This window comes from Corythoichthys intestinalis, chromosome 4 (assembly GCF_030265065.1).
Source record: "Corythoichthys intestinalis isolate RoL2023-P3 chromosome 4, ASM3026506v1, whole genome shotgun sequence".
Classification (NCBI taxonomy): domain Eukaryota; kingdom Metazoa; phylum Chordata; class Actinopteri; order Syngnathiformes; family Syngnathidae; genus Corythoichthys; species Corythoichthys intestinalis.
The window spans coordinates 39,244,580-39,388,758 of NC_080398.1; the positions used below are offsets into that span (position 1 = coordinate 39,244,580).

The window sequence follows — 144,179 nt, forward strand, 5'->3', positions numbered from 1 at the left end:
AAAAGATCTTGAGTGGTGAGAATGATGAAAATTTATGATAGTGATTGGTTATCATTTGGTTTCATTGTGCTGAGAGTGATTAAAAAAACTGACAGTCCTAGTTGATTATCATGTGGTATGAGATGTTTAAAGAGTGGTAAAAAAATATATATCGATTATCACGTGATGTGGAGGATGTTGATAGAGACACTGTTAAACTCTGTCAAAGTAGTGCTATTTCAGGTCCCACACCACAAGATAATCACACTGACAACACCATTTAAATAGAGTGTTTTGGATTGGAACATCTTATCTGTATATGTGCACCCCAGGAAACAACATGCCAATGTTTGAATAACACATGGAAATATTTGAATTAGGACTTTGAGAGATATATGAATGTGAAAAAAACCAGGTCATGCAAGCAAAAAGTCTCTCCAAAGTGAAAGTAAATGAGACTATTTCCAAATCCTCCGAAAAAAGTTGAGCACATACCCAGCTTTTCAGCCTCGTCGAAGCACTCGATGAGCCTGAAGAGCTCGGAGACGACGGCCGGAGCTCCGGGCTCGGTGAAGGTGGACACCAACACGTTGGTGACCTCCATGCGTGACTTGTCCTCGACCTTGCACAATGTCACCCTCGGCTTCATACGCCGGTCCACCAGAGCCATGCAGAACCTGTCGTAGTTACTCTTGGACAAATTCTCCAGCGAGTGCAAGATGGTCAACTTTTTGGTAGACATCTTGTATACTCACAGGTGAGCCGAGGCGGAAGGGAGCAAAGGTTGGCGTGTCAGTTAGATAAAAACATTCAGGTAACTGATCTGAAGTCTGCTTGTTTTCTCTGTTTATGGCGCTGACATAATGGAGCACATAGAAACTGTTTCACTTCCAAAGATGCCGTTCGACATTTTTCTTGCAGCTCTAAAGACAAATACCCCACAGACTCCACTATCAGTTGGCGGGACACGGTGCTCGGGGCGGATTCGTACAGGGCTTATTTTCAAAAACGCAAAATTCTAGTATTTTCAAAACCAAAGCCGCCAGCGACCTAAAACCAAAACAAACACCTTCCTTAGGCATACAGTTGTGGTCAAAAGTTTACATACACTTGTGAAGAACAATGTCATGGCTCTCTTGAGTTTCCAGTTATTTCTACAACTCTGATTTTTCTCTGATAGAGTGATTGGAACAGATACTTCTTTGTCACAAAAAACATCCATGAAGTTTGGTTCTTTTATGACTTTATTATGGGTGAACAGAAAAAAGTGATCAAATCTGCTGGGTCAAAAATATACATACAGCATCGCTAATATTTGGTAACATGTCCCTTGGCCTTTTTCACTTCAATTAGGCGCTTTTGGTAGCCATCCATAAGCTTCTGGCAAGCTTCTGGTTGAATCTTTGACCACTCCTCTTGACAGAATTGGTGCAGTTCAGTTAAATTTGATGGCTTTCTGACATGGACTTGTTTCTTCAGCATTGTCCACAAGTTCTCAATGGGGTTTAAGTCAGGACTTTGGGAAGGCCATTCGAAAACCTTAATTTAGCCATTCCATTACCACTTTTGATGTGTGTTTGGGGTCATTGTCCTGTTGGAACACCCAACTGCGCCCAAGACCCAATCTTCGGGCTGACAACGTTAGGTTATCTTGAAGAATTTGAAGGTAATCCTCCTTCTTCATTATCCCATTTACTCTCTGTAAAGCACAAGTTCCATTGGCAGCAAAACAGCTCCACAGCATAATACTACCACCACCGTGCTTGACGGTAGGCATGGTGTACTTGGGGTGAAAGGCCTCACCTTTTCTCCTCCAGTAAAGCACCAGTTCCACTGGCAGCAAAACAGCCCCACAGCATAATACTACCACCACCGTGCTTGACGGTAGGCATGGTGTACTTGGGGTTAAAGGCCTCACCTTTTCTCCTCCAGACATATTGCTGGGCATTGTGGCCAAACAGCTCGATTTTTACCAAAGAACTTTCCTCCAGAAGGTCTTATCTTTGTCCATGTGATCAGCAGCAAACTTGAGTCGAGCCTTAAGGTGCCGCTTTTGGAGCAAGGGCTTCCTTCTTGCACGGCAGCCTCTCAGGCCATGGAGATGCAAAACACGCTTGACTGTGGACATTGACACCTGTGTTCCAGCAGCTTCTAATTCTTGGCAGATCTGCTTTTTGGTGATTCTCGGTTGAATCTTCACCCTCCTGACCAATTTTCTCTCAGCGGCAGGTGATAGCTTGTGTTTTCTTCCTGATCGTGGCAGTGACAAAACAGTGCCATGCACTTTATACTTACAAACAATTGTTTGCACTGTTGCTCTTGGGACCCGCAGCTGCTTTGAAATGGCTCCAAGTGACTTTCCTGACTTGTTCAAGTCAATGATTCGCTTTTTCAGATCCATGTATGTATATTTTTGACCCAGCAGATTTGATCACTTTTTCCTGTTAACCCATAATAAAGTCATAAAAGAACCAAACTTCATGACCGTTTTTTGTGACAAAGAAGTATCTGTTCCAATAGCTCTATCGGAGAAAAATCAGAGTTGTAGAAATAACTGGAAACTCAAGAGAGCCATGACATTATGTTCTTCACAAGTTTATGTAAACTTTTGACCACAACTGTATATGAGTCTCCATGAGCAGCGATATCCAAAAAATTCAAAGTTGTTTCCTTAATAAAATCCCAGAATAATTATTTTTTTTTATACAAGTACAGTCCCTGACAAAAGTCTTGTCGCTTATCCATTTTGTAAAAAACAATTGCTAATAACCTGACTTTTAATTATTCAATTGGTTTCAGAAATGGCTCATATGAAAGCTAAGACACTCCCAAATGATGTTGAATGAACAAAAATATATTTGTTTCACTGAAAAAAGATATATCATTTAATGAAGACATAAAGGTCCAGTTTTGGTAAGACAAAAGTTTTGTCGCCTACAGAAAGTAGTGTGAAAATTGAACAAAAAATGTACTTCAAAAACAAAAAATATGTTACATAACATAAGTGAATTAAGTAGTGGTGCTGTGAGATCCAAATTTAATAGTTTGTATGACTTCCATGGGCATCGGCAAGGATTCATACAATTTATTGATGAAGTCATCAGGAACATCAAAGAAAGCAGTCTTGCATGCCTCCCGGAGTTCATCAACATTCTTGGATTTCGTCTTCCATGCTTCCTCTTTCATCCTGTTCATGTCTGGTGACTGGGCTGGCCAGGAGGATCTTGAGCTTCTTTGCCTTGAGGAACGTTGAGGTAGAGATTGAAGTATGCGATGGAGCACCATCCTGCTGCAGAATTTGTCCCTTTTTATGGTTAGGAATGTAAGAAGCAGCTAAGATTTATTGTTATTTCAGACTATTTATGTTGCCTTCAACCCTGCAGATCTCTCACACACCCCCATACTGGATGCAACCCCAGACTATGATTTTGCCACCACCAAAACTTCACTGTTTTCTGAGTGAATCTCGGATCCATGCGGGCTCCAGTAGGTCTCTTGCAATATTTGCGCCGACTGTGGTGTAATTCAATGGAAGATTCATCTGAAAAATCCACCTTTTGCCACAAAACACAAGTTTGGTGGTGGCGAAATCATGGTCTGGGGTCATTTGGAGGGTCTTAGCTTTCATATGAGCCGTTTCTGAAACCAATTGAATAATTAAAAGTCAGGTTATTAGCAATTGTTTCTACAAAATGGATAAGCGACAAGACTTTTGTCAGGGACTGTATGTGTGCCTATTTGTAACTTGCTCTGTCATTTCTGAAGAAAAGAGAGGGGTTGGCGGTGCAGAAAGTCTGATGCGGCCCGATGCTCACTCATCGAACGAAATTTCGTTGCATCTGTTGTCATCTTGTGAGAGCTGGAGTCAATGACAAATAAATCTCTGCAATCTGAATTCTCGACCAAATCACTCCTAAGACACTACTGCCTGCTTGTATGCAGTAAACCTTTGTCCTATGTCCAACTAAATCTGGCGTTAGAACGCAGTGTGTGTTTCGGTTCATTACAGCAAATAGTGAACGCTACCTCAACGCTCTATGGGTCGGCCCCCCACGGGAAGGCGTGGCGCAAAGTCTGTGTGAGTTGTCTTGTCAACTGATGGTGGAGTCTATGAATACCCCAAAACCAAAACTTTAAAGAAATACAGTTTAAAATGAAACTTCACACAAGATTTTATTTTTTTAGGCGTACATGCTTTTTCATAAATTTCATTGTCTTATTCGCCGTCCTCCTCAAATAAAATCCAACTCGATCAAATATGTTGTCATCACTGTCAAAATAACCGCTGGAGTAATCGCTGGAGTCGTCGCTGGATTCGTCGCTGTCAGATAATTTGCGTGTCTGGATTACAGGTGTTTGTTTTGCTGCAGCAGAAATGATGGTAAGAACAATTCAGGTTCATTTGTTCGTACAATGTTGATGTCAAATATATTGAGTTGCAGACAAGAATAAACTAGAGTTGTCCAATAATCACATTTTAACCGATATCCCGCTTTTGTCTAACTTCAAAAATTCTATACCGATTGTTGGTTGCTAAAATAACGTTTGGATAATTATTTATGTTAATTGTAAATAATTTATTTGGTTTTACAGTGGGGCAAATAAGTATTTAGTCAACCACCAATTGTTCTCCAACTTGAAAAGATTAGCGAGGCCTGTAATTGTCAACGGGTAAACCTCAACCACAAAAGACAGAATGTGGAAGAAAAAAAAAACAGAAAATCACATTGTTTTATTTTTAAAGGATTTATTTACAAATCATGGTGGAAAGTAAGTATTTGGTCAATATCAAAAGTTCATCTCAATGCTTTGTTATGTACCCTTTGTTGGCAATAACGGAGGCCAAACGTTTTCTGTAACTCTTCACTCTTTGCTTGGTGTAAAGAAATCAATCGTGGGAGCAATTATTAGAAAATGGAAGATATACAATTCAATTCAATTCAATTTTATTTGTATAGCCCTGGATCACAACAACGTTGTCTCAAAGGGCTTTGCAGAGGCAATAAGATACACAATCAGAAACAGCAAATGAAGAAACAAAGATGAATACATAAATTCAAGTCCTGGGTATCCCCCATCCATAGACCCTCCATGTCGGCAAGGAAAAACTCTGAGATCACTGATAATCTCCCTCGATCTGGGGCTCGTTGCAAGATCTCACCCCGTGGTGTCAAAATGATAACAAGAACGGTGAGCAAAAATCCCAGGACCACACGGGGGGACCAAGTGAATGACCTACAGAGAGCTAGAACCACAGTAACAAAGGCTACTATCAGTAACACAATGCGCCGCCTGGGACTCAAATCCTGCACGGCCAGACGTGTCCCCCTGCTGAAGCCAGTACACGTCCAGGCCTGTCTGCGGTTCGCTAGAGAGCATTTGGATGATCCAGAAGAGGACTGGGAGAATGTGTTATGGTCAGATGAAACCAAAATAGAACTTTTTGATAGAAACACAGGTTCTCATGTTTGGAGGAGAAAGAATACTGAATTGCATCTGAAGAACACCATACCCACTGTGAAGTATGGGGGTGGAAACATCATGCTTTGGGGCTGTTTTTCTGCAAAGGGACCAGGATGACTGATCTGTGTAAAGGAAAGAATGAATGGGGACATGTATCGAGAGATTTTGAGTGAAAATCTCCTTCCATCAACAAGGGCATTGAAGATGAGACGTGGCTGGGTCTTTCAGCACGACAATGGTCCCAAACATATAGCCAGGGCAACAAAGGAATGGCTTCGTAAGAAGCATTTCAAGGTCCTGGAGTGGCCTAGCCAGTCTCCAGATCTCAACCCCATAGAAAATCTGTGGATGGAGTTGAAAGTCTGTGTTGCCCAACGATAGCCCCAAAACATCACTGCTCTAGAGGAGATCTGCATGGAGGAATGGGCCAAAATACCAGCAACAGTGTGTGAACAGCTTGTGAAGAGTTACAGAAAACATTTGGCCTCCGTTATTACCAACAAAGGGTACATACAAAAAGTTCATCTCAATACTTTGTTATTGACCAAATAATTATTTTCCATCATGATTTGCAAATGAATTCTTTAAAAATCAAACAATGTGATTTTCTGTTTTTTTTTCCTCCACATTCTCTCTCTCATGGTTGAGGTTTACCCATGTTGACAATTACAAGCCTATCTAATATTTTCAAGTGGGAGAACTTGCTCAATTAGTGGTTGACTAAATACTTATTTGCCCCACTGTATCTCTCTTTCTATCGATCTCGCAGTTGCTCTTTTGTTTGTACTTTTGTTGGATTAAAGAACGAACGTAAGGAGCGGCAAGAGAGTTTCTCCTTTGCCCGTTGTCCCGCGAGAAGTGAGGAAGAAGGAAGAGGATAGTGTCAGGTTGAAGGGCTTTCGTTGTGGCTCCTACACGGATATCAAACCCATTCCGATATATGCGGTCGTGGACTTAACTTATTCATTATTTTTTAAATGGTCTGCTCCCATAACAAATCCCAAGCATCTTAGTTTGGAGACATCTACAGTACATACCTGTCAAGTTGTACGGTTTTAGCGTAATTTGTACAAGTGAGCACTGATTTTTAAATGAGTAGGCCGTATGTTCAAAATCTGTACGTTTTTCATGCATTACGTTTTTTTTTCTCCGTTCGTATTTTGTCACCGTTTCGGCGAGGAGACAATGTGCGTTACTATGCGTTACTACGTTGGTTGAATGACGCGAGAAAAGTCAGCGACACGAAGAGCGAAGTGTTTGTTGTGACGCTGTTGCAAACGCGATGCTAGGCTAGGTGGCTCCAATATTTCCTGACAGAAGCCGACAACCTACAAGCGAAATGACAGACTCGGTGGAGTTACTGAACAGCGGCCATTTTAGAGCAGTACACTTCTCAGAAAGGCTCAGTTGTAGTGAACCTCCCTAGTGAACCTAATTTATCTAAAATACTCCTAAATCGGCAAAATCTTGACTTGAATCTATCTTTAAATGATGAAACAGTTTTAAAACTTTCACGTCGAAACGAAATAATAAATAAATGACTTCCTACCATAGCAAAGGTTACTATGTTTTTTTTTGTTTTGTTTTTTAAATGAAAAAAAAACATGAAAGGTAACACCAGTTACTTTGCCAAGTAACTAATGACTCATTACTCAATTACTCACTTACTTACATTCAGGTAACTGAGTTACTAACTCAATTACTTTTTGGGAGAAGTAATTTGTAACTAATTAATTACTTTTTGAAAGTAAGATTAACAACACTGGTCATAAAATATCAAGTCTGCTGAATGACAAGCGACGAAAGCGGAGATTTTATTCTGCCAATTTGTTGCTGAACACGATTTGCCTGCAACTATTGCTGATCACTTCTCAGAACTGGCAAAAGAAATGTTCCCTGACTCAAAGATTGCGTCGGTGAGTTAATTTTATCAACTGACCTTTTGATTTTTTTATAATTGGACACACTAACGAACTACCTTCAAGTCTAACTGAATTGCCATCAAGACATGATAGAAATTGCCAAACGTGCTACATACAATTATAACACAAGTCACTTTTAATTTTAGTAATCATGATGTAGCTGAAAATATTGATTACACCAGGTTATATGTGACAATATTAACAATAAATTCATATTATTTTAAAAATTGACTTTTATTTTTGTTTCACATTGCACGCTATGAACAACGTAAGATTAGTCACCAATTTGTAAGGGCATACGTCACTATTTGTAAGATTGCCAATGGCCTCGGGTTGACAAGTATGCATCTAATTGTCATTAAACATAACTGCTGTGCTAAGCTGTGACCAGCCCTTGTACAAAGGCAGAAGAAGGCTTCTACAGTGCCTTGCAAAAGTATTCGGCCCCCTTGAACCTTGCAACCTTTCGCCACATTTCAGGTTACAAACATAAAGATATAAAATTTTAATTTTTTGTCAAGAATCAACAAGAAGTGGGACACAATCGTGAAGTGGAACAAAATTGATTGGATAATTTAAACTTTTTTAACAAATAAAAAACTGAAAAGTGGGGCGTGCAATATTATTGGGCCCCCTTGCGTTAATACTTTGTAGCGCCACCTTTTGCTCCAATTACAGCTACAAGTCGCTTGGGGTATGTTTCTATCAGTTTGGCCCAAACCATGATGCTGCCACCACCATGTTTGACAGTGGGGATGGTGTGTTCAGGGTGATGAGCTGTGTTGCTTTTACGCCAAACATATCGTTTTGCATTGTGGCCAAAAAGTTCCATTTTGGTTTCATCTGACCAGAGCACCTTCTTCCACATGTTTGGTGTGTCTCTCAAGTGGCTTGTGTCAAACTTTAAACGAGACTTTTTATGGATATCTTTGAGAAATGGCTTTCTTCTTGCCACTCTTCCATAAAGGCCAGATTTGTGCAGTGTACGACTGATTGTTGTCCTATGGACAGACTCTCCCACCTCAGCTGTAGATCTCTGCAGTTCATCCAGAGTGGTCATGGGCCTCTTGGCTGCATCTCTGATCAGTTTTCTCTTTGTTTGAGAAGAAAGTTTGGAAGGACGGCCGGGTCTTGGTAGATTTGCAGTGGTCTGATGCTCCTTCCATTTCAATATGATGGCTTGCACAGTGCTCCTTGAGATGTTTAAAGCTTGGGAAATTTTTTGGTATCCAAATCCGGCCTTAAACTTCTCCACAACAGTATCTCGGACCTGCCTGCTGTGTTCCTTGGTTTTCATAATGCTCTCTGCACTTTAAACAGAACCCTGAGACTATCACAGAGCAGGTGCATTTATACGGAGACTTGATTACACACAGGTGGATTCTATTTATCATTATCGGTCATTTAGGACAACATTGGATCATTCAGAGATCCTCACTGAACTTCTGGAGTGAGTTCACTGCACTGAAAGTACAGGGGCCGAATAATATTGCACGCCCCACTTTTCAGTTTTTTATTTGTTAAAAAAGTTTAAATTATCCAATAAATGTTGTTCCACTTCACGATTGTGTCCCACTTGTTGTTGATTCTTGACAAAAAAATTAAATTTCATATCTTTATGTTTGAAGCCTGAAATGTGGCGAAAGGTTGCAAGATTCAAGGGGGCCGAATACTTTTGCAAGGCACTGTACATTCACTTTGAAGGCAACATGCATATTGGTAAAAAATCGATAATGAAAAATCGATGTCGATATTATCCGATATCACTTTAAAATGCTTTTATCGGCCAACTCTAGAATTAACGATGATGACAAAACATATTAGGTGAAGCTACTGATGACGATGGACGGCCAATCCATTTAAGTCCATTAAATGGATTGGACGTCCATCGCTGTCAATGGCTGTTAATGAGTTAAAACTTTTTGTTTTCATTACCGGCCGACGGGTCTCTCTTCATTGAGAACTGTGGAAGCATCTTTTCTTCCGTTTTTCTTCCGTTTTCTTTGCCATTGATCCCGTTTGGTTTCTCAGATAACTCAAGCTCATCACAGCTGCCTTCGAATGACGGGCCGACTGCACCCAGGACTGGTAGCCGGAAAGTCGGAAGACATGCTTTGCAAGGAAACAAAATCCAAGTAGCAAAATTAACAAAATTGCAAACAAAAATACAAAGAAATGACTCACGTTGATCAGGAGTTGCATTCAATGACTGTTGGTCAATTTGAGTGATTTGGGAATCTGCAAAAGAGATTTAGAGTTATACATATAACTATAACCAATAAATGCGTTAAGGTTAGCTTTTCCCCACACTTCTGAAACGTCAGAAAAAGCATGATGTTCGAATGTCCGGAAAAGAGGATCCTGATTTATTATCACGTGGTGTGGGGTGTGCCAAGAGTGATTAAAAGATCATCCTGAATGATTATCATGTAGTGTTTGTGTGTTAAAAGGATGAAAAAATATTAACCTGATTAATTATCATATGGTGTGGATTATGTTTAAATTTATATTTATTAAAAATATACATTAATCCGTGTTATTATCGTGTTGTATTTGGTGTGTGAGGAGTGATTTTAAATACTATCTGGATTGATTTTAATGTGACGTGACGTGGAACAATTTAAGAATGATTTGAGTAAATAAAATGATTGTGAGGGATTATCATGTGGTGTGGGTGTGGTAAAAATGGTGAAAAAAGATTCACACCATTGATTATAATGTGATGTGGCCATCAAGAATGATTACAAAAGGTTAAACACTAGTGATTGTCATGTAGTATTGGTGTTTTTAGAGTGATGTAATGATTCTCCTAATTGATTAACATTTGGTGTGTGTTAGGAGTGATTGAAAATAAGATAACTTTCTTGATTATCATGTGCTATTGGTATGTTGAGAGGGATGAAAAAAATGTTAACCTGATTGATTATCAAGTAGTGTGAGTGTGTCGAGAGTGATTTGAGAACACAAAAACAAACAAACATCTTATTATCGTTGAGTGTGGGTTACGTTTAAACTTATTTAAAAAAAAAAAAAAAAAAAATCCGTCCAATTATCATGTGGTATGTGAAGAGTGATTCTATCTGGGTTTATTTTAGTGTGATGTAATTTAAGAATGATTTGAGAAAATCAGATGATGAGGGATTATCATGTGGTGTGGGTGAGGTAAAAGTGATGAAAAAAAGATTCACATGATTGATTATAATGTGATGTGGGGCATCAATAGTGATTACAAAAAGTTAATCCCCAGTGATTATCATGTGGTGTGGGTATGCGGAGAGTGATGAAAAAGGAGGATCGTAATTATCATTTGGTGTTGGTGTATTGAGAGGGATGAATAAATATCAACCTGATTGATTATCAAGTGGTGTGAGTGAGTTAAGAATGATTTAAAAACAAACAAACAAAATAATCATCACAATGATTATCATGTGGTGTTGGCGTGTTGAGAGGGATGAAAATATATCAACCTGATTGATTATCGATTGGTGTGAGTTAAGAGTGATTTAAAAAATAATAATAATAATCTCAAAATTTATCATGCGGTGCCGGTGTGCTGACAGTGATGAAAAAAGAGGATCGTGATTATCATGCGGTGCGGGTGAGATTAGAGTGATGAAAAGGATTATATAAATTGATTAACATTTGTTGTATGTTAGGAGTGATTGAATATAAGATCATATGATTGATTATCATATGGTATGGGGTGTGTTTAAAATTTTAAAAATATGATGCTCCTATGTGATTAGCATGTGGTGAGTATTGTTGTGTCATGAGTGAAAAAAATTGGGATTTTTCATGTGATGTGGAATGTGTTTACAGTGATACTGTCGAACTTTCTCAACAGAGTTACCTCAAATTATATTTAACCATAAAAAAGTTTGTCTGTGTGGACTTACTTATGGTGCGTAATTAGCATTAGAACTAGCATAGAATTAGCATAGAAAATCCCTGATTATGGAGGAAACATCGCCATCTTTTGGGCAAAAGTGCAATGTTGCAGTTGGCTTTAAAACTTTACGGTTTAATGTACAAATTCAAATGTGCTGGGATGATCGGTCGTGATTTTGAGTACTCCATAACAAGATGCTGGATTTAAAAAAAAAGAAAATGTAAAATTTTCCGGATTATTATTCAGGGAATAATTTCGACTGGATATTCCTACTGTAGCAACTATTATTTATTATGTGTTACGCCCGCAATGGTTCATGGATAGTTGTGGCAACCCTGACTGAGAGTGGTGATTGCGGTTGTTGTGTTTTGGTGTTTTCTGTTCAGTAAAGACACTGTCGGTTGGGGTTGTATGGGGTTTGGGGCACAAGAGTAGCAGGTGTGAAACATAAAAACTTTAAAAAAAAAACTGTCTTTCTTATTCTTCTCAATTTCATATTTACGTTCTTCCGCTATGGAAGCATCCATCCTTCTCTTTTCTTTCTTGGTGCTTCTCTGTTGGTCCTCAGATTGCTGAAAACTATCACAGATGACTTCGGGTGAAGGGCCAATTGCACCTTGGACTGGTCGCTGGTCGGTTGCAGGACACACTTTGTAAAGAAACCCAATTAGTTTACGATATTTTGCAAAATATCTGACAAAAAGAAATATACTCACGTTTGTCAGGAGCTGCATTCAGTGACTTTTTGTCGATTTTAGCAATTGGGGCATCTGCAAAGATCAGAGATTTAAACGTGGTTCACCCATTACCGACAATCGGGTCAAAGTGTGAGAGTTTTGACGTACTTGTTGAGATCTGAGAGATTATCATGTGGTGAGAGTGGAAAGCAGGTTAGGAGTGATATACTGTAAATAAGACTGTCTTATTTATTATAATGTGGTATGGGTACGTTTAAAATAATTTCAAAAATGTGATGATCCTGTGTGATTATCATGTGGTGTGTGCTGTGTCATGATTAATTAAAATAAGTGGATTTTCAACTGGTGCGGGTGTGTTAGGATTGATGAAAATTATTATCCTAATCGATTAACATTTGGTGTGTTAAGAGTAATTAAAAATCTTATTGATTATCATGTCGTGCGGGGGTATGTTTAAAACAATTTTAAGTATATGATGATCCTGTGTGATTATCATGTGGTGTGTGTTGTGTCATGATTAATTAAAATACATGGATTTTCATCGGGTGCGGGTGTGTTAGAAAAAATGGAAAATAATTATCCTAATTGATTAACATTTGGTGTGTTACGAGTAATTGAAAATCAGATAATCTTATTGATTATTATGTGGTGTGTTAATAATAATTTTAAAAATACGATGAACCTGTGTGATTAACATATGGTGTGTGTTGTGTCAAAAGTCATTTAAAAAAAAGGGATTTCCATGTGGTGCGTTTGTGTTAAGAGAGCTGAAAATGATTATCCTAATTGATTAACATTTGGTGTGTTACGAGTAATTGATAATCAGATAATCTTATTGCTAATTATGTGGTGTGGTTGTGTTTAAAATAATTTTGAAAATACGATGATCCTGTGTGATTATCATGTGGTGTGTGTTGTGTCAAAAGTGATTTAAAAATAGGGATTGCCAAAAAAGGGTTTGCCATGTGGTGCATGTGTGTTAAGAGAGCTGAAAATGATTATCCTAATTGATTAACATTTGGTGTGTTACGAGTAATTGATAGTCAGATAATCTTATTGATTATTATGTGGTGTGGTTGTGTTTAAAATAATTTTAAAAATATGATGATCCTGTGTGATTATCATGTGGTGTGTCTTGTGTCAAAAGTGATTTAAAAAAGGGATTGGCATGTGGTGCGTGTATGTCAAGAGAGCTGAAAATGATTATCTTAATTGATTAACATTTGGTGTGTTATGAGTAATTGATATTCAAATAATCTTATTGATTATTATGTGGTGTGGTTGTGTTTAAAATAATTTTGAAAATACGATGATCCTGTGTGATTATCATGTGGTGTGTGTTGTGTCAAAAGGGATTTAAAAAAGGGGATTGCCATGTGGTGCGTTTGTGTTAAGAGAGCTGAAAATGATTATCCTAATTGATTAACATTTGGTGTTTTACGACACGTAATTGAAAATAAGATGATCCTAATGATTATCATATGTTCTGGGGTACGTTTAAAATAATTTAAAAAATATGATTCTGTGTGATTATCATGTGATGTGTGTTGTCTGAAGAGTGATTTTAAAAAATTGGATTTTCGTGTGTTGCGGGTGTGGTAGGAGTGATGAAAATTATTATCTTAATTGATTAACATTTGGTGTGTAACGAGTAATTAAAAATCTTATTGATTATCATGTGGTGTGGGGTATGTTTAAAACAATTTTTAAAATATGATGATCCTGTGTGATTGTCATGTGGTGTGTGTTGTGTCATGAGTAATTTAAGAAATAGAATAACAAACACTTTGCATGCCTTGTTACCTTTGGAGTGTATTGCTGCAGCTTTGCCTACGGCCATCAATGCCTGCGCCGCTGCTGGAAACAAGAACACTTCAAGTAGCTTGTAAAATGTACAGTTTTTTAAGCATGAAACTTTAAGGTCTGTGTGAGATTCAAATGTGTGAAGCAAATGATGTAGTCCAGAGTGTTATTTATTATGAAGCAACTGCTGTAGTGCAGACTGTTATTTATTATGTGTTACGCCCGCAAAGGTTCATGGGTAGTTGTGGCAACCGTGACTGAGAGTGGTGGTTGCCGTTGTTGTGTTCTGGTGTGTTCTGTTCAATAAAAATGCTGTCTCTTGCGGTTGTATGGGGTTTGGGGCACTAGAGAAGCGAGTGTGAAATATAAAAATTGTCTCTCTCATTCTCCTCAATTTCATATTTACGTTCTTCCGTTATGGGAGGATCCACCATTTTCTTTTCTTTTTTGCTGCTTCTCCGTCGGTCCTCAGATTGCTGGAAACTATCACAGGTAACTCGGGGTGAAGTGCCGACTGCACCTTGGACTGGTCGCTGGTCGGTTACAGGACATGCTTTGTAAAAAAAAAATTTTTAAATCAGTATACGATATTTTGCAAAATAGCTAACAAAAAGGAGTAGACTCACGTTTGTCAGGAGCTGCATTCAGTGACTTTTTGTCGATTTTAGCTATCTGAGCATCTGCAAAAATCAGAGATTTAAACAGGGTGTACTCTATTACCGACAATCGTGTCAAAGTGTGAGAGTTTTGACGTCCTTGTTGAAATCCTGAGGGATTATCATGTGGTAAGGGTGTAAAGCGGGTTAAGTGTGATATAAATGGTTATCCTAGTTGATTAACATTTGGTGTGTTAAGAGTAATTGAAAATAAGACAATTTTATTGATAAACATGTGGTCTGGGGTACTGTTTAAAATTATTTTAAGAATGTGATGATCCAGTGTGATTATCATGTGGTGTGTGTTTTGTCAAGATTGATTAAAAATAAATGGATTTTCATCGGTGCAGGTGTGTTAGGAGAGGTGAAAATGATGACCCCCAAATGATTAACATTCGGTGAGTTAAGAGTAATTGAAAATAAGATCATCTTAATGATTACCATGTGGTCTGGGGTACGTTTAAAATAATTATTAGAATATGATGGTCCTGTGTGATCATCATGTGGTGTGTGGTGTGTCAAAATTAATTCAAATAAATGGATTTTAATCTTGTGCAGGTGTGTTAGGAGGGGCAAAAATGATTATCCTAACTGATTAACATTTGGTGTGTTAAGAATAATTCAAAATAAGAATCTTTTTGGCTACAATGTGGTCTGTGATACGTTTAAATAAAATAATTTTTAAAAATATGATGATCCTGTGTGATTATCATGTGGTGTGTGGTGTGTCAAAATTAATTCAAATAAATGGATTTTAATCTTGTGCAGGTGTGTTAGGAGGGGCGAAAATGATTATCCTAACTGATTAACATTTGGTGTTTTAAGAATAATTCAAAATAAGAATCTTTTTGGCTACAATGTGGTCTGTGATACGTTTAAATAAAATAATTTTTAAAAATATGATGATCCTGTGTGATTATCATGTGGTGCGTGTTGTGTCAAGATTGATTCAAATAAATGGATTTTCATCTGGTGCAGGTGTGTTAGGAAAGGGGAAATGATTATCCTAACTGATTAACATTCGGTGTGTTACGAGTATTTGAAAATAAATTCATCTTATTGATTATTATGTAGTGTGGGTGTGCTTTAAATAATTCAAAAATACGATGATTTTGTGGGATTATCATGTGGTGTGTGTTGGTATGTGTTTCAAGCTAGGCTGCGCGCAATCTTGATCAAGATTTGTTGTCTTATCTTGGCAAGAGAGAATATGCAATGTTGCTTTAACCTTTAAAGGTCTGTGCTGAGTGGTCATCACACACTAAATGTAATTCAACGCGATAGCATCGCATTCTCGTTAGCATTAGCATCAACTTTAGCATAGCGCGCAACACCTTCACCCCTCGGACAACTTTTCTTACATACAGTTCATAGCTTCTAAGTGAGTTTAATTGAAAAAAATGTACTGATTTTCCTACTGAGTGTGTACGATCATTACAAAGTTGGCGCTGTTCTTGTAGATGCTACAATATGTGCTCGTCTGTCTATGTTAATTCGAAATAATTGGAAAACTTTATTTATTTTTATACCGTAACCTTTGAATTTTACAGATAAAAGCATTTTGAGTAACAGTCGACTACAACGAAACGAAATTTGCGTGAGATTTCGTCGAAAAAACTAGATGAAGTCGGACACTTTTTGAAATGACTAAAATATGACTAAGACTAATAAGTATTTTCGTCCAAAAGACTAAGACAAAGCGTATATTAAAAGACAAACACTAGTCTGAAGGCGTCACTTCATGAAGAGTTCGGGTTTGGACTTTTTGTGTCTTTTTTGCTGAGAATATAAATGTCACCTTTATTTTCTTTCACTGTGGAGGCGTTCATTCTTTCCTTTTCTTTCCTGCTTCTCCTTCTTCGGTTCTTAGGTCTCTCGAATATATCACAGCTGACTCCGGGTGAAGGGCCGACAGCACCCTGGACTGGTCTCAAATCAGTCACAGGACATGCTTTGCAAAGAAACAAAATCATAGTTTTTGATGTTGTTTTGCAATATAGCCAGTAAAATATGGAGGTAAATTTGTGTCTTTATTATTCAATCAAAAAAAAAAGTTGCTTCAATCAAATAAAAAGCTGCTTCAATCAAAATATACAGTGCCTTGCAAAAGTATTCGGCCCCCTTGAATCTTGCAACCTTTCGCCACATTTCAGGCTTCAAACATAAAGATATGAAGTTTAATTTTTTTGTCAAGAATCAACAACAAGTGGGACACAATCGTGAAGTGGAACAACATTTATTGGATAATTTAAACTTTTTTAACAAATAAAAAACTGAAAAGTGGGGCGTGCAATATTATTCGGCCCCTTTACTTTCAGTGCAGCAAACTCACTCCAGAAGTTCAGTGAGGATCTCTGAATGATCCAATGTTGTCCTAAAGGACCGATGATGGTAAATAGAATCCAGCTGTGTGTAATCAAGTCTCCGTATAAATGCACCTGCTCTGTGATAGTCTCAGGGTTCTGTTTAAAGTGCAGAGAGCATTATGAAAACCAAGGAACACACCAGGCAGCTCCGAGATACTGTTGTGGAGAAGTTTAAAGCCGGATTTGGATACAAAAAGATTTCCCAAGCTTTAAACATCTCAAGGAGCACTGTGCAAGCCATCATATTGAAATGGAAGGAGCATCAGACCACAGCAAATCTACCAAGACCCGGCCATCCTTCCAAACTTTCTTCTCAAACAAGGAGAAAACTGATCAGAGATGCAGCCAAGAGGCCCATGATCACTCTGGATGAACTGCAGAGATCTACAGCTGAGGTGGGAGAGTCTGTCCATAGGACAACAATCAGTCGTACACTGCACAAATCTGGCCTTTATGGAAGAGTGGCAAGAAGAAAGCCATTTCTCAAAGATATCCATAAAAAGTCTCGTTTAAAGTTTGCCACAAGCCACCTGGGAGACACACCAAACATGTGGAAGAAGGTGCTCTGGTCAGATGAAACCAAAATTGAACTTTTTGGCCACAATGCAAAACGATATGTTTGGCGTAAAAGCAACACAGCTCATCACCCTGAACACACCATCCCCACTGTCAAACATGGTGGTGGCAGCATCATGGTTTGGGCCTGCTTTTCTTCAGCTGGGACAGGGAAGATGGTTAAAATTGACGGGAAGATGGATGCAGCCAAATACAGGAACATTCTGGAAGAAAACCTGTTGGTATCTGCACAAGACCTGAGACTGGGACGGAGATTTATCTTCCAACAGGACAATGATCCAAAACATATAGCCAAATCTACAATGGAATGGTTCAAAAATGAACATATCCAGGTGTTAGAATGGCCAAGTCAAAGTCCAGACCTGAATCCAATTGAGAATCTGTGGAAAGAGCTGAAGACTGCTGTTCACAAACACTCTCCATCCAACCTCACTGAGCTCGAGCTGTTTTGCAAGGAAGAATGGGCAAGAATGTCAGTCTCTCGATGTGCAAAACTGATAGAAACATACCCCAAGCGACTTGCAGCTGTAATTGGAGCAAAAGGTGGCGCTACAAAGTATTAACGCAAGGGGGCCGAATAATATTGCACGCCCCACTTTTCAGTTTTTTATTTGTTAAAAAAGTTTAAATTATCCAATCAATTTTGTTCCACTTCACGACTGTGTCCCACTTGTTGTTGATTCTTGACAAAAAATAAAAATTATATATCTTTATGTTTGAAGCCTTAAATGTGGCGAAAGGTTGCAAGGTTCAAGGGGGCCGAATACTTTTGCAAGGCACTGTATTTGATACACTACCACTGGGTTTTCCCATTGGCAGTATATCAAATACTTGTTCTCCCCACTGTACCTTCAAAACTTTTTCCACTTTGGAAAAAAAAAAGAGTTTAAAACTTTTTGCTTTTCAAAAAAAGTGACACTTCAATAAAAAAAATATATATTTCAAATAAAAAAATATATTTTCAAAAAATATATATTTTTGCAAATGATTTTTTTCTTTGATTAAAAATAGTTTTTGGATTAAATCAACTTTTATTGCGATTGAATGATTTAGACACAAACGTCCTACCACTAATATGGCTCAAACACAAAAAGGATTGCTTCAATCAAAGAAAACAGTTTGAATGAAAAAATAAAGTGTTCAAATGCGAATTTCTGAGTCTCAAATATTTTTTCACATTCAAACCTTTTTTTCTACGATTGATTTTTTTTTTTTTTAATTTGATTGAAGTGATTTTTCTTTTGAAAATATATATATATTTTTTGTTTGAAGCAATTTATTTTTTGATTGAATAATAAAGACACAAAAGCCCTAGCCAAAATGTGGTCCAAACGCAAAATTACATGACTTCAATCAAAAATGGTGTTTCAATTAAAAAAAAACTTTAATAAAAAAAAAAAAAAAAAATTCAATCAAAGAAAACTAGTTTTCAAATATATTTTTTTGTGTTTCAAATTTATTTTTGCATTCAAACACTTTTTTTTTTTTTTGATTGAAGTGATGTTTTCTTCGATTGAAAATATATATTTTGATTGAAGCAACTTTTTATTTGATTGAAGCAACTTTTTTTTTGATTGAATAATAAAGACACAAATCTACCTCCATAGTAAAAAAGAAACAAAGGAAAATACTCACGTTTGTCAGGAGCTGCATTCAATAACCCTCTGTCATTTTGAGCAATTTGTGCATCTGTAAAAATCGGAGATTTGAGCGGTTGGGTCAAAATGTGAGATCCTCAGGATCATCGTGTGGTTTAGGTTGTGTTTAGAATTATTTCATTAAAAATTACATATCCTAATTGTTAGATATGTTGTGCGTTAAGAGCAGTGTTGGGAATAACGCCGTTATAAATAACGCGTTACATAACGGCGTTATTTTTTCAGTAACGGGGGTAATCTAACGAATAATTTTTTCCGCCGTTACAACGCCGTTACCCTTACTGACGGTCAAAAGCGGTGCGTTACTTACTTTGAATAAATTGAAGAAACTACCAGCCGTAGCGAGTCTACTCTGCTCTGTTTATTTGTCATCCAAGACTTGGGGTGCGTTCAGGTTCGAGAATAGCGAACGCACTTCTTATGATTCCAGGCTGTTTGTCCCTGCTCATTCAATCAGACAATGCTTTCCAAAGCTTGCTAACGTTTCTGTGTTTGCTACACCTGAATGCTGGCCTCGTTCCTATCCCTCACTGTCAGCCAGCAAAAATGCTGCTTCCATCTTGAGAACGGCAAACGCTTTGAGGGTAGGGGGACGAGGCTACCTGAATGCACCCCCTGGATAGATGCGATGGAAGTGATTGTGATTGGCTGACGGTTAGAGTCATGTGTCATGGTAAGCCAATCAGAGCCGGTGTTTTCACACACAAACCGGAACAGCGCGTGCGGCAAACACACACACGCAAAACAGATGCAGAGGGATATGATGGCAGAGCATTCAGAGGAAAATTTGTCCTTTACGAGGTGGAGATATAAACACTATTTCAAGTTGGTCGAAATTAAAGGAAAGAACGTGCATGTAAAGTGTCATTTATGTCCCGGGGCGAAACTTTTGTCGACATCTGTGGTAAGCAACTCACTTTATATTGTTTTACTATTGACTTTTGTTGACAAAATACTTGAAGTACAGTAGGCTATGTCTACTTGACCAGTTGTCCCAGGTTGTGAGAGTTAGATTTAATTGATTAAACTCACTTTATATTGTTTACCTCTGATTGTTATTTTATTATATTGTTTACTGTTTATTTTTGTTGCACTTCAAGTGTAGGATAAATCTGTTGCTGGTGAGGTGCAATAAATATTACAAGGTTCTATAACACAACTACAGTACCTGTCTGTTCTTCTCTATTCAACTGACTCGAATACTGCTCAGAAAATTTCAAATTCTTTGTCATACAACAACTTCTTTTTAAAGTAATGGAAATAGTTACTTTCCCTGGTAACTAGTTACTTTTACTATAGAGGAATTCAGTTACTAACTCAATTACTTTTTCGAAGAAGTAGTGAGTAACTATAACTAATTACTTTTTTAAAGTAACGTGCCCAACACTGGTTAAGAGTGAGAAAAAGGTGATTCTGGTTGATTATCATGTGGTGTGGGGTAAGTTTTAAACAATTTTTAAGAATACGATGATCCTGTGTGATTATCATTTGGTGTGTGTTGTGTCAAGAGTGATTTTAAAAAATTGGATTCTCATGCGGTGCGGGGTGTGTTAGGAGTGATGAAAATTATTATCATAATTGATTAACATTTTGTGTGTTATGAGTAAATTAAAATAACAATCTCATTGATTATCGTGTGTTCTGGGGTACGTTTAAACATGATTAAATATGATGATTCTGTGTGATTATAACGTGGTGTGTGTTGTGTCAAGAGTGATTTAAAAAAATTATCTTGTCATGTGGTGCCTGTGTGTTAGGAGTGATGAGAATTAATATCCCAGTTGATTAACGTTTGGTATGTTACAAGTAATTGAAAATAAAATAATCTTACTGATTATAATTTGTTGTGGGATAAGTTTAAAACAATTTTTAAAATACAATGATCCTGTGTGATTATCATGTGGTGTGTGTTGTGTCAAGAGTGATTTAAAAAAAAATCGATTGTCATGTAGTGCGGATATGTTAAGAGGGATGAAAATGATGATCCTATCTGATTCACATTTGGTGTGTTACAAGTAATTGAAAATAAGATAATCTTATGATTATCATGTGGTGTGGAGTATGTTTAAAACAATTTAAAAAATAGGATGATCCTGTGTGATTATCCTGTGGTATGTGTTGTGAAATGAATGATTAAAAAAAATGGATTATAATGTGATGTGGGGTATGTTCGTTGTAATACTGTCACACTTCATGAAGAGTTCGGGTTTGGAAAATATAAATTTCACATTTACGTTCTTTTGCCTTGGCAGCATCCATTCTTCCCTTTTCTTTCCCGCTGCTCCTCCTTTGGTTCTTAGATTGCTCGAATCTATCACAGTTGACTCTGGGTGAAGGGCCGACACAACCCTGGACTGGTCGCCGATCAGTCACAGAACAGGCTTTGTAAAGAAACCAATTCATAGTTTATGATGTTGTTTTGCAATATAGCGAGTACAAAACACAAACAAAGGAAAAGACTCACGTTTGTCAGGAGATGCATTCAATGACTCTTTGTCGATTTGAGCAATTTGTACATCTGCAAAAAAATCATATTTAAGCGGTGTACTCTCCTTTACCAACATTCGGGTCAAAGTGGGAGATCCTCAGGATCATCAGATGGTTTAGGTTGTGTTTAGAATTATTTCATTTTAAAAAATATATCTTAATTGGTAAATAAGGAGTGTGTTAAGAGTGATTAAAAAAGTTTATCCAGATTGATTATCTTGTGGTGTTGGGTGTTTCAAGAGTGGGAAAAAAGATGATCCTGATTGATTATCATGTGGTGTGGCGTTTAGGAGTGATTTAAAAGATAATCCAGATTGATCATCATGTGGTGAGAGTGATTATCTTGTAGTGTTGGGTGTTTCAAGAGAGCAAAAAAGGATGATTCTGATTGATTATCATGTGGTGTGTAGTTTAAGAGAGATTATAAACGTTAATCCAGACTGGTTATCATGTAATGAAAGTGATTATCTTGTGGTGTTGGGTGTTTTACGAGTGGAAAAAAGATGTTCCTGATTGATTTTCATGTGGTGTGGAGTTCAAGAGAGATTATAAAAGTTTATCCAGATTGATTATAATGCAGTGAGAGTGATTATCTTGTGGTGTTGGGTGTTTCAAGAGTAGAAAAAAGATCCTGATTATCATGTGGTGTGGAGTTTTGGAGAGATTATAAAAATTAATCCAGATTAAATACCATGTAGTGAAAGTGATCATCTTGAGGTGTTGGGTGTTTTACGAGTGGAAAAAAGATGATCCTGATTGATTTTCATGTGGTGTGGAGTTCAAGAGAGATTATAAAAGTTTATCCAGATTGATTATAATGCAGTGAGAGTGATTATCTTGTGGTGTTGGATGTTACAAGAGTTGCATTAAGATAGATCCTGATTGATTATCATGTGGTGTGGAGTTTAAGAGTGATTAAAAAAGTACCTAGATTGAGTATCATGTAGTGAGAGTGATTACATTTTGGTGTTGGGTGTTTCAATGGTGGAAAAAAGATCATTGTAATTGATTATCAAATGGCGTGGAGTTTAATAGATCTTATAAAAGTTAATCCAGATTGGATATCATATAGTGAGAGTGATAATCTTGTGGAGTTGGGTGTTTTACGAGTGGAAAAAAGATGATCCTGATTGATTATCATGTGGTGTGGAGTTCAAGAGAGATTATAGAAGTTAATTAAGTTCAGATTGATTATAACGCAGTGAGAGTGATTATCTTGTGGTGTTGGATGTTTCAAGAGATGCATTAAGATAGATCCTGATTGATTATCATGTGGTGTGGAGTTTAAGAGTGATTAAAAAAGTACCTAGATTGATTATCGTGTAGTGAGAGTGATTACATTGTGGTGTTGGGTGTTTCAAGAATGGAAAAACGATGATTGTAATTGATTATCATGCAGTGAGAGTGATTATCTTGTGGTGTTGGGTGTTTCTAGAGTTGAATTAAGATAGATCCTGATTGATTCTCATTTGGTGTGGAGTTTAAGAGTGATTAAAAAACTACCTAGATTGAGTATCATGTGGGGTGGGGGTGTTAGTAGTGATAATTTCACACTCTCCAAAGGGAGGTAGTGTAATTTAGTTCCCGCACCACAAAATATTCAAACAGACAATACCAGCGAAATAGAGAGCTCAAACCAGACCATTTTATCTGTATGTATAAACTCCAGAAAATACTGTATTTGTCGGTGTGGGAATAAGACATGAATTTTTGAGTGACAACTAAACTGGAAAAACAAGTCAGACCACCGCGTTCAACAAGATGGTACATGTGTGCACTTGCAAAACGAAAGGAAAAAAGACAGGTTTTCCAAATTCCCTGGAAAAAAAGTTGTTTACATACTCAGATTTTCAGCCTCATCGAAGCACCCGATTTGCCTCAAGAGCTCACAGACGATAGACGGAGCTGTGGCCTCGGTGAAGGTGGACACCAGCACGTTGGTGACCTCCGTGCGTGGTTCGTCCTCCACCTTGGACAGGGCCACCCTCCGTTTTCCGCGCCGGTCGACCAGAGCCACGCAGAACCTGTCATAATTCTTCTTGGACAAGTTCTCCAACGACTCCAAGATAGCCAACTTTTTGGTGGGCATCTCTGATCATCGCTCGAAAGGAAAGGCGGGCACCCACAGTGACACAAAAACAGGTTTTGTTGCTCAGACATATAGAAGCAGCTGACTCAAAGTCTGCTTGTCTTCTAATTCATAGCTGTCTGCTTGTGCGGCCGACGTCATGTGCGGAAACTATTGTTGACATTAAAAAAAAAAAAAAAGATTCAGTGTGGTTTTTGTCAACGATGACGAAAATATTTTGCTAACGAACAATATTTTTAATGATGAGGAAATTTTAACAAGCTAGAAACTTGTCTTACGAGACTAAAATACAATGTTCATCGACAGAAATAAAATTAATTTAAGCAATCTGGTGCGCATCAGAGGTTATCTGGTGTGCACAAGATTGTTTCTTGTGCGCACCAGAAACGATCTGGTAAACATTAGCATTATATAGCATTTAAGCTAGCGGACTTTTGTTATGCAAGTTACCCAATTGTTGTAAAACATTAGCAATATATAGCATTTAAGCTAGCGGAATTTTGCTATGCTAGGCTAACTTGCATAGCAAAAGTCCGCTATACAAAATTGGCTAACTTGCATAGCAAAGGTTTGCTAACTCAAATGCTATATAATGCTAATGTTTACAACAATTGGCTAACTTGCATTGGTTGGCGATGACCATCTTATCAGTTTGTACCCGGAAGTCCCAAAGCCCTCTCATTTTCCACCACCTTGGGAGGTGTTTCCCATCGCAATCTAGGAGTCTCCAGTCCATACTCTGCACAAGATGTTTCTGTACACCAGTGGTCTCCAAACTATTCCACATAGGGCCGCAGTGGGTGCAGGATTTCACTCCAACAAAACAAGACCACATCTTGTCACCAATCTGGTGTTTTATAAGTGTAATCAGTTGATTGCAGTCAGATGCTGCTTGTTTTAGTAGAAACCTCATTGGTTAAAAGTAGGGCTGTCAAAATTATCGCGTTAACGGGCGTTAATTATTTTTTTAAATTAATCACGTTAAAATATTTGACGCAATTAACGCACGTTTGCCCCGCTCAGACAGATTTAAATGTCAGTACAGTGAAAGGCCAACTTGTTAATTGTGTTCTATGGCGTTTTTTCGCCCTCTGCTGGCGCTTGGGTGTGACTTGCATATGTTATCTGGCGTAATGTCGCCCTCTGCTGGCGATTCGGTGCAGCTGATTATTTGGGTTTCGGCGCGCTTTTCTGACGTGATTATATGTCGACGCGCACTCACACTAATAGACAGTGCTATTCAGACCAGCTAACGTCTGCATCCAGTATTCAGTGGCAGTTCTCATAGCCTCATCACTCTGTTTGTGTCTAATACATGCATCGCTTGTGAGTTTTATTCCTCCTTTGTTTAAGTTCATGAGCATCATAATGTTATTGGTGATGTGTATTTGAATTTGTTCACATATATGGTGAAATGCAGTTACATTGTTAGATGCTTGTGAGCTAATTGGCTAGTGCTACTGCTCAAATGGACACGTGTGTGTACATTTTATGTTATTTTGTGATTTATGCAAGTTATTGACACATTGCCTTGTTATTTTCAGTTTGACAAAAATACAAGAAATGTGCTCCTGTCAAAAAGAGATGACTTCAGTTTTTTGATTGAACATTTTACAAATTTTATTAAAACGAAAACATTAAGAGGGGTTTTAATATAAAATTTCTATAACTTGTACTAACATTCATCTTTTAAGAACTACAAGTCTTTCCATCCGTGGATCACTTTAACAGAATGTTAATAATGTTAATGCCATCTTGTTGATTTATTGTCATAATAAACAAATACAGTCCTTATGTACCGTATGTTGAATGTATATATCCATCTTGTCTTATCTTTCCATTCCAACAATAATTTACAGAAAAATATGGCATATTTTATAGATGGTTTGAATTGCGATTAATTGCGATTAATTAATTTTTAAGCTGTAATTAACTCGATTAAAAATTTTAATCGTTTGACAGCCCTAGTTAAAAGGTATGTGCTTGATCGGTATGAACAAAAACCAGGATCCACAGCGGCCCTCGTGGACCGGTTTGAAGACCCCTGCTGTACAATATACTGGCTACTTGGTTATGGCGTTCCATGTATTCTTTTACTGCCAGTATCTTACACCCTGCTGTTATGTGTTGGGTTGTCTCAGGCACCACTTTGCACAGCCTGCACCTGGGATCCTGCTTGGTGTTGTATATCTGGGCTTCTATTGCTCTGGTGCTCAAGGCCTGTTCCTGTGTTAGCGCTAGGGTTGCCACCTTTCAGAAATAAGAAATATGGGACGCCCCCCTCGCGCCCAAAGTTGTACAGGCAGAGACAAAAAAGTGACATCCCCAAAACTCCTCAAATGCAAAGAAATGTATCTATTCATTTATATTCCGTATTAGTTCAATACGGAACGCAGCATTTAATTCCCAATTTCGGATCGTTCCTTATTTTAAGGGGCAGGTGGCAACCCTAGTTAGCGCCTCTGTGCTGTCTTTCAGTCCAGCCCTCTCTAACCCTTAATAGGACTTGTTCATATCTGCCACTCCAGTTATCTGCTGGTGGTACATCCCATGCAGGGTTTTTTCCTCCCATGATAGTTCCTCCAACTCCTCCATTTCCAGTCTCCAGTGCCTGAGACATTCACTAAGTGCTTAACCTCTTGAGGCCTTCTTCGTCATGTATTCGTGCAGGTTGGAAGTTTAGCGAAGTTTATGAATTCCGGAAGGACCAGCATCTTTACATTGGATTCCTAGACCTCAAGGCCGCATTTGATACAATCCACCACTCATCACTGCAGAGTATCCTACAAGCCCTTGACACCCCCTCCGAAAATCACCACCCTCTTCAGGCTGCTTTACAGCAATACACAGAGTTGTGTCCGCGTCAACGGCTGTGACTGACTGGTTTCCCAACTCCAGTGGTGTCCACCAAGGCTCTGTAGCTGCTCCAGACCTGTTTAATTGTGTAACTGACCACCTGATGTGCAGGGTCTGTGAGCGACTACCTCGAGTGTCTCTTGGCAACTACCAACTGACCGACCTGGAGTATGCTGACGACACCATCTTGCTCAGCACCTCCTACAACCAGCTGAGGGACGTTCAGAGTATACACAGCGAAGAGGCAGAAAAGCTTGGTCTCCACATAAGCTGGACCAAGACCAAATTCATGCATGTCGGTGAGGGACCTGATCTACCCCCCATCCTGCTTGGTGATGACACTGTAGAGCTTGTGAAGAGCTTTGTTTATCTAGGGTTCACAGTAACCGATAACAGGGATCTTAAATTAGAGGTTCTCCGCCAGAGAGCCCTGGCTGCCGCTGCCCTGCAGTCTCTCTGGGAACCACTCTGGTGGCACCAAGCCATCTCATGGAAGACGAAGCTTCGAATCTACAACACCACTGTACTCTCTATTCTCCTCTATGGCTCTGAAACATGGCCCTTAAACAAGACACTGTCCGCAAGACAGGAGGGCTATCAGAACCATCAAGAACATCAGGTGGCCCCAGCAAATCTCCAACGAAACCCGGACAAATCAGTCCAGAGCCTTCCGCTTGGCTGCACAGCCACTGGTAGGGCATAGCTGTTAATTGCTCAAATTTTGTTCTTGCCATTGAGCTGACTTCTCAGGACGTGCCTTACTCATTGCAGATACTTGTGGCCTCTTCGTGGTTACCATCTGCCTGTGGTATTCTAAGGTACTTGTATCTCTCCTTAACATCTACCATCCTCCCCTCTGGGAGTGCAACACACTCTGTCTGGACTACCGTCCCCGTCTTTGTCACCATTTCTACAATCTGAATGACATTCCGATGTCCCCGCTGTAGCTCCTGGTGGTGTGGATCAATGAGTCAATGTCTCGCTCGCTCTTAGCGTACAACTTGATGTCATCCATGTAGAAGAGGTGATTGACGCTGGCCCAATTCTTAAGTCGATATCAGTAGCCAGTCTTGTTAATCAATTGGCTGAGGGGGTTCAGGCCTATGCAAAACAGCAGTGGGGATAAGGCTTCTCCTTGGTATATGCCAATTTGACGGTAACTTGCACAATTGGCTCAAAGTTGGCCTCAAGGCTGGTCTTCCACAACCTCATTGAGTTTGTAATGAAGACTCTCAGTGTGGTGTTGGAATACAGGCATTGCAGTATCCATGTGTGCTGCAATGAGTAATAGGCTTCCAAGCTGCGCACTGGTCTTCTTTTGCAGTCTCGGGTGACAGTTAGGGATGGGAATTGATAGGATTTTTACGATTCCGATTCCATTATCGATATTGCTTAACGATTCGATTCTTTATCGATTCTCTTATCAATTCTAATTTGGGGAAAAAGAAGAACAAACATTTTGATTGGCATCTAGTTTGTTTAATCAGAAGTCACAACCTTACAAACTCTCAACGAGGTCAAAAGAGGCCCAAAGCCTCGATGTTAACTGTGGCAATATGTAACTGTGGGAAATAGACAAGAATGTTTAACATTTTACTGAAACATTTTTCTAATAGAAATTTAAAAAAAGACATATGAGCTGATAACAATAAAAAAATAAAAAAATAAAAAAAGATAAATACTGTCAAATACAACAGAACAGTGAGTAAGGCAAATTAGAGCAGAGCGGTATACCGAAAATTTACCGTTACCGAAATTCTTCACGATGACCGACGTAATTTTGACCATGTTGGTAAATTCGGTAATTTAGTCTTTTCATCCCGCTTTGACTCTGTGTTGTCCAGCTATGTTCATTCCCCTTTAAGAAAGCAGTCAGTGTGCTTACGTATGAAGTCACGTGGTTATCAGGAACTCAAAGCAAACAGAAGCCCGGTAGGCTAACGCTAGCGGCTATCGCTACAAGCAAACGTGATGGAGTCGGGCTTAAGGGAGCTTCGCCAAACTTTCACCCGACATTAAGTAGACTCTTGGCGGCCTCCAAACGAGCTTTCACCCGCTTTCCTCCCTGGTTCTCACGATTTCAGGAGAGGGTGCTTTTAGGGTTACCAGCTTTCAGAAATAAGAAATTTGAGACGCTCCCCCGCGCCCAAAGCTGTACAGGCAGAGAAAAAAAGGAACATCTCCAAAACTCCTAAAAAGCATTGAAATATATCGATTCATTTATATTCTGGATTAGTTCAATAAGGAACGCAACATTTAATTCCCAATTTTGGATCGTTCCTTATTTCAAGGGACAGTTGGCAACCCTGGGTGCTTTCTACTGGTAGCCAAGCCACAGGCTAACGCTAGTGGCTAACGCTATAAAATGAACGTGATGGAGTCAGATAGTGGCTCTAACCGGATAGTGCACTGTGAAACTCATACATGCAATCCAACCCATAGGTCCATATTTTGTATATTAATCAGATTTTGTTGCACTGCATACTTCAAACTTCTCACACCAAATGATTGTCAGTACTTAAAGTAGATGGCACCAAACCTTTTTCTAAAAGAGGAAAAGAAAGAAGTTAAGGAAGAACTTTTATTTTTTCAAGCTTGTAATGAAGTATCAAAACTCACAGAAGTCAAATAAAGCAAACTGTAGTAAACAAAATAGAATATCAATTTTAAAAATTGCCAGATTGGGGGCCCCCTAGTGGTCAGGGGCCTTAAGCAGCTGCATAGTCTGCGTATTGGCTGGGCTGGCCCTGATTAAAGCCGACATTCCGCCATATTTGCTGTTTTTAATGTTTTATTTTTTCAAGATTGTAATGAAGTATCAAAACTCACAAAAGTCAAATAAAGCAAACTGTCGTAAACGGATGTTTGCATAGATAAACGGCAATGCGCGCCACATTATTCATGATGCTCCATTAACAACGTATAAAATGAGGTTGCCAGATTGGAGGCCTCCTAGTGGTCAGGGGCCCTAAGCAGCTGCATAGTCTGCGTATAGGCTGGGCCGGCCTTGAGTACACACACACACACATATATATATATATATATATATATATATATATATATATATATATATATATATATATATATATATGGCGGAAAACACAGACAAGACTGAAAAAGCAGTTTCTGCTCTTGCACCCCTCATTAAAATAAACTGCTGTATTCTAAGCCAAAAGAACTGTTGTGTTTGATAGAACAATATGTCTATATGCTGCCATAGCAGATTCATGGCACAATAAGCCCCCGAACTATTTTTAAATTGTCCGTTTTACCCTGAAAAAACCCCCGTTTACAGACGTCGCGCAACTACTTTTGTTTCAACCGAGCCATAAAAAGAAGCTAAGTAATTAGGGCCCAAGCACTAGGCGTGCGAAGGCCCTATTGTTTTGCAAAGGATTTTTTTTTTTTTTTTTTTTTTTCAGGGCAAATGAAAACGGCCAATTTGGAGGCCTGAACATGCGCGAAAAGTCACCAAAATTTGCACATACGTGCGGAAAATTGTAAATTTCGATAATTTAACAATGTTGCAAAAAAAATGTAACAAAATGGCTTAGTGGCGCCCCCTTGAAAGTTTAAAATTGGCCTATAACATTAGGGTTTGTCAGCATAGAGCAATGAAATTTGGGGAGTCTATACCTGGTCTAAAACCGCTTCAAAAAAGCATTGGCACCCATATTCCAAACCCAACAGGAAATCGGTTATTTTGGATCGAATATGAAATTTTTATCGATTTACAGGGTGCACATTTGAGACCTTTTCGCCGAGGGAGTTAGTTGGATCATCTTCAAAATTGGTGAGACTGTTCAGGAGACATATGAGATCTTAAGTTTCTAAAATGGTGTGTTTTCATTCACGGGTCTGACCTGGGCGTGGTGCCAAAGTCGGCCATTTTTTCGGCAAAACACCGAATTCAGTAAATGGCTAATAATTCCTTGACACAACTTTTAATCTTTTTCATATCTGCCATGTATATGCGGTATCCCAGCCTGAACACGACTGCATTGAAATATTACCCATTAGGCCTAGCGCCCCCTAGTGAGAACAGGAAATGCCTTTTTTTACGAGACAGGTTCCTCCTCCAAGGGAAAAAAATCTGTTGACCTCAAACCTGCATCAGGGGAGCCTTAAGACCTGTGTTCAGTTGCCTGATGAAAAATATTGAGGTTTCGTTGAAGCGGAGGGGTCCAAACATGAAAGTGAAAATGATCGTCAACAATTTGTCTCGCAAAATACTTTGAACAGTCATAACTCAGCAGATATACAACATATCTGCGCCAAACTTCCCATGCTTGTTGAGAGTCATACCCTGAAGGGTCCTGTAGGGGTCATTTGCATCAACTCTACAGTGCCAACTAGTGGCGACAGAAAGGAGTTTTAAAAAAGGCCTTCCCTATTGGGTTTTTTCAACGTAGAGCAATGAAATTTGGGGAGTAGATACCTTATGCCTAACTGCTCAAAAAAGCCTCTTGCACCCATATTACAAATCCAACAGAAAATTGGGTATTTTGGATCGAATGTGAAATTTCTGTCCTTTTCTAGTACAGTTTACATTTGGAGGCCTGGACATGCACGAAAACTCACCAAATTTTGCACATACATGCGGCTTTGTGTGGATTTCGATAATCTTGCAACGTTACAAAAAAATGTAACAAAATGGCTCAGTGGCGCCGCCTTGAATTTTTCAAAAAGGCGTTTCCGATTAGGTTTTTTTAACGTAGAGCAATGAAATTTGGGGAGTCGATACCTTGTGCAAAACTGCTTCAAAAAGTCTCTTGCACCCATATTCCAAACCCAACAGGAAATCGGGTATTTTGGATCGAATGTGAAATTTTTATCAATTAACAGGGTGCACATTTGAGACCTTGTCACAGAGGGAATCAGTTGGATCATCTTCAAAATTGGTTAGACAATTCAGGAGACATATGAAATCTAAACTTTTCAAAATGGTGCGTTTTCATTCATGGGTCTGACCTGGGCGTGGTGCCAAAGTCGGCCATTTTTTCGGCAAAATGACAAATTCAGTAAAGGACTAATAGCTCCTTGAAACAACGTTCAATCTTTTTCATATCTGGCATGTATGTGCGGCATCCCACCCTTAACACGAGTGCATTGAAATATTACTCATTAGGCCTAGCGCCCCCTAGTGGGAACAGGAAATGCCTTTTTTACGAAACAGGCTCCTCCTCCAAGGAAAAAAAATCTATTCACCTCAAACCTGCATCAGGGGAGCCTTAAGACATGTGTTCAGGTGCCTGATGAAAAATACTGAGGTTTGGTTGAAGCAGAAGGGTCCAACAGGAGAAGTAAAAATGACTGAAGCCATTTCGTCTCACCACAAGTTTTGAACAGTCATAACTTCTACAACATATCTGCGCCAAACATATCGTGCTTGTTGAGTCATAGTCTGAAGGGTCCTGTAGGGGTCATTTGCATCAACCCTGCAGCGCCAACTAGTGGCAATAGAAAGTCACTCATTTTTTAAAATATATGTCCAGTTCTTTTCAGGTTGGTCATTGTAGTTTCAAGACCTTTTAAAATACTTATTTTACGGCCCATGTCCACATGTCTCTGTCTGTTGCTGTGATGACCCTTTATTCGCTCCTTTTTTGTAGTCCTCTGTCCAATAGGGGTTTTTATCTGTTAGGTGTGTGAATGTAAAGAGGCAACTTTCGCGCATGTTAGGTTCTAATGAGATGATTAGAGAGGACGATCTGCCACCACCCTGACCTGCACACTGTCCGAGTTGCATGACGTCCGAGTTGCGCTAGATTGCGAGGGCCCGTTCAGTCCTGCTTGCAGGCCTAGTTATATTTGTTATTCACAATGTCCGGCATTTTTAGCTTAGAATCATTAATTGATGTCTAATGTTTAATTTAAAAAAATAAATGACAAAAAAATTATTCACTCGCACATTTTAAACTTTTAAACAAATCACGTCACAATGAAAAAATTGGCGTCTGTAAAAAAGTGACGGCTATCTACCTCATGACTATCGCTTAATTGTATTTTTTCGTTACTGTCGCATTTTCTCCGATATCTTAGATGATAATCGATCTAGAGAAAAAGAAGAAGAAAAATTGAAAAAGTTTAAAAGGGTAAATATATGAAAAGTGTTGAGGTAATTATCGGGGTTTGATTGATTAAATATTTGCTTGATTGATTGATTGAATATTTGCTTGTGCTCATACAGTGTATATACCAGAAATAATACATATTGCCCTATTTTTCTTACTTTTTTTACCTATTTATTTATGACAGTGTCACTGAGTATAACTTACATTGTTACCGCTGTCCCTGTGGGCCGTCTTAAAAAAAATATATATATGTATACAGTATTATTTTTTTTCAAGACTCATCCTCACGTGTGCAGACAAAAAATACAGCATGCAGCTCCGCCCCCTAATTGTAGTCTGTATTGAGCCAAGTTAGCTGCTATCTCGGTGATCGGATGGATAAAAAGAGCAAGGGTGGCGCTGAAAAATAAGAACTAAAAAGAGAAAAGCACTCGTGAAAGAATCGGTAAAATGCGCGAAAATAGCTAATTTTTTTCATGCAACGACCTTCCTGCCTCAAACTACAGAGGATTACAACGAAAGTGGTAAGGCCAGATGGCGAATAAAATGCAACATGCACCGTGTGATACGACAATATGTAATTGTGGAAACTTTGGCTTCTTGTAGAACCTGACAAGGGATATGTAGCAGCAAGCATTACCCATAATGAACACACCACAGGTGCAGAGCTGGAAGGTAGGATTGCCATGTCGTTCAGCGAGTGAACATTAGAATTAATATAATCAATTACGTGGCGTTTTTAAAGTGGAAATGGAAAATGGATAATAGTATCATTAGAAGTTGTTACAATGTGCAATACGTATTCTTTATTTTTCATATTGTTATGTTGCTATGTTTGTTTTATCTGTAAGCACTCATATTGTTAATATTTGATGTTGCAGAAAAGTCTTATTTATTAAGATATTTTAGGGCTGTCAAAATTATCACGTTAACGGGCGGTAATTAATTTGTTTAATTAATCACGTTAAAATATTTGACGCAATTAACGCACATGCCCTGCTCAGACAGATTTAAATGACAGTACAATGACATGCCCACTTGTTAATTGTGTTTTATGGAGTTTTGCCGCCCTCTGCTGGTGCTTGGGTGCGACTGATTTTATAGGCTTCAGCACCCATGAGCATTGTGTAAGTAATTATTGACATCAACAATGGCGGGCTACTAGTTTATTTTTTGATTGAAAATTTTACAAATTTTATTAAAACGAAAACATTAAGAAGGGTTTTGATATAAAATTTCTATAACTTGAACTAACATTTATCTTTTAAGAACTACAAGTCTTTCAATCCATGGATCGCTTTAACAGAATGTTAATCATGTTAATGCCATCTTGTTGATTAATTGTTATAATAAACAAATACAGTCTTTATGTACCTTATGTTGAATGTATATATCCATCTTGTGTCTTATCTTTCCATTCCAACAATAATTTACAGAAAAATACGGCATATTTTATAGATGGTTTGAATTGCGATTAATTACGATTAATTTTTAAGCTGTAATTATCTCGATTAAAAATTTTAATCGTTTGACAGCCCTAATTTTTCAAATGTATCATTTAATAGTTTTTTTAAAATCCATTTTTAAATTTGTTCAAAATGATGTTGTGTTGCACTTGTTAAAATAAAGCCACCTTGTTAAACAACCATTACCTGCACTGAATTGGAATACACAGAATTACAGTACACGGCTTTAGAGAACACTGAACTTAAAACGTGCATGCATAGTGACATTATTTTAAATGAGTGGGCCGGTCTGAGGCATGAAATTCCAGGGCCGAAAATGAGTCCCACTCCGGCCCTGGTCGGGATGACAACTATTTTGCTTCATGGCCGCATCATTGCGTAACTAGACCTTCCGAGGCATCTTCAGCACCTGGCGTCTGGACTTTTGTCTAGACCTTCGAGAACAATTTTCCATCCGAGGACATCTTCCATGGCCGCAGCGTTGCATAACTGAAGTGTCTGGATTGTTTTGACTGTTTACATGATTGTTTTGACTGTTTACATGATTGTTTACATAAGCTCTTGCTTCCACACGTGTATTCACTTAGTTCCACCTACATGCACACACATATCCAATCAAAAACCACATGGGTGTCTCCAGCTTGCTCTCCCCTCCCTTAGGGCGGCATCCATTTTTGTTTAGGACAAACCCCTAAATAAAATACCAAGGAGGAGTTTTTTGCTTTAGATCAATTTTGGTGACTCACGAGTCACATTTTGCTCTCCTTGGCCAAGAAAACTTTCTTCTCTCCTTATTTCTGGGTAATTTTACAAATGTCTACCTAAGGATCTATTTTTGATATTTTTGAACTTGACAAAAAGCAACATTTCGACCACTCCTTGATGTCTGCGATTTCTGCATCGCGTCCCTTGTTATATGACCATGTTTCACCCATAAAATCCCCCCAAAATCCAACTGTGGCCATTCACAGCTGTGTGTTGACACTCAGTGATGCATGCTATGTGGAGTTTTTGGATCGAAACAAGGTAATTATGCGATGATATCTCATGAAAGTCATGGCGTCTTTAATTCTGCTCTCGCGTGCTCTTACCTCCAGATAGAGCAGGGGTCAGCAACCCTGGTCCTCGAGTGCCACTATTCAGCTTGTTTTCCATCTCTCCCCCCTTTGACACACCTGAATCAAATGATCAGCTCATCAGCAAGCTCTGCAGGAGCCTGAGAACGATCATGATTATTTGATCCAGGTGTGTTAAAGGAGGGAGGCATGGAAAACAAGCTGGATAGTGGCACTCGAGGACAAGGGTTGCTGACCCCTGAGATAGAGTTTTGCTGTTTAAAAAAAAAAGAATAAATTTTAAATGCCCTCCTGTCCAAAATTTTTCTTCCCCCAGAAAATAGAAATTTTAAGCTTTCAAATGATTTATCACACATGCATATCGGAAAATTTTGAAAGTTGGCTAAATTGGGGGTCTCAGAGCGGAACTTCAAGTCACCTGAGTGTTTTCCACCATATATACAGTGGTACCTCTACATACGAAGTTAATCCGTTCCAGGACCTTGTTTGTAAGTCGAAATGGTCGTATGTCGAGCAGGATTTTCCCATAGGAATACATTATAATTCCATTAATTCGTTCCACAGCCCAAAAACCTTCACTAAATCCTTAAAAAATACTGCTGGTACTATTACAATTACAATTACACATAGCAAAACAAATAAATTATAAATCAAAATCGGAATAATAATAATAATAATAATTCCTGTATTAATGTAACGAATCGGGTTCTAATGTGGCGGACGTTTTTTGCTGACCCTAAACGCACCGCGTGGCTGACGTGGCAGAGACTGACCGGTGAGCTTGAGTTTCACTTTCACTTTGAATGTTTTCTTGAGAACACCGTCAATTGCGGCAGACAGAAGGTGTTTTTGTTTTGAATAAGTTGTGAAATAAATGATAAAAACGTGGCGAAGTTGGCGATTTCTCTGGAGATGTTACCACAATAAGAATTGTCAGCTTAACTTATAAAGACTGGCGAACGATGGTCGGAGGAGGACCGTGGAGATGTATTGTTGAGCCATTTCACGGATGCCCACCCTACGCTCATATTTTTCTGTCATTTGCATCTTCATTTAGAAGGTAAGCGTCAACTTTTTCCTTGTTTCACCACCTGTACCAACCTTTTCTGAAACCAGTGTTGATTTGTCACACAAGAAAATCCGCCGTGCATTCGTCTGCGGTGCTGCCATTGTCGTCGTATTTCGAGCATGTCGTCGGATGTAGAAACAAATGGCGAGTCAAATTTTACGTCGGATGTCGAAAAGTTCGTGTGTCGAAGCGATCGTATGTAGAGGTACCACTGTATATATAAGAACATGGAAAATAAAATCTTTCATGCATGCAGGCTTGTTTTGAACGAAAACACTGAACAGGAGTCTAGGACTGAATAAAAACAAGGTATTTATGAAGTACTGGCAAGCAATTTAATGATTTGATATGAAAAATGACACATTTTATCCCCCTTAAAATTATTACCGAAAACATATATTTTAATTTGGAATGCATGGAAATGAAAAAAAAAAAAAAACAAAAAAAAATAATAATTTGTGTAAACATTGAGGGGAATTGGGAATTTTCAACTTTATAAAACAACAATACAGCACCATGTGAATTTTGGGGATGGAAAAACAACGAAAAGATAAAAAACATGAGGAATATTTTGACTTGGTCACAAATAAAAAAAAGAATTTCCACCATGCAAAATAGTTTCACAATTCGAACAACTAATTCTCACATTTCCTTCGCCAACATGCTAAAATTGACTAAAACATTGAATAGGAAAGTTGATCGTTTTTCTAATAAAAAAAACCTCATTGACAGAAATAGACGTTCAATCAGATAGCCAAATTTTAGGGGTGGAACGATGTAAATTAGCCGAAAAGGGGAATTACGAGGATGCCGTCCAGCCTTTCATTTCTTCTGGAGGTCTTTCACAAGGTACGACGCGTGCTTCTGGAGGAGTTTAAAGAAGACGTCTTTAGCATCGGTGCCCGACTTGAGAGCCAGATCGTAGATCTTCCTCATCTTGTTCTGGTTGCCTGACGTGTGGTAGCAGATCTCTTCATACACCGCATCCTGGATGACATTCTCGTCTTGCAGCCCGAGGAGAATGGGGATGACGTTGGTCACGCGCTCAATCAGCTGCAGTTTGTGCTCGTCCACAAAGTGCTTCCCTGTTGGACCTAAAGGACAATTGTCAAAAAACACTAGAATCAATATGATAATGCTCTTAATGCAGTGGTTCTTAATAAGGGTGTGAGAATGCAGTGATCCCTCGCTACTTTGCGTTTCAAACTTCGCACCCTCAGTCCATCGCGGATTTTTTTTCCAGTTAAAAAATAATAAATAAATAAATGCAGTTTTTTATGTAGCGCTGTCCTGATCCGATCACATAGTCCTGCCGCTCTTCTTGGTCAGGCAGTGCACTAGATTGCTTATTAAAGTTAACGATGATTGACAAGTGTTAAGGTTTGATTTTGCCAGAGACGCTGACTTCAAAGCGCCGCATACGTGAATCATCGTTTAACTTGTTAAACCGTCTCTGTGGCAACTCATTGTGTGTAAGTGAGCAGTTTGAGCAGATTTGCGTGGACTCACTCAATGAAGCATTTAATAAAGACAAGCATTTTTATACTTTATTCTTGTTTAAAAATAATTCTACTATTGCCTGGGATAAAAGAAAAGGGACAATAACATGTTTAAAACAATACATTTTAAGTAGGTCTGTCAAACAATTAAAATTTTTAATCGAGTTAATTACAGCTTAAAAATTAATTAATAGTAATTAATCGCAATTCAAACCATCTATAAAATACGCCATATTTTTCTGTAAATTATTGTTGGAATGGAAATAAGACACACGACTGATATATACATTCAACATACGGTACTTAAGTACTGTATTTGTTTGTTATAACAATAAATTATTACACCATGCTCACTCATGGTACTAACCCATAAAACCCATAAAATCAATTGGACCCAAGCGCCAGCAGAGGGCGCCAAACACCAAAAAACAAGTAACAAGCGGAGATTACACTGTACTGTCATTTTAATCTGTTTGAGCGGGGCATGTGCGTTAATTGCGTCAAGGATTTTACCGTGATTAATTTAAAAAATTAATTACAGCCCGTTAACGCGATAATTTTGACAGTCCTAATTTTAAGTGCTTAAAAAATAATTCATTAAAATGTATACACATATAGTCATTTGAAAAAATTAGGACACCCCCTTAAATATTCAGTTCTTGATTAAGAAATTCACATATCAATGTTTGATCTTGTTTTTCTTTCTCTCTGGAAAAGAGTGATTTAATTGCTGGTAAACAACATAAATTAACTTTGTTTTACTCATGAAACGAAATATATCAACAAAAATGCATATTCTAACTGAGGAAAAAGTTAGTACACCCTACCACCTAATAGCAAGTGTTACCCCCTTTGACTGAAATAACTTCAGTGAGACACTTTTTGTAGCCATCTACCAGTCTTTGACAGCAGTCTGAAGAATGTTTACCCCACTCCTCACCGCAGAATACTCTCAGCTGTGAGACGTTTCATGTCACCCCACAGCATCTCAATGGGATTAAGATCTGAGCTTTGACTCGGCCATTCTAGGACTCTACATTTCTTCCTTTACTGGGAAGAAATGATTCACTTGTATGTTGTGGGTCATTGCCATGTTGCAGGGTCCAGTTGCGCTTCAGCTTTAATTTTTTTTCACAGATGATCTCAGATTTTCCTCCATCACCCTCTGATACACGATAGAATTCATGGTGGATTCTATGATGGTAAGCTGGCCAGGTCCTGCTGCAGCAAAGCATCCCCAAACCATTACACTTCCATCTCCATGCTTCACAGTTGGTATGGGGTTCTTTTCCTGGAATGCTGTATTGGGTTTACGCCAAACATGTCCTCTGTTCTGGTGTCCAAGTAATTCCATTTTAGATTTAGCTGTCCAAAGAACATTATTCTAGAAGTCCTAGTCTTTGTCTACATTCACTCTGCAAAACCTCAGTCTGCCTTCATGTTCTTTTTGGAGAGCAAAGTTTTCCTCCTTGCACACGTCCCATGAAGGTTAAATTTGTAATGTCTCTTTCTGATTGAAGAGGCATATCAACAGTAGCAGGAGCCTGCTGTAGGTCCCGTGATGACATTTGAAGGTTTTTGGAGACTTCTTTTAGCATCTTGCCGTCATGCGGTCAGACTGAGCATGTTGGCAGTTCAGACCGATGTCAAAGACTGGTAGATGGCTACAAAAAGCGTCTCACTGAAGTTATTTCAGCCAAAGGGGGTAACACTAACTATTAGGTCACTGGTGTCAAACTGACTCCATAAAGGGCCAAGTGGGTGCAGGTTTTCTTTCCAACCAATGAAGAGGACACCTTTTGACCAATCTGATCTCTTACATGGGTAATCAGTTTAACTTTGTCAGGTGTTGCTTGTTTCAACAGAAAATTCATTGGTTAAAGGGTATGACAACCCCTGGGGAAATGCTAATATTCCATCATTTATCCATCAACGCATGCCTTTTAAATTCATATCATGCCACTTCGTGTAATTACACACATCGCAACACCAAGAAAATGATAGAAATTAGGTCGATTGTCAAGCTAAAAGGACCCGCCCCCGAGATGCCGGAAATCTAGCATATTGTGTGCGTGACGTCACTTTCGGGAAACAACCGGCTCAGTGCTTAGTACTGAATGGCGGCGATGATGGCGGACCATTTTGTTTCTATTTGCAGCGACGAATCCGACGAAACGAACATTCTTCTAATGGTGACGAGGAGAGTTATGAACCTTTCTTTGGTGTTTTGGGTTATCAATTTGAGCCCAAACGAAAGCCAATGCAGCCTAATGAAAGGATCATTGAGGGGAGCAATCACACTGATGAAACCCCGACAACAGTTCGTGTGGGAAACACCAAATGGTATGTTTTGCATTTCTTTTTGTGAAGCTGATACACCGTGACCGCAAAATAAAGTAATGTATAGAATAATTATCATTTAATATGCTATCATCGGTTTCGCTCTGCCAACCGACACAAATATGAATGGGATTAGAGCAGGGGTCCCCAACCTTTTTTGTACCACGGACCGGTGTGATTTGGGTCTTTTTTTTCACGGACCGGTGTCCCACTTTTACAGTGCCTTGCAAAAGTATTCGGCCCCCTTGAACCTTGCAACCTTTCGCCACATTTCAGGCTTCAAACATAAAGATATAAAATTTTAATTTTTTGTCAAGAATCAACAACAGGTGGGACACAATCGTGAAGTGGAACAACATTTATTGGATAATATAAACTTTTTTAACAAATAAAAAACTGAAAAGTGGGGCGTGCAATATTATTCGGCCCCCTTGCGTTAATACTTTGTAGTGCCACCTTTTGCTCCAATTACAGCTGCAAGTTGCTTGGGGTATGTTTCTATCAGTTTTGCACATCGAGAGACTGACATTCTTGCCCATTCTTCCTTGCAAAACAGCTCAAGCTCAGTGAGGTTGGATGGAGAGTGTTTGTGAACAGCAGTCTTCAGCTCCTTCCACAGATTCTCGATTGGATTCAGGTCTGGACTGTGACTTGGCCATTCTAACACCTGGATACGTTTATTTTTGAACCATTCCATTGTAGATTTGGCTTTATGTTTTGGATCATTGTCCTGTTGGAAGATAAATCTCCGTCCCAGTCTCAGGTCTTGTGCAGATACCAACAGGTTTTCTTCCAGAATGTTCCTGTATTTGGCTGCATCCATCTTCCCGTCAATTTTAACCATCTTCCCTGTCCCTGCTGAAGAAAAGCAGGCCCAAACCATGATGCTGCCACCACCATGTTTGACAGTGGGGATGGTTTGTTCAGGGTGATGAGCTGTGTTGCTTTTACGCCAAACATATCGTTTTGCATTGTGGCCAAAAAGTTCAATTTTGGTTTCATCTGACCAGAGCACCTTCTTCCACATGTTTGGTGTGTCTCCCAGGTGGCTTGTGGCAAACTTTAAACCAGACTTTTTATGGTTATCTTTGAGAAATGGCTTTTTTCTTGCCACTCTTCCATAAAGGCCAGATTTGTGCAGTGTACGACTGATTGTTGTCCTATGGACAGACTCTCCCACCTCAGCTGTAGATGTCTGCAGTTTATCCAGAGTGATCATGGGCCTCTTGGCTGCATCTCTGATCAGTTTTCTCCTTGTTTGAGAAAAAAGTTTGGAAGGATGGCCGGGTCTTGGTAGATTTGCAGTGGTCTGATGCTCCTTCCATTTCAATATGATGGCTTGCACAGTGCTCCTTGAGATGTTTAAAGCTTGGGAAATCTTTTTGTATCCAAATCCGGCTTTAAACTTCTCCACAACAGTATCTCAGACCTGCCTGGTGTGTTCCTTGGTTTTCATAATGCTCTCTGCACTTTAAACAGAACCCTGAGACTATCACAGAGCAGGTGCATTTATACGGAGACTTGATTACACACAGGTGGATTCTATTTATCATCATCGGTCATTTAGGACAACATTGGATCATTCAGAGATCCTCACTGAACTTCTGGAGTGAGTTTGCTGCACTGAAAGTAAAGGGCCGAATAATATTGCACGCCCCACTTTTCAGTTTCGTATTTGTTAAAAAAGTTGAAATTATCCAATAAATGTTGTTCCACTTCACGATTGTGTCTCACATGTTGTTGATTCTTGACAAAAAAATTAAATTTCATATCTTCATGTTTGAAGCCTGAAATGTGGTGAAAGGTTGCAAGATTCAAGGGGGCCGAATACTTTTGCAAGGCACTGTATCACCTTGTCAATCAACTTTTTGGTCCGCACAGATCGGCACTTCCAGACCCAGGTTTTCGTGAGGCTGTTCCAGTATCTTTCAGCTTCTTTTTAACTTTGTAGACTGCACATCTGTATATTCTCAGATTTGCTTCAATCTCAGTAGGTGTCAGACCGGCACGCAGCAATTTGGGTAGGGATAAAGTTTTCTTCATTTTCAGCAGAAGCACAGGAATTGTAGAGACGAGAGATTACCAGCTGCATTGAGTGACCTTAATGAATCACTTAAGCATGACGACCTATTTAGATATGTTTCAATGGCTTTTAAACAAGCAGTCAACTGAGTGTAAACTTTTTTTTGGGTCACCCTGTATTGGTGCAACTTTGCCTACCGCCATCCATACCGCCGGAAACAAAAACACTTCAAGTAAGTAGCTTATAAAATGTTTAGTTATGTATACTTGAAACTTCCTGGTCTGTGTGAGATTCAAATGTGTGAAGCAATTATTGAAGAAATACTAAAATATGACTAAGACTAAAGGCCCAAGTACACTGCATGCGTGATCGTTGCGGTTCCGGTCCGACTCCGGTAAAAAATAGCGCCGGAGCCAATCCGTTCCCATTATATCCTATTGTTCAACGTATACCGGCCGCGTCAGTGCTCCGGCTTGACTGCGAACCACCTCCGGCGTGCCGCATGCCCGCCGGATGGTATAGGCTATTTTCTATTTTTGCCGGACACGCATCCGGCAAAATGGGCGGAGCTGGGCCTGACGTCAAAAGCCCAGGTGCCTAATCACGTTCTAAACACGAGCGAAGATGGATGATGAGCGCTTCATCATGGAGGTGGAAAGTCACAAAGTGATATACATGCAGCAGATATTACTATGAGGACACCATTAAAAGCGAAACTGCAAAGTGTCCTATTATGTGTGTTTTTGGCAATGATATCAAACACGACGTGCTAAGCAAAAAAAAAAAAGACAGCGTATCTGGAAGTGGTTCCACTGCAGAAATTCTCGTGCCCCGCGCACAAACAATCTCGGTTTGTATACAGAGTCGAGGGGGAAAAGTACGAAAGAGAAAAAAGAGACACCCACAAGTTTCGACCTGGTGGTGTATTCAAGACGTTTCTCTTTCTTTCCTACATTTCACTTGACTCTTCATAGAAAAAACAACAGTTTGCGCTGGCCACATGAATCTGCAGTGTTGAGACACCAATTCCAAGTACGCTGTTTTTTTAGTTCATGTCGAATATAATTCGCTATCCATTTTATAAATATGACAGATTATTTATCAGTTGTTTATAACAGCTCTATGAGATGTTATGTGCCATAAATTTTAAATGTGCACAAAGATATAAACGCACCGACACAACCAAGGGCATAATAGCCCCCATTCCCTCCACACACGGAGCCCTGATCTCAACATGATGCAGTCAATCTGGAATTAAGAGACAGACACAACTAAAATATTGTAGCGTCGCCGGGGCTGTCATCGGTGGGTTAATTTATTTACCAACGCGGGGCTGTCATTGGTGTGCTGGTGCACCAGCGCGACGCTCCGATTGGTGGACTAGATAGCGTCAGTGTAAATATAGTGGGGAGAACAAGTATTTGATACACTGACAATGGGTTGGCAGTGTATCAAATACTTGTTCTCCCCACTGTAGTTGTTGTTTTTGCATTGGTGAGGTGGCGGGAAGTTAATAAAGAAAAAGAGGAAAAAGGCGTTGAAGCTCGTGTGTTGTTTTCGCGGCCAAACTTCCGCTTAGCAAACGTTACATTATCAATATGCAAGGAAAAAAATGTGCTCTCTCTCTGCTTCTCTGATGAGTACATACTACAGACTCCGTGTGTTTGTCGTTGATTTAAATGGCATCGCGCGCGATCACGCGAGAGCTCACGAGGGGACGGAGTTGGCGGACCGCAGCCGTGCAGCATCCGGTATGATTTGCCTGTTTTTGACGGACTGCGTGGCACGCAGGCAACACTGAACCGGACCGGAACCGCAACGATCACGCAGGCGGTGTACTTGGGCCTTTATAAGAATTTTCGTCCAAAAGACTAAGACAAAAATTAAAAGGACTGCCAAAAACAACACAAGTCTGAAGGCGTCACTTCAGTTCGGGTTTGGAGAATATAAATGTCAACTTTATGTTCTTCCGCCTCGGCAGCATCCATCTTTTCCCTTTTCCTTTTCCTGCTCCTCCCTTGGTTCTTGGATCGCTCGGATCTATCACAGCTGACTCCGGGTGAAGGGCCGACAGCACCCTGGACTGGTCGCCGATCAGTCACAGAACATGCTTTGTAGAGAAACCAAATCATAGTTTATGAGATTGTTTTGCAATATAGCCAGTAAAACAAAACAAAGGAAAAGACTCACGTTTGTCAGGAGATGCATTCAATGATGACTCTTTGTCAATTTGAGCAATTTGTACATCTGCAAAAAATCAGATTTAAGCGGTGTACTCTCATTTACCAACATTCAGGTCAAAGTGGGAGGTCCTCAGGATCATCATGTGGTTCAGGTTGTGTTTAGAATTATTTCATTTTAAAAAAATACATCCCAATTGGTAAATCAGTGGTGTGTTAAGAGTGATTAAAAAAAGTTAATCCAGATTGATTATCATGTGGTGTGGTGTTTAGGAGTGATTAAAAAAGTTAATCCAGATTGATTATCATATGGTGAAAGTGATTATCTTGTGGTGTTGGTTGTTTCAAGAGTTGAAAAAAGATCCTGATTTATTATCATGTGGTGTGGCGTTTAAGAGACTATAAAGGTTTATCCAGATTGATTATCATGTAGTGAGAGTGATTATCTTGTGGTGTTGGGTGTTTCAAGAATGGAAAAAAAGATGATTATAATTGATTATAATGTGGTGTGGAGTTTAAGAGAGATTATAAAAGTTATTCCAGATTGATTATTATGTCGTGAGAGTGATTATCTTGTGGTGTTGTGTGTTTCAAGAGAGAGAAAAAAGATGACCCTGATGATTATCATGTGGTGTGGACTTGAAGAGATATTATAAAAGTTAATCCAGATTGATTATCATGCAGTGAGAGTGATTAGCTTGTTGTGTTGGGTGTTTTGAGTGAGAAAAAAGATTGATCCTGATTGATTGTCATGTGGTGTAGAGTTTAAGAGAGACTATAAAGGTTTATCCAGATTGATGATCATTTAGTGAGAGTGATTATCTTGTGGTGTTGGCTGTTTCAAGAGTGGAAAAAAGATCCTGATTGATTATCATGTTGTGTGGAGTTTAAAAGAGATTTTTAAAATTAATCCAGATTGATAATCATGTGGTGAGAGTGTTTATCTTGTGGTGTTGGGTGCTCCAAGAGTGGAGAAAAGATTATCCTGATTGATTAGCATGTGGTGTGGAGTTTAAGAGAGATTATAAAATTAATCCAAATTGATTATCATGTAGTGAGAGTGATTATCTTGTGGTGTTGGGTGCTCCAAGAGTGGAAAAAAGATTATCCTGATTATCATGTGGTGTGAGTTTAAAAGAGATTATAAAAATTAATCCAGATTGATTATCATATAGAGAGAGTGATTATCTTGTGGTGTTGGGTGTTTCAAGAATGGAAAAAAAGATTATCATCGTTGATTATAATGTGGTGTGGAGTTTAATAGAGATTATAAAAGTTATTCCAGATTGATTATTATGTCGTGAGAGTGATTATCTTGTGGTGTTGGGTGTTTCCAGAGTGAACAAAAAGATGATCCTGATTGATTATCATGCGGTGTGGAGTTTAAGAGAGATTATAAAAATTAATCCAGATTGATTATCATGTAGTGAGAGTGATTATCTTGTGGTGTTGTGTGAGCCTGAAGATGATCCTGATTAGTTATCATATGGTGTGGCGTTTAACAGTGATTTAAAAAATACCTGGATTGAGTATCATGTGCTGTGGGGAAATGCTAGTCGTGATAATTTCACACTGTCCAAAGGGAGGTGGTGTACTTCAGCTCCCGCACCACAAAATAAACGAACAGACAACACCAGCGAAATAGAGGGCTCAAATCAGACCATTTTATCTGTATGTGTAAACCAGGGTGACCATATTTTGATTTCCAAAAAAGAGGACACTTGGCTCGGCCTCGAGATACTTAAATTCTACTCGAAGTTCACTCAAAGTTGTCTTATCGCTTTAATATATTTAAATATGCCTCCTCAGAGGTGTTCCGGGCATGTCCCACCGGCGGGAGGCCCCGGGGACGACCCAGGACACGCTGGAGAGACTATGTCTCTCGGCTGGCCTGGGAACGCCTTGGGATCCCGCCGGAGGAGCTGGTTGAAGTGGCTGGGGAGAGGGAAGTCTGGGCTTCCCTGTTAAAGCTGCTGCCCCCGCGACCCGACCCCGGAACAAGCGGAAGATAATGGATGGATGGAATATGCCTCCTCCGTATGGATAGAAAATCCAGTTTTGGAACAGAATAATAGCTGCATAAACAAAGACGCAAATTCAAATTCTCAGAGGTTACTCAACAAGTTTTATTATTCCTAAAATTATAGAACAATATTTTTTTTTTTACAAAAATGGTATAAATAATAAGAAAATAATGTCTCTTCTGTATTCCTGAATCGTCCTTGAACAAAACAGCTGTAGTTTCCATTCTTACTGCACAAATAAATAATCTGAAATAATGTTCTAAATACTACTTCTTCCAACTTTAACAAAAAGAGGTTAAAATGATTTAAACCAAACAGTAGCCTCACAACAATACTAATTTACCAAACAAACATCACTTTAGTCTTTAGTCATTTTCATCCCTGTTTTCTTCTCCCTGATTTTCTTCATCTTCCTTTTCTGACCATCCATATTTTGATGTAGTGCTGATCTGTCCCAGCAGCTTTTTGTTGCACAACAAATAAGAATGAAAGTCTTTGCAAGAAGTGTTTTTGAAATTGTACACTGTAAAAATTAACCTATAGAATTTACCCAATAAAGTTGAGGTAACAATTTGCATCTACTTTTTTTGGGTAGATTTAATTCCATATACTGAGTATAAAGTCATTGAAATAAAAAGCTATGAAATACTTAAAGAAATTGGGTGAAATTTACCTAACATTTATGTATATATTCAACAAATACCTACTCAATAAAATTGGGTAAAATTACCTAATATTTATGTGTATATTCAACAGATACTTACTCAATGAAATTGGGTAAAATTTATCTCCATTGCTAGTAGGTAATACCTGATAATTACTAATAGTTAATATTGTACAATTATAATATTACTATATAAATTAATATCCGTTAATAACCATTTATTATACACATAACATGAGATTTACATCCAAAAAAAAAAAAAAAAAGACTTTCAGATGGTTATCATCAACATTATTAATCATAAAATCAGAGTAAAGTGCGATTTGTTGTATAAAAATATGCAGTCCTGGTGCATTTATACAACAAATGACTGAACCACTATGTTAACATGCAGCAATGATCAACCAAATGGTCAAAAAAATACAGATTAAAGTAGGGTTGGGCGATATGGGAAAAAATATATATCACGGTATTCCCAAGACAATGTCACGGTTTCGATATTATCACGATGTTTTTAAAACACTTAAAATAAAACATTGAGTAAGATATTTTGAAAGATATTTATTATAAACGCAATACTATGAATATGGGTGAATAACACAATGCAAGAAAACTAGTAAACTTTTGAATGTGCTTTTGCCAACCAACGCAGCCAATCTGAGTTTGATTCAGTGCAAATACAAAAAAATATAGCAGCTGTATAGTAGTAAGCATTAAATTACTCAAAAAAGAGTATTTTCAACAAACCGGAAATGCACTGTGCAAAATTACAATATATTAAACAAATATCAATAGTAACACTCATGACATAATCAAATACTTAAGGTCAATAACAAAAGAAACTAGTAAACTTTTAAAGTTTTTATAGTACGTTAATAAAACGCGGTATAACGATGTCCTAAAAAATATGTACCTTCAGCACTTAAGATCGTGAGACGGTTTTATATCGTCATATCGCCCATGTATAGATTAAAGCAACATTTCAAAGAAATAAACCCGTTTGATAACGCAATAAGGCTAAACTCTCACTTCAGCTTTACACAAGTGACTGACAAAATATGCAATCCAGGTGCATTTATACAACAAATGACTGAACCACCTTGTTAACATGCAGTTATGATCAAACAAATGATACCAAAAAATACAGAATAATGCAACATTTCAAAGAAATAAACCCAAACGCAATAAGGCTAATCTCTCACTTCAGCTTTACACAAGTGACTGAGAAAATATGCAGTCCAGGTGCATTTAAACAACAAATGACTGAACCACCTTGTTAATATGCAGCCAGGGGTCGCGTTAACCGAATATTTTCCGTCGTTGACCGTTTTTTTAAAACGGTGACGGAAAAAAACTGAAGTCCATCCGTCATTTTGAGAGGTTGCAATTCACACCCCAGACCACAGGGTGGCAAGTGAGCATATTAATTAGCTATTGTCTCTCTTGATGCATGACGTCGTTGGCCTTACTCAGAAAAATGTCAAGGCAACTCAGTGTTTGCCTGGGACAGCCAGACTTCTCCCTGTATTTTTCAAACACTGAGAGAAAAGTCTGGGACACAGCCTCTCGAGTAGGTACAAAATCAATCGACAAATCAGATTTGTTTATTTGCGTGACGTGTTCTTCACGAGCAACGTCACTCTTGCGCGCCGAAAGTCGTCGCTACAACAACACGGATGGCGAACGGGAGAGCCGAGAATATGTTCCAATCCGCGGTAAATTCAGTTTTAAATGACACGAGTCATTGACAACAGTCCGTCTCGCGCTAGCCATGTTGAATAAACTCCGCTCTCCTCGTATGTTTACTTCCAAAAAATACAGAATAATGCAACATTTCAAAGAAATGAACCCGTTTGATAACGCAATAAGGCTAAACTCTCACTTCAGCTTTACACAAGTGACTGAGAAAATATGCAGTCCAGGTGCATTTAAACAACAAATGACTGAACCACCTTGTTAACATGCAGCCAGGGGTCGCGTTAACCGAATATTTTCCGTCGTTGACCGTTTTTTTAAAACGGTGACGGAAAAAACTGAAGTCCATCTGTCATTTTGAGAGGTTGCAATTCACACCCCAGACCACAGGGTGGCAAGTGAGCATATTAATTAGCTATTGTCTCTCTTGAAGCATGACGTCGTTGGCCTTACTCAGAAAAATGTCAAGGCAACTCAGTGTTTGCCTGGGACAGCCAGACTGTTCTCCCTGTATTTTTCAAACACTGAGAGAAAAGTCTGGGACACAGCCTCTCGAGTAGGTACAAAATCAATCGACAAATCAGATTTGTTTATTTGCGTGACGTGTTCTTCACGAGCAACGTCACTCTTGCGCGCCGAAAGTCGTATCTACAACAACACGGATGGCGAACGGGAGAGCCGAGAATATGTTCCAATCCGCGGTAAATTCAGTTTTAAATGACACGAGTCATTGACAACAGTCCGTCTCGCGCTAGCCATGTTGAATAAACTCCGCTCTCCTCGTATGTTTACTTCAAAAAAATACAGAATAATGCAACATTTCAAAGAAATAAACCCGTTTGATAACGCAATAAGGCTAAACTCTCACTTCAGCTTTACACAAGTGACTGACAAAATATGCAGTCCAGGTGCATTTAAACAACAAATGACTGAACCACCTTGTTAACATGCAGCCAGGGGTCGCGTTAACCGAATATTTTCCGTCGTTGACCGTTTTTTTAAAACGGTGACGGAAAAAACTGAAGTCCATCTGTCATTTTGAGAGGTTGCAATTCACACCCCAGACCACAGGGTGGCAAGTGAGCATATTAATTAGCTATTGTCTCTCTTGAAGCATGACGTCGTTGGCCTTACTCAGAAAAATGTCAAGGCAACTCAGTGTTTGCCTGGGACAGCCAGACTGTTCTCCCTGTATTTTTCAAACACTGAGAGAAAAGTCTGGGACACAGCCTCTCGAGTAGGTACAAAATCAATCGACAAATCAGATTTGTTTATTTGCGTGACGTGTTCTTCACGAGCAACGTCACTCTTGCGCGCCGAAAGTCGTATCTACAACAACACGGATGGCGAACGGGAGAGCCGAGAATATGTTCCAATCCGCGGTAAATTCAGTTTTAAATGACACGAGTCATTGACAACAGTCCGTCTCGCGCTAGCCATGTTGAATAAACTCCGCTCTCCTCGTATGTTTACTTCAAAAAAATACAGAATAATGCAACATTTCAAAGAAATAAACCCGTTTGATAACGCAATAAGGCTAAACTCTCACTTCAGCTTTACACAAGTGACTGACAAAATATGCAGTCCAGGTGCATTTAAACAACAAATGACTGAACCACCTTGTTAACATGCAGCCAGGGGTCGCGTTAACCGAATATTTTCCGTCGTTGACCGTTTTTTAAACACTAGAATTACCAGGGGTTTTGGTACCTCCTAATATTACCAAGGGTGTCCCATTTTGGGACACCCTGGGATCCGCCCCCAAGCCGAGCCCATCTCATTTCTACCCCTTGGCCCACCTCCTGACCCACCCCTTGGCCCACCCCTAGGCCTGTCGCGATAACAAATTTTAGTGTGCGATAATTATTCTCATAAATTATTGCGATATGCGATATTATTGCGCCCCCCCCCCCCCCAATTTTTTAAACCAATTTACAGTAACACAGTGCGAATACAGTATAAATAGATGAAGTACACCCATTTAAACGCGATATTTACTCTTAAATTCAAATATACTTTTTAAGAAATCACAACTAAAAACAATAGACCATACCTCTTAAGTAAAAAACAACAATATTGATACCGCACACAAACACAGAATAAATAAAATGTGTTTAAAAAAAAAAAAAAAAAAATTGCACTTAACGACTTCAGCATTTAGAAAAATAAAAACTTTTCCCGTCATAGCTTCTGCAATGGTGTTCCATAGGGATGCAATGATACAGTTAAGTCATGGTTCGGTACGAATTTTGATACGAGGGACACGATTTTCGATCCGATTCAATACATTTAATGCTCTGTAAAAAAAAATATAACAATTGTATTTTTTTAATTTTTTTTTGCTAACGAGCAAAAATTAAATTGCCATCATATAAACATGCATTTTAGTGCATAATATTTATGTGCTTGCTTCTTACTGAAATGAAAAAAAAATTGTATAAAAGTGCTGAGAACAATCTTTACTGTTTGTAAAGTGAGGCAGGGCACACCGTTGATTGCTACAGCTCTCTTAGTAGCTAGGTTTACTACATGAGCAAGACATCCTATTTATGGTCCAAATCCATTTGTGTCACGTACTGAATTAACAATATTTGCAACATTATCTATAGTCACTGGTATGGATTGATTTGGCCTTCTTAACTTCCATTCAGTCACGACAGTTTGGAATTAATCGATGTAGTATATGGACTACATGTCCCATAATCACTCTGGGCTCACGTAGCCAATGGCATGGGAAGTAGCACATCTAGTTTGCCATTTCATGATATCTAGTGTGTGCGCGCAACCGCGCATTAAAACAGTTAGCAAGCGCCGCTGAAGTCACGTCTGCTCATTACTACACAACACCAGCATATGAGGGCTTTCATATACAGGACGAGTTTGAAGCACAGCGCTCTTACCGGTAATTTCATTCAGCTGTTCGTTGTCAAAGTGAGGTTATTCCTACCAGCCAAGTCGGTAACAATGTTTTGGCGGACTTAATTGTAAATATCCAGCGTTGTGCCGAAAAATAGCCGCCCCGCGTGAAATGTCACTCCTGACGGGAGCGCCCACACGTCAACAACACCGGCGCGCCATAGATGGTCCACAGTCACTCCGGAGCACTGACGCGGCCGGTATACGTTGAACAATAGGATATAATGGGAACAATTGGCTCCGGCGCTAGTTTTTGGCGGACCTGGAACGAAGATGCATTTTGCGCAGTTGGTAACGAACTTTTAACAGCACGTCTGCCGCACGCGCACACACACGTGCACCCGAGGCGATAAATCGCAGCGGAAAAGTTACCGCCTTCATTTTTATATATCGCGCGATAAATGGAATTATTGCATATTGCGACAGGCTTACCCACCCCTCGTTATTACTGATTTTGCACCGGAGTTCAGATGTTGCACTGTGTGAAAGGCTGCTATTGTGTGTAAAAAAAAAAGAGAAAGCCCTGGTCTCATTCAAAGCACTAACTCAAACTACGGCCCACGGGCCACATTTGGTCCAGCCCCCTGAACAAAACAAAAAAACAAAAAAAATAGATAAAAAAAATTGTAAAAAAAAAATATATACAGTGATACCTCAGCTCACGAACATAATTGGTTCCCAGAAAGTGTGTGTAAGGCGAAAAGTTCGTCTTCCGAACATTTATTTCCCATAAGAAACCATTAAAATGAGAATAATCCGTTCCCAGGTCCCCATAAAACATAATTTTCTACTAAATAAGCCTTAAAACTACACAAAAATATACCTTATTTTATGTATAATAAATGTGCTATTGTATTGTAATTAAAGAAATAAACTGTACTGTATAATAAAGTAGGGAGGGAGGGAGTTACTGTTTGGAAGGAGAGCGTTACCGGCACCCCCAAGGGACCGCTGTTACTTTTATTGTGACCGGCATTGTCAATAGAGAGGAAGAAAGTGGTGGAGTGAGAGAGAGTGAGAAAGTAGAGAGTTGGAAAAGGGCGCAGTTAGCGTAGACTCCAGTGCTGTGTCCCCCACATGCTTTTGGTTGTTAATAAAAGTGCCCACAAAAAGCCATCCGACGCCTCTGGGTGTTTGTATGCACGCCGCCACCTTTCTGGAGAGGAAATCGGGCGAACCGAAGACAACCGACGACAACGAGCCAACGTGACTCGCCGGTCCACTTCTCACTACGGTGGGAAGCTGACAGCGCCGCCAATTACCAGTTGAGGGCGAACTGGTAACACGAGTCACCTTCCATAAGGACTGTAGGTAACTCTTTTTTGGTCCCATAATAGCAAAAGTACACTCAATATGGTCTAAAATGTCTATCAAACACAAACCACGTCCGCACTCAACGAAAGGGAGGGGACGAACTGGGACGCCGAGAGCGTGCGTCAGCTTCTCGTGGCGCTGTTCGACCACGTGGTTTGGTTCGTCCGCCGAAAAGTAATTCTTCAGCAGAGACTATATGCTCGCGAATTTAATGTTCTTGAGGCGAAAAGTTCGTGAGCTTAAGCGTTCGTGAGCTGAGGTATCACTGTATATTGTGTGTATATATATATATATATATTTTTTTTTCAATAGTATTATTTATTTCCTGGCTTTTTTCTGTGAAGAACCCAGAGAGGGTTATTTGGTTATTATATTATATTATATTATATTATATTATATTATATTATATTATATTACCATCCAGCCCCAAATCCTCACACTCCAAGACGCCACCACGCCGCCGACTCCAGGATAAGGCCCCATCCAGCACCAAATCCTCACACTCCAAGACGCCACCACTCCGCCGACTCAGTCAGGCTAAGGCCTCATCAAGGCCTAAATCCCCAGAGTCCCGGAAGCCACCCCGCCGACGACTTAGTTTGGATGGAATAATGAGTCAACCTGATTGGGACTCCATGGATCTAGATAGCAAGGTTAACCAGTCTCTTGATCTCCTCAAGTTCATGTCTTCGCTTCCACCCTGTACCTGTCACACCCGACAGGTGCCAGGGGAAGATGGCAACAAACCAACCAGCCTCCCCTGGAATTCTCTCGGGGCAAAGCCAAAGCACTACAACTCTGGAACTACACGGTATTATCCTTCTATGGAGGACGCCATGTTTGCGACACCAATATGATGTGCACCGGGTCCAGGCTGTGACATTACAAAGACTGTTCTGTCCCAGCAAAAGCCGGGGCCTTATGGAGTACAGTATGTATGCTCAACAATCCCAGTGGTGATAAACAACAAAAAAAGGGCTAGACTGGTGAGAAATAAAAAACGTTCAATCAACTCTGCCAACCTGTTAAGCATAGTATGTCATTCCCAAAACTCACCAGTGAATCCAGTCTGGCATCTCCAATTGGCTCTGCTAAATATTAGATCTTTAGCTGGCAAATCTTTCTTAATTAATGATTTTATCAGCAAACATAACCTTGACATGTTGTTCCTAACAGAAACTTGGTTAGATCAAGATAAGAGTTCGACAGTTCTGATTGAGGCAACCCCCACAAACTTCAACTTCTTTAGTGCGCCAAGAACCCATAAGAAAGGAGGTGGGGTTGCCAGTCTGATCAGGGACAGTTTTCAATGCACGAATATTTCATGTGGTCAGTTTGATTCCTTTGAATATATTGTCATTCAGCTAAAAAGCCCTTGCAGAGCTGCCTTGGTAACAATTTACAGACCACCGAAGTATAACACAATGTTTTTTGATGAGCTTACCAAAATACTGTCTTCCGTCTGCATGGACTTTGATTGTGTTGTTTTAGTGGGTGACTTTAACATTCATGTTGATAATCCTGAAGAAGGATGTGCTAGAGAGCTTTTAAATATTTTGGATACATTTGGTTTATCTCGGCATGTCACAGTTCCAACACATAACAGAGGGCACATACTGGACTTAATAATATCCAAGGGTCTTAACATCTCTGAGGTCACAGTGAATGATGTTGCTCTGTCTGATCACTACTGCATTATGTTTAAAATGACCACCCCTGTCCATCCTCTGAAAAGGGAAACAGAGGTGATTAGGAAGCGTTACATAAGTGATAACACATGTGCGTTATTCACACAGGCCTATGCCTCATCATTAACCCCTACAATGGCTCCAGTGGAAGAACTTGTAAATAGTTTCAGTTCCAGTGTGATGACTGTAATGGACACTATTGCCCCGATTAAGACAAAAACTTTGTCAAGAAAGAAGAGGTCACCCTGGAGAAATGCCATACTAGCTATAAAACAAAAGCAAGTTTGTAAACGAGCAGAACGCAGATGGCGAAAAAAACAAACTCCTAGTTTTTTATGATATCTACAAAGAGAGTCTTCGCAAATACAACCAGGAACTGAAAAATGCTAGACAATCATATTTTTCAGAGATCATTAGTAGAAACACCAACAATACTCGCACACTATTTTCTGTTGTTGACAAACTGACAAACCCACAAGCATCAATACCTCAGGAATTGGCATCTGAGGTGTCCTGTAATAATTTCGCAGCATTCTTTACGCACAAAGTACTAAAGATTAGACAGACTGTGTGCAACTCCGGATCAACAAATGTTACACTAAACGCCTCCCAAAATGTCCCCCACGTCAATCTTAGACAGTTTAGCCTCCTGGACTATGCCACTTTAACAGAAATTGTGTCGAAATTAAAGCCCACAACATGCTGCCTTGACATCCTTCCTTCAAACTTTTTCAAAACTGTTTTTCATTGCATAGCCCCAGACATACTTCAGATTATAAATACTTCCCTCCAAACAGGAGAGTTTCCTCAGACTTTAAAAACTGCAGTAATAAAACCTCTCCTAAAAAAACCTAATCTGGATGCCTCAACCATTAGTAATTACAGGCCAATATCAAATCTGACATTCCTGGGGAAAATTATCGAAAGGGTTGTGTTTGAACAGATCCAGACTTTTATGAGGCAAAACAATCTTTTTAACACATTTCAGTCTGGATTTCGGCCACAACACAGCACCGAGACCGTGCTTATCAAAGTCCTAAATGATATTCGTCGGAATACCGATGCAGGCAAATCATCTGTTCTGCTACTATTGGATCTCAGCGCCGCATTTGACACGGTTGATCACAACATACTACTCAGCAGATTGGAACAGTGGGTAGGGCTTACTGACACTATTCTTCAGTGGTTCACATCCTATTTACATGATAGAGATTTCTTTGTGTCAATTGGAAACTATCAGTCAGAACGAACCAAATTCACGTGTGGAGTCCCTCAAGGGTCAATTCTTGGACCACTCTTATTTAACATCTATATGCTTCCGTTAGCTCAGATAATGGAACAGTATGACATCTCCTATCACGCCTATGCAGATGACACACAACTGTACATTTCTGTGTCCCCACATGATTATAGTCCCTTAGTCTCCCTGAGTAAATGCATTCGTCAAATCAATGAATGGATGTGCCAGAATTTTCTCCAGTTAAATGTAGAGAAGACAGAGGTGATCATTTTTGGGCCAAAAAAGGAAAGGTCAAAGATAAGCAGCCAACTTAGCACAATGTCACTTACAGCTACAAATCAAGTCAGAAACCTTGGCGTAATTATTGACTCAGACCTAAAATTTGATAGCCATCTAAAGTCCGTCACTAAATCCGCTTATTACCACCTAAAAAATATAACCAGAATTAAGGGGCTTCTGACTCAAGAAGACATGGAAAAACTTATGCATGCATTCATTTTCAGCAGATTGGACTACTGCAACGGTATATTTACAGGTCTTGATAAAAAATCAGTCAGGAAGCTGCAGCTAGTACAGAATGCTGCAGCCAGAGTCCTCACAAATACAAGGAAGCTGGACCACATTACACCGGTTTTGAAATCGCTACACTGGCTTCCAGTGAGTCAAAGGATAGACTATAAAATACTACTGCTCGTCTACAAAACACTTAATGGCCTTGGACCAAAATACATGCTTGACTTGTTAGATTCCTATGAGACATCTAGACCCCTAAGGTCGTCTGGAACGGGTCTTCTGCATGTTCCAAGAACAAGAACCAAGCAGGGTGAGGCAGCATTTAGTTATTATGCTCCTCACCTCTGGAACAAGTTACCCGAACGTCTAAAGTATGCTCAAACTGTTAGCTCCTTTAAATCAGGGCTAAAAACGCTTTTGTTTGGCACTGCATATCCATAACTGTCTATATATATATATATATATATATATATATATATATATATATATATATATATAACCACCTTGTTAACATGCAGCAGTAATCAACCAACCGATCAAAAACATTACAGAATAACGCAACATTTCAAAGAAATAAACCTGTTTCATAACGCAATAAGCTTACTGCTTAAAATACAGTTTCTCAATAATTGACAAATAGATAGATGCACTATGAACTATGCTTGAAATAGATAGATGAACACCAATACTGTTTAGTGTCTGTGCTTGCACTCACTGTCCGATATAGGATGAGATAAAAAAAAAAAAAAAAACTTTCCCCTCCTTAGGGGACAATAAACTTGAACTAGACCTTGGACTTGAAGAAGGTCATCCTCTTGGAACTGGAAATGTATGTCTGTCTATTGCACGGGTGGGCATTACGTCGATCGCGATCGACCACTCGATCGCAACGCTAGTGTAGGTAGCTCGCAGCATAAAAAAAAAAAAATTACATAACCTCATATGTTGCTCACAAAGCATAAGTACTGTAACTGTACATTTAAATTTTTTTCTTTTTTTTAGTTCACCCTCCTCTCTTAAGGTAGATCGCGGGAGGTTGTCTCATTTAAAAGTAGATCTTGGAGCAAAAAACATTGAGCACCCCTGGTCTATTGCATTAGCTTTTTTTTCAGACTGTCTACCTTCTTAGGTAGGTTATCTCTATCTAGTTCCAAAAAAATCTTTTGAAAAGTTTCAAATGTGTTCTTCAGCCTTTTTGGATATTCCAGGTTGAGGGCATATATCAGCCCCATCAGCAGTACACATGCCTTTGTTCTGCTTCCACATCCTTCCATCACTTGGTTCCCCTCAATCACAATCGACACATCTGATGGATCCTCCACAGCCATGTTACTGTGCATCACGATCACCTGAATGGTTTTATCTGTGAAGTCCTCACATTCCTAGATGTCACAGGAAGAAACAAAAAGCGTACACATTTATTTCAGTATATTATTAAATAACTGTTCAAGTTGTGGTGAAAATTTAAAGGTGTCCTATTTTGAGGAGACGAGAGGAGATGGTCCCTTGAGTTAGTCAATCATGTCTTATCAATATGACATACCTTGCAGTCATAGAAAAGATCCTCTCGTTTTTCACCGAAGTAATCAATTAGGCAGCAGACAACTGCATCCCGTTTCTTCTCGATGATCTGTGTCTGTAGGGAGATACAATTTAGTGAAAAGACAGTTAGTGTAACTCAGAGATTTACATAAGATCGAATTCCTTCAAATCTAAAACATTTTTTTTAACATTTCAGATGTTAAATTGTAGTTTGTTAAGCTAGTAAGGAGCTCAACTTTGTGCACAGCAAAGCAACTGTTAACAAATTATATTATCACTTGTAATTCACTCAAATCAATTATTACATATTTGGGGAAAAAAGTAAGATAACTTACGTCATTTACAGTGTCTAGCAGAGGGCGCATTTTGGAACCAGCAGCTCCTCCCTTAGCACGCATAACCCTCAAAAGACCTGGTGTGTACTGGTCAAGATTCTTCATGAACTTGTCCTCCAAGGAGACTGTAGTGATACGTCTGAACTCTTTCTTGATCTAGCAAGTAAGTAAAAGGACAAAAAAAGCAAATTTTAAATGACAGACCAGATCTCAAAGTCATCACATGAATGTTTCTTGGTGAATGATCAGACATTCTCACCTGAGCCTCACTGAATAATGCTGGCCACCTTTCTTTAATCACATTCACAGAGGGGCGGAGGGTCACCACTTCAAGTCTTCGGCTCGAGAAGGTTTTCCTCATTTTATACGTGATTATCTTTGCATTGTTTTTCTTTTTTACTTCGTTGAGTAATTCAAGCCGCTCTTTATCGAGTGTGTCTTGGCTTTCACCAATAGGGTGAGGAGGGAGGGAATTTACCTCAGCTTTTTTCTGCTTTTTCACATTTTTTGATGGGACTGCGTCAACTGGATGCTTCCTCTTTAATGTGTTGACTTCGATCTGTGGGTAAGCATATTTTCGAGATTTTAGCTTGGCACGGTAATTGTGCATCTTGTTTTTCGTACGCTGATACTTTAGAACTCAAAGAGCTCAATGTTGAGTATTCACATACTGGCTGTAGGTCAGGGGTGATGATCGGCTCTTTTAGGATCACCTTAACAGTGGCCTTGTCGTACAAATCAGCAGTTGAGGTGACACTAAAAAACTGATTGTTAAACTCTTTATCTTCGTAATGCAGTCTAAATTCCCCAGGCAATTGGAAAGTTTCCCTCACTATGGAAATAAGATCTTCCACTCTATTAGGAATGCCTGTTGGCAGTGTCAACTTCCGAATGTCGTCTTCCATTATGACTCTTAATTGGACTGCCATCTTTGTTTGGGATGTTTTCGCTGCTGTAGAGACAGAAAGAAAAGAATTTGATAGTTGATGAGCTTACTTGCATAGGTTTGCTTCAATGTTTTTCTGCAATAAATGGAGATTTAGTTCAATGGAAATTTGAATAAAAAATCATTATTATTTTGAGAGGGAGATGAGGAAGGAAAGAGGCGAGCGTAAGTATGCATCACATTTTCAGTGGCAATGTTGTATGCATCATCACAAAAATTACAATAAATAAATTAATGATGCCTGGCCATACAGTAGTTGAGAGTTGGTATGGACAGCACTTAACTCTGAATAGTTTTTTTTCCCAGTAACTGTACTTGAAAAGAGCACATACATTTGATATAACAGAAATAATCAACCGATTACACTTACTCTGATGAGCAAATGAAGTGTTTAAGGCACACCATACGGCCATCTGCTGCATTGTACGCAGCCAAGGGGAGCAATGTTTAACGATTTCTGTCTCTCCTGTCGGCTCTACTTTGAAGCTTCTCAGGTGTTCACAGTACCAGCCACTAAGCAACTTCAGAACAAAGACAGGCGTGTCCCGCACAATGATTATTTGCTGTATTTCTCCAAAGTTGGCCTCCTGTTGAGCCAAATGGCAACATCATTCCTCTGTGCCTAAAATGGTTGCTTCATTTGGCATGTTCACAAACTCTTCCCCAGGGAACTTCTTTCCAAAGGACTTCTTAATGCTGTATTTTAGAACATCGACTGCCACTTGAGTCTTCTGGGACACTGACAGTACTGGGCTTTGGTTGTTGCAATTGTTGGTATGATACGCAATCATCAATTGGTGGTTTCTTGCCATTGTCATGAGAATGTTTCTGAAACATCCAGTCTGTCTCACAATTCTTTTTAAAAAATCAATGTTTGGCTTCAAATCTCATGGTCCAGAAAAGTACAAGTGGTCCGTAAACAGTTGTGAGCAAAGGATAATGTTCAAGAAAGTGATGTTTTGGTTTCACTCTCTCCTCTGGGAACACTTTCAAATATCTGTAACGGTGTTCTGAGATCTTACTTTGCATGTATCCTATTGTCTCATCTGTGTGGAGAGGAGCCATGACAAGCTCAACAACATCTCTCAGGGTCATCAAAACCTCCCACGCGGGCTCATCTTCTGGGACTTTGTCACCAATCATGAGTGGTATGATTCTCAACAAGCACCAGTTTTCATGTGCGTTACCTCCTACAGTTTTTCGTGACGTGAAATTTGAGGCAATGGGTTGGGGACAGTTTGTTTTGTCACTCCATTTGTAAGGAAAGCTACGGATGGAATGGTTGAGCTCCTCAAGAAAGATGTATTTCTTCCTGATTAACACATCAAGACAGAGTGATATTTCCACAGGTACGATCCCTTCAAGCAAATCATGCAAAGCATCTGGGGGATAACCTGATGTAGCATGAAAGTGACTGAATCTGTCTGAGATGGGACACTGTCTTTTAACTCCACATTGATGAGCTTCTGCAAGATCAGACAGTGCTGCTTTGACATGCATGGCATAGTTGGACTTAGTCCGTAGAGGAAATAGTCCTTCTCCTACTTCATGCTCCTGGATCTGTGACCGTTCTCCAATGCAAAAGAGACAGAAATGTGAAGCTGAAAAGCTTTCAACAAACCCACCTATTGAGTTAGCACCAAGATTGTCAGCGACTACGGCAAGTACAGTGCCCTTGACCACTTTACCCAGACTTGGGACAAAAATACCATTATCTTCAAAGGACTTCAAATCTTTGAGCAGTGGGTCCAAAACCTTTGCGTAGCCATACTGGTTGACATCATTTGCCTTGCACAAAATGGTTAGTAAATGGAAGTCAGTGTAGATCTAAATGTGGCAGGTATGTCTCTAAACACCCAGTACACTGCTGTGACTTTGTTTCTTTCGGGATGTTCCCAGAGGGTTGCACACCTCAAAGTCATCTATGTAAAGGATGAGTGGGAGTTTAAGTTCATCTTCATATAAAAAGGCGTTCTCTCTTAGTAAAGATCCATCATTAAATGACCTGTATACTGAAGAGACTTCAGACGGCCTTTTGTGTTGTAATAAGAACATGGTCATATATACAATCAGTTCATCTGACAAGATGCATTAAAGGGACACTCCGAATAAGCTATTTAAAGCTTTTAGTAGGGGCCCAGTCAAACAACACACACATACACACATCCATACACATACATACAATTAACTATGAGAAATTTCAAAATTCTGATTACATCGGATTTGACATGTGATACCTTAGGAATGTTATTCAAAGACAGCATATTAAGCATACAAGGCAAGGAGATGAGTTTTCAGTTTTTTCTTAAAAATAGAGATGGAGTGTGACATTTTAAGTGTTTCGTCCAGTTCATTCCAGATCTGTGGTCCTCTGCACACAATGCCAAAGCTTGTAGACTTTAGCCTTGTGTTTTTTCCTGTGATGTGATTTTTTCTTCTGGTTGTATATGTGTGCTGAGGAGTATAGATTGGGATGAGATCACTTAATTTATGGTTTAGTTTATGGATGACCTCATACATTATGTAAGCATTTTGAAAGTAATTGTGTTCTTTCAGCTTCAGAAGGTGATGATGGTGAAATATTAATTTAGTTGGAGCATTGAACCCGGACCATATTATGGCACGTATGACTTTTTTCTGCAGTGTTTCAAGCTTTTTTAGATAGGTTGGAAATGTGTTGCACCATATGATATTACAATATTGTAGATGTGGTTCAAATAAAGATTTATACAGGGTGAGAAGTGCAGATAGTGGGATATAATGTCGCAGTTTAAAAAACAGAGCGGCATATTTCGACAGTTTATTTGTGAGCTCATCGATATGTTTTTTAAAATTAAGGTACTCATCAATATGGATCCCCAGGAATTTTGTAGAGCACTCTTTCAATGGTTTCTCCATTTATGTTTAAACAAATTTGTTTGATGGGCTGTTTTTTATAGGAGCGAAACACAATGTAATTTGTTTTATTGATATTTAGAGAGAGCTTATTACATTTGAACCATGTTTCTATTTTCTTTAGTTCACTATTTATGATTTGCTCAAGTGTAGAGGGATGTTTATGGGAAAAGAATAAATTTGTATCATCAGCAAATAGTTCTTTATGAAAAACAGATGAGGAATTAACAAAGTCATTAATGTACAGGATGAAAAGGAGCGGCCCTAAAATGGAGCCCTGGGGGACTCCATGATTGATGAGTTTGAATGATGATTCTGAATTATTAATGTTGACATACTGATGTCATCCAGATAGATAGCTATGGAACCATTCTAGCGCTAGGCCTCTAATCCCATAATGTTGTAGTTTTTTAATTAGTATATCGGTCTTAATGGTGTCAAATGCTTTGGATAGGTCCAAAAAAATGCCGACTCAGTAGTCCCCTTTGTCAATTGTATTGTGGATTTTTTCCGTTAGATCAAGTACTGCCATATACTGGACTGTCTCAGGAAATTAGAATATTGTGTATTCTAATTTTATGAGACAGTCCTGTATACTGCACTCATTGAAAGGATATAAAGTCTTTTTTTTTTTGTTTTTTTTTTTTGTTTTCCGGGGACTATTTGATATACTGTATATACTGTACATCCAGTTGACGATAGCACCAACATACAGGACTGTCTCATAAAATTAGAATACACAATATTCTAATTTCCTGAGACAGTCCAGTATGTACCATTTTTCTTTCTACATCCATACTGCAATGGTACAATGATGTCTAGCTTGTCTAGGTAATTATTTAGTTTGTTGTAAACTACTCTTTCCAATACCTTAGAAAGGGTAGGCAGAATAGATATTGGTCGGTAATTGCTCAGATAATTTTTATCTCCAGATTTAAAAATTGGTGTGATTCGTGCAATTTTTGCTGTCTGAGGCACCACTCCAGAGAGTAGAGACAGATTGATACAGTGGGTAAGAGGTCCAGTGATAATGTTGGAAATACTTTTCAGAATTTTATTGGAAATCCCATCTGCTGCAGCTGAATTTGAATTCTTTATATTCCTGATTATTTTATAAACTTCATCATTGGTAGCTGGATTCAGGAAGAAGGAGCCCAGGTAGTTACCTGATAAATAATCTCTAAAGGAGGCATCTTGAGGCTGACTGATTTTACTAGATACAGTATATTACTACCAATAGAGACAAAGTAATTATTGAATTTGTCAGCAAGACTGTTATTTGTGGTGGCTGCAGTTGTACTATTATCATGGTCAGGGAACAGAGGAGGTTTTTGTTTTTTGCCTTGTGCAGTACTCTCCAGCATGTCTTACAGTCACCCTGTGATGCGTTTATCAATTCTGCATAATGGTCACTCTTCCTTTTCCTGATAATGTATGTAAGTTTATTTCTATAATTGATATATTTATTTTTATTATCATAATTAGGTTTATTTATATATTTTTTGTATAATTTATTTTTGTGCTTGATAGATTTTAGTATACCCTTGGTGATCCCTGGATTTTGATTAAATGTGCTACATTTGATGTTTTTTTTCAGGAATTGTCCTTTGAATCGCGTCAGTTATTTCTTTAGTGAGCGTCTCAAATGCAGCATTAGCATCTTTACAACTGTATATTTATTCTATTCCATCCCTTGGCCTTCAAATCCTCACTGAAATTATGCATGGTTTATTCATTTAATATTTTTATTTTTATTTCATGGTGTATGGTGACGATTTAACATGAAGGTCAGCAAACAATACAATGGGGAAGTGATCCGAAATGTCAGAGAGTACGGCTCCAGACGTAAGTGTAGAGTTTTGAATATTTGTGATGTTATCAATAATCGACTTTGTGGATTGAGTGACTCTGGTATAAGTATTAATTGTAGGGAAGAAGGATGAAGAATATAATACATTTATAAAGTCATTCTGAGCAGCATCATCCCTTGAGAGGTCAATGTTGAAGTTGCCAAGGATGACACAGCTCTTGCTTTTGCTGTTTATATAGAATAATGCTTCCTCCATTCGGTTCCTAAAGATTTCTAGGTCCGCGTCTGGGGGACGATAGATTACGCCGATAATAAGGTTCTTCCGGTTTTTACTACTTATCTCAACAAAAAGGGAGTCATTGTGATTGTCTGCTATGTCAATATCATCACAGACATTCACATTGTATGCAGAGGAGATATATAGGCACACACCACCACCAGATCTGCCACATCTGTTCTTGGTAAACAACTTATGACCATTAAGACTTAAGATGTCAACGTATGATTTATCATTCAACCAAGTTTCGCTACAACCTATTGCATCAAAGTTGCAGCCTGTACTTGTAAGAAGAGTAACTAGATCATCATAGTGCTTGTTCAGGCTTCTGATATTTAAATGTAGGAATGAGCAATTATTCATATTCGTCAACGCTTTGAGTTGCTCAGGTTTATACTGTTTGCAACTTATGTTTCTATTACAGTCAATACACTGTGTCACCTCCTCTCCTTCGCTGTCTAATTCATTAAATACCATTAATAAAGTAGGTAGTGCAGTTAGTGTTTTGTTCTCTCTACTGTCAAGTACGTATTCAACTGGTTCAGTTGATGAAAGATGATCCTTCCTAAATTGCTCTCTTCTGAACAGACTGCTGAAGTCCAGGGCTTATTTTGCAAAGGTCTTTGACGAGTTCTGATATTACTGAGTCTTCAAACGTACAGCCATGTTTTCTCAAAGTCCTCAGAATTATCTCTTTAATGACTGGGCCAGATACAAACGCTGTAAGAAAATGAAGTTCCTGTACGAGCTCATCAATTCATGAATTGGATACATTGAAAATGCTCTCCATTTTCAGGAGGAGCAACCCCACTCTCTTGGTAATAATTTTGTTCAAGTCCTCATCTGTCTCAAGGACAGAGCCACAGTCGTTTTCAACATCCTCAACGAAAACACTTTCTACATCCTGATTGTTTGGGTGTTGATGAAGAACAGTGGTCTTGAAATCTTCCAACAAATGTAGGTTGTGTTTTCTACTTTTGTGGCTGTGGAATGTTGTATATATGTTGGTCTTGTAATCACAACCCTCAAAAACACAAGGTACAGTTTCAAACTTTTTTAGATGGCCACCAAGATGTTCAAAAAAGATTCTCTCGTTGTCAAAAGAGCATGAATTACAGACAATGCATGTGAATGAAATGATGTTGCCTGGCTGGGTTGAGTGAGAATGACGCCTTGACAAATGTGTCCTTAATGCACCCCATGACTTGAAGGTGCAATGACAATCTGGATAGAGGCAGGGTATGGAGTGGACTCGACCAAAATGCCCATGTATTAGCCTGCTGTGTTTCATCAGGTCTAATCTTCTTGATGTTGTGAAGTTGCACAACTTGCATTTTCAGTTTATTTTCCCGTAACTGGGTACTTTGGGTAAGGTAACTGCAAGGTCAACATGATTTATTTTATTTAGAAAATGTATATATATCATATATACAGTGCCTTGCAAAAGTATTCGGCCCCCTTGAACCTTGCAACCTTTCGCCACATTTCAGGCTTCAAACATGAAGATATAAAATTTTAATTTTTTGTCAAGAATCAACAACAAGTGGGACACAATCGTGAAGTGGAACAAAATTTATTGGATAATTTAAACTTTTTTAACACATAAAAAACTGAAAAGTGGGGCGTGCAATATTATTCGGCCCCCTTGCGTTAATACTTTGTAGCGCCACCTTTTGCTCCAATTACAGCTGCAAGTCGCTTGGGGTATGTTTCTATCAGTTTTGCACATCGAGAGACTGACATTCTTGCCCATTCTTCCTTGCAAAACAGCTCGAGCTCAGTGAGGTTGGATGGAGAGTGTTTGTGAACAGCAGTCTTCAGCTCTTTCCACAGATTCTCCATTGGATTCAGGTCTGGACTTCGACTTGGCCATTCTAACACCTGGATACGTTTATTTTTGAACCATTCCATTGTAGATTTGGCTTTATGTTTTGGATCATTGTCCTGTTGGAAGATAAATCTCCGTCCCAGTCTCAGGTCTTGTGCAGATACCAACAGGTTTTCTTCCAGAATGTTCCTGTATTTGGCTGCATCCATCTTCCCGTCAATTTTAACCAACTTCCCTGTCCCTGCTGAAGAAAAGCAGGCCCAAACCATGATGCTGCCACCACCATGTTTGACAGTGGGGATGGTGTGTTCAGGGTGATGAGCTGTGTTGCTTTTACGCCAAACATATCGTTTTGCATTGTGGCCAAAAGTTCAATTTTGGTTTCATCTGACCAGAGCACCTTCTTCCACATGTTTGGTGTGTCTCCCAGGTGGCTTGTAGCAAACTTTAAACGAGACTTTTTATGGATACCTTTGAGAAATGGCTTTCTTCTTGCCACTCTTCCATAAAGGCCAGATTTGTGCAGTGTACGACTGATTGTTGTCCTATGGACAGACTCCCCCACCTCAGCTGTAGATCTCTGCAGTTCATCCAGAGTGATCATGGGCCTCTTGGCTGCATCTCTGATCAGTTTTCTCCCTGTTTGAGAAGAAAGTTTGGAAGGACGGCCGGGTCTTGGTAGATTTGAAGTGGTCTGATGCTCCTTCCATTTCAATATGATGGCTTGCACAGTGTTCTTTGAGATGTTTAAAGCTTGGGAAATCTTTTTGTATCTCGGACCTGCCTGGTGTGTTCCTTGGTTTTCATAATGCTCTCTGCACTTTAAACAGAACCCTGAGACTATCACAGAGCAGGTGCATTTATACGGAGACTTGATTACACACAGGTGGATTCTATTTATCATCATCGGTCATTTAGGACAACATTGGATCATTCAGAGATCCTCACTGAACTTCTGGAGTGAGTTTGCTGCACTGAAAGTAACCCATAGCAAAGCAAAATTTACGATGAGATCTCGTTCATGTCTCATTTACATCTCTGAGAAGTGAATCAGTATCAATCGAGCAACGATTGAGACCAGAGTGGTTTTCTCGCTTTTCTCAAATTTGTCTCGTGAGAAATAAGTCTCACAGTGAGCATTGCTGTCAGTCTCCTTTCAAGATCTCACCAATAGACAACTATGAGATCTTGTGTTGATCTCAAAAGCGTCTCAATTTGAGCTCCCTTACTTGTACTCAGTATCTCAGTAATGTCTCAGGGAAAGATATGGATGAGCAAAGTCTTTTACTTCTTAAACTTGTCTCAAAGCTGCCTCATTTCCTGATCATGCCAAGCAGCCCTTAATAGACATATGCCAGTTACAAATAGTGCTCAATTTGAACTCCTTCCAGTTAGTAATAGCTCATTTCGAGATGATTTCATTGTAAAAGCAATCACATCTTAATCTCGTGCAAAATTCCGAGAAAATAATATAATCGAGCAAATATTTTAATAACATATCTGGTTCATTTACACAAAGTAGAATGAACGACTCGATAGTCGTACTTTCTAATGGAAAACTGAGAATATATTATGATACCCGAGTTTCCGGGATGAGACAACCTTCAAACTTTAAAAATGGCGGAAAAACGAGAAAGACTGTTATTTATTTTTTTCAACAGTCAATTTGCCCGTATTTATGACGCCTGCCTGATAACGCAGTGACAGTTATAAAATTCTACATTCTCTAGTTTATTGATAATAACAAAAAAAAAACTTGCATTGAGACTCTTCTTGTTGTAGTAATTTAATCAATAGGTAACACAGTTTTGCCCACGCAACAAACCAAAGTCTGCCGTTTTTTCCCCTTCGTTTTTCCTTTTTCCTACGACTACAAAAGCACACGAACAGGACGCGATCGTACCAATGGCGTATCGCACGCAGGCTATTTTTAGACCGTGACGTCGCATCGTAAAGCGGAAGTAAAGCCGAAGTGGGACATTATAGACCCGCCCTCGCATAGACCCAACGTAAAAAGTGCTACTTTTCGCCGGTAATCTTTCAAAAACTAACATGCCGATCACGCATTGCTTTTTTGGAACTTGTAGAAACGACTCTAGACATTACGACCATGAAGGATGTTTTCTTCATACGTTCCGGGAAACCAAAAACTCGGGAGGAAAAAATGTAAAGACCGAATCAACTTGCGCGGACTTTAACACCAGCTCGGCGAATCCATTCACGTTTCATATGCAGTAAACATTATGTTGGGTTGGCATGGTCTTTCAGAGGACAATGAGGTAAGCCATTTTTATATTTTTAACTTATTTTTTTTAGCGTAACGTTGTGCCGTACTGCCTTTGTCTGACAATGAATGACCTGAAAAGAATTACAATGGTATCTGACTGCCACTGTTACCGTTTCTGTTATATATATATATATAAAAAAACAACTTTAGTAAGGGGGGAGTGTAAATAAATTATAGGATTAAGATGTGTTATCAATGAAAAAATAAAAGTGTTCGTTGGCTGTCACTGAGTAGCATTTGCGATCGCTACACAAAGCTAACTAAATTACCCCCAAGAACGGTAAGAGACGTAGGACAACCAGAGGATATGTAAGAAAGACAGGGCTGATGGTAAAGGATAGCTTGTTGAAACGGGAGAATGTCATTGTCAGTCGCATCGATAAAAAAGCTAAAGCTATGCTTAGGTCGGCTCGTTTTTTTCGTCTTTTTCAGCCTTCGACACTAAAGCCATCTCTTTAACTGAATATTTTTATGTTCTTCCACATCTATGCCAGTCAATTTGGCACCAGGCACATCATTTTCGGAGAGAATTGGTAGGTTTAGCGCTGTAAACGTCTCCTTCGTACACGAGTTCCATTCATTTCCTATTAGGGACAAACGATGGCTTGTCCTCGGTTAGCAACGGTAGCTAATGTCATGAATTATAATGAGCGGAAGTGACGTATTGCTTGCGGTACGCCATTAGCAAGTGGCAACGTTCATCTTTCCCAGATCACTTGAAAGCAACATTATACCGGCACCAAGTGAATTACATTTTAAAACAAGATATTAGGCAGTTAAAGTCTAAAATCAATCAAACAACAAACACGGAAATAGTAAAAAATAATTCAATACTAAGAATATTTTATTTAAAAACAAAATAACACGTGTTAAATGGAATGATTTCCAAGATAGTATGGCAGCAGGTGGCAGTAATTGCAAGATGCCACGAAGAAGAATGTGACCATCACAGCTGCACTGTGACGAGCGGAAAGTTACGGTCACGGGAAAATACAACAAAAGTGTCCTTCTGGCCACCACTGAAGCAGTTTTCGACATCACCACGCTGAGGGAGACTTGGATACGTGAGCGCCTTATCGATTATTTTGTGAATAAGAGTTAACTAACGAAATTCTGTGGGCCTAGGACGAACTATTTTACCATATACTGTATCTATCATTGGCTAACGGCTAACGCCAAACTCCTAGCTAATCACGGGACTAAGTTTTCTTTTCCTCGCCAGAAAAATGCTAACAAAACCTATGAAATAATAGTATTGAACACACGTTTGCATGACTTTCCATTTCGAGGTAATGCTAAGAAATTGCTAATGTCGGTGTTAATGGTGCATAATTAAACACGGCTAATGACTTGATATTTGGTTGGTTATGCATGAAAAGATAAAATAAAAAAATGATTTAGTTGAGAGCCCTTCAAGGACTCTACAGATAAGACTACCCCTCCTATTAATGCTCTAGACTAGACCACAGGTGTCAAACTGATTCCAGAAAGGGCCAAGTGGGTGCAGGTTTGCTTTCCAACCAATGAAGAGGATACTTTTGTACCAATCAGATCTTTTACATGTGTAATCAGTTAATCATTGTCAGGTGCTGCTTGTTTCAGCAGAAAGTTCATTGGTTAAACTCTCTGCGTGGTATCGGTTGGAACAAAATCCAGCACCCACTTTGCCCTTTCTGGAATCGGTTTGACAGCTGTTTAGACTAACTATTTCAACATTTATTTCATATTTTCCTCTCGGTCCTGAAACAGAATGTCTCAATTCCTTTTTTTTTTTTTTTTACTCATTCATGCCCCCCACCCCCCACCCCCACCCACCAATGCATGAGGGAATGAGGTTGAATACTGTTTACATTAGACTTATTGATTCAATATTTATTTGATCATTTACAGGATGGAGAATAAAAATCCATCAAGAAAGACAACGGACACACAGAAAATTAAGGACATGCAGTGCTACACAAATCCCTCAAAAGAGGAATCCGGTAAGTATATAGTATCCATTGTGCACAGTTGGATCATTTCAGGCTGAAAGGCCTGTAAAGCAGCCACTCAAATAGTTATTGTTAAATACTCGTCTGTTGTACATGAATCAATCGTCTTGAAACGTGGTTGCTCGTTTTTTTTTTGTGTGTTTTTTTTTTAATTTACTTGTAATCGTCTTTTGTTTTTTGTATCTATGCTGATTTAATTATTGTGGGTTTATTTTTGCCTCTAAGTAGGTTTACGATTTACCCATGCACGCACTTTGAGTTGCAGCCTTCAGCCTGTGGTCCAAATTACCTCTAAAAACACCAGGGTAAATTGTTTTGCCCAAATATAAAAAGTTCAACATCTTTTTTTCCTCATTCTCTCTTAGGGTGTTTTGCATTTGTAGGATGGGAGGATGGTTATACCGGCAAAATCTTTACAGAGCTGCCATTTTGAAAAGGGATGAGGCTCCAGTACAGCTGCAAGATCTTCGATCAGGAGATCCCGTTTTAGCAAAATGGTCAGATGGTAAGCTCTACAAGACCACTATTGAATATATTTCGTGAGAAGAGGGGCCCAACTTGACATGAGTCTGTTTTAAATGCCTCAACAGGTGCTGAACCATCATTTGCCCTCGCATGTTCCTATTTGATGCACTTTTTGATCACTTTTTCCTTATTGAAGAGTGTCAACGTGCAATCCCTTTCGGTCGTCGTGCAATCCCTTTCGGTCGTCCTGGCATCAACGCCTCAGAAAAGGGGGTCCTTGACCAGAAAAAAGTCACAGGAATCATGAGTAAGTTTTCTCAAAATTATTTTGACCTTTTAAACTCATGTGTAGTTGTTGTTATGGTTGGCTACATCAGTCAAATTACTCATGCAAGATATTATTTTTGTTTTACAGCCTATGTCGTGAGGTTTTCGAATTTGCCTGGGAATTTGCCTGACTGGGATCATATGGAGGAGGCAAACTAAAAAAAAGCCTTTGCATATAAATGTAGAGCAAGAGCCATTTCGTAGGAGTGCTGTATCTCCAAATTCTCTCCAGTTGAGGTTTACCTACAGGTAGTCCCCGATTTACGAACAAGTTCCGTTGCTGTGTTGGCGCCGTAGCTCCGGTGTTCTGCCAAAATCTGCATCGGTGAAACGTCTACTTGAGTCGAATTTGACACCCAAAGTAGTACTGTGCGCGCTCAACTTTTTTGTTTAGATGCATACAGGGAGAACGTACTAAAAAAATGCCTTGAGAAAATACTTAAATGTAGTTGTATTAAATACAGTTTAAATGCGCTACGTGACCAATGTGGTCAACTGCTTTAAAGCTAGAACAAAAAAATGGTTAAAAGTATGAGAGGGTAATAACATGCAAAAAGTACTTTTGAGGCCATGAAAAGGTACTAACTAAACTCAATAAAAACAAAAATAGTGAGTACTAGCCGATTTGCGAATGCTTGCGCAAGCGCGCTGAGGACACAGGATTTCCACATAAGTCGGCATGAACCCTTTAAGTACCTCAAAACACCTTCTAAAAAACATCCCAAAACACAGATTACTGGACTGTCTCAGGAAATTAGAATATTGTGTATTCTAATTTTATGAGACAGTCCTGTATACTGCACTCATTGAAAGGATATAAAGTCTTTTTTTTTTTGTTTTTTTTTTTTGTTTTCCGGGGACTATTTGATATACTGTATATACTGTACATCCAGTTGACGATAGCACCAACATACAGGACTGTCTCATAAAATTAGAATACACAATATTCTAATTTCCTGAGACAGTCCAGTATACGTCCCTGTACTTTCCTCGCCAAGATGTTGGAGCCAAGTTCTAGCTAGACAGTGAGTTCGATGAGACGTCCGTGTGGTTTTCTGACTTTATTCACACTTTTCAGAATGAAATTAAAAGAAGATTAAATTAAATCAGTCTCACCTTTATAACAGCAATTCAAATTTGCGTTTACAAGTAGCTGCTGATACAGCAATAACAAATGATTAGAATGTATCAGTTAGCATCCGCACATCATCAAAAACGACATAACAATTGGACCCCAAGTATTCAACCGCAATTGAAAGCTCATAATAGGCAGTACAAAAGGGGTTAAATACATCCGTTGCCTGCGGATGCTTCACAAGCAACAAATGTGCGCGCAGGTTGTCACTTTTGTCACTCGGCAGCTGCGTGTGCGGGGTGAGCTGGCACATCTGTACATACGCTCGCTTCTTGTTCTATGCTTCCTGCGTCAAAATGTAAGCATGCCATGCATCACAAAAAAGTCAACATTGAAAAACAAAAAACAAGACGCAGACGTTGTAAAGTCGAAAACGGTAAATCATGTCCGTTGTAACCTGGGGACTACCTGCATTTCATTCCAAACACATTTTAACCCTTTCAGTGCCATTTAAGTGTCCAATCTTTTAGCTGTTTTTATTTTTCGTCTGTGAATTTCAATCAGTCACTAGTAAACATCCACTCCATTTTAACGAGAAGGGTGTCAGTGAATTCGTTCATTAGCTGCCAGCGCTCCCAGTTCAGATGGAGTGAAGGTTTAAGCGCTGTCAATGTCAGCCGACAGATTTAAAGCAACACTTGGTAACTTTTCAGTTTTAGTAGATTTTAGCGACGCGGTTGGACAAAAGCTGTAGTGCTTTGCCTTAAGGAATACCGCGTTTCCCATGAGGACCGGCGCACACCCGAATAGTGTTGTAAAATCACAATGGTCACCTGCAGCTGGATAAAACATGTTTCCAGCGGCTGTGTGAAGGATGAAAAGTAATAAGGTAATGAATCAGTGTGGCCCCCCCACCCGAACTCATCGTTCTGTAATTCCTGGTAGCAGCCCTTTCTTTTCAGACAATATTTTTATTTCGCTGCTCCGCCATCTTTGCAGAATGCGTGCAGAGCGTTAGCATTGACTTACACATTTATAATGAATGGGGAAAGTCAATTAGTGACGGTGAAAGAGATACAGACCCCTTCAAGATCTAAGAGGTGGCATTCTACTAGTCCGTTGACATATGATCAAAAATGTTATGAAAATATTTTATAAAGTTTGAAAACGTACCTAGTGTTGCTTTAATGAATTTATGAAGTAATTGTGAGCTGTTCTAAATATTTTAAATAAAGCTTTCACACAGTTGAAATGGCTTTTTTCAAGTATTTTTGTTCTTACACATTATGTTGTATTTTGTTGTGATTTTTAAAAATGCAAAAACTTTGTAATACTAAACATTACTTTTCGTTGAGTTATTCTTAATTTATCATTCATATTAAATTACATTCTCAATGTTCTCTCACATGCCTCAAATATGGCTCTGATAACCCATATTCTAAGACCTTTAAAGGGGATGTAGCGGCAAAGGGGGTGTGAGACATCAATAGAACCGTTATGTGCCAAGATAACAAATATTGATAAAGTTAACAAAAAAATCAATCACATTAATGAGCAATTATCGAAAATAGATCGAAAATGACGAACATTACCGAAAGTGTTCCGGAAACAGCCGAATGGGGCGGAGACGTCACGACAAGTGATTGACAGTCGAGGCGGAGCTAGGTGCCATTGTTTTTTAACGACGAGAGAGTAGCGTTGAGGTTTGTTTGACCAAAACATCACAACAATGGTTCAAAACTGCTGTGCTATGTGGTGTACAAATAGTTATTTATCGGAATATAGTATCCCTGAGTTCCTGAACGCGAGAAAAAAAAAGCTGGACTACACAAAAAATGGGTAAAGTTCGTCCGTGCAAAGAGGGCTAATTTTCTAGACACAGCCTCTGGTACGCTTTTCTGTGGTGCGCATTTTCCAACTGAAAGCTTCTCGAACTATGGACAAGAGAAATCGGGTTTTGCTAAAAGATTGCTGCTCAAAGGAGATGCGGTGCCGACCATACAGGCACAGCTACCTAAATGTCCCGAGATATCAAGAGAGAGGACGATGACTGGTAAAGGAGGCTAAAGCCAAGCAAAGGAGGGGAGCAGCCAAGCTCGAAATGGCCAGAGTGAGTACTTTTATAATTTAAAAAAAATGTCACGCATTGGATACAGGACTGGACACATGTATAAATTATCGTTCGTAAAATATATAGAACAAATCCTCTGATCCCATTCATATTTGTGTCTGTTAGCAGAGCGAAAAGCTATGATAGCGCAATAAATGATAATTATTCTATGCATTGCTTTATTTTGCAGTCACTGTGTATCAGCTTCACAAAAAGAAATGCAAAACAAATCATTGGTGTTTCCCACATGATCTGCTGCCGATGTTTCATCAGTGTCATTGCTCCCCTCAATGACCGTTTAATTACGCTGCATTGGCGTTCGTTTGGGCTCAAATTGGTAACCTAAAACACCGATTAAAGCTTTGTAACTCTCCTCGTCACCATTAGGTGAACATTTGTAACGTCCTTCTACGTCGGATTCGTCGCTGAAACAAGAAACGAAATTGTCTGCCATCATCGCCGCCATTCAGTATTAAAGCACTGAGCCTTTTTCTTGTTGAAGAAACAATTCTGAATTCTCTTTTATTGACAACGAGGGGTGTTTCTTCATGAGGGAACCTGGAATATATGCAGGACGAACACAATGCATCAGCACAAACAGCTCAAAACACCCCTAATTCTCCCTTCACTAGAAAGAATTATATTGATGCAGACAGGCGCTGCCCCCCTAGTGGCCGGTGGCACTCTCTTCACTTGTCACGCACACAATCTGCCAGATCTCGGGCGCCGGTCGTTTTAGCTTGACAATCGAGCCAAATTTCTCTCATTTTCTTGTGTGTAATTACACGAAGTGGCATGATATGAATACAAAAGGCATGCGTTTATGGATAAATGATGGAATATTAAAATTTTCCCAGGGCACTACATCCCCTTTAAGAGAATCAAGTGAGACATAGATGAGATCTTTTTTAAGGTTCATATGTCTCGGATATACCTCATATAAGTCTTAGGTTTCTCATTCCATTCTCTTAAATTCCACTGCAAAGAAACCAAGACATGATTAAGACAATTTTGAGAACTCGTATATTTCTTTTATTTCTCAAATATTGCTCATCTGGTTTGCTTGAATCGATCTCCTTTGTCTCAATGACGTCTTCGCTCATTTAGACTCATTCCTTGCTCCTAAGGGTACCCTTAGGAGCACAAATTCAGAAACAAATAAGCAGAGAATGAGATAAATTTGAGACGCTCAAATTCGTCTCACAAGACGAGATTAAGCAACAGATGAGCAACAAATTTTTGCTATGGGAAAGGGGCCGAATAATATTGCACGCCCCACTTTTCAGTTTTTTATTTGTTAAAAAAGTTTAAATTATCCAATAAATGTTGTTCCACTTCACGATTGTGTCCCACTTGCTGTTGATTCTTGACAAAAAAATTAAATTTCATATCTTTATGTTTGAAGCCTGAAATGTGGCGAAAGGTTGCAAGATTCAAGGGGGCCGAATACTTTTGCAAGGCACTGTACCTGCTGTCAATTAATAGGATACTCAGGGGGAAAGTGGGGCAGTTGGTTGGGTGGGTGGGTCTGCCCCAGAACTGGTAAGAGAGTGGTCGCGCAGTACAGACAAGGAAACCTGAAGAGAGGGCAAATAGTGATGGTCCACATACAGACTCTGCCTGCAAAAGAAATAAGACAACTGTTATACAAGAGAAATGATCAGACATGAACGTGGGAAGTATATAAGGGATCATGTATTATTCAGTTAACAACCTAATAAAACAGGAAAAAAAGACATGAATAACGGTACTTTGTAAAACTCTTAAAGTACTATCTGACCCAGGTTTGCTGCCTTTTTTAAAGGACTCCACGAATAGAAAGACATGTAGTTCTTTAAAGTGCTTGTGACACGAAAAAGCATGTTTATTTCATAATACACGCGGTATTTTATGCTCCTGAATGATATGGACCGCTTGGATGTGTGTGGAAGCGATCGCTATATTTATTTAGTTTTTTGAATCCCGCGCCAGGAAAATGAGTGACTTCCGGCTTCGGTCTCGCATTGAGGAGGAGGGCGCTGTGACGTGTACGGTAGAAGACGTCCTCTTCACGCTACAGTGTACTGTTGTGTATGAGGACGAAGGATTCAGCTGATTTTGCAGATTAATACTTTTATTTTTCGCATCACGCCAGCCAAACGGCTGCAGAAAAATCATTCTGTATGCGGGAGAGGCGTATGCGCCTTTTTGGAGTTTCAAAAGGTTCCCATTCACCGTGGATATTTACTGTGGGACCATTGGACTTACAAGGAAGTGAGTAAACATCTTGTTTTGTATTATGTCAAATACGAATACAGTGATTACAAAGTAAACACTATAAAATTCCTTTAAATAAAGGACTACTTACGTTTGATCATTGATAGGCATGTAAAAAGCTATCCTCACGCTCATTAGCAGTTAGCTGTTAGCACGTTAGCTACACAACAATTCCAGCCACCCTCCTCCAGGGAACGAACTGTAAATTGCTCTCCGCCGGGCGGTTTGCCGATCCGCAAAGAAACTCGACAACCGGGTCGTCATGTCAAATAATCCAGGCTAGTTATGTGTGATTTTCCACTTCGAAGACTTTGAAACATCCCTCGGTTCGGGTTAGCATGTCGGCTAGCTGTCACTCCTTCTGGTCTGTTTACATTCTCCGAAGCCGGGGAAGGGAAATGACATATGTCCGATTTAGGTGTCATAAAATATCGTTCGGCAGGTGTGACAGTAAAGGTAAAGTCGACTGTTTTGACCATTATGGAGTAATTTTGCCATATCGTCTTGAATAAATGGATTTTTATTATTTTATATTCCATTTAGCACAAGTTATTTGTCATGACCATGCCATTTATTTAGCAATTGGGGAAAGTACTTGGGTAAAAAGAATATCCTGTAAAAATATTGAAGTAAAGAGACAGAAACAATGACATTTTGCCGCTCTCTTCGTCGCGTTTTCCTCATTGTGAATAGTTCCCCCTCGACGGGCTGACTGGTCCTTCTCAAGCCATTTATATAGCTATTGGGGAAAATACTTGGATAAAAAGAATATCCTGTAAAAATATTGGGAGTAGAGAGACTGAAACAATGACATTTTGCAGCTCTCTTCGTCTCGTTTTCCTCGTTCTGAACAATTCCCCCTCAATGGGCTGAATAGTAAAACCGATGAGCCTAGTCTACCGCTGACGTCATCCACCTGTTGGGGACGCTAAAGCCCTATAATTGTAGGCGTGGCTAACCGGCAGATTAAAAGACTAATTTCTCGTCATCTGCGCTTTGCTAAATTGTTGTATATGGTCGAATCGTCTCAAAATATGATTCTAATTCACATAATAATGCCATTTAAGACTTTTTTTCTGGTGTCGTATGCTCTTTAAAGATAAATGTTAATACAACTTATAATAATTTGATATTAAAAGCCCTCTTAATATTTTGTTTCAATGATATTTGTAAAATTTTAACAAGTAGGTTGCCATTGTTGTTGACGTCGCTAGGCGGTGACGTCATATGGACACATTGCTAAGTCAAAGAATCTGAAAGCGGAAAGAATAATTCATGTTTGTGGAAAAAAAACAAAAACTTTTTGTGAATACTTGCTTACTGTATTATTGTTTTCTTTTTTTCCCTGATGTGAAATATTTGGAACCCCCCCTTTAGCATATGTGTTTATTTTCTTTAATTTTTTGGTTTGTGTTGTGGCTTCTTGTTGTCAAAATTTTTTTTTTTTTTTAAAGTAGACAGGTATTCAGATTCGAAGTGCGGACCACGCCGTTTATTGTCAAACCTTCGACAACTCTTTCACAACAAACATAAGTATCATATCGTGAAAATACTATAAAACTAATACCCATACCTCTCAAAAAATGTCACCAAGAAGAAAGGTGCTTCATTCTGTATTACTGAAGGCCCTATTCTTACAGTTAACACAACAATGCAAAGAGAACCTGCATTCCCAATCAAAATAGGTGCGCGAAATAAACATAAAACTTACTCAGACTTTGGTCAAACTACATTTAAACATTTCAACAACTCGTTCAGCGCAATATTTAGTCACAATATACAAACTATGATGCTGGAAGCCATTATCAGGAGTCTTGTGAATACAACTCAAATGAACGTATACCATAATAGACCCAGTCTACCCTTGTTATGGAAAAGCGACATGGAAAATGAATGAATGAATTTTTAAAAAAGTGAAAAATTAAAAAAAAAAAAGACATTGAGAGTCCAACTGAATGTAAAGGAGCGCGTTTTAACTTGCCTGGTACACCAGACTCACCGCTGTTCCAGCTATTGAGTCTGGCCACCATTCACGCGGATACTATTTCCAGGGCGGAGCAAGTCACAGCAAACACAGCGGAGTGGACCAATCAGCGACGGGCAGGCGTGACGTTATTAAATTGACGAGGGAAGGACGAGGGACTTGCGCGCGGAAGTAAACATACGAAGAGAGCGGAGTTTATTCAACATGGCTAGCGCGAGACAGACTGTTGTCAATGACTCGTGTCGATGTGTTTTTGGTCATTTAAAACTGATTTTACCGTGGATATGAACATATTCTCGGATCTCCCGTTCACCATCTCTGTTGTTGTGGAGACGACTTTCGACGCGCAAGAGTGACATTGCTCGTTAAGAACACGTCACGCAAATAAACGAATCTGATTTGTCGATTTATTTTGTACCTGCTCGAGAGGCCGTTAATGGTCTGGTTCCCAGACTATACTCTCAGTCAGGGGTGCTCAATGTTTTTTGCTCCAAGATCTACTTTTAAATGAGACAACCTCCCGCGATCTACCTTAAGAGAGGAGGGTGAACTAAAAAAAAGAAAAAAATTTAAATGTACAGTTACAGTAATTATGCTTTGTGAGCAACATATGAGGTTATGTTGCTCACAAAACACAAATAACTGTACATTTAAAAAAATATAAAAAAATGGATGGTAAATTATGTTTGCTCACATAACATAATTAACTATGTACATTTAAAAAAAAAAAAAAAAATTATATATATATATATTTTTTTGATGCTGCGAGCTACCCACACTAGCGATCGACGTAATCCCCACCTCTGCCCTAACCTAATAAAATTCCACGAATTAACATCTTGCATTTCACTGGCAGGAGGCCTACTAGCACAAATGTCAACTGGGGCAGAGGCTCACAGTTACTCTAAACTAGAGAGGGAAAAAGTTATAAATGAGTCAACAATTGTATTAGTGTACGGTCAAACCGGTCCGGGGGGGGGGCTGGTTGGTTTGCATGAATGCAGCGACAGCCAAGGTTTGTTTTCTCGTTCCAAGTGACACGAGGCGTCGTGCTGTGTCGCGTGGACTCTGTAAACAGGCTCCACCGCAAAGAACACGTAATGTGCCAGAAACACTTTAAGCACAGCTGGACGCACGATCAGTGAACTAAGATAGTGATTGAAGCGATGAGGAAATGAGTAAAGGAATTCAGAAAAAAAATAGAAGAAATTAAAATGCATTATTTAAGTGAAAATGAATCCATCATTGAATTGAACTTACGTATTTTTCATGAATTTATATGGGAAGTGAAACATTTTTATTTTCTTTATATTGTTTACTCTTTTTTTGTTGTTGTTGCAAATTTAGGGAAAAAAGGCTAAGTCAATGTAAAATAAAACCGCTTGTTTAAAAAAAAAAAAAAAAAGCAGGAGTGTGCAAAAGCACTCTAACGGCCTGAAAGCATTGTGGGCATGCCCACAACCGGCGAAATCGGAATCTGCAGTGAAAATAAGTCCACAATAAAAAAATCAGTCCTAATGCAAAGAATCAAAACTCGGGCTCAGAGGATGTAAACCACGCAGGAAGAGATTTGAAGCCACAACTTTAAAACTATAAGAAAGACAGGTGAGGCATTTCTTTCTATGGTGATGAGTTTTTACCCTTTTCACACAGAAAAAAAAGCTGAATAAATCTTTAAAACTACAGGTAGTCCCTGGGAACGAGTTCTGTTCCTACGCTAGCAACGTAACCCAAGTTCCCTCGAGAACCGGAATTAAACCTTTAAGTACCCCTACAAAATAAATATCCAAAAAATCCAAAAGTATTTACTGTATTTTGTTTAATGATGGAGGATACACTGGCCTCTGGTGGCCTCGTCGGGTCTGGCTTGACTGTTGCCTTGTATGACTGAGAAGCAGACTCAGATGTTTGACATGGATAAACGATAGCTGCGCTCTGGTTTGGCCCACACAAGGCTATTAGTTGTTTCAGCTAATATGTTTGTGTATGCATTTGTAATTATGTTCACAGCTACAGTTTGTTGAGTTACGTGTGAGCGATTTGCTATGACAATTGCAAATATGTTAGCATTCGTAGCATTTAAACTAGCGGACTTTTGTTAGCCAAATTACGCTAATTTGATCTACTAAATTTACATATTGAGCAGACTAGATGGATATTTGAGCACCAATTGTTCTGTGTTAACTGCTTTATTGTTAAAATTTGTGTTATTTTGAACATAAGTTCAAAATAGAAGACTCCGGCATCATAAAGTCGATATGGCGTGAGTCAAGTACGTCGTAACCCAGGGACTACCTGCTTATTGAATTAGTTGGAGCATGAGTCCCAAACAATAGGTCCGCACTGCCCTCTACTGGCAAATTTCTAACCGACAGCAGGATGCCCTTTCCTGACTGATAATTTCACAATTAATTAATCAATCCTTGATACGATGCTCGAGGATCGATAGATACTAGTGCATGCTACATTGCTACCAAGTTTTAAGATGACGGGTTCACAAATGACAGAGGATTGGGACTTCAAAGTTCGTGTCCACAAGAACAATAAAACCCTAGTGTTGACTTGAAAGGCCTGCAAAAACATACACATTCAATAATGTAATTCAAACTGCAATATTTGAATTCACTAATTATTTACACTGAAACACAAATGGTTTTATAAACCTGTATGTTAATTATGTGTACAATGTTGTTTTTTTGTTGTTGTTTTTCTGGGGTTTGGGATGATTTAAAATAAATGAACCAATTATCAAACTTGATAATTTGGAAGGAAAACATTTAAGGAATTTAAGGCGAAATTATTACAACAAGTAAAAAAAAAAAAAAAAAGAATGTTAAAAAAATATATTGATTTCTCGTTTTATTTCACACATAATCAATACTTCATTAAGATAAGATTAATTTATCTGATGAAGTACATTAACATTTATTTAAAATACTTTTAAAAAATAAAAGAAAATGCAACATTTTATTTAAAGAAGTACCATTTTTAATATATCTTGTTAAACGGCCAATCTAGTAGGACAGTGTTAATTAAGGCTGATCATTTATACATTTGCTATGAGGTCACAATGACAATTGCATATTTACGAATAACATAGTTGCAAATTTCAACACTGGATTGTAAACGCAAGTGCTAATTGCGTTTCTTTCATCATCCCACACACTGAAGCTAATCTTAATGTGTTAACTCCCCCCTTTTTTTTAACCCTCAACTGTCACTCATCTCCTGCAATTAAGATCTTTTATGAAACACCACTCCGCAAAACCTGTTTTAATGTCATCACTTTTCTCCCAAATGCAAATTTCCTGCAGAAAACACTTTAAATCAACTTTTTGACATTATTTTTCATTGAGAGGATGCCCATAGAAAAATGCTGTCATAATGAACGGTTGTAAAAACAAAACAAACCCCCTCCTCCCAAAAAACAATACCAGGCTTTTTGTGAGAGAGAAAAAAGGAAAACCGGCACTTCCTGTCAGTCATCTTGACGAGGAGTTGCCTCATTTTATGTTACGGTGGCATCGACGGCAACAGAAGTCCAAACCATTTGAACTGAGAGTATCTGGCAGGGATCATTTGCCCTTCTATGAGTCCAAATGGGTTGAACGTCTATTGCTGTCGATGGCAGTCAGTCTTGCGGCACCTTGAGTTGAATTTGTCCTATTACCTAACTCAACTTTCAAGTTTTTCCAGATACACCTTTAAAACAAACAAAAAAATGTTTTGCTTTAAAAATGTTGAAAAATACAAAACAGAGGTCACAAAATGTTATGTATTTCACTAGAGGTGTGCATCGGCACTGCCCTCACGATTCGATTCGATTACGATTCGGAGGGCCACGATTCGATTCGGTTCGATTCGGCAATGCATCATGATGCATTAAAGCCTGGGATGCATTAAAATGCCAAAGCAAAGCATATTTTTCGTGAATCATGAGGCAACACAAGCGGTCAGACATTAAACACCTTTTTATAGGCTCTTGTGTCATTCCTGGTTGTAGTCAAATGAAAATAGTAATATATATAAAAATAATAAAAAAAACATCACAGCATTTAATTAGTGCTTTGAATGAGACCAGGGCTTTCTTTTTTTTTTTTTTTTTTTTACACACACTAGCAGCCTTTCATTTTTTACACACCGCATAAGTTTGGTCAAGTTTCCCACCAACCTCATAGAAGCCAAAATGTCTCCATATGCCTGCTTTCAATGTCTTTGGTGCGTCAATAATCTTTCGCGCTTCCTCTTTCTCCGCTTGAGCCATTGTTATGATGTCTTATCTCTGCTTTCTTGAGCGCCACTGCGCAATTGCGCATGTCTGTGACGTTACTCCCATGAGGAAGCAGATTTGAGGTCCTCGTCCCCCCTGCATTGCTTGTACAATAGCTCCCTCTATGGGGAAACCAAATCCATTACATCACTGGAAGATTTTTGAACGGACTTATATATTTTAATATGTGCTGAATCGATTCGGTTTGTTGCCCGCATCGAATCGCATCGTCCATGGCCCGCATCGGGATGCATCGCCGCATCGATTATTGTTGACACCAGTATATTTCACTAAACCACTCAACTGTGTAACATAAAAACTAATAAAGTATAGACAGTGATCCCTTGTTTTTCGCAGTTAATGGGGACCAGAACCCGCCAGTGTATTTATTCACATTTAGCACTGGAAAGAAATACATATAAGACATATTTTTTTCATTTTTTTCCCCTCCAAAGTATAATTATAATTTTTTATGCATATATAATATATGTGTGTGTGTTTATATATTTCATTAAATGGTTTTTAAGCACTTCAAATGTAATAATTTTGATAAGTTTTAAACGTGTTACGGTCCCACCGAATTATTTTTGAACATGAATAAAGTAGTAGAAAAATGCTTGGCTTTATTAAATGCTTCATTGAGTAAGTCCACTCAAAACCGCTCAAGCTAATCACTAACACACAATAGTTGCCAAAGCAACTGATTAACAAGTTAAACGATGGTTGAAGCATGCGGCTCATTGAAGTTCGTGTCTCTTGCAACATCAAACTCAAACATCTGTCAATCATCATTAACTTTAATAAGCAAATCCAGTGCACTGCCTGACAATCAAAGAGCAGGGAGAGGGAGGTGGAGTGGGACAGTGAGACTATCTGTATTGGTGGATGGTGGATGAGGGCGCGAAGTGGCGAGGGATCACTGTACATCAGGGGTGCTCAGTGTTTTTTGCTCCAAGATCTACTTTTAAATGAGACAACCTCCCGCGATCTACCTTAAGAGAGGAGGGTGAACTAAAAAAAAAGAAAAAAAAAATTAAATGTACAGTTACAGTAATTATGCTTTGTGAGCAACATATGAGGTTATGTTGCTCACAAAACACAAATAACTGTGTACATTTAAAAAAATATAAATACAAAAAGGATGGTAAATTATGTTTGGTCACATAACATAATTAACTATGTACATTTAAAAAATAATAATAAAATAAAATTTTAAAAAAAAACTTTTTTTTTTTGGGATGCTGCGAGCTACCCACGCTAGCGTTGCGATCGACTGGTCGATCGCGATCGACGTAATGCCCACCCCTGCTCTCAGTGTTTGAAAAATACAGGGACAACAGTCTGGCAGAGCCAGGCAACGTTTTAACGGCCACAAAAGCTTTGCGAGCAAAATTTTATAAGGGAGCAAAATTTGACAGAACAACGGCCCTACAACGTCAACAACAATGGCAAACTATTTTGTCTGTGTTACAAAAATAGCACCCAAAAATGAGAATGCACGTTTTAATACTGAACGTCATATGTAAAAATAGCTTACCTTCACTTCTGCCAGTATTCTTTTCTGTATGTTCCGAACTGGAGCAAGAGGAAAACGCAGACCAGAAGTTTCCCGTTTCTCACGCTCAAATGTCTGACGCATGCGCAGTCCAGCAGTTTCCTGTTCCACCCGCCCGCTCAAATGTCTGACGCATGGGCAGTTTGGAGCACAGTACAAATGGCTTTGGTACAGTGGTGGAGAGGTGTCAGGCAAAATGCAAAGTCCAAAGATTTGGCAAATAGAAAAAAGCACGAATCCCAATTGCAACACCAGACGCATTTTTTTTTTAATGAAAATGATGTCGATGAATCGTTTGTGCTACAACGGTTTTTTAGATACAGTATTATGGTTTTTATTGAGATATTAGTTTCCTTAGCTTAGCTCTCGCGGCTAATGGAGCGTACCAACCCTCTCATTAACAGAGGGGTGTCCTAAAACTAGCACGGACGCACCACTTCAGAGCCATTTTGCAGTAAATGGGGGGCTTAGAGGAACGTCATCACACGATATTAATATCTGAACCCCACGCCCCCAATTTACTGCAAAACTGACACGAATTTGTGTTTTAATCGTGCTAGTTGTTAAGACAACCCTCTGTTATTGAGAGGGTTGGTACGCTCCATTAGCCGCGAGACCTAAGCTAAGGAAACTAATATCTCAATAAAAACCATAATACTGTATCTAAAAAACCATTGTAGCACAAACGATTTACATCATTTTCATTAAAAAATGCGACTGGTGTTACAATTGGGAATTGTGCTACTTTTTTCTATTTGAAAAGGTTTTGGACATTTCATTTCGCCTGACACCTATCGACCACAGTTCTTTGGGGTATATGTTACCCTATTTTTCCATGTGATAGTTGTTACTGTTAACGAAGAGGTAGTATGTGTAAAATATACCCATTATTTTATAATTCCTTGGGTGACAAGGAAGATTAGGCAAATTTTATACAGTTTGGATAGATTATATTTACCACTCTCCAAAATCGCTTTTTTCAGTGTATTGCACAAATAGAATCCCCTTCAGTGACTCAACAGAAAGCCTGTTCCTCTCATTGGTCCACTGGCTCTGCATCAGCGAGAAAACACTCTCAACATTGGCATTATGAGAAGGAAGTGCAAAGACAAATTGTGCAATCTTCAGGAGTTCTGAGTAGCATGCAATGCTTTTGGCCTTCTCAAAATATTTTGTCCACTTCTGCTGCACCTGCAAGCTACTGAACTCCTCATCAATGTTGCACCTTTCTGTGAATTTCCTCAGTTTGACGACCTGGTCAAAACACTTGACATCATCAATTAGGACCCCCTTTTCTCCTAGGTACTGGATGCAGACCTCCACATCATTCCAATCTGGTGACTCACTCAGATCCATCCACATGAATGTTGAAAACTCTTCCATGGGAGTCATCCACTTCTCCAGATACTCCAGGCATGCACTGTACAGGCCTTGCACATCAGCACGGAACTGGTCACGGCCCTTACCAAGTCCATCGCTGCGCTTTTGTGCTAGGAGTCCCTTAACTTTCAGAGACATGAAGTTGCTGCTCTTGCGTTCAAGAAGAATGGCGTGGATGGTGTTCAGAATTTTCTTCACCTCCATAATGGAGTTGTTCTCCTTTTCCATTTCTTGAATGTGGGTGTTGAACACAAACATGAGTGAGTGCATGTGCCAGAGGTAGATCTCACTGAAGCCATTTTCAAAAAACTTCTTGATCACTATGGGTGGCTTTTGCTGCGACAGAAAGAATGCTTTTAAAGCTGGAAACATCTGTATCATCCGCTCAATGCCTGGGAACAATGACAGCCACGTTGTCTTGCTGTGAGAAAGCATCCTTCTGTATTCAATGTCAACAAAGTCACAGTACTCCTTCAGGTTCTCAGTGCGCACAGTGTAAATATGGAAGTGCTGGTAGTTTTTGAACATAATATTCTCAAGGTCAACATCTAATGTGTCTGCCCCATGATGAACACAATTATTCAGTATGTGTGCTGGGCAACCGACACCAATCAAAGTCTTGTTGTGCAGCATCCTCTTCAAACATGCAAACACATTCTTTCCCCCTTCATCACACCGTATTCCTCCAAAATTTGTGTTGCAGTTGTCACCAGTAAATGCAATACATTTTTCAGATAATTTGTTTTTTGCCAGTGTTTCAGTGAGATATTGTGCAATGGTTTCTGCTGTCTCATTTGGTGTGTCTTTAATCTCAATTAATTTTGTTTGCACACCACCCATCTTCCAGTCAAAGTACTGGATTATGACTGGGAATATTTTCACTGCTCCATGGTTACCCCCATCTGTAGAAACGCCACAGTACTGGATTTCTTTGAGGGCTTCATGAGCGACTTCAACAGAGTGGGGCGCTAAAACGCCATTCACAATGACTTCAGTCTTAGTGCGAGCACTACTGAACTTTTTGGCGGTGCCAGAGTCTAGAAATGCCCTTTTTAACAAGGCGCTGGTGCAATCCATGGACCTGTAATTGTTATGGTGTTTAACAGTGTGAAAAGCAAACGCACCCTCCGCTGCGTTTACAGCACCCTCTGTTTTCCCGGGACTTACAAGGAAGTCGCTCAATTTAGCCGAAGAGCTCTCCCCTCGCACAGCTTTTTTATGTTTTTCTGTGTCCGTGTGAGCTGTCAGGTCTTCAGCACCTTTGTTGGAGACCGACACATATGTGCCAGCTTTGCACACGGTGCACTCTGCCTCCCATTTATTTCGCCCGGGACGATATGTGGGGAATTTGTTTTGCAGCTCATCTGTAAAGACGCACTTGCGTTTAGGCATTTTGACGTACTGCTACTGCTTTGACGTAATGATACGTGCTACTGAGCATAGCACAAAAAAACAATGGGCAGGCTCTCTGGGAATACGTCACACGCAGCAGAATACTGTAATATTCTGTGTGAAGCGTCAGTCAATTTCAACACGCGCAGATTGGTCCCGTGAAAAGTAATGAAAACCGGATATTTTCGTGAATTTATAAAACCCGCCCGGACGGTAAAAATAACAAGAAAGGAGGACATGTCCGGGTAAAAGAGGACGTTTGGTCACCCTAGTGTAAACCCTCGAAAATACTGTATTTGTCAGTGTGAGAATAAGACATGAGGATTTGAGCGTCAACTGGAAAAACAAGTCAGACCGCCATGTTCGGCAAGATGGCGCGTGCATGCACGTGCAATGCGAAAGGAAACAAGACCGTTTTGAAAATTCCCTGGAAAAATGTTGTGTACATACTCAGCTTTTCCGCCTCGTCGAAGCATCCGATTTGCCTGAAGAGCTCACAGACGACGGCCGGCGCTCGGGCCTCGGTGAAGGTGGACACCAGCACGTTGGTGACCTCCGTGCGTGGCTTCTTCCTCACCTTGCACGGGGCCACCCGCCGATCCCCGCGCCGGTCCTCCAGAGCCAAGCGGAACCTCTCATAGTCCTCTTCGGACAAGCTCTCCAACGAGTTCAAGATAGCCAACTTTTTGGTGAGCATCTCTGATCAACGCTTAAAACTTAAGGAATGGCAGGCACCCACACAAAATGGAAGCTGCTTTTGTTGCTCGGAGAAAAAAATCCGGCAGAAGACTCTCGGGTTCCCCGTGTGGCCGCATTAAATAATTTTATCGCTCATGCTCATCAAACTCGGTGGACGGGCGTGAACTAGGCAGGGTTTGAGTTGAGCGAGTCAAGCTACATGGCTCTGGAGTCAAGATTGTGCTCCTTCCTTCCCAACTAGGCAGCATGGTGTCACGTCCAGCCCTTTGAGACCTCTGTTGTGATTGAGGGCTATACAAATTGAATTGAATTGAACGTCTCAGAAGTCTTGTTAATGTTTTGTGTTGGATCAAGTCAGATTCTTTTATTTTGGTAGTGGCGTGCCTCATTTGAGTTAACTTTACTTCCTGCGCTTGCCAATCAGGCTGATTCTGTCCACCTGTGATCCTCTGTATAAATAGCCTGCTTGTAACCTTGCCCAGTGTTGGTTTGTCTGCTATCCTGCCACGTCCTATGCCACATCCTTGTGTAAGCCCTTTTTTGATCACGATTGATGTTTTTGAACCCATGTCTTTTTGTTTCTTGAAGAAGTAACTCAGTTTATTGATGTCCAGCTGTTGCTGTGAATTTTTGTTGATTGATGTCCAGCTGTTGCTGTGAATTTTTGTTAACGTTTTTTTAACTCTACTAATTGGAGAATAAACACTTTTGTTTGAGCACAACTATCGAGCATTTGGGTCCTTGGTGCATCCTTGTCACATGGCAGCGATTGCTGAAGTTCTGCATGAGCTCTCTCGCGCAATAAACCGCTGTTTTTTGAGCTACGTGCTCAGGGTCCGAATTTCCTGAGTCAACGTGTTCTGCTAAGTCTAACATGTCCGTTATTAAAGGGATCCTCTGTTTTTAAGACAAGTAATTCTTAAAAGATACATGTTAGCATGAGTTATAATAATTTTGATATTAAAACCCCTCTTAAAATCTTGTTTTAATAAAGTGTGTAAAATTATTTTAAGTGATAGGTCGCCATTCTTGTTACGTCACAGTGCGTAACTTCACCGGTCCCGTTGCGGAAATCCCAGCGCGTCACTCGTTAGCTTTCCCAAAATATTGTCAGTTCTACCCTTCCTATTTGAACCAGATCTGGAAGGTGAAGAGCAGGACAGCACTGTCGGTCATTCACAAGACGAGCATCAGGGGAAAAATGCCCGCAGCAAATACCCGATGAGAGAAAAGTTGGGCAAAACTGGTGATGCGCGAGAGTCCGGTTGGGAGCGAGAGTGTATGCTGTCCAGTTTTATTAGCAGATATTCAAGGTAAGCATATTGCGTTTTCAAACTTATCCTAATATAATTAGATTGTTAGCATCCAGAGCTGTCGTGTGCTTACGGTACAGGCCAAAGATCACACCTTGTGTAATCCATGTCTTGTACATTGTAACGCGTGGTAGCTAGGATACGTGTATAAAAGTACCAAAAAGGGGAGAAGCTTCCACTCATGCACATTTATTCAGAAAAAATAGTTCCACCTTGACCACTTTTCACTCGGGAGCTCAGCAGTACACAAAGACGTGTTCCCTGACGAACTCGCAACGTTGTTGTAAGGTCCACGTCAGAGTCACTGTCGTCACTGTAGCGTGCCATAGTGCTTTAATTATTTTGTACGATTTGGGGAAAACTCCCACGAAGAATAGCCAACAAAAAAGATAGCAATAGTAATCCAAATCTGCGTTTTTTACTAACTCGAAGATCCAGGAATTAGACCGATACCATGGCAATGTCGCAGCCGCGATTAGGCCGTCGATTCCACAAAATAGACTGATCCGAAGAGCCGCTATGGGACCGACGAATCAAAAAAATGGACAGATCCGAAACCAATATCGCAGACGCGGTGGGACCGTCGTAGCCAGAAAATCGACGGATCCCTTACTTGAGTGAGGATCCAGGAAAAATGTTCGGGCGCTAGTTGTAACGCGTGGTGGGTAGGATGCGTGCATACAGGGACCAAAACGGGGGAGAAGCTTCCACTTGTGCACATTTATTCAGTAAAAATAATTATTCCACCTTGACCACTCACTTCACTCCCTTTGTTTCCATTTGACTGGAAATTGCATCCAAAAGCAGCACATCATGGCATTTTACTTCACGTGTTTCGGCAGCAATTGTTGAACACGCAAGATACCAATGACGTCATCACTGCGAGCCCGCAAACCATGGCGCCAACTAACGGTCAAAATATGGACTAAATATTATAAAATATTGCCATTGATTTAACATTTTATGTGTTTCTAACAAATTTTAGTACAAGAGAACAATTGTGGTTTATTAGAGCCTACATGTATTTAAGTTAGAGGATCACTTTAAATCCCCAAAAAGCTGATGCAGAACCTCAGCAATCGTTGCCATGTTGGGAAGGAGCATTATCTAGACTCCAGAGCCATGTAGCTTGACTCGCTCAACTCAAACTCCGCGTAGTTTACGCCCGCCCACCGAGTTTGATGAGCCAATGAAAGATGAAATTATTTGAGCCAGCGGACTTTTGCAATGAAAGTTAGCCAATTTTGCATATTGCCATTGTTGGGGATGGCTACATCGATCACAATGGCTGTCCCTTGCTGCTTATCCAAGATCACAATGTCCGGCTGGTTGGTAACGACCATCATATCAGTTTGTACCTGGAGTCCCACAGGATCTTTGCCCTCTCATTTTCCACAACCTTGGGAGGTCTACTTCTTCTCGAGTCACTGCGTATCATTTGATGACTACAGTCCTTTATTGAACTCTTGGGTGCAAGATGTCAGGAGGAGTGGGCGGACAAGGAGATGTTGCATGGTCTGATCCTCTCCACACCGACAAGAGGTGTCGCATTCTCAATAAACCCTCTCAATTTCAACCACCTTGGGAGGTCTTCTTCATCTTCTCAAGTTACTGCGTATCATCAGATGATTTCAGTCCTTCGTTGAATGCACTGTCTGGCACTCGGGGTTAGGTCAGCTAGGTCCTCTTGGGTGCAAAATGTCAGGCGGGGTGGGCAAAAAAGGAGATGTTGCATGGTCTGATCCTCTCCACACAGACAAGAGATATCGCCATTCTTTTTGAACCCCCACTTTGTCTGGTTTGTTTTGTATCGGTCAACAGCAGTTCTCAATCGGTTACAGCAAGACCAGAGTGGCCATGCTTCACTTGCACCAGATGCAAGAGATTCGCATGACCTGGTAGAAGACACTGTGTGTGGGGCTAGAGTAAAATTTTCTGTCCAGAGAGCGACATGCTGCTTGTCCGGATTTCTGTCCAAAGCCTTTAGTGTGCAGGAAGCTGTGCCTTGTCTTTAGCCTTTTTACTCTTGGCTCATGATTGTAGAGTTGTTGGCAGGTGTCAGTTTCTTGTCTCAGCTTTTCCTTCTGGGTCGCCACTGTCCTCCGGATGCTTGGTGGAGCAATCCCACTGAGTAGGCATAGGTCAACATTTGTAGGGCTTCAAGCAGCCAATGACAGCACAGCAAGCCGAGTTTAGCGCTGTATCAACCCTGGTGGAATGGGTTGATCTACACCAAACAGTTGATGTATACTCCGCTGCAGAGGAGCTGTGCGCTGTTGTGCGTACCGTCTTGGCATCAGCACCCATGTTAGTATGATTCCCTGAGAATTATATCCTTGGGAGGTGTTTCCCTTTGCGACCAAGGGGTCTCCAGTCCATACTCTGCACAGATGTTTCTGTACACGATACCGGCTACTTGGTTATGGCGTTCCATGTATTCTTTTCCTGCCAGTATCTTACACCCTGCTATTATGTGTTTGACTGTTTCAGGAGTCTTTCCGCAGCCTGCTCTTTCCTCTCATGATGGTTCCTCCAACCTCTCCTTTACCAGTCTACAATGCCTAAGACATTCACTAAGCACTTCATCTCTTGGGGCCATTTTTGTGATGTTTCGTCTTGCATAGTGGTCCTGATGCTCACTAACCCTCGGTCTCCATCCTTGCCCTTAGGGGATTGTCTCTGGATACTGGATTTGTGGAGGAACCCTCCGTGCATGGTGAGCAGCTTCCGTTTTTTCACATCTATGGTCTGAAATTCCTTCTTTGGCCAGCTTATTGTCACAGCAGAGTATCTGATCACTGGTAAGGCATAGCTGGTAATTGCTCATATCTCGTTCTTGCCATTGAGCTGGCTTCTCTGGACCTGCCTTACTCATTGCAGATACTTGACCGTAGCAACTTTCCTTTGGCCACTTCGTGGTTACCATTTGCCTGTGGTATTCAAAGGTCTTCTTAACATCTACTATCCAGCCCTCTGGGAGTGCTCTGACTGGACTACCTTCCTTGTGTTTGTCGCCGTTCGGCCAGATTTCTCCAGTCAGAATGACATTCCGATGTCCCCACTGTAGATCTTGGTGGTGTAGATCAGCGAGACAATGTTTCGCTCGTTCTTAGCGTACAGCTAGATGTCACGCATGTAGATGTGATTGAAGCTGGCCCCATTCTTAAATCGGTATCCATAGCGAAGTCTAGTTGATCAATTGGCTGAGGGGGTTCAGGCCTATGCAGAATGGCAGTGGGGATAGGGCATCTCCTTGGTATATACCACATTTGATGGAAACATGCGCAATTGGCTCAAAATTGACCTCAAGGGTGGTCTGCCACAGCCTCATTGAGTTTGCAATGAAGGCTCTCAGTGTGGTGTTGACCTTGTACAGCTTCAGGCATTCCAGTATCCATGTGTGCTGCACTGAGGCATAGGCTTCCAAGCAGGTTTGTCTTCCTGGGTTTGCAGTCTTGTGTGACAGTTCTTTCAACCAGTAGTCCATGTTTGGCTCTTCTCTGGTGTTTCTACTTGGGCTGTCAAACGATTAAAATTTTTAAACGAGTTAATCACAGCTTAAAAATTAATTAATCGTAATGAATCGCAATTCAAACCATCTATAAAATATGCCATATTTTTCGGTAAATTATTGTTGGAATGGAAAGATAAGACACAAGACTGATATATACGTTCAACATACTGTACATAAGTACTGTATTTGTTCATTATAACAATAAATCAACAAGATGGCCTTAACATTATTAACATTCTGTTAAAGCGATCCATGGATAGAAAGACTTGTAGTTCTTAAATGATAAATGTGAGTACAAGTTATAGATATTTTATATTAAAACTAGGGGTGTCAAACGATTAAAATTTTTAATCGAGTTAATCACAGCTTAAAAATTAATTAATCACAATTAATCGCAATTCAAACCATCTATAAAATATGCCATATTTTTCTGTAAATTATTGTTGGAATGGAAAGATAAGACACAAGATAGATATATACATTCAACATACGGTACATAAGTACTGTATTTCTTTATTATAACAATAAATCAACAAGATGGCATTACCATTATTAACATTCTGTTAAAGCGATCCATGGATAGAAAGACTTGTAGTTCTTAAAAGACAAGTTATTGAAATTTTATATGAAAACCCCTCTTCATGTTTTCGTTTTAATAAAATTTGTAAAATTTTCAATCAAAAAGTAAATTAGTAGCCTGCCATTGTTGATGTCAATAATTACTTACACAATGCTCATGGGTGCTGAGGCCTATCAAATCAGTCGCACCCAACCGCCAGCAGAGGGCGGCAAAACTCCGAAAAACACAATAAGCACACCTTTCACTGTGCTCTCATTTTAATCTGTTTGAGCGGGGCATTTGTGCGTTAATTGCGTCAAATATTTTAACGGGATTCATTAAAAAAATTAATTACCGCTCGTAAACGCGATAATTTTGACAGCCCTAATTAAAACCCCTCTTAATGTTTTCGTTTTAATAAAATTTGTAAAAATTTCAATCAAAAAATAAACTAGTAGCTCGCCATTGTTGATGTCAGTAATTACACAATTCTCATGGTGCTTAAACCCATAAAATCAGTCGCACCAAAGCGCCAGCAGAGGGAGACAAAAAACACAAGTAACAAGTGGCCATGACACTGCTGTCATTTTAATCTGTTTGAACGGGGCACGTGCATTAATTGCGTCAAATATTTTAACGTGCTTAATTAAAAAAAATAATTACGCGATAATTTTGACAGCCCTAGTTTCTACCAATTCCTTTCTGTATCTCTGTAATACATTGAACCATGTGCCCACTTATCTTACCTGCTATGATGCCTGACACGAGCTCCCATCTTGTGGAGGGACAGGTTATCGGCCGATTGTTGAATGGGATTGGTCCCTCCTGGGGGTCTTTTTGGATCGGGATTGTTCGTCCCTTGGTCAACCATTCATTGTGGGTCCCATCCTTCACCAGTTGGTTCATTTGTGCTGCTAGACGCTCTTGGAATTTAGCTTATTTAACCAGTCGCAGTTAATCATGTCTGGGCCAGGTGTTGTCCAGTTCCAGTACACACAGAGCCGGCCCAGGCCATTTGGAAGCCCTAAGCGAAATAATGCCAAGGGGGTCCCATATTTTTGGCCCGCCATTTCGTCACAGTGTACTGTGAAACCCATACATGCAATCCAACCCATAGGTCCATATTTTGTATATTAATCAGATTTTGTTGTACTGCATACTTCAAACTTCTCACACCAAATGATTGTCAGTACTTAAAGTAGATGGCACCAAACCTTTTTCTAAAAGAGGAAAAGAAAGAAATTAAGGAAGAACTTCAATTTTTTTAAGCTTGTAATCAAGTATCAAAACTCACAAAAGTCAAATAAAGCAAACTGTCGTAAACGGATGTTTGCATAGATAAACGGCAATGCGCGCCACATTATTCATGATGCTCTATTAAAAACGTATAAAATAAGGTTGCCAGATTGGGGGTCACTAAAGGTCAGGGGCCCTAAGCAGCTGCATTGTCTGCGTATAGGCTGGGCCGGCCTTGAGTACACACACACACACACACATATATATATATATATATATAGCGGAAAACACAGACAAGACTGAAAAAGCAGTTTCTGCTCTTGCACCCCTCTTTACAATAAACTGCTGTATTATAAACCAAAAGAACTGTTGTGTTTGATAGAACAATATGTCTATATGCTGCCATAGCAGATTCATGGCACAATAAGCCCCCGAACTATTTTTAAATTGTCCGTTTTACCCTGAAAACCCCCGTTTACAGACGTCGCGCAACCGCTTTTGTTTCAACCGAGCCATAAAAAGAAGGTAAGTATTTATATTTATTAGTCAAAATGTCTGTCATTGTTAGCTTAGAATCATTAATTGATGTCTAAATTTTAGTTTAGAAAAAAAAAAAACACTTTAATAAAACTATTCACTCGCATATTTTAAACTTTTAACGAATTACGTCACAATGAAAAAATGGGCATCATTTGACTCAGACGAGCCCACAAGAATCGCAGCACACAGACCCTCTAGGGGGGTCCAGGGGCATGCCCCCCCGGGAGAATTTTAAAAAATATTTTATTGTAAAATGCATCAATTTCGTTCACTTTGAGAGAAAAATGAAGAAAATGTGTCTAGACTGTGACTGTCTGACTTGGGGCGCTCAAAGTACTGCAAGGACGAACTGGAGTTGGATTCATCTTCTGCCCTAGCTCTATAATCAACCTGAATAAACAAATAAAATAATTTATTTTTTAAAGCAAGTTTTATGTATCCAATTGATTATAATAACACCTATCCCCTGTGTCTAAAAATCGACTTCATTGTTTATTCCATAATTAATCTTGCCACACAAATAATACATTTCAATGAAAATACAGTAAACATTTCAAAACAAATCCTGTATACATAACCTTCATTGGAAAGTAATAATCAGAAAACAAAACGATATATAAATGATTAAAAATATATATCATATCAATTTAACTGCCTAAACTTTAAAGTAAAACCATTCATTTTATTCATATTTTGTTATATATTTTCTGAATTAATATTGCTGCTTCGTGTGCATACGTTGTTTTACAGCTAAAATATTTGCCTATTGCCAATATACCTAGCAAGTAACCCTTTTCATTCCATCTCAACCCGGTGGCAACTAGAAAGTCCGCCAAAGCTCTTATCGTTCTATCCTGCCCCTTCGTGGGCCACAACAAGTCTTTCAGCCAGGCGCATTGCTGCCACCTGTCGGATAGGATACGAACTGTAGATAATCACAGTGTATAGAGGGGATAAAACAGTGATGATGTATGTATGGCGGCCGCCGGCCGTCCAGAACACCGGCCGTTCTGTGATCCTCCAGAAGCTACAGATTACCAGTCCGCCCCTGCTCATGACTATCGCTTAATTGTATTTTTTCGTTACTGTCGCATTTCCCCCAATATCTTAGATGATAATCGATCCAGAGAAAAAGAAGAAGAAAAATTGAAAAAGTTTAATAGGGTAAATATATGAAAAGCAACATTTCAACCACTCCTTGATGTCTGCGATTTCTGCATCGCGACCCTTGTTATATGACCATGTTTCACCCCTAAAATCCCCCCACAATCCAACTGTGGCCATTCACAGCTGTGTGTTGACACTCAGTGATGCATGCTACGTGGAGTTTTTGGATCGAAACAAAGTAATTATGCGATGATATCTCATGAAAGTCATGGCGTCTTTAATTCTGCTCTCGTGTGCTCTCACCTCCAGATAGGGTTTTGCTGTTTAAAAAAAAAAAAAAAAGAAATTTTAAATGCCCTCCTGTCCAAAAATTTTCTTCCCCCAGAAAATAGAAATTTTACGCTGTGATATGATATGTATCACACATGCATATCGGAAAATTTTGAAAGTTGGCTAAATTGGGGGTCTCAGAGCGGAACTTCAAGTCACCTGAGTGTTTTCCCCCATATATACGTATAAGAACATGGAAAAAAATAAAATCTCTCATGCATGCAGGCTTATTTTGAACAAAAACACTGAACAGGAGTCTAGGACTGAATAAAAACAAGGTGTTTATGAAGTACTGGCAAGCAATTTAATTATTTGATATGAAAAATGACACATTTTATCCCCCTTAAAATTATTACCGAAAACATATAATTTGGAATGCATGGAAATGAAAAAAAAAACAAAAAAAAGAGAAAAGAAATAATTTGTGTAAACATTGAGGGGAATTGGGAATTTTCAACTTTATAAAACAACAATACAGCACCATGTGAATTTTGAGGATGGAAAAACAACGAAAAGATAAAAAATATGAGGAATATTTTAACTTGGTCACAAATAAAATTAGAATTTCCACCATACAAAATAACGTTTTACAATTCGAACAACTAATTCTCACATTTCCTTCGCCAACATGCTAAAATTGACTAAAACATTGAATAGGAAAGTTGATCGTTTTTCTAATAAAAAAAACCTCATTGACAGAAATAGACGTTCAATCAGATAGCCAAATTTTAGGGGTGGAACGAAGTAAATTAGCCGAAAAAGAATTACGAGGATGCCGTCCAGCCTTTCATTTCTTCTGGAGGTCTTTCACAAGGTACGACTCGTGCTCCTGGAGGAGTTTAAAGAAGACGTCTTTAGCATCGGTGCCCGACTTGAGAGCCAGATCGTAGATCTTCCTCATCTTGTTCTGGCTGCCTGGCGTGTGGTAGCTGATGTCTTCATACACCTCAGCCTGGATGACGTTCTTGTCTTGCAGCCCGAGGAGAATGGGGTTGATGTTCTTCACGCGCTCGATCAGCTGCAGTTTGTGCTCGTCCACAAAGTGCTTCCCTGACTGACCTAAAAGACAATTGTCAAAAAACACTAGAATCAATATGATAATGCTCTTAATGCAGTGGTTCTTAATAAGGCTGTGTGAATGCAGTGATCCCTCGCTACTTCGCGCTTTCAGTCCATCGCGGATTTTTTTTCCAGTTAAAAAATAATAAATAAATAAATGCAGTTTTTTGTAGCGCTGTCCTGATCCGATCACATAGTCCTGCCGTTCTTGGTCAGGTAGTGTACTAGATTGCTTATTAAAGTTAACAATGTTACAACAAGTGTTAAGGTTTGATTTTGCCAGAGACGCTGACTTCAAAGCGCCGCATACGTAAATCATCATTTTTGTTAAACAGTTGCTGTGGCAACTCATTGTAAGTGAGCAGTTTGACCACATTTGAGTGGACTCACTCAATGAAGCATTTAACCCTTTAACACCTAAGCCTATTTTGGCCGAATTTGCATGCATTTGATGTTGCCTTTATATTTCAAAGAAAAAAATGTTCACAATGGCCAAGTTGGGTCCCTTTTTTCAGGACACCTTGAACTTCATGTCCAAACTGTTGTTTTCTTTACTGACCAATTTTAATTCACAGTTTTGGACCCAAAAAAAAAAAAAAAATCCCCAAATCTTTTTTCAAAATTTGTAATGTTGATGTCCCATTGACAACCAAACATGCTCGACCAACCGTTTTGAAGCTTGATAATATTTATTCAACTTGTTAAGATAAACATCCAATAGAAAAAAATAAAATTGAATAGTTTTATGTTTGACAATTCAACACAAACAGCAGGTATGGTCATAGGCGTTTTTGGCCTTTACACACACTATGGTCAAAACAGGTTATATACAGTGCAAAATAGTGAGAAAAAAATTATATATATCATCTAACACAAAAAGGGTTTGGAGGATATCTCTTTGTGAAGTTTATACGTACATGCAATCAAGCTTCTCGAACACACATCTATATAAAAATTTAAAAGATTATAGTGAAGAAAAAATATATATAACTTTGAAAAAAAGTATTTTTTAAAAATATTGACAAGTAGTTCAGTTCCACTCAAAATTTTCAGGCATGCGACCCAAGAAAGTTTTTTTTATTTTTTATTTATTTTATGTTTTTTGCGCACTCAATAAAGCTTCTTCTTGAACAGGCCATGGAGCTGCGTCACACACAACGTCACACAGCCAACTCTTTCTCCGTCTTTGCGCAATGCTGTCACTTCTACTCGCCGAGACACAGACTCATCCGAGGAAAACAACGACAAATACGGCTCATTTTCTTGAGTTAATGAAATAATGCATTAGCTTGCGCTAAATTTAGTTTTAGATTCATTCTGCACGTTTCAAAGTCGCTCGCTCAATCCAACCGGCCATTGCTTGCTTCGCATGCCTGCCTTTCCTTAGTTGGCGCCTCGCTCGGAAATTCATTAAAAATGTTCACATTCGGTTCGTCCTTCATGACATCACAACGCAGGGGTGCACATAAGTGGTCCGCATGCGCGCATGCGTACCGGACGTAGACAAACGCGCTGGCCCTCAACGGCTTCCGTACGCTTTTGCGTACCGATGGCTGACCACTGTATTTGCGGCTGACACGAGAAAATAACTTCTCAAAATGTCGAAGAGGCAGGCCACACTGAGTAATTACTTCCGTGTTCCCCCACCCCCGTCAAAAGACAGACAGACGACAGAGACGTCACCGGAGCTACCGAAAAAAAGGAGTTTTGCTAAAAAGTGGCTACAGGAGGTATCATGGCTAGAAGCAAATGATGCTCGTACGGAAATGCGGTACAAAATGTGCCGTGAGAATCCCAATGTCGCCGATAAGAACAGCGCATTTTATGTAGGGTCAAAGAATTTCAGCCATCCAAACTTTGAAAAGCACGAAAAAAACAGAGAGCATGTGGCAATTAAGCAAACTATCGATGTCAAACAGGACCCCACTCGCCCTATGGACAAGTGGCGGAATAGGGCGGAATAAAGGTAATGAACAGCGACATGCACTGACAAACGTGTTTTTGCTCGCATTTTACAAAGCTAAACATGCACGTTCAATGAGGTCTTATGAAGAGGACATCCCACTTTTAAAAAGGCTTGGAGTTAATGTGGGAGCCGCATAATTAGAGGTGTGCAAAATTTCCGATTCTTAGATTATTCGCGATTCGGCCGTGGAAGATTCGAGAACGATTCACAAACATCCAAATTCCGATTATTGAAATTTGCCAAGTAAAGCGAAAGTACAACACACTCAGCGCGCCGCGCGGTCTTTGGCACAATGAAGAACGGAGCGAGAGTAGCTAAACATAATGCTTCTCATTACCCGGCCCCTCGGGTAATGCCAATGCTCAACTCACGGCTCTAGCTCAACTCATGCCACAAGATACATACCTGACTGCTGCCGAAAAGCTGCTACGAAAGTACATCCGCATAATGTTACTGTAGATATCATTTATATAGGACTAGATGCAATATAGATTCGGTAGCGTTAGCAGCACATCTACAAAAAGCTAGATGCGGTCGTTAGTAAACGGCCGCCATCTTAAAGCAGTACACTTTCCTGCATGGCTGTTGTAGTGAACCTTCCAAGCGAACCTAATTAACTTTTTATCTAAAATACTCCCAAATCGGTAAAATATTGACTTGAATCTATCTTTAAAATAGTTTTAAAACTTTCACATGTCGAAAGTAGACAAAAGGGAAATTATGGAATAATGGGAGCAATTTTAACAACTTTAACAGTTGATTCACAACATTAAATTAATTGAATGTAGTTCAAAGCTGCTGATACAGAATGGGGACTGGAGTTTTTTTTTTTTACTGTTATTTTTGTATATTTGTTTACTGCTATATGTTAACTTGATACTGAAATAGTAGTTTGGTTTAGCCTGAGAGTATTTTTGAACAATTTTGGAACTAATGTACAAAACATTTAAAAAAAAAAAAAAAAAAAGGAGGGGGGTGCATCAATAATCGTTTTATAATCGAATCGGAGCCTCTGAATCGTAATCGTAATCGAATCGTTAGGTGCCCAAAGATTCCCAGCTCTACGCATAATGCCCTTTATTTGGTGCTTTTTATTTCTTTACATTTCACTTCAAAGTAATGGCAATTTTGTTGTGCCAGTTGATGTTAATCAAGCATTAATTGTTAATATAATTAATTAAAGTTAATTGGCTCTAAGTAAAGCTTGTCATAAATTTATCGCATCAGGCGGGTCGGCTCTCAAGCTCAATGAGGACCAAGTCACATCTCCAGGTCCTCCTCTGAGAACCTGGGCAAAAAAATTATGTTCACCCCTGTCACAACGGCTCTTGGGCTATGTAGTCTTTTGTGCTGCTTTCGGTTTTGAAAAAGGACAAGAAATTATGGAAATATGGAGATAGATACATGGTCCATGCAGCGTTTTGATGCATATTTATGAGTGCAATAAAACTATAAAACTCAAATGACATTATCTCCCGTTTTATTTGGTCGATTGACTTCAAATAAAAACTGGTGTGGACATCAACTTTGGCACTTTCAAATGAGACCAACCAGCGGCACGTGGATGACGTAATTACAGCATGACGATGCTTCAAAGACAATATGCGTAAACGCGTCGCTGCCGACACGTTCGGTGTTAAAGGGTTAATAAAGACAAGCATTTTTCAACTTTATTCTTGTTTAAAAATAATTCTACTATTGCCTGGGATAAAAGAAAAGGGACAATAACATGTTTAAAACAATACATTTTAAGTAGGTCTGTCAAACAATTAAAATTTTTAATCGAGTTAATTACAGCTTAAAAATTAATAGTAATTAATCGCAATTCAAACCATCTATAAAATACGCCATATTTTTCTGTAAATTATTGTTTGAATGGAAAAAGAAGACACACGACTGATATATACATTCAACATACGGTACTTAAGTACTGTAATTTAATGTTGTGAATCAACTGTTACAATTGTTAAAATTGCTCCCGTTATTCCCCAATTTCCCTTCTGTCTACTTTTGTCAAAGTTTTAAAACTATTTTAAAGATAGATTCAAGTCAATATTTTACCGATTTAGGAGTATTTTAGATAAAAAGTTAATTAGGTATAGGTTTGCTTGGAAGGTTCGCTACAACAGCCTTGCAGGGAAGTGTACTGCTTTAAGATGGCGGCCGTTTACTAACGCCCGCATCTAGCTTTTTGTAGATGTGCTGCTAACGCTACCGAATCTATATTGCATCTAATCCTATATAAATGATATCTACCGTAACATTATGTGGATGTACTTTGTAGCAGCTTTTCGGCAGCAGTCAGGTATGTTGTTGTGTTTTTTTAATCTCGTGGCATGAGTTGAGCTGGAGCCGTGAGTTGAGCATTGGCATTACCCGAGGGGCCGGGTAATGAGAAGCATGATGTTTAGCTACTCTCGCTCCGTTCCTCATTGTCCCGAAGACCGCCCGGCGCGCTGAGTGTGTTGTACTTCCGCTTTACTAGCATATTTCAATAATCGGAATTTGGATGTTTGTGAATCGTTCTCGAATCTTCCACGGCCGAATCGTGAAACGTGAATGGTTCGTTATAAAAGACAGGCTTTTATGCAGACATTCTCACAAATGTTAGCACACAAAACGCGGGTCGGGCTTTAATACCCGCGGACCAATTCGGGTCGGGCTGGACTTTTTAGGCCCGATTTTACCTCTATTTTAAAGTCTTGATAAGCATAAATTGGCTGTAGTTACGAAGTCGGGAATGCTCCCTCTGGAAAAAAAAACACGATTTGAGCAACATTATGTTTAACAAACTTTTCCAGTGTTATTTCATTGTGTAAATGCATTTATAATGGTGATAAAAATATGTAGACTATTTAAACATTGAGAAAATGTGCGTTTTTTTTCTGCCAACTGAAAATTCGCTACAAAAGACAGTTAGGACATCGGGATGCTCCCTCTGGAACAAAACGCAATATGACCAACATTGTGACAGCCGATGCCGACCAAAAATGACGTAATATCCGAAACAGATCACCAAATGACTCATTTGAAGTATATGAATTGGTGGTCTGTTTTGGTGTTCAAAATCCACAATACTTCTGCCTGCAGGGTTTTCGTTCCACCGACAAACGGACGCATTCCCGATGCAGAGGTGGATGGATTCTCCGTTTTGCCGGTTGTGGTGGTTTGGCACGTACGAGTTGCATTTCGATTTGTAGTGCAGTGAATCGTAAAAATTCTATGCGTCATCTTCGTTATGGATTTAAAAAAAAAAAAAAAACTTTGTCACGGATATAATTTAGGTTGCACTGAGATGTTCTAGAAAATTAAGACCACGGTAAAAAAATTCCAGACTTACAAAAGCTAATTTAATACTTTTAATACCTTTAATAATGGAAAACTAAATTCAATGCTTTTTTTAATACTTTTAATAACCCGCGGGTACCCTGGAGTCCGTCTCTCTCAGACTTTACTCGCGTCATTCAACCAACATAGTAACGCATAGTAACGCACGCCTTTCCCGCCTCAGTAACGGTAACAGCGTTGCCAAGATGAGAAAAGTAATTAATTAAAATACCCACTCCTGAAAAAAATAGCGCCGTTAGTAACACCGTTATATTCTAACGCCGTTATTAACAATACTGATTATTAACACACACACACAAAAAAAAATCTATCCAAAACTTTTTTCTTTCCAACACAAGGGGGTGCTGCATCACCCTCATCACGCCACTTCCTGCGCCACTGACAAAAATTGTCAAGCATGTACAGTATGTGTTGCAACAACACTCAAATATTGTTTGTGTGTGTGTGTGTGTGTGTGGGTGGGGGTGTGTGTGTGGGTGTGTGTGTGTGTCTGTTTACATGCAGAGCTTGTTGAGGCAACTGCAGCTTGGCCCGGTGCCGCTCCCATTGCTGGAAACAGGAAGAGTTCAAATGAAAGAGCTTGTAAAATGTGTAATGTGATACTTTGAACTCTGAAGGCTGTCGCTTGTGACAGATAAATGCTTTTAAAACTAAAAAATATGAAATAGAAAGGACAAGAAAGACTCACCTCCAGTAGGCGCATTCGCGGATATTGCGGCAATCCGAGCATCTGAAGACAACAACAACAACAACAACAACTTAAAAACACATCTGGGATTTGTTTAAAGCATGTGTTGTGGTAGTCCAATCTGTTTGAACTGGCTGCCATCCCTCCCACTTCAAACGGATTGCACGTCTATGGCCATCAGTGGCAGCAAATTAGTTCAAATTGGGGCATTTCATGTCATATCCTGTCGCTTCCGGTCACTTCCTTTTCCTTTTGGGGCATTTACAGGTCAACTTCATGTTGATTTTGGGTTACTGAAAAGGACGTGACTCAAAATTAACAGGAAGTAACCTGTAAATGTCCTAAAATTTACAAGAAGTGACCTCTAAATGCCCTCTGGTTTCAGTGCCATTGACGGCGCTAGACGTCCAATCCCGAAAAATTAATCGAATGTCTAGCGCCGTTAATGGCAGCCAGTGAGCTGATGTACACACTACAGTGGTATGAAAAAGTATCTAAACTTTTTGGTATTTCTCACATTTCTACATAAAATGCCCGTCAAATGTTATCTGATCTTTGTCATAATCACACAGATGAAAAAACAGTGTCTGCTTTAAGTAAACCACCCAAACATTTATAGGTTTTCATATTTTAATGAGGATAGTATGCAAACAATGACAGAAAGGGGGAAACATAAGTAAGTGAACTATCACATTTAAAATTTTGTGCCCTCCCCCCCCCACCCCTTTTGGAGCAATAACTTCAACCAGACGCTTCCTGTAGCTGCAGATTAGTCTGGCACATCGATCAGGACTAATCTTGGCCCATTCTTCTCTACAAAACTGCTGTAGTTCTGTCAGATTCCTGGCATGAATCGCTGTATTTAGGTCATGCATGAGCATCTCAATGGGGTTCAAGTCTGTACTTTGACTTGGCTACTCCAGAACGTATATTTTGTTCTTCTCAAACCATTCTGAAGTTGATTTACTTCTGTGTTTTGAATCATTGTCTTGTTGCAGCATCCATCCTTTTTATAGCTTCAACTGTCTGAAAGACGGCCTGAGGTTTTCCTGCAAAACATCCTGATAAACTTTTGAATTCATTCATCCATTGATGATTGCAAGCTGTCCAGGCCCTGAGGTAGCAAAACAGCCCCACATCGTGATGCCCCCTCCACTATGCTTCACGGTGGGGATGAGGTGTTAATGTTGGTGAGCTGTTCCATTTTTCCTCCACACAGGACGTTGTGTGTTACTCCCAAACAATTCAACTTTGGTTTCATCAGTCGCCAAAATATTTTGCCAAAACTTCTGTGGAGTGTCCCAGTGCCTTTTTGCGAACATTAAACGAGCAACGATGTTTTTTTTAGACAGCAGTGGCGTCCTCCGTGGAGTCCTCCCATGAACACCATTTTTGGCCATAGTTTTACATATAGTTGATGTGTGCACATAGAGATTGGACTGTGCAAGTGATTTCTGTAAGTCTTTAGCAGACACTCTTGGGTTCTTTTTTACCTCTCTGAGTAATCTGCGCTGAACTAACTCTTGGCGTCATCTTTGGTGGATGGCCACTCCTTGGGAGATAAGCAACAGTGCCAAATTCTCTCCATTTCCAGACAACTTCCAGACTTTTAGAGATCGTTTCAACAAATCAAGAATCCTTGATCGCAGGTCTTCAGACAGCTCTTTTGACCGAGCCATGATGCACATAAGCCAATGCTTCTCATCAAGACATTTCTTCCTAGGTGTGTGTTTTATAGTGGACAGGGCAGCTTTAAACCACTCATCAGTGATTGGGCACACACCTGACTTAAAGTATTTGGTAAAAAATTGGTTTCAATTGTTCTTTGAGTCTCCTTAGGCAGAGGGTTTACATACTTATCCCCCCCCTGTCATTGTTTGCATGCTATCTAGGCCTGCAGCTATCGATTATTTTAGTCGTCGATTAATTGATGAACTGGTTAGTTCGAATAATAGTAATAAAATAATAATAGTAATCTGATAAAGATAAAAAAATTAAAATACCTGAGCTGGGCCTCAAACGGTTTAAGAAAAAATAATAAGGATCTATGTACAACAAAAGAACAATCGGCTGACTTACATAGCAAAAGTCCGCTAGCTTAATGCTATAAAATACTAATGTTTTTTTTTTTTTTAAACAACAATGCTCTTAACAAATGGTTCGGACACATATTGCTACAAAAATTGGCCAAATATACCTTTAAACTAAATTACGAATGCATTAAAATAAAAACATTAGCTCAAATAAAACCGTTGCTTATGTTGGTCTTAATAGGGAGCAGCTGTTGTGTGAGAGGTTTCCTGCCACCCTCCTAAAAGTTAATTAGTTCCGGTGAAAGCGATAAGACCCCATCACAATATAAAATACAGTAGGTGTTAATCAACTAGTTGTCAGTCGACATCTGATCGCAAATGTTATGAAAATATTTTATAAAGGTTGAAAAGTTACCTAGTGTTGCTTTAAGTGAAAATAATAACAACATGAAAAATAGAAAATATATTCATGTTATATATAAGTGTCCAGTTTAGTGCTGCAAGGATTGTATTTATTTATTTTTTCTATTCTTATTTTTTATTCATTTTATTTTTTCATTTCAGGCAGCTACATTCATCTTCACGAATACAGCTCTTTGCTTTCAAGAAACAACAGAGAGACAAAAAAAGACACAAAACAAAACACTAATTATTACTTAATCATTAATGATTAATCATTTAACTCGGGTAATTCGATTAGAAAAAAAAACATCGAATCAAATTTTGCTGCTTCGAGGATTCGTTTGATTAGAGTGACCTTGTAATGGTTTGTTTTGACAGTGTTTGCATTTAGTTCAATTGATTTGGGTGGATATCCTGCCCTCTAATATGCCACAACTAGTCTAACATGGCTGAATTCAGCTGCTCCCTGTTAAGACCAACATAAGTTATGAGAGGATTGTTATAAAAAATAAAAAAAAAACTTTGCATTTTATAGCATTTAAGCTAACAGACTTTTGCTATGCAAGTTGGCATAAATTATAGGAGATCAAAAACAAGGGCTTGCTAAGATTGCATTTTCAAAAGAGTATTACATGCAGATACAAAATAAAATTCCCAAGTATTTCTTCAAACTATGCGAAGTTGCACTTTAATTTAAAAATAAAATAAAGCTTAGCCTCAAATGGTATTAAAATAATCAATGAGGATCTAAGTACAACAAAAGAACTATTGGCTAACTTGCATTGCAAAAGTCCGCTAGCTTAAATGCTACAAAATGCTAATGTTTATTTTTTTAAACAATGCTCTTAACAAATCGTTCAAACACAAATAACCACAACAACAACAAAAAAACTGCTAAATATACCTCCAAACTAAATTTCGAATGCATAAAAAAAAACCATTAGCTCAAACAAAAACCTACCCTATGTTGGTCTTAACAGGGAGCGGCTGGATTCAGCCATGTTTTATTGGTTATGTCATATTAACTGTTGCCACAAGAGGGCAGTGAATCCACCCAAATCAATAAAACTAAATGCAAACACTTTCAAAACAAACCACTACAACGGCACTATAATTAAACGAAAACCCGCAGCGGCAAAATTTGATTCGAAGCTTTTTTCTAATCGAATTACTCGAGTTCATCGATTAATCGTCGATTTATTTATTTATTATGTCGTTTGAGGCTAAGCTCAGATATTTTAAGCAAGTCAAAAAATATTATTGCAAGCATAAACACTTGTTCATTTTTTTTACATATCCTAAAATGTATTCTGCAATGCATTAAATGTTTGTAATCCGATTACTCAATTATTCGAACTAACTAAGCAATAGATTAATCGATTACTTAAATAATCGATAGCTGCAGCCCTAGTCCAGTTAGTGCTCTTGGTAGCAACCCGTTGTTTCTTTTATTTAAAAATTTTTTAAAATATATTTTTAACAGCGACATCTTTTTAATATGATACATCGATTCTTGGCGGTAGCATGTCAAAAACCTTTCGCCATATATCACCTTTTCGATCTATTGTCACGCCCAAACTTCATAGGGGCAACACTAACACGACAATTTGAGACCTCCGTAGAAGAAACCATTGCAATACGTGCATGAAACAGTTAAACATTTTTAAAATCGCAAAATCTGATTTTTTTTCTTTATTTGGGGGGTATTACGTTATAAAAACATTAGTAAATATAATTACATAGCAAAAACATAAACCATTTGTAAAAACGTGGATTTGGGCGGGAAATGACTATTAGAAATACTTCTGCACTTTTTGTTGCTATAGTTAGACTACTGTATATTACATTGTATTATATACTGTACTGTATTGTTTTATTATTCAAATTGTAACTGCGGTAGCCCCCCCCCCCCCCCCCCCCACACACACACACACACACATTTTAATGCACGCACAATTGTGGTACTTTACCGAGATCATTGGCCTCATCGCTGCAACCCATGTTCCTCAGAATGTTGGAGGTGAAGGCAGGAGCTTCGTTCTCGGTGAAGCAAGACACAATTACATTGGTAACCTCCAAGTAGCTCTTATTTTCAACCTTGATGCGCGGAACCCGGCGGGAGTCTATTAGATGAAAACAAAACGACTCGAAGTCAGCTTTGGACAAGTTTGCCAGTGTAGCAGCGATCGCTGCCTTTTTGGTGCCCATCTCTCAGCAGGGGAGTCGAGGTGGAAAAGGCTTAAAACGCCCTAAGTTGCTCGATGGATACTTTCACTTAGCAAGGGGTATTTCCTCCCGCGGAAATAGGCGTTCCGTAATCACAAACCACGATAACAAATTCACCAACTCACGTATAAGTACAGGAAACTAGATTCATTAGTTAAAATACTTAATTTATGGCATTGTTCTAATTGCGTTTGGTGCAAAATGCGGCCGTGTATTTGTGAATAAGAGCAAACTACATATTTACGAGGCACCTTGAATGCACCACACAGCGGTGAACTTACTTTTGAACTGCACCACCGCGAAAACGACGACACACGTCTGCCCGTAAGATAACATAGTTGTGTCAGGAATTTTGACATTTGAACTGACATGTTTTTCATTTTGTTTTTCATTCAGATGTATTACATTTTAAAAATGCGGTCACTTGGCGCAAAAGTGACGTGTAAAATGAAGTGTTTGCGTTTATCAGATATCACGTGACTAACGATAAATGAGAAGGCATTGTGGGTGGTTCCCTGAGTGTCAAACTTCGAGCCCAGGGGGCAATTGCTGTACAGTATTTTTTGACATCCTATAATAGTAATACAGCATAAATAATAATAATATATATTTTTTTAACTATACAAATAATTGGAAAAAAATGACAACCATTTTGGAAGGGAAAAAAATAAATTGTTTAAATCGTAATAAGTTTTTAAAAATGGAGGAAAAAAACACGTAAATTAAAAAAAAGTCATGAATAATAAAATATATAAATAATTAAATAAATGAAATAAAATTTGTGAAATATATATAATTCACAAAATAAATTCAAACAACTTGTAAAAAAATACAGTACAATAGAATGTAATACAATTAGGACTGTCAAACGATTAAAATTTTTAATCGAGTTAATTACAGCTTAAAAATTAATTACTTGTAATTAATCGCAATTCAAACCATCTAAAAAATATGCCATATTTTTCTGTAAATTATTGTTGGAATGAAAAGACACAAGACGGATATATACATTCAACATACGGTACATAAGTACTGTATTTGTTTATTATAACAATAAATCAACAAGATGGCTTTAATATTATTAACATTCTCTTAAAGCGATCCATGGATAGAAAAAGTTGTAGTTCTTAAAAGATAAATGTTAGTGCAAGTTATAGAAATGTTATATTAAAACCCCTCTAAATGTTTTCGTTTTATTAACATTTTTAAAATTTTCAATCAAAAAATAAACTAGTAGCTCGCGATTGTTGATGTCATTACACCATGCTCACTCCCCAAACCCATGAAATCATTTGGACCCAAGCGCCAGCAGAGGGGGCCACACAACAAAAAACAAGTAACAAGCCGACATTACACTGCTGTCATTTTAATCTGAGCGGGGCATGTGCGTTACTTGCGTCAAATATTTTAACGTGATTAATTTAAAGAATTAATTACCGCCCGTTAACGCGATAATTTTGACAGCCCTATATACAATACAATACAATAGTCTTTATTTGTGATTGCATTATGCGTACAAGACAGAGATAAAAAGTAAGATTAAAAAAATTTAAATGCAAATCCAAAAATATTTAAAGGCAGTAGTTAAGGTTTGCAAAATTTTACCAGCATAGATAAGTACAGTATGAAGGTAGCAGTCGTCATCGTTGTCGTTGTCTCCTGCTTATCGCGGTCGCGGGGGCAAGAGCCTCAGCAAAGAAGCTCAGACAGCCCTCTCCCCAGCCACTTCCACTAGCTCGTCTGAGATAATCCCAAAGTGTTCCCAGGCCAGCCGAGAGATATAATCCCTCCAGCGTGTCCTGGGTCAGACCCGGGGTCTTCTCCCAGTCGGACATGCTTGATACTCCTCCAGAGGGAGGCGTACAAAGGGCATCCTAATCAGATGTTCGAACCAACTCAACTGGCTCCCCTCTACATGGAGGAGCAGCGGCTCTACTCCGAGTCCCTCCCGGATAACTGAGCTCCTCACCCTATCCCTAAGGCTGAGCCCGACCACGCTACGAAGGAACTCAATTCAGCCGCTTGTAGGCACTACCCTCGATGACCACGCAATGTTGCACAATCGCGTCAACCAAGACAGCCCTACAACATCCGAAGCCTTCAGATACCCAGGACCGACTTCATCAATCCCGAGACCCCTGTCGCCGCAGAGTAATTTCACTAGCTTAGAGACTTCTGCCCCAGTGATTGACAAATCCAACCCCAGACACCCTAGGCTCTGTTTCCTCCATGGAATGTGTGTTGGTCGGATGACGAAGCACCTCAAAATATTCCTTCCACCGCCATGTCCCCAGTTGAAGTCAGTAGCTCCCCGCCCCCACTGTAAACAGTGTGAACGAGATGCCGCCTTCCCCTCAAAGGCGTCGGACTGTTTGCCAGAACCTTTTCGGAGCCCATCGATAGTCTTCTTCCATAGACTCACCGAACTCCTTTCACGTCTGAGTTTTTGCCTTGTTGACCGCTACAGCTGCACTCTGCTTGGCCCGCCGGTTCCAATTAACTGTCTCAGGAGACCCACAGGCCTCTCAGCAGCCGCCTCAAGGCCCATTTGGACTCAAAGTCCTCCACCTGCCCCGAAACGCAGTTGAATCTCTGCCGGAGGTATGAGTTGAAAATCAGTCTGACAGCTTCCTCTGCCATGCATTCCAAGGAGACCCTCACCATACCAGGTCTGCGTGGCGTCTTCCCCTGCCATCTGATCCAACTCACATATAGGTGCTCTGCTCCTCTCTTCACCTGAGTGTCCAGTACATACGACCGCATGTCTGATGATACGACTACAAAGCCGACCGGTGGCCTAAGGTGTCATGATTCGAACATGGTGTTCGTTATGGCCAAACTATAGGTTGCACAGAAGTCCAATAACTGAACACCACTTGGTTTCAGACCAGGCAGGCTGTTCCTCACAACCACTACTCTCCAGCTCACACCGGCATTGCCCACATGGGAGCTGAAGTCCCCCAGTAAGTAGCACAATGGAGTCCTGTTTTAGGGCACTTTCCAGTACCCTTCCAATGGACTCCAAAAAGGGTGGATAATCTGCACTACCATTCAGTGCACCCGTTCCCTGACCCTAAGGCACAGGGAAGCGAGCCTTCCGTCCACCGGGATAAATTCCAACACAGAGGCAGAGAGCCATGAGGCTTTCAAAATCCCACCCCAGCCCTCCGCCTCTCCCCCAGAGCAACTCCACAAAAGGAGACTGTCCAACCCGTCTCGAGGACTTTGGTTCCAGAGCCAGAGTTACGAATCGAGGTGAGACTGACTAAATCTAGTAGGAATCGCACAACCTCTTCTACAAGCTCCCGCTCCTTTCCCACCAGGCAGGTGACGTTCCATGTCCCAAAAGCCAGCTTCCACAACCCGGGATCGAACCACCACGGTCCCCGCCTTAGCCTGCTACCTAGTCCACATTGCATCGGACCCTGCGGTTGCATCCTGCGGGTGGTGGGTCCACCGGACGACATGTATCCAGTTCAGGGCTCCATAGCAGTGTTTGAATTAAATTAGCAGCGATATAATATTCTGCCTCGGGTAATTAGTGCAAGTACGAAGCAGGTATTAGCAGCGACTTTATCTGCATGAAATGAGTGACAAGTGTGTGTAAATAGGAATGGAAAAAAATACATATACATATATGATTGTTGCATGTTTATTTCACAGTGTGTGTGTTATGTTCGTTTCAGGTGGTGTTACTCTGGGGGATAAACTGTTTCTGAGCCTATTTGACCTGGTTTTGTGGGACCTGTAGCGCCTGTCGCAGGGCAGATCAAAGAGGTGGTAGGCTGGCTGGGAAGAGCCCTTGATAATGTTGTTAGCTTTGCTATAGGAGCGAAAGCGGGTAATGATCTCCAGACTGGGCAAAGAGCAGTGATTTTCTGGATTGTATTTATGACTCTGCAGGGCCCTTCTTTTTATTCATTGTTTTTACAACCTTTTCTGTTCAGCTGCTTAGACATGGAGACGCGAAATCTGAGTGTCCTTATGGTCTAAACAGTTGTAATGTATCACATTGGAATTGGATATACTCCCATTGTGTTTGTTCGTCATTTATTAGGAGAAAGCAGCGAACAGGAAGGGGTTATCGGGGGACAGAAAGGAAGGAAACAGGCAGAAAATGAGAATAACAAACTACAAGAAATACATGATTACACATCTATGCTACCTATGAACAAAGTGGTGCTGTTGTTAGCTAATTATATTTACCCGTGGACACCATGTGGGGGGGCCGAGGAGACCGAGGAAGGGGGGTGAATCAATGATTAGGCCGGTTGGAGCATACACAATTCAGCAATGTGAGGTGTGTCAGGGAACACAGGCAGGCAAGCGGTGTGGACCGAAAGGGCGGCGAGGCGGAAAGGCGGTGCAAAAAATATTTAATTAAAGCCAACAAAAAACAAAGTACAAACCAAAGTGGTGATCCAAAACACACATAGGCAAACAAAACTCTGGGTATCAAAAAATTTACAGAGGAACACGAGGGCTTGGCCGAGAGAATCAACGCTGACGAGAACCTGGACAATGTCACGACCAAGACTCAACAAAAACGGGGAGCTTATTTACACATAGACCAGGGGTAACGAGACAACGAGGAACAGGTGGGTGACACGGGAGGAAACAGATTGGAGGATACACAAAGACCAGGCACAACAGATGAAAATCAATGGGTAATCACAGGGCAAGTCACACTAGGAGGAAAAAAACACAACCTTACAAGGTGGGTAACCCAATATTATTAAATCATCCATAAATGTGGATATGTTGACGTAGCCTGGAACTCCAGACTCACCGCTGTTCCAGCTATAGAGTCTGGGACCCAGCTCCTTATTGGCCTCTGGAGCCCGAACGAAATCGGCCATGCAATCAGATTTATTTATTTGTGTGACGTGTTCTTAACGAGCAACGTTAGTCTTGCGCGTCGGAAGTCGTCTCCACAACAACACAGATTGCGAACGGGAGAACCGAGAATATGTTCCTATCTGCGGTAAATTCAGTTTTAAATGACCAAATAGACATTGAGTCGCTAAAACCAATAGTCTGTCTCGCGCTAGCCATGTCGAATAAACTTATTCATTCTCTGCTCCCCTCGTATGTTTACGTCCTTGTGCTAGAGTTTCTTGTCGCTTTAAAAACTGATTGCTGATTGGTCCACTCCGCTGTCTGTTTGCTGTGGCTTGCTCCGCCCTGGGAATTTGATCCCCGGAACAGTCGCCAGACTCTATAGCTGGAACAGCGGTGAGTCTGGAGTTCCAGGCTAATGTTGACATCCTATTCTATGCTACCTGTTTGCTAATCCTGGCTCCAACAATTTCTCAATCCGGGTGTGTCGAATTGCCTCAATCATGTGTGTGATAGTCCTGCATACAGTGGATTTGCTGCGCGGGGGCACCGCCCCAGCCAATCAGGGGAGGGGAGGCAAGCATGGCACACCCCTCCTCCTGCAGTTCTGGCAAAGGGGCCACAGTCATCCCCCCTGGACCCAGGGCGGCCCCTCGGACAATCCGAACCGAATTAACCAGCCCTCAGGGAAGGGATGAGGGAATGCGCCAGCGTACCCCATGCCCGTCCACCCGGACCCTCACAACCCCCCAACCGACCTCCGGGGCAAGAAAAGGATGCCCACCTTAAAGGGTTGACACCCTGCTGCCCCGCCGCTGTCCAGCTGATGATCTGTGCCAGGCTGAAAGAGGATGCCTGGGTGGATAACAGAGGAAGGCGGAAGCAGGAGAACACCTGGAGGCCGCTGCGGGGTCAAAGTCCCAACCACCTTAAAGCCCAGACGAGGAGAGGCCCCACCCGAGAGCCCCACCATATAGAAAAGTGTTGGACCCACCTACCGCACTATTACTGTGGCTGCCAGGACCCCAACTGGTAGCCACTACCCAGCATCGTGGTGGGGTTGTGTGGGGAGAGTAGTGCAGCGTATGTATCAAAAAAGGGGAGAGCTGAGGGATCGCCACGTGGAACTTCTTCCCAGCAGCACATCCCACTGCCCCTTGCCATAGCTCCGCCATGGAGTGTAATGTATGTGGTGCAGGAATGGTGGGTAGGCAGCAGGAAGGCAACTATCACATCACTTCCCCACCCAACCGAACCCAGCTGCCCCACACCTTTGCTGTATGATGCATTAAAGTCAAAGGGGAGCTGGCTTGGGACTGTATGGCCCGTTCTGACTCTCACAGATACCCAAAGTGAAGCATATTTACAGTGTGAGGTGAAGTTTAGTTGAGTTATGAGGCAGACTCCCGCAGGCGAGTAGAAGGGGGGAAGGGCCCTCCTGTCTGCCGCCGTGGACCCAGCATACCACACCGTGACGCATTATGCTAGTACGCTCTCAATAGTGGCTATTTCGAAGGACACCAGCAGCTTCTTTTTCCTGATCACTCTCAGGAAGCGGAGTCACTGCTAGGCCTTTCCTATAACTCTTCTGGTGTTGGCAGACCAGGAGAGCTAAACAGAAATGTACACCCCCAGGAATTTAAAGGAATGTACTCTCCCCACGCAGCCCCCGTTGATGATGATTGGTGCTTGGTCTGTACTCGTCTTCCTGAAGTCGAGTATCATTTCCTTTGTTTTTGTGTTCAGTATGTGGTCTCGGCCTTATCTCTGTATGCCATACTGAAAAAGAAAAGAAATAACGACAAATTGAAATTGAAGTTTATTTGCGTTTTTGCTCTAAATCATTTATTTTTGTTTTGTTTTATAAATCTCTTATGACCTTACATAACTATTTAGCGGCCATTGACGGCAATAGGTCATTTTCACTTAGAATATCTATTTCCTGTCAATCATTCGATCGCTTCCTGGCTAAAATAGACTGGACGTCTATTCCCGTCAATACAGGTCGTCCCCGGTTTACGAATGATTTCCGTACCTGCGCTGGCGATCTAACCTGGATTTCTGCGTAAGTCAGAATTAACTCTTTAAAGAGCATACGACAGGAGAAAAAAAGTCTTAAATAGCATTATTATGTGAATTAGAATCATATTTTGAGATGATTCGACTATATACAGCAATTTAGCAAAGCGCAGATGACGAGAAATTAGTCTTTTAATCTGCTGGTTAGCCACGCCTACCATTATAGGGCTCTAACGTCCCCAACAGGTGGATGACGTCAGCGGGAGACTGGGCTCATCGGTTTTACTATTCAGCCCATTGAGGGGGAATTATTCAGGACGAAGAGAGTCGCAAAATGTCATTGCTTCAGTCTCTCTACTCCAATATTTTTACAGGATATTCTTTTTATCCGAGTATTTTTCCACAATAGCGAGATAAATAGCTTGAGAAGGACCAGTCAGCCCGTCGAGGGGGAACTATTCACAACGAGGAAAACGCGACGGAGAGAGCTGCAAAATGTCATTGCTTCAGTCTCTCTACTCCATTATTTTTACAGGATATTCTTTTTATCCAAGTATTTTCCCCAATTGCTAAATAAATGGCATGGTCATGACAAATAACAGTCTTGTGCTAAATGGATTATGAAATAATAAAAATGCACTTATTCAGGACAACATGGCAAAATTACTCCATAATGGTCAAAACTGTCGACTTCACCTTTACTGTCACACCTCCGAAAATTTTTTTATGACACCTAAATCGGACATATGTCATTTCCCTTGCCCGGCTTCGGAGAATGTAAACAAACCAAGAGGCGTGACAGCTAGCCGACATGCTAACCCGAACAGAGTGATGTTTCAAAGTCTTTGAAGCGGAAAACCGCACATAACTAGCCCGGATTATTTGACATGACGACTGGGTTGTCGATTGTCTTTGCAGATCAGCAAACCGCCCGGTGGAGAGAAATTTACAGCTCGTTCCCCGGAGGAGGGCGGCTGCAGTTGTTGTGCAGCTAACGTGCAGCTAATGTTCATGAGGAGAGCTTTTTACATGCCTATCAATGATCAAACGTAAGTAGTCCTTTATTTAAAGAAAGCTTGTAATGTTTACTTTGTAATCGCTGTATTCATATTTGACATAATACAAAACAAGATGTTTACTCACTTCCTCGTAAGTCCAATGGTCCCACAGTAGTAGGGCTTGTTTTGGTGATTTCTCACGGTGAATGGGAACCTTTTGAAACTCCAAAAAGGTGCACACGCCTCTGCCTCATACAGCAAGATTTTTCTGCAGCCGTTTGGCTGCTGTGATGCGAAAAATAAACGTATTAATCCGCAAAATCAGCTGAATCCTTGGTCCTCATACACAGCAGTACTGCAGTATAGCGAAGAGGACTCCTTCTCCTGTACACGTCACAGCGCCCTCCTCCTCAATGCAAGACCGAAGCCGGAAGTCACTCATTTTCATGGCGCAGGATTCAAAAAACTAAATAAATATAGCGATCGCTTCCACACATATCCAAGCGGTCCATATCATTCAGGAGCATAAAATACTGCGTGTATTATGAAATAAACATGCTTTTTCGTGTCACATGCACTTTAAGTACCTCAAAAAAACGTCTAAATTAAAAAATTATGCAAAAACATGTATTATACGTCATTGTACTGTCCTCGCCAAGTTGTTGGAGCTAAGTCCTAGCTAGACAGTGAGCTAAACTCCGAAACAACAATGTCAGACGTCCTTGTGGTTTGCAGACTTTATTCAGCTGCTCATGACATCAAAACTTGCAGAATGAAACTAAAATAACATGAAATAAAATCTGTTTCATCTTCAATAACAGCAATTCAAATTTACCAAAAACAAATGATTAGCATGTATCAGTTAGCGTCCGCACATCATCAAAAACAATCACACAAAGTCGCCGCAAGTATTCGACTACAATTGAAAACGCACAACAAAAAGTACATATACAGTGGGACAAATAAGTATTTAGTCAACCACTAATTGTGTAAGTTCTCCCACTTGAACATATTAGAGAGATTTGTAATTATCAACATGGGTAAACCTCAAGTATGAGAGACAGAATGTGGAAAAAAAAAAAACAGAAAATCACATTGTTTGATTTTAAATAATTTATTTGCAAATCATGGAGGAAAATAAATATTTGGTCAATACCAAAAGTTCATCTCAATACTTTGTTATGTACCCTTTGCTGGCAATAACGGAGGCCAAACGTTTTCTGTAACTCTTCACAAGCTTTTCACACACTGTTGCTGGTATTTTGGCCCATTCCTCTATGCAGATGTCCTCTAGAGCAGTGATGTTTTGGGGCTGTTGTTTGGCAACACGGACTTTCAACTCCCTCCACAGATTTTCTATGGGGTTGAGATCTGGAGACTGGCTAGGCCACTCCAGGACCTAGAAATGCTTCTTACGAAGCCACTCCTTTGTTGCCCTGGATGTGTGTTTGGGATCATTGTCATGCTGAAAGACCCAGCCACGTCTCATCTTCAATGGCCTTGCTGTTGGAAGGATATTTTCACTCAAAATCTTTCGATACATGGCCCCATTCATTCTTTCCTTTACACAGATCAGTCGTCCTGGTCCCTTTGCAGAAAAACAGCCCCAAAGCATGATGTTTCCACCCCCATGCTTCACAGTGGGTATGGTGTTCTTCAGATGCAATTCAGTATTCTTTCTCCTCCAAACACGAGAACCTGGTCAAGTTCCATTTTGGTTTCATCTGACCATAACACATTCTCCCAGTCCTCTTCTAGATCATTCAAATGCTCTCTAGCGAACAGCAGATGGGCCCGGACGTGTACTGGCTTCAGCAGGGGGGCACGTCTGGCAGTGCAGGATTTGAGTCCCTGGCGGCGCATTGTGTTACTGATAGTAGCCTTTGTTACTTTGGTCCCAGCTCTCTGTAGGTCATTCACTAGGTCCCCCCATGTGGTTCTGGGATTTTTGCTCACCGTTCTTGTAATCATTTTGACATCACAGGGTGAGATCTTGCATGGAGCCCCAGATCGAGTGAGATTATCAGTGGTCTTGTATGTTTTCCATTTTCTAATAATTGCTCCCACAGTTGATTTCTTTACACCAAGTGTTTTACCTACTGCAGATTCAGTCTTCCCAGCCTGGTGCAGGTCTACAATTTTGTCTCTGGTGTCCTTCGACAGCTCTTTGGTCTTGGCCATAGTGGAGTTTGGAGTTTGACTGACTGAAGTTGTGGACAGGTGTCTTTTATACCGATAATGAGTTAAAACAGGAGGCATTAATACAGTGGAGCCTCGTTAGACCTCGTTAGAAGTTAGACCTCTTTGACAGCCAGAAATCTTGCTTGTTTGTAGGTGACCAAACACTTATTTTCCACTCTAATTTGGAAATAAATTCTTTAAAAATCAAACAATGTGATTTTTTTTCCCCACATTCTGTCTCTCATGGTTGAGGTTTACCCATGTTGACAATTACAGGCCTCTCTAATCTTTTCAAGAAGAAGAACTCGCACAATTGGTGGTTGACTAAATACTCATTTGCCCCACTGTACAGCCCTTGCCTCTTGATGCTTCACAAGCAACAAATGTGAGCGCAGGCTGTCACCTCTTCACGTGTGTGTGTGCTGTTACTGCTTTGTATGGTGTGTGCAAATGCACATACTCCACACATACTCTGTAACCTGGGTTGGCATTGAACGAGTTAATGACAACTTTTGTACAGATGTCTTCTTTACAGCTTTACAGTCAAACTTCTACCACAACTGTTTAAACCAAATCACGTGACATACAAAAACAATGTGCTCTTTCCAGTTTAAACACATTCCAAGGCATCATAATAACATATCCGCGGCATGCTTTTGTCCAATTAACAATAGGATACCGCGTCAAAAACATAGCTCAGCAATATTTTGTCTTTGTCTGAAGCTAAAGTGTTAGCCAACACTGTGGCTCTATTGAACAAAGACAGTTGAAATCAGAACATGTTATTTAATAGCAATACTAAACTGACACAAAAGTTTGTTTATAAGCATTTTATTGACATAAAAAAGTCATCCACACAGGCCGGAGTCCAGCACATAAAACATGGGAATCACTTGCGTTTATCCATTGTAATTAGACAACAGAGGTAGACCTGAGTATACTGTATATAAAAATATAATAAATGCACAAAACTCCACCGTATCAACATTATTTACAAATATTTCGGTTTATAGAAACACTGCTAAATGCTACAGAGTATTAGGGCCATACACTTCTAGTAAAAAAAAATTTTTTTAAATCTTAAAATCAAGTAATATTGTTACTGTTCTCAGAAATGGCTTTTAAAAAACAACATAACATTGCCAGTTTTTGCATTTTTTTTCCAGTAAAATGTCCCTTTTTTTGTCATATGCTTGTAACTTCTTTCTTTAGAAAAAAAAAAAAAAAAAAAAGTATGATTGGAAGACTTTTCAACTTTCATCACTTTTGTATTGGTGACAAATTTAACTTTTTGCATGAATTAGAACCTCAATCGAAAATGTTTAGTTTTTTTCCCCTCACGTAATATGGCAATTTTATCACTTGTTTTTTTTTTTTTAACTCAAATTTTTTTTTTTGCATCTTTATGATTTGAATCAGAAAATAACTTTTTTTCCTCAAAATACAGTGGTACCTCAAGATGCGAAATTAATTCATTCAGGAGTGGCTTTGGCAGCCTGATTTTATCGTATAACGCATGGGTCCCCAAACTATGGCCCGCGGGCTGGATACGGCCTGCCTCCACATTTGGTCCGGCCCCCTGAACAATACCAAAGAGCATTTTGATTTTTTTTTTTTTTTTTTTTTTTTAAATAGTGTTATTTATTTCCTGGCTTTTTTCTGTGAAAAACCCAGAGAGGGTTATTTAGTGATTATCTATTTAATTACCAGTGTTATTATTATATTATATTATATTATATTATATTATATTATATTATATTATATTATATTTATTATTATTTTTATTTCATTTACTTTTGTTCCGTGAAGAATCCAGAAAGGGTTATTTGATTGTGGCTTTCTGAAAAACAATACATTTTTACATTTAGGCACGCCTGCATTCGTCACACTTTTCCTGTTACAAACTGACCCCCTCATCAGAGAAGGGAAAAGTTATGTGGCCCTCACAGGAAAAAGTTTGGGGGACCCCTGGTATAATGAATCAATATGTAAGTCGCCTAATAGCGTACCGCACGTAACACGTCACATTTTCTCATTAATATTCATGACGTTACCGACTGTTGCTACGGGGGGGGGGCTCAAGCTTGTTTGTCCGTTATGCGCAAGCCCGTCGACAGGGGGGCAACCGGGTATGTTGTCTCGGGCCTCAGGACCATTGGGGCTCCTGAATGACCCTTAATTTGACTTGAAGTTCCGCTCTGAGACCCCCAATTTGGCCAAACTCTAAATTGTCCTATATGCATGTGTGATACATCATTGGAAAGCTTAAAACTCTATTTTCTGGGGGAAGAAAATTTTTGAACAGGAGGGCATTAAAAAATAAAAAAATGGAAAAAAAATTTAAACAGCAAAACCCTAATTGGAGGCGAGAGCACGCGAAAGCAGAATTAAAGATGCCATGATTTTAACGAGATATTATCACATACTTACCTTGTTTCTATCCAAAAACTCCATGTAGCGTGTATCATCGAGTGCCAAGACACAGATGTGAATGGCCACAGCCGGATTTTGGGGGGATTTTATAGGTAAAACATGGTAATATAACAAGGGTCGTGATGCAGAAATCGCAGACATCAAGGAGTGGTCTAGATGTTCTTTTTCATATATTTACCCTTCTAAAGGTTTTTTTTCCCAATTTTTATTTGTTTGGATCGATTATTAATCATCTAGCATATTAGAGAAAATGCGACAGTAACAAAAAAAAATACAATTAATCGTTATGAGGTAGATATTCGTGACTTTTTTACAGACGCCATTTTTTTCATTGTGACGTCATTTGTTTAAAAGTTTCAAATATGCGAGTGAATAATTTTTTAATGTCTTTTTTTTTTTTTTTTTTTTAAACAAAATATTAGACGTCAATTAATGATTCTAAGATAAAAATGACAGACATTTTGATGAATAAATATAATTACTTTGTATGGCTAGGTTGAAACAAAAGTGGTTGCGCGACGTCTGTAAATGGGGGTTTCCAGGGTAAAAGGGACAAATTAAAAATAGTTCGGGGGCCTAATGCGCCATGATTTTCTATGGCAGCATATAGACATATTGTTTTATCAAACACAACAGTTCTTTTGGCTTAAAATAAAGCAGTTTATGTTAAAGAGGCGTGCAAGAGCAGAAACTGCTTTTTCAGTCTTGTCTGTGTTTTCTGCCATATACTTAAAACTTTCACATATTAAATATTTTTTTTTAATTCCTTTTTTTTGCACACTGCTACGCATTTTCTTGTCTTTGCCAGTGACTGTAGCTGGAGGAGAACGAGCCTTCAGTAAAATGAAAATAATAAAAACTACCAATGCTCCACCATCACAGGGCAGGCTTAACAACCTAGCCATGCTCTCCATTGAGCGTGAGCTTGCTCAAAAACTGGATTTCACTGATGTTTTTAATGACTTTGGCCGTCAAAAAATCTAGGCACATCACTGTTTGAGGGCTTGATAACCCCAGGGATGTGGAGGGGGCAGGCACAGGATGTTTAGTTGTACTGTTTTGTTGCTTAGCAGGCAGGCATAGCACTCTGAGTCATATTGTATTGTAGCCGACATGGGACAATAGATGGAAATTGTTTGTTTATATTGTGTCACATCACATTACGGTCTGTTAAATTTAACTGTCCATCTCAAATTAAATCATTTGAAAATTTACACTGTCATTTCTTGCAAAGCGTTAAAAGTACTACGTTTGTCGTGACAAGCCGGTGGCAAGGGTGTGGTGGGGAAGGCACATAATCTGGGGCTGTCAAAATTATCGCGTTAACAAGCGGTAATTAATTTTTTTAATTAATCGCGTTAAAATATTTGACCCAATTAACGCACAAATGCCCCGCTCAAACAGATTAAAATGACACCAGAGTGAAAGGTGTACTTGTGTTTTTCGGAGTTTTGCCGCCCTCTGCTGGCGCTTGGGTGCGACTGATTTTATAGGCTTCAGCACCCATGAGCATTGTGTAAGTAATTATTGACATCAACAATGGCGTGCTACTTGTTTATTTTTTGATTGAAAATTTTACAAATTTTATTAAAACGAAAACATTAAGAGGGGTTTTAATATAAAATTTCTATAGCTTGTACTAACATTTATCTTTTAAGAACTACAAGTCTTTGTATCCATGGATCGCTTTAACAGAATGTTAATAATGGTAATGCCATCTTGTTGATTTATTGTTATAATAAAGAAATACAGTACTTATGTACCGTATGTTGAATGTATATATCTTGTGTCTTATCTTTCCATTCCAACAATAATTTACAGAAAAATATGGCATATTTGATAGAAGGTTTGAATTGCGATTAATTGCGATTAATTACGATTAATTAATTTTTAAGATGTAATTAACTCGATTACAAATTTTAATCGTTTGACACCCCTAAATTTATTTAAATACCCATATTTTAGAAAAATAGGCAGACAAGACTGTTGTGATATATAAAGTGTTTTTTTTTTTTTCAGGTCATTCATTGTCAGATAGAGGCAGCACGGCAAAACGCCACGCTAAAAAATAAGTAACGATATCAAAATGGCTTACCTTTTCGGGGCAGGCAATGGATCACGATTGTCAATCTGTAGGATCCATGGCCCCCAACAATTGTTTACTGCATATGAAGGTGAATGGCTTCACCTTGCTGGCATTAAACTTGTCTTTTGATCCTAATTCTATTAATCCATAGTTAACTTTTTTTCCCCGTCTGAGTTTTTGGCTTCGGGAAACGTATGAAGAGAACATCCTTCATATGTCGACGGTGGTAATGTCTAGAGTAGACCAGGGCGGTATACCGAAAATTTCCCGGTACCGAAATTCTTCACGATGACCGACGTAATTTTGACCATGTCGGTAAATTCGGTAATTTAATAAAACAAGAAAGTATAGTCTTTTTACCCCGCTTTGACTCTGTGTTGTTCAGCTATGTTCATTCCCCTTTAAGAAAGCAGTGCTTACGTATGAAGTCACGTGGTTATCAGGAACTCAAACGAATAGAAGGCTCGGTAGGCTAACGCTAGCGGCAGGAGAGGATGCTTTCAGTGCTTTCTACTGGTAGCCAGGCCACAGGCTAACGCTATCGGCTAACGCTATCAGCTAACGCCACAAATGAACCTGATGTAGTCGGATAGCGGCTCTAACCTTGTCGAAACGGCTGAACTTAATGAGTGGATTGGGCATGGACTGTATCTAGCAATTAGTATGTTGCGTTATTTTGTATCTGTGTGTGTGTGTGATTTCTTTGATATATTTTATGATGGTAAAGCATTCATCATAAATTATATTCCAACAGTGAAGACTATAATATGACCGTTTAATGGCCACAGCTATATTTCTGTATGTGCTTGCTTTACTCTTGTGTCATTACTGCCATAATAAAATCTTAAATGTTTCATTGGTAAAAGAGCAATATACTGTAGCTTTAATGTGTATGTGTCTGTTATGATGGCAGAATAAAGCAAACACATACAGAAAAATAGCTGTGGCCATTAAACTGTCATATTATGTATAGGCTTCACTGTTGGATTATACTTTATGCTGAGTGCTTTACCATCATGAAAGCTTTCAGAGAAATCACACACCAAATAACGCGACATAATGATTGCTACATGAAGTCCGTGCCCAGTCCACTCATTAATTTCAGCCGTTTCGACAAGGTTAGAGCCGCTATCCGACTCTTTCACGTTCATTTGGAGCCGCTGTTAGCCGCTAGCGTTAGCCTGTGGCTTGGCTTCCAGAAGAAAGCACTGAAAGCATCCTCTCCTGAAATCGTGAGAACCAGGGAAGACAGCGAGTGAAAGCCTGTCTGGAACCCGCCAAGAGTTTACTTAATGTCGCGTGAAAGTTTGGCGAAGCTCCCTTAAGCTCGGCTCCATCACGTTTGCTTGTAGCGTTAGCCGCTAGCGTTAGCCTACCGGACTTCTGTTTGTCTGGCTTCCCGAAAACCACGTGACTCCATACGTAAGCGCACTGACTGCTTTCTTAAAGGGGAATGAAAATAGCCGAACAACACAGAGTCAGAGTAAAGCGGGATGAAAAGACTATATTTTCTTGTTTTATTAAATTTTTTTATTACATTTTTACGAATTTACCGACATGGTCAAAATTACGTCGGTCATCATGAAGAATTTCGGTAACGGTAATTTTTCCGTTTACTGCCCTGCTCTAGTCTAGAGTCGTTTCTATAAGCTCCATGGCAGCAGTGTTTACTCTGCAGGTTCTTTTTTGAAAGATTACCGGCAGAAAACGAGCAGTACTAGCATGAGTTGAATGCGAGCGCGCTTCTATGTTGACCCTCTTCTGGTTTACAATGGTGACATCACGCAGCCTTGCGGTCTAAAAATAGCATTCGTGGAGTACGCGATTCATTGCACGCGCTACTAAAATACCGCAATGTCATCTGATTACCTGTCTTTATTTGTAATGCTTTTCCGCCCTCTAGTGGCGCTTAAGGGTAACTCGTTTGTTATGTTCATATTATTTCATCTCGCCGTTTGTGCCTTGAAAATGTAAATATACTGTAGTTATTTTCTTCTTCTGTTTCATATACATGAGTATTGTGTCGTGCATATATTTTGTTTGTTTACACTCATAGTAAAAAGTAGCTCCATTATTGTATTGCTGCGAGCAGGAATTATCTATTACAGTACGTATTATCTTTCGTATGATGAAAACATTTTCGTAATATGAAGCAAAAAAAATCCTTTCGTGAAATCAGTTTTTTTTTGCATTGAAGTATCTCGAGGTACCACTGTAGTCAGATTTGGACTTGTGTTGCAAATTTCCTTATAATATCCATATATTTCTTTTCATTTGTTCTTTTCAGCGTGGCCCTCGTACTTGTCGAATGACTGTTTGTCGCAGCTGCAGTTTCACGTTCCTTTTTGTAGTGCTTCCACTGTCCTGAGCTTGACATGCTGATTTTAACACAATTGTCACTTATTGTGTGCATACATGACAATACTCACGACACCATCGGTCCATAGTACTCAGTTTTGGGTTTTGTTTTGTTTTTTACGCCCATCGCTCGCTGTTGAAGTCGGACGCTGACGACTCGACGCTGGCGACGGGCAAAATGTTCAGACTGCTGAGCACCTCTTGTGCCGTCTTTCCCAGCATGCCTTGCATGTCGCAGACAAAGCGGTAGACGTAGCGCTTGCCGGCCGTTTTGTGGATGATGTTCTTGTGGTAGTAGTAGCGAAGACCTCGGCTCAATTTCTCGTAGTTCATTTTGGGCTTGTTCTTACACTGGCCCCAGCGTTTTGCAACCTGTACATAAACAAAAACAAAAAAAAAAACTTTTTATTTTTCTTAGGAGATTTTTTTTTCAAAAATTCTGTGAAAAAATGAGTTTTTCATGAAGTTACAAACATGTCCAATCCCGTGGACTCCATGTGCCTGAACACTCAACAAAAAACAAAGTAAATTTAGTGTAAAAATGAATTTACATGTGTTGGATTGTAAATATGGAAACCCTTGTTTCTTTTTATGCTTTGGAGAAAAAGAAGAAGAAGAAGGTAGCCATTTCAACAATTTGGCGGAAATTTCAACACTATAGACGCAATGTATAGGCCCTAACAGTGGCAGAACCACAGAGCCCCGAAAAGAGATCCTCGTACTTCAAGACTTGTAGGCTCTAATAAGCCACAATTGTTCTCTTTTACTAAAATATGTTATTAGACACACATAAATTGACTTAAAAATCTATAATATTTAGCACATGTTTTACGCACGCAATGAACCCTGAAGGTGATGACGCGGTTGGGCTGGATTGGGAGAAAGCTGTGCTAGCAAGCAAGTGAAGCTAGTATGGAGACTAGCATGATTTTGTCACATCCTGCTGCTGGTCAGATTGTTTTGTTACAGATATGTGGGATGGGTTCCAAACGTCGTACCTGCAACGAATTCCAGCTCATCAGTAGTGTCTTTAAACCGATCCTAGGCGGCTTGCCGAGATATTGACTCGCTGCCATTTGGCAGTTTGTATATCCCTTCATTGTTAGTGGCATAATTGCCTTGTTTTTTTCTGTTTGCCTGCCTCTCACCGCGGTTTTCCTTCAGGTTTTTTTTTTTTTTTTTTTTTTTATGGATCCCTACCTATTGTCACGGACGCTTTTGTGTCTCCCTTTTCGCAATTGCGTGTTTTTTTTGTGTGTGTGTTCAATAAAGCCTTTTACGCAATCCCTATGTTCTTATTGTCTGCTTGCTGTCTTAAAGAGCATACGACAGGTGCAAAAAAAGTCTTAAATGGCATTATTACGTGAATTAGAATCATATTTTGAGACGATTCGCCTATATACAACAATTTAGCAAAGCGCAGATGACGAGAAATTAGTCTTTTAATCTGCCGGTTAGCCACGCCTACCATTATAGGGCTTTAGCGTCCCCAACAGGTGGATGACGTCAGCGGTAGACTGGGCTCATCGGTTTTACTATTCAGCCCATTGAGGGGGAATTATTCAGAACGAGGAAAACGCAAAATGTCATTGTTTCAGTCTCTCTACTCCAATATTTTTACAGGATATTTTTTTTTTATCCAAGTATTTTTCCCCAATAGCTATATAAATGGTTTGAGAAGGACCAGTCAGCCCGTCGAGGGGCAACTATTCACAACGAGGAAAACGCGACGAAGAGAGCTGCAAAATGTCATTGTTTCTGTCTCTTTACTTCAATATTTTTACAGGAAATTCTTTTTATCCAAGTATTTTCCCCAATTGCTAAATAAATGGCATGGTTATGACAAATAACAGTCTTGTGCTAAATGGAATATGAAATAATAAAAATGCATTTATTTAGGACGACATGGCAAAATTACTCCATAATGGTCAAAACTGTCGACTTCAACTTTACTGTCGCACCTCCCAAACGATATTTTATGACACCTAAATCGGACATATGTCATTTCCCTACCCCGGCTTCGGAGAATGTAAACAAACCAAAAGGCGTGACAGCTAGTCGACATGCTAACCCGAACCGAGTGGTGTTTCAAAGTCTTCGAAGCGGAAAATCACACATAACTAGCCTGGATTATTTGACATGACGACTGGGTTGTCGCTTGTCTTTGCGGATCGGCAAACCGCCCGGCGGAGAGCAATTTACAGTTCGTTCCCCGGAGGAGGGCAGCTGCAGTTGTTGTGCAGCTAACGTGCTGCTAATGTGCATAAGGAGAGCTTTTTACATGCCTATCAATGATCAAACCTAAGTAGTCCTTTATTTAAAGAAAGTTTGTAGTGTTTACTTTGTAATAGCTGTATTAATATTTGACATAATACTAAACAAGATGTTTACTCACTTCCTCGTAAGTCCAATGGTCCCACAGTAGTCGGGCTTGTTTAGCCAATATCCACGGTGAATGGGAACCTTTTAAAACTCCAAAAAGGCGCATACGCCTCTCCCTCATACAGAATGATTTTTCTGCAGCCGTTTGGCTGGCGTGATGCGAAAAATAAACGTATTAATCCGCAAAATCAGCTGAATCCTTCGTCCTCATACACAACAGTATGGCTGTTTAGTGAAGAGGACGCCTTCTACCGTACACGTCACAGCGCCCTCCTCCTCAATGCAAGACCAAAGCCGGAAGTCACTCATTTTCATGGCGCGGGATTAAAAAAACTAAATAAATATAGCGGTCGCTTCCACACACATCCAAGCGGTCCATATCATTCAGGAGCATAAAATACCGCGTGTATTAAGAAATAAACATGCTTTTTCATGTCACATGCACTTAACGCTATATTACAGCTCCCCGCATCATCTTACCTTTCTGTTTGACCCTCCCCTTGCTCAACCATGCCAACTTTATGCCCACAAACCGGGCCCTTTAGAGGCCCTGGCCCGGTCGCAACCCCTAAGTTCCGCCCCTGAGTCTTACTTAGCGCCCCCTTATATCTTACCTCAGTGGGATCGGACATTTTGAATTCCCAGCCGTCCCCCGTCCAGGAGATGAAGGTTCGACAGGCCGAGTCCAGTAGAAGCTCCAGTAGAAACTGCCATAACTGTATCGGACCAGAACCTGACAAAACGAAGGGGAAAATGACGTTTACCCTGACAACCAAAGATTGCCCAGAAACTATCAAAAGTAACGCGTTACCCACCGGGATAGGCTGACATGGCAGTCACGTGACCGTCCCTGTCGTGCCGCTGTGGGTTTTTGCGCTTGGTCACGCGGGGGTAGTAGCGGTCCGTCGGCTGAGGGCCAGCAGGGGCGGGCAGTTGTCCGTCAAAGCCGGGCGTGGAGTATTCGGACCAGAAGGCTCTCCCGTGGCTGTCCGAGTCTGGGTAGAGGTCGGAGGGGCGGCGAGAGAAACTCGACTCGGCCTCGCCGACGAAGGGGCTGCGACCGCCCTCTGTGGCCGGGCTGAATTGCCCGCTTTGGGGCGCCAAACTTTGGTAGTTCTGGGGGGCAACTGGCTCCTGGTAGCCACCCGCTTGGGGCTGCTCCACCATCAGCCCATCTAGCAGTTGAAAACAAAACAAGGCTATAGTAACTAGGGATAGCCCAATCCAGGTTTTTGCACTTGTGATCCGATACCGATATTGTTTTGCACTTCCGATCCAATACCGGTCTATCTGAGCATGTGTTAAAGTTTAAAGTTATTTAGCCTCCTTACTTAGTTGTCAGACTCATGTTGAAAAAGGTTTTAGTACTCTTGATAACAACTAGCCAGCTGAATTAGGTGAGTTTGAATAACACACAACGGTTTTTAACAAGAAACTGACCTGTTTATTCAGTGACAAATACACAACATTATAAATAACAAACAGAAACTGCATAGTCAGTCAGTAAAACGTGCAAATAATATTGTAAACTGTCTTAAAAAGCAAAACACACCAACAACCTCAGTGGAAAATCCAACAAATCCCCCAAGCTTTTATTTAGATGCTTATAATGTTTCGTGCATTGGTTACAAAAATTGTATAAAAAGCCTCTCAGGTTTAAATGAACGACTATTTCAGTATCAAGTTAACATTTTAAAACAGTAAATAAAATACTCAAGTCCCCATTCTGTATCAGCAGCTTTAAACTACATTTAATTCATTTAATTTTGCGAATCAACTGTTACTTGTTAAAATCGCTCCCGTTATTCCATCCCTTCTGTCTACTTTCGACATGTGAAAGTTTTAAAACTGTTTTGAAGATAGATTCAAGTCATGATTTTGCCGATTTAGGAGTATTTTAGATAAAAAGTTAATTAGGTTCGCTTGGAAGGTTCACAACAGCCTACTAGGGAAGTCTCCTGCTTTAAGATGGCGGCTGTTTACTAACGCAACTACTTTTCGATACTTCAATGTTGCTAACGCAGTCGAGTCTTTCATTTTGCATCTAGTTCTATATACATATGACATCTATTATCTACAGTAAAACGACGTTGACGTACTTTGTAGCGGCTGTCAGCAGCAGTCAGGTATTCTTGTGTTTTTTATTCAGCAGCATGAGTTGAGCTAAAGCTATGAGTTGAGCATTGGCATTACCCGGGTCTATGACAAGCATGATGTTTTCTCTCGGGACGCAATGCGGTCCGTTTCTCATTGCATCCCGAAGACCGCGCAGTGTATTAGTTCCGCTTTACTTGACATATTTCAATAATCGGAATTTGGATGTTTGTGAATCGTTCTCGAATCTCCCAAGGCCGAATCGCTCAAGGATGTAATGACGGCTGGGCATGTTGTACCATGGTTCTAAGTGTTGGATGATGTGTCTTTACTCACGAGAGATAATGGCTCGTCATCCAGAATGAATTCTTCGGCAATGACTCTTGTTATTCCCTGGGCTTTGGGACCGTCAAGTGCCAGTTTGTCACGCATAGCAAAAGTTTCTGCCAGTGTTAGTTGTGTCGGACCTTTCTTTTTGTCTTCGGTTTTCTGAACATACTTCTTATATTGTATGTGGTGGTGTTTCGCAAAATGCTTGATTAGGTTGGTTGTATTAAAACTTCTTACAGCTTTACCACCACACTTGACTTTATTGTGCCATATGTTGCACTCTCCCTCTTCGTCTTTGTCGTCCTTAAGGTGAAATGATCCCACACAGCTGACATTTTTACCGATAAAGTCTCTCGGTAAATTGGGAGACGGTTATGTAAATGTAGTGTGTTGAAGGTGTGCCGTAAAATGCGGACCAGATTTTAGGTGAACCGAAGCAAAAACTGGAAAGGATTATGTAAATCGGTGCACTAGAAAACCCGGACCGGACTTAAAAAAAAAAAAAAAAAACTGGATCGGAAGTCTGGATCGGAATTTTTCCGTGTTGGCCGATCCGATACCGATGCGCATTTTTTTGCCCATATCGGCGTCCGATCCGATCCAAATATCGGACATCTCTAATAGTAACCAGAGGCGATTGCTCTAAAACTGCAAGGGAAGCTCAGCTTCACAGTCCTTTAAACAGTGTGGACGCTGCATGTGCGTCTCCAGAGTTGCGAGTACATTGTTCATCTACAACGAGATAAATCATTGGCTAAAGACTGGGTTTATGCCACCCACCCGGACGCTGAGCGTCTCTGGGGGTCAGCTCGCCTGGACGCTACCTTCATGTTCTCTGCATGATAATAGGAAGATCTGTCTGAGGCTGAATCCTATTTGATTGAGAGCGAAATAGGCCAATCAGTGATCTTGTCATATTAACACCCACAGGAGGCATTTTTCAATTTTCACTCTGTTGTTCCTAGTTTGACCGGAGACTTTCATACTAATGCTTACAACTAGGGTATTTCCGATCATGTTTTTTTGCTCCAGATCCGATCCCGATCATTTTAGTTTGAGTATCTGCCGATCCCGATATTTCCCGATCCGATTGCTTTTTTTTTTGCTCCCGATTAAATTCCAATCATTCCCGATAATTTTTCCCGATCATATACATTTTGGCAATGCATTAAGAGGAAAACGAATAAAACTCAGACGAATATATACATTCAACATACAGTACATAAGTACTGTATTTGTTTATTATGACAATAAATCCTCAAGATGGCATTTACGTTATCAACATTCTTTCTGTGAGAGGGATCCACAGATAGAAAGACTTATAATTCTTAAAGGATAAATGTGACTTTGTATATTATGACTAAATATTGCCATCTAGTGTATTTGTTGAGCTTTCAGTAAATGATACTGTAGCCATGCCCAAATGCATGATGGGAAGTGCAACCATGACTGTGCGTAGTGGTACCAATTGATATATCTTCTCTGCGTTGGGAAATAACAAAGGGAGTTAAGAAAAAGATCAATTACTACCTTTCTTCCCCACATTGCTTCCCACGTTAGTTCTAATCATAGGGAGAGGGATTGTAAGGCTTTGGCAAATTAAAAAAAAAGGCTCCAAAGGCTGCCAAAATTCATCCTACTTATTTTACGCTGCCTTTAAGCTCTATATATAGGTAAAACGGCGCCATTACAGATTGAATGCGACAATGTGTGAGTGGATCGTGTTGTGTTAAATATTTTAACGTGATAAATTTTTTTAAAAATTAATTACCGCCGTTTACGGGATTATCAAATGATAACCCTACCTTAAGCCTAAACTAAAGACTGGATGAGTGTAACATATTATGTCTGTAATGTTAAATACAATTAGAAAACGATTTAATTAAAAAATATATATATACATTAAAAAAAGGCATGTCCGATATTTTCAATACTTTGAAAATGACGTGATCGGAGACTCTCTAATATGTAAACATATTTTTTCTATTGTTGGGTAAAATGAATGTCATACTTTTTACTGGTAAAATAATGCTATATGAAATTTGTAAATATTTATATCTATAGGTGTAAATTTGGTCAACTCATTGTAGTATTTTACATTATTCGGAAGAGTCAATGTATTTTTTTAAAAAAAAAAAATTATTGTACAATTGAATCAGTCTATTTTATGTTTTTCCAAAAGCAAATTTCTTTCTTTCCTTTTTTTTTTTTTTTTTTTTTTCTAATCAGTGGTTTGTATGAAATGAACTTTTCCAAATGTAGATTTTGTCATTCTCTTTCAAACTAAAACTCACCTTGTGGATGAGTCCACCAGCTAAACTCCTGGAAGGAGTCCAGGTTGAAGAGGCCCATGTCACTTGCATTCACTGTACACACACACAAAAAAAATGCTTTAATTTATTATGATACTTAAAATATCATCATTTTTTGGGGGGCTGCTGACCTTTTGGCGGCTCGCCATAGCAGCTGTCGAGCAGATACTGCGCAGGCTGCGTGGACGCCTTGCTGCTGTCTAACAGAAAAGACACATCTTCACCAGGGTAGTCTGGAGGTTACACACACACGTGCAGATATTAGAAAAATATGTGCCTTTTACTTTTCAAAAATAAATACAGTACTTTACAAAAATTGCTTTCTGTGTGTGTAAAAAGCAGAATTGAGGATTGTGACATTCGATTTTTAGGAAACTAGGCTGAGCTGATGTACTTCCTAGTTTCGTTCTTCTTGTTTAGCCCAATACACCATCTGGTGGTTGAAAGTTGAATTAAAATCAAAATAAATGAGAGGCAGGACAAAATTGAGTATTAAGATGGGCCTAAAATATCAGCGATATATGTATGCTTACTTGGTTAAAAATATAAATTACACAAACTTAAAATTCATTGGTTGCCATTGACGGCAATAGACGTCAGACTCCGCTACCTTAACCTGATTTATGACGGTTTTTTGGGGTTTTTTTTTTTTCTTCCCACTGGGTTTAGAGCAGTGGTTCTTAACCTTGTTAAGGGTACTGAACCCTACAAGTTTCACATGTGCGTACACCGAACCTTTCGGAATTAAATAATAAGTTTTTTTTTTTTTTTTTTTTTTTTTTTATTCAAAACTGATATAGCTAAGCTATAGAAAGCCAATATCTGAGTGATTTCCCATTCAATTTACTCCAAATTTTAAATATTCTCAGGGTTGAAAGTGGTTAGAATTTCTTGCCAAAACTCCCCGACGTGGAGGTCGCCATGGAGCCAGAAATTTTATTTATTTTTTAATTTTTTGGGTGGGGGTGTGTAAAAAAAAAACAAAAAAAAACTACTGAAACGCAAAGAAAACTCTCTTTGGTCAGTTATTTCTATAACACATACAAAAACTGATTTTCATTCAAAATTTTATTTTTTTTAATGATTTGCAAAATAAAAGTAAACAAAAACAGCTATAACCCCAACCTCCATCTCCTAATTTTTATTTTCCCTCATTTCCTCACATACAAAATGCCAAATCTTAATTTTCCTCACATACAAAATGCCAAATCTTAATTTTAACTACTTAAGAACATAGGATGTATATTAAAATTTAATTTAAACATTTACTATTACTTTTTTTTTTTATATATAATAAAGATATAAGTAACATACATTCAGAAAAATAAGTACAAATGACTTATATTATGCAGAGTGTAATGGAATATATTTTGAAGATTGTGCAAACATTTACTTTTTTAAATTAAAAGGAAATGATGAGTAGCCTAACAAAAATGAACAAATATAAGTCTAATTTGCACATTGACAGCTAAGATGTTCTGAAGTTCCCCATCAGAGCAAATAAAATTAAATATGATAAATAAGCCACCTTAACTCTTTCCTTGCTCTTAAAGATTTGATCCATTTTTTGTTGCATTGCCCTTTTTCTTTTCTTTTTTTTTTTTTTTTTTTTTTTCTGTTCCAGAAAATGTGCACATTTGAACCAATCAGAGGTAACTATCTCTGCTGATCACGTCAGTATGTCATCCAATTGAACGGATAAAGAATCCAGGTGTTTTGCTTTGCTGCGTGCATTCGCACAAGAGCTGAAACGAATACTCGAGCAACTCGAGTAAATCGAGTTTAAAAACTGATCCGAGTAATTTTATTCACCTCGAGTAATCGTTTATTTTGACAGCTCTAAGCATCACGTTTTGCTCGGACTACTTTTAATGCGGGACAATGCGCTGATGTCACGTGCGTAGAGGAAGAAGTAAAAAAAACAAAAACAAGAAAAAACAAACTTACTGCAGTCGACAGCCGCTGCATACCAGCCTGCACGATGCTACGTTGGTAGCAGGTAGCGTCTGATGAGTCTCATAGAGATCACATGTATGTTGAACTAGATGCAAAATGACAGACTCGGCCGCGTCTGGGCAGCGTTAGTAAACAGCCGCCATCTTAAAGCAGTAGAGCGCTAAGCGCTAATAAAGAGCGCTAAGCGCTAATAAATAAGATTAACGTTACTGTCTCTAGCTCACGTAACGTTAGCCCTGCGGAGGGCTAGGCTTCCATTAATTATGACCACTGTCGATGCGTGGCTAACGTGTCTTACATACAGGCTTTAACATAACATAGCGATGTGGAGTGATGAGGGTGTAAAATAAAAACTCAATAATGCTAACTATCAATTTTTGCTCAGTAGTCATTGCTGGATAAAACACCAAGTAGCACTGGTCCCTAATGTGCTCCAATACAGCCTGTATCATACATTTATTTTGAACACTGCAAAAACTCAAAATCCTATCAGGACTTACAGTTTAGACTAACTTAACAGTTTAGACTAACTTAAAACTTAACTACAACTTAAAAAGTTTCTGCTCCCAGTAGATAGAGGGCTAGCAGTTGAAAGAAATGAAATTACCGTAGTTTTCGGACTATAAGCCACTAGTTTTTTTCCCTCATTTTGTATCGTGCGGGTTATTTGTTGATTTATTTGGGTGAACAGGTAACACTTTATTTGACAGCGGCGTCATAATTTTGACATGACACTGTCATGGGCATTAATGAATGCTTATGACAGATGTGATTAAATGTTATCCGGCAAATTTTGTCAGTAACGTCATTTATATTAGCCATAGACTTCATAATGATATTGATGGGTCAAATCCCTCATACACTGCGCCACGCCTTCAAGTAGGAGGCTTGCCTACATCAAGAGGAGTTATTCTCAAACACATGCAAGCAGCGAGCTAACGCTGGATTTAGGTTAAAAAAGGACGAAAGCTGTACCGCATACAGACATTAAGGATTGTCTCAGGAGCGATTTGTTCGAGGATTCAAGGCAATTATATTATTTTTCGTACCATGCATGCATTTTGAAACGTGGGGAAAAAAATCAATGGGAGAAATTAGCCGCTGGCGTCATAGTTCGCAATATTTATGTAAAATAAATGCTAACTGCACGTTTTTTTTTTTTTTGCTTTTAATTAAGAATCTAGACTGTTTTACGTCCAGATCTATAAAGAATTCAGGGATTTAAGCCTTTATTCACAAGAATTTTCAACAGAAAAAGCAGTTTGTTTTCATAAGGCCGCAGCTACAGTGGCTTAAAGACTAGCACGACATTCGACATACTTACGTAAAATATTGTAAATGCTAACTGCCCGGTTCTTTGCTCTTTTAACAAAAAATCGAGACTGTTTTATGTCCATATCGATAAAGAATTCAGAGATTTAAGCATTTATTCACAAGAATTTTCAACGTCAAAAGCTTTTTGTCTGTGTTTCCACTCGGTCATCTTTGACGGAGATAGGCCTCCTATTAATCGGCCCCCCGTCGATATCATTATGAAGTCTATGATCCAGCTCAAATCATTTACATCCATTCAAAAATGAAATAATTTTTTGCATGATACTAAATGACATCTGTCGTAAGTATTCATTAATTAGGACAGCTGTGGTTTATAGTCCGGTGCGGCTTATATCTGAAAAAATGCCATTTTCACGTCAAATTTGGTGGGTGGCTACTTATAGTCAGGTGTGCCTTATAGTCCGAAAATTACAGTAAGCTTGTAAATTGGGGGCAAAACAGTCCAAAACAGTCTAAAACGAAACTTTGACTTGACCATAATTTCCGGACTATAAACCGCTACTTTTTCCCCTCATTTTGAATCCTGCAGCTTATAGTCCAGTGCGGCTTATTTGTTGATTTATTTGGGTTAATTGGTAAAACTTTTTTGGCAGTGGGGTCATAAGACTGCCATAAAACCGTCATAATTATGACATAACATTATCACGTGCATTAATGAATGCTTATGACAGATGTCATTAAGTGTCAGTCGACAAATTATGTCACTAACTCCATCTATGTCCAGCACGGATCTTTTACATCCATTCAAAAGTGAGATAATTATACGGATGAAACAAAATGATGTCTTTCATAAGCATTCATTAATGCTCATGGTAGTCTCATGTCATTATTATGACATTTTTATGGCACCACTGTCAATAAAGTGTTACCAAATTTCATAACTAGCAATTAATGAAACAACTACAACAGTAACTGAAGAAATAATTAGCACAGAACATGAATTTTGATTTTTATTTATATCTGTAGCGCTGCAATGCATGCTAGGAGGCGTGGTGGACGACAACAGTGTTGACAGCAGAGGTTGAATGTCTCCACCAAGAGAACAGTGATGGCCAAATGAAGCTTTGCAGCCAATTGGTTCAAAGATTTATGGTGGTTCATTTGGTCTTATGATAGTCTTATGACTCCGCTGTCAAAAAAGTGTTACCGGTTAATATCTTTTAGTGTAAATATCCCATAATACAGTGATGACAGCTGCAGTTTATAGTCCAGTGCGGCTTACTTATGAACAAATTCCTAAATTGGGACCGGCACTGGGGCGGAACTTATGGGGGTGCTGGAGGTGCGATCGCACCCGGGCCTAAGCCTCTAAGGAGCCCGGTTTGTGTACGTAAAGTGGGCGTAGTTTGGGGAGAGGGTAAAACAAAAAGGTAATATGTTGTGCAGAGCTGTAATATAGAGTTCAAGTGTTAAAAAATCCAGAGGTGGTTACTAACACATTACATGTACTCCATTACATTTACTTGAGTACATTTTTAAGACAAATGTACTTCTTAGAGTAATTTTATCACGCAATACTTTTTACTTTTACTTGAGTAGATTTGTGAAGAAGCATTACTCTTACTCCACTACTTTGAGCTACATTAGAGTCGTTACAAATTTAGTGTTTATTCTACATATTGATTTTATTATTGCCACAGATGCCAACAGTGGCCGTCTCAGTTTCACCAATGAGACGTCGAAACAATAACCACATGACTCCATTATACCAATGAGAGTTAACAATTTTTTTTTCTACACTAGAGGACACGCATGCTCTTTGAACAGGTAATGTTTCATATTGTTCTTCTAGTCTGAATTCGATGATTTTTGAGTCATCATTTTGGTCTAATATGGTCATGTAACAGGGTATAATATAGTATAATAATAATGGTTCATTTCGAAGAAGTTGTGCTGAGAAAAAAACATACTTTGATTTTTTTTTTAATCATACATCTTAAGCAGTTACTCACAATGTTACTCATTACTTGAGTATTCTTTTCAACAAATACTTTATTAGTTGTACTTTAGTAAATTTTTGGATGACTATTTTTACTTTAGTAATATTATTTAGAAGTAACGCTACTTTTACTTGAGTAAAATTTTTGGAGACTCTGAAAATATCTCTGCCAGCCGCTTGGCCAATTAACAATACTTGTGTACAATACAGTACTCGGATAAAGCGAAAACTGTTAAAACTGTAACCATATGCTCGTCATTTAATGTTTTTATTTGGAGCCATTGCTTCTTCTTTAAACTTCTGTAGATGTAAAAATTCATCACAATATATCTTGAGATGGTAAGCAAACTTATACAATTGAGTACAATTTGTACATTGATGATGTTCCTCATACAAAGAAGACCACGCTTTACTTTTTCATCTTTTAGGCAACACGAATGAGCTACAATTTCCAACAGAGGGCAGCAAAGCACCTTTGTTTTGTTAAATGTAAACGTGGTCTGTTCCAAATCCCGCTCACATTTTTCATGAATGCAAAACAATGGAGTGGAATTTAGAGGGGTGCTGGAGCTGCGACTACACTCTGGTGTAGAGGGTAAGTGTAAAGTGGGCATGGTTGGGCGAGGGGAGGGTCAAACAGATAGGTAAGATGATGCATGGAGTTGTAATATAGTGTTTAAGTGTTAAAATATTATATTTATATTATATTATATTTATAAAAATAGTATATTTTTACAACGTGTGCCTTTGACCTTTTTTTTTTTTCTTTAAATAAAATAATTAAAAATGTACTCATTAGCATATCATTTTCATCTTAAAAAAAATAGCTAAGTATATGTTGTGTTAGTTAGCAAAAGTATACAATTGAGTACAATTTTACATTAGAAGATTTTTTTTCCACACCATCAAATAAAAATGTAATGTACTCAATCAGTGGCATATCGTTATTTAGCTGAAATTTATCTTACGGTGTGTTGTGTGTGGTAGTTGTTGTTTTTTTTAATCAAATAATGAAAAAATGCACTCATTAGCATATCGCTTTTAGCTAAGAATTAGCTAAGTATGTGTTGTGTTAGTTAGCAAAACTGTATAATTATGTACAACTTCTGTGTTTGACCTCTTTTTAATCAGAGTTAATTATAAATGCCCTCATTAGCATTAGCGTTTTTAGTTAAAAATTAGCTAAGTATGTGTTGTGTTAGTTAGCGAAAGTATACATTTGAGTACGTCTACATTTGAAGACCCCCCCCACCACCACCACCACCAATTAAAAATGTACTCAGTCATTGGCATATCGTTATTTAGCTCAAATTTAGCATAGTGTTTGTTGTGGTTGTTGTTGTTTTTTTAATCAAATAATTAAAAATGTACTCATTGGCATATCATTTTTAGATAAGCATTAGCTAAGTATGTGTATTGGTAGTTAGCAAAACTATAATTTTGTACTACTCGTGCATTTGACCTTTTTTTAACCTAATAATGGAAAATGAACTCATTACCATATCTTTTTTTTTTTGCTATAAATTTGCTAAGTATGTGTTGTGGTGGTTAGCAAAACTATAATTTTGTACACTTCGTGCGTTTAACCTTTTTTTCAACCAAATAATGAAAAATTAACACATTAGCATATCATTTTTTAGCTAAAAATTTTGCTAAGTGTGTGTTGTGGTAGTTAGCAAAACTATAATTTTGTACAACTTGTGTGTTTTACCTTTTTTAATCAAATAATGATAAAAGAACTCATTAGCATATAATTTTAGCAAAAAATTCGCTAAGAATGTTTTATGTTAGTTAGCAAAACTGTAATTTTGTACAACTTGTGCATTTGACCTGTATTTTTAACCAAATAATAAAAAAAGCACTCATTAGCATATAATTTTCAGCTAAAAATTAGCTAAGTATGTGTTGTGTTAGTTAGCAAAAGTATGCAATTGAGTACAACTTGTACATTTGAAGATTTTTCCCCACATCAATTAAAATGTACTCAGTCATTGGCATATCATTATTTAGCAGAAATTTAGCTTAGTGTGTGTTGTGGTCGTTTTTTTTGTTTTTTTTTTTTTTGTTTCTCAATTAAATAATGAAAAGTGCACTTGTTAGCATATCATTTTTAGCTAAGAATTAGCTAAGTATGTGTTGTGGTAGTTAGCAAAACTATAATTTTGTACAACTTGTGCGTTTGACCTTTTTTTTTTTAATCAAATAATGAACAATGCACTCATTAGCATATAATTTTCAGCTAAAAAATTAGCTAAGTTTGTGTTGTGTTAGTTAGCAAAAGTATAAAATTGAGTACAACTAGTGCATTTGAAGTTTCTTTTCTCCATCAATTAAAAATATACTCAATCATTGGCATATCGTTATTTAGCTGAAATTTAACTTAGTGTGTGTTGTGGTAGTTTTTTTTTTTTAACTCAAATAATTAAAAATGCACTCATTAGCATATCATTTTTAGCTAAGAGCTAGCTTAGTATGTAGTAAGTACTATTTCTATACAGTTTCGTACAACTTGTTCATTAGACAGGTTCTTTTTTTTTTTAATCAAATAGTGAAAAAAGCATTCAATAGCATATCATTTTAAGCTAGCATTTAGCCGAGTATGTGTTGTTAGCAAAAGTATACAATTGAGTACGACTTATTAACTTATTAAAAATGTACTCAATCATTGGCATATCCTTTTTCAGCTGTGATTTTGCCCAGTATGTGCTGTGGTAGTTAGAAAAACTGTCTAATTCCTACAATTTGTACGTCTGACGATGTTTACCGTCCAATCAGCGTAGACGGCACTTTTTTTTTAGCTGAATGGATGGAGGAAACAAAGGAGGAAGAGTGTGGAGGAAACACCAGTGGAGGGAGTGTGACAGCGTAGTGATGGAGGGACGAAGCAGGGAGGGGGCTACACTCTAAATCTGTTGGAGAAGGAAGTCTGGAGGAAAGGATTAGCGAGGGGAGGGTATCTTTAACTTGACCACCCTGATTCAAACACACACAAACATTCATGTCAAGGCCTCCATGCAAAAAGCTCTGACAGATGTGATGATGACGATGAAACTATTTCCTGCGTCTTTCAAGGCTGACAGGAAGTCGGCTACGTAGACGTTCACTCCAGTTTAATTGGAACTTTTAGCTCTTAAGCACTTAAAATGAATTGGACGTCTATCACCGTCAATGGAAGCTATGAGTTAAAATGAAAAACTCACCAAAAGATGCAAAGTCAAAACCTGCCGGAACCTCCTGGGTCCTAAAGTCCTCCGAGTAGAAGCCACCTTGGCAGACTTCCATCTGTAAAGATGATGATTATTATTAATATTTTTTTATTTCTTAACTCTAAAAGATTGTTCATGCTGTTTAATGACGTCATACCTTAATTTTGGGTTCAGGCTTGATGGCGGTGTCCCAGTACATGTTTGTTAGGTTCCAGCTGTGAAGTGAAAAAGGCAAGTGAAGGCTCCACCGTTATAAGAGCAAACCGGACGGGGTGGGTGGGGCCGGCCGAGTCGTGACCAGCACATGTAGTGACGTCACAGCCCCCCACCTAAAGCACCCAAACTTTCATTCATGGACATTTTTATCATGAAGAGCCAGGAAAAGATTCATTTTTGAATAGAACACAGTCTTTAAATAAACATTTTTGTTTTAAATGACATGTATAAACCTCTTAAAACTTTTAATAATTAAATAAGATAAAGCATTTTTAGGTTTATCATCTAATATGTTCTCTTCAAATTAAAAGTTAAATAAATGCATACAAAAAAATCAAAAAAATATATATGGCGGAAAACAGACAAGACTGAAAAAGCAGTTTCTGCTGTTGCACTCCTTTTTTAAAAAAAATTGCAGTATTTTAAGCCAAAACAACTGTTGTGTTTAATAGAACAATATGTCTATATGCTGTCATAGCAGATTCATGGCGCACGAAGCCCCCGAACTATTTTTAATTTGTCTGTTTTACCCTGAAAACCCCCGTTTACAGACGTCGCGCAACTGTTTTTGTTTCAACTTAGCCAGAAAAAGAAGGTAAGTAATTATATTTATTATTCAAATTGTCATTTTTAGCTAAAAAAAAAAAACGACTTTAAAAAATTATTCACTCGCATATTTTAAACTTTTAAACAAATTACGTCACAATGAAAAATTTGGCGTCTGTAAAAAAAGTCACGGATATCTACCTCATAACTATCGCTTAATTGTATTTTTTTTTTGTCACTGTCGCATTTTCCCTGATATGTTAGATGATTAATAATCAATCCAAACAAAGAAAAATTGAAAAATAACGTTTAAAAGGGTAACTTTATGAAAATCTCAACCACTCCTTGTTGTCTGCGATTTCTGCATCGCGACCCTTGTTATATCACCATGTTTCATCCATAAAATCCCCCCAAAATCCGACTCTGACCATTCACAGCTGTCTTGACACTCAGTGATACATGGATTTTTTGGATCGATACAAGGTAAGTAAGCGATAATATCTCATTAAAATCGGGGCGTCTTTAATTCTGCTCTCACGTGCTCTCGCCTGCACTTAGGGTTTTGCTGTTTAAAACTTTTTTTTTTTAAATGCCATCCTGTTCAAAAATTTTCTTCCCCCAGAAATTGAGATTTTAAGCTTTCTAATGATGCATCACACATGCATATAGGACAATTTTGAAATTTGGCCAAATTGGGGGTCTCAGAGCGGAACTTCAAGTCATCTGAGTGTTTTCCGCCATATATTATTAAAATTAATTAATAAATTGAAATATGTAAAAATCAAAAATCGGGAAAATATGAATAAAAATTTTGTCTTAATGTACGCAGGCTCATGACTAAGCTTTGAGTAGCTTTTTAAGGAGATCTAACTCACACATAATCCTTGCTCAGCATTATGAGGTGATGTACACTTTGTAAATATTTATATGTAAATAAAATTGAATTGAAATTGAAATACATAAAACTTAAAATAATGACATGAAAACTAAACTATAAGAAATGAACATTTAAATAAGTAAAATCCAAGGTAGCAAACCACCGTTGAAAAGATGTTGGATCAACATTCCGCTGTCGATCTTATATCGTTGAATCAATTTCGCTTTTGCACCCTTAATTAATTTTGTTTCAACGTTAAAAATCCACAAAAAACCTAAACGTCATTTCGATTATTAATAATATTGGACCAACGCTGAATCAATGTTATGTTTTCGACCTAAAAAGGCCCCCTCATGCACAATTCAATGACTTTTCAATCATATTTCACGGTCAATCATAAATTAACTATTTGTCAACATTAGTTCATCAACTATAAAACAATGATAACCCAACCATCGCCTGACATACCATAGAACAACGTTGTTTTATTATCATTTGACGTCAAAAATTTCGATGTCAACCGTACTGATGATTTTGATGGAAAATCAACGTTTATTCAATGTATCTGCTATCTGGGGCTTGTTCATGTCTTGCCGTTTTAACTGTTGGGACGATTTTATTATTGCTTTGTTATTTTTGGACTTACAAAAGTTACAGATGAACCAAAAACATAAAACATCCCATTTCATTTCTGTTATTGTTAAAAAAAAATGTCGAATTGTTTGTTCCATGAGGTTCCTGACAATATCTTACAAACACTTCTTAATCCATTAAAAATATTTTATTTATTTATTTTTTGACATCGTAAACGACTTGAAGTGCGGCCTTTTAAAATCCGTGCTGTCTTTTAATGAATCGGGAGGAAGACAAAAAAAAAAAAAAAAAAAAAAAAATCAGTGTGTATCTTGTAGGAGCCATTTGGCTGAAACAATGGCCCGTAACAGACACACACATATAAACACAAGAGTGAGGCTGGCCTAATGAAGAAAGTCTTGAAATCACAGCGTGAGTGGCCGCTGAAGATAAGGCCTGCTCGGGGCCTTGTGTAAACAAACAGCAGTCTGCTATTCTCTCCCAAATACTCACACAGTCCATCTGGAAAAGTGGGTGAAATCGTGCGCGTCGCTGAGTCGTGATCTCGTGATTGGGGAGCCCCACCTAACAGGGCAACAAGTCGGCTAAGGTTACACCAGCGCTCGGCCGCTGATTAATCAGCAGTCTACGCCCAGGAAGCCCACCGGAGGGAGCACCAGCACGCACTGGTCGAGCCTCAATAATGCAGTGCTTATTGATGAATTCACGTTTGAAAGATATGGAGGGGAAAAAAGCAAAGCAAAATACAGTAGAAGTGACACAGAATTTAATTCACTCCCATCCATTTTCACCGGTGCAACCCCCTTCGCTCCTGGCCGTTTTACTGGATTTTGACTGAATTTGCAAGGCCCACAGAAAATTCTGTTCTAATGCTATATAAACATGGAACCCATCAAAAAAAAGGTTAGACTCTCTTCTTTCAGCAGGGGAAAAAAAGTTACTTCATATCTTTTTTCCATTCTTTAGAAATCTGCATTAGAAAATCACTTAGTTTGAGCAATTTTCCAATTTCTGATGAAAAAAAAAAACGGAAAAATTAGGGCTGTCAAACGATTAAAATTTCTAATCGAGTTAATTACAGCTTAAAAATTAATTAATCGTAATTAATCACAATTCAAACCATCTATAAAATATAAAATATTTTTCTCTAAATTATTGTTGGAATGAAAAGACACAAGACGGATATATACATTCAAAATACGGTACATAAGTACTGTATTTGTTTATTATAACAATAAATCAACAAGATGGCATAAACATTATTAACATTATCTTAAAGCGATCCATGGATAGAAAACTTGTAGTTCTTAAAAGATAAATGTTAGTTCAAGTTATAGAAATTTTATATTAAAACCGCTCTTAATGTTTTCGTTTTATTAAAATTTGTAAAATTTTCACTCAAAAAATAAACTAGTAGCTCGCCATTGGTGATGTCATTACACCATGCTCACCCCCCAAACCCATAAAATCATTTGGACCCAAGCGCCAGCAGAGGGCGCCAAACAACAAA

General features: G+C 39.2%; 4 protein-coding genes and 1 long non-coding RNA gene across 13 annotated transcripts; 1 reads left to right on the forward strand and 4 right to left on the reverse strand.

Annotated features, from left to right (window-relative positions):
* Nucleotides 1-4,151: 4,151 nt before the first annotated feature.
* Nucleotides 4,152-23,672, reverse strand: LOC130915175 (uncharacterized). Of its 4 annotated transcripts, none has more exons than XM_057834998.1 (13): nt 23,340-23,672; nt 21,475-21,528; nt 21,245-21,391; nt 18,988-19,041; nt 16,209-16,361; nt 14,381-14,434; nt 14,161-14,307; nt 13,755-13,805; nt 11,970-12,023; nt 11,756-11,902; nt 9,549-9,602; nt 9,300-9,476; nt 4,152-4,343 (listed from the first exon to the last, which is right to left on the reverse strand). In XM_057834998.1, exons 1-13 carry the CDS (start codon nt 23,584-23,586, stop codon nt 4,153-4,155), a joined length of 1,530 nt encoding a protein of 509 aa, XP_057690981.1. In that variant the 5' UTR covers nt 23,587-23,672; the 3' UTR covers nt 4,152. The 4 variants fall into 4 exon arrangements, with proteins under 4 accessions (XP_057690981.1, XP_057690980.1, XP_057690983.1 ...); XM_057834997.1 differs by having other exon boundaries at nt 13,755-13,808; XM_057835000.1 differs by lacking the exons at nt 11,756-11,902; nt 11,970-12,023.
* A 13,152-nt stretch (nt 23,673-36,824) lies between these two features.
* Nucleotides 36,825-108,044, reverse strand: LOC130914970 (apoptosis-associated speck-like protein containing a CARD). 3 transcript variants are annotated; one of them, XM_057834587.1, is made up of 4 exons: nt 107,713-108,044; nt 103,308-103,349; nt 103,118-103,168; nt 36,825-37,221 (listed from the first exon to the last, which is right to left on the reverse strand). In XM_057834587.1, the coding sequence occupies exons 1-4, from the start codon at nt 107,948-107,950 to the stop codon at nt 36,950-36,952; spliced, it is 603 nt and encodes a 200-aa protein (XP_057690570.1). In that variant the 5' UTR covers nt 107,951-108,044; the 3' UTR covers nt 36,825-36,949. The 3 variants fall into 3 exon arrangements, with proteins under 3 accessions (XP_057690570.1, XP_057690568.1, XP_057690571.1); XM_057834585.1 differs by lacking the exon at nt 36,825-37,221 and adding an exon at nt 95,951-97,305; XM_057834588.1 differs by lacking the exon at nt 36,825-37,221 and adding an exon at nt 95,951-97,305 and having other exon boundaries at nt 107,697-107,880.
* LOC130914969 (uncharacterized) lies at nt 56,977-82,644 on the reverse strand. 3 transcript variants are annotated; one of them, XM_057834584.1, is made up of 7 exons: nt 82,523-82,644; nt 75,580-75,731; nt 58,772-59,052; nt 58,360-58,659; nt 58,101-58,256; nt 57,767-57,859; nt 56,977-57,605 (listed from the first exon to the last, which is right to left on the reverse strand). In XM_057834584.1, exons 3-7 carry the CDS (start codon nt 59,027-59,029, stop codon nt 57,312-57,314), a joined length of 1,101 nt encoding a protein of 366 aa, XP_057690567.1. In that variant the 5' UTR covers nt 59,030-59,052; nt 75,580-75,731; nt 82,523-82,644; the 3' UTR covers nt 56,977-57,311. The 3 variants fall into 3 exon arrangements, with proteins under 3 accessions (XP_057690567.1, XP_057690566.1, XP_057690565.1); XM_057834583.1 differs by lacking the exons at nt 75,580-75,731; nt 82,523-82,644 and adding an exon at nt 59,417-62,516 and having other exon boundaries at nt 58,814-59,052; XM_057834582.1 differs by lacking the exons at nt 75,580-75,731; nt 82,523-82,644 and adding an exon at nt 59,417-62,516.
* Nucleotides 69,059-71,660, forward strand: LOC130914971 (uncharacterized). The gene is made up of 5 exons (XR_009063032.1): nt 69,059-69,207; nt 70,034-70,125; nt 70,500-70,639; nt 70,725-70,906; nt 71,015-71,660. It is a non-coding gene; the product is annotated as an uncharacterized LOC130914971 (long non-coding RNA).
* Nucleotides 108,045-123,669: 15,625 nt separating the features above from the next.
* On the reverse strand, nt 123,670-140,654 carry LOC130915176 (protein c-ets-1-B-like). Of its 2 annotated transcripts, none has more exons than XM_057835002.1 (7): nt 140,594-140,654; nt 140,431-140,512; nt 132,132-132,200; nt 131,983-132,054; nt 128,080-128,439; nt 127,879-127,997; nt 123,670-125,254 (listed from the first exon to the last, which is right to left on the reverse strand). In XM_057835002.1, the coding sequence occupies exons 1-7, from the start codon at nt 140,633-140,635 to the stop codon at nt 125,000-125,002; spliced, it is 999 nt and encodes a 332-aa protein (XP_057690985.1). In that variant the 5' UTR covers nt 140,636-140,654; the 3' UTR covers nt 123,670-124,999. The 2 variants fall into 2 exon arrangements, with proteins under 2 accessions (XP_057690985.1, XP_057690984.1); XM_057835001.1 differs by having other exon boundaries at nt 132,132-132,233.
* Nucleotides 140,655-144,179: the final 3,525 nt, after the last annotated feature.

Excerpts from the sequence above, each read along its gene's own strand:
- LOC130915176 (XM_057835001.1), bottom strand. The coding sequence starts at position 140,635 with ATGTACTGGGACACCGCCATCAAGCCTGAACCCAAAATTAAG. Across the intron at positions 132,055-132,131 it reads CTATGGCGAGCCGCCAAAAG|TGAATGCAAGTGACATGGGC; the intron begins GTCAGCAGCCCC and ends GTGTGTGTACAG. Across the intron at positions 128,440-131,982 it reads CTGGTGGACTCATCCACAAG|ATGGGCTGATGGTGGAGCAG; the intron begins GTGAGTTTTAGT and ends TTCAACTGCTAG.
- LOC130914969 (XM_057834582.1), bottom strand. The coding sequence starts at position 59,468 with ATGCAGCAGATGGCCGTATGGTGTGCCTTAAACACTTCATTTGCTCAT. Across the intron at positions 58,257-58,359 it reads CATTATTCAGTGAGGCTCAG|ATCAAGAAAGAGTTCAGACG; the intron begins GTGAGAATGTCT and ends CTTACTTGCTAG. Across the intron at positions 57,606-57,766 it reads ATCTTTTCTATGACTGCAAG|GAATGTGAGGACTTCACAGA; the intron begins GTATGTCATATT and ends TGTGACATCTAG.
- LOC130914970 (XM_057834587.1), bottom strand. The coding sequence starts at position 107,950 with ATGGGCACCAAAAAGGCAGCGATCGCTGCTACACTGGCAAACTTGTCC. Across the intron at positions 103,350-107,712 it reads CGATGAGGCCAATGATCTCG|ATGCTCGGATTGCCGCAATA; the intron begins GTAAAGTACCAC and ends TGTTGTCTTCAG. Across the intron at positions 37,222-103,117 it reads TGCCTCAACAAGCTCTGCAT|GTCCAACAGGGAAGCACTTT; the intron begins GTAAACAGACAC and ends ATTGTCCTTTAG.
- LOC130915175 (XM_057834997.1), bottom strand. The coding sequence starts at position 23,586 with ATGCCCACCAAAAAGTTGGCTATCTTGGAGTCGTTGGAGAACTTGTCC. Across the intron at positions 16,362-18,987 it reads GAATGCAGCTCCTGACAAAC|CATGTCCTGTGACTGATTTG; the intron begins GTGAGTATTTTC and ends TTCTTTGCAAAG. Across the intron at positions 12,024-13,754 it reads TGCAGCAATACACTCCAAAG|ATGCCCCAATTGCTAAAATC; the intron begins GTAACAAGGCAT and ends TGATCTTTGCAG.